Source organism: Hippocampus guttulatus, chromosome 13, assembly GCF_054856545.1.
Source record: "Hippocampus guttulatus isolate MCC_2025c chromosome 13, RoL_Hgut_1.0, whole genome shotgun sequence".
Lineage (NCBI taxonomy): Eukaryota > Metazoa > Chordata > Actinopteri > Syngnathiformes > Syngnathidae > Hippocampus > Hippocampus guttulatus.
Genome location: NC_141273.1, coordinates 19,014,268 through 19,136,163, shown reverse-complemented (window position 1 = coordinate 19,136,163; position 121,896 = coordinate 19,014,268). Strand labels below are relative to the sequence as shown.

Here is a 121,896-nt window from a genome sequence, read left to right as displayed (position 1 = left end):
GGAATAAGACATGTCAAAAATCCGAGAGGCACTTGGTGAGACAAGGAGATTTTAATAAATACCTTATTCTCCAAAAGGAGATCAAAATGGCTCTACACGGCGGACAATTTGTGTTTGTCCGGAAGCTGCTCCATAATATGCACGTACTGTAGCAACGTCACTTGAGTGAAGCGCGTCTCAGCAGTCGATAGTCCGCTGCTCTCTGCTGTGCGCGCGTGAGCGCGGGCACGTACGCGACCCAACCCACGCCACATATTAAGCTTTGAACTACAACAACAGCTAAGCTAGCCTAGCCGATGTAATGATGGTCAGCAGACAAGGTTTACGTTTTATGTGACTTTTAATAACAGCGTGGCAGAGTCATCAAACATGCGGTGTGTTCACTCGCAGTCACTTTCTGGAACTCCCCCTTATAGGCGGGACCTCTCAATCAACTGGAGTATGACGTACAGTACAAACGTTCATAGAGCACTTCTCATATAATAATAGCCTATTATATGACAGCTGACACGACGCTCGAAGTCAGACGGACACATTTTTTCTGATAATCAGTGTGTTTTCCGTATTGCCCAAACATATATTTTTATTCGAGCGAGGGTGAGGTCTGGCTTGTTTCGGCAGTCGGCATCGTGTCGCCAGACGCACTTGCTTAGATGCACTGTGCGGGCTTTTGCTGCGTCAACGCCCCCTGCACTGAGTCGACGCCCCCTGGACTAAGTGGCGCAGCCTGGACTGTGCCAAGCAGCCAATGCAGTCTAAACTGCGCCGGTGCAGTTCACGTGTCAATTAGCAGCCTGGACTGTGTCGACGCAGCCGATGCAGTCTCAACTGCGCCGGTGCAGTTCACGTGTCAATCACGTGACGTAATGAAGCAGCACATGCACCGACACGTGGTTTGCTCTGTGAGCCCGGCGCATGCGTCAACGCATCGGTGTCGCTGGACCCATCACTAATAGACAGTATCAGGAGTCCTACTTAAAATACGGAATTAATTAGTGACGGGGAAATTCCAACACATCCCTTTAAAGATATTTCTAGATCTTCTATTTCCAAATGAGCTGACAATGATAAAACACCAGTTTTCCTTGAAAAAAAAGATCCTGCTAAAACTCAACACACAACAATTTTATTAGAGTCAGACTGTGTTACGTTTATTTGATGACATTAATTTCTGAGAATCATATAATTGCACATAACTCGCACAGGTAAAAAAAACTGTGAAAGTAAAAGATCCTGTTAAAGAAAAAAAAGTCAATTTGACACACCAAAGAAAAATGTTGTGAATGCTACCAAATTTGAATGATTACAAAAGTGTGTAAAATAAGGCTTAAAAATCATGACCGAAAAAAAAATCACACTATTGTCTCCACTCTCAACACTGTGAGCCCTTAACCGGAACTGGAAAAAAAGTTCCCAGAGGGCGCCTTGGTGGACGCAGAGGGGGAGAAAGCATTCCGTAGCTGAGTCGCATGGATGAACATGCAGCACCATGACCGAAATTTGTGTTCAGATACGAGCACACACTTGAGGTGGACATCGGCCACAACAGATCGATGGGAAAAAGTAGAGAAGGATCAACTACAGCATGGTAGATGGGAAAAGAGTGTGAGCAGGACACCCACAGCATCACAGAGTTGTCCACCGGAGCCATTAGGACGGAAGCTGAAGTGAGGTAGTCGGACTGCTGACGGAGGAAGCTTGCGCGATAAGTGGCACAAAAAAGGGGCGTAAACCTAGCCAGTGAGAACTGACTGAAAGTGAACCTGACTGCAGTCCCCATATTGGGGTTCGTGGAGCTAAATGTTTGAGTGATCTGTTTGAATGAAGTGGTCTAAACTGCTATTTTGCCATCCACTCTGGTCGAACAGAGGTTCTTGAAGTCACGGAAAAATGAAAATGGGTGAGTCGACGTTGGTTCCGAATGTTTCGGCCAGGGGTGCCCAAGTCAGGTCCTCAAAATCCCCTTTGCTGCATGTTTTAGAAGTCTCCCTCTTCCAACATACCTGATTCAATCAATGAGGATTGTTATCAGGTTTCTCAGAGATTGCTGTTGAACTTACCATTTGAATCAGGCGTCTTGGAGGAGGGAGACACCCAGGCCAGGCTGGATAGTGGCCCTTGAGGACTGGACTTGGGCACCGCTGGTCCAGGCCATTGGGTTCAAAAGTCAAAGATGTTCTCCATCTAGAAATGAGTGGGGTGGGTGCAGTACCACATGTTCCCAGCAGAGGGTGTTTGAGGTTAGTGTTTGGATTCGGGTCAGTTGATAGAAGACAAGGTTTGAGAATCCGCCCAGAGTGTCTGCCATTGAGAATCGCCGACAGGTTTTTGGGTCAGGGCTCAGAGTAGGAGTGTCACACTGGAATGAATTATACACCGTTGGATGCAGCTTGACAAGACCTATCTCCACATACCTCCAGCCTCTATGTGGGTAACTCAGAGTCTGACCTAGGGTAAATAAAAAACAAGCCCTCCCTGTAGGAATGTATTGGATTTTCATGGGGTGTGCATGTTTTAGTTGTAACCGTAATAAAACATTCCCCCAGAACCATGTGAGGAGCATGTTTTGAGTCATTTGGACTCATGCAATTTGAGTGTGGATGCAATTTGTTGGCCACAATCAGCAATTAGCATTAAAAGAAATGGTGAAAAACTGTTACAGTAAATAGACACAATTTTCACTATGACATAGTTCTCAGTGGAAGCGTTTTGAGCAATTACCGGTACCCAAATGTATTTAGAAAAAAAAAGATCTGTGACTTCACTTTGCAGGGCCTAAATGTTGGTTTAAATCGAAAAGGAAGGGCAATATTAGTGCTCCCCAAGCACAAGTCCATGACTGGACACTAGATTGGATAAGCAAGATAATGTGTGTTTTTGTGCCACCTCTTAAAACTATAGCGAAAGCTCCTGCAAATTCAATATCATACTACATATTCTAAATTTGCTGAAGTAATCTGGATTTTTCTGAAGTAAATTTTCATACAATGAAAATATGTTGACTTCCCTGAAGTGTGTTACATAGTTAGAAGACATTCCTCTCTAGCCACACTGTGATCTCGTTCTCATTCGTCCGGATCCATTGAATGTTATTTCTGACAGTTTCCAGTGCCTGCTGCCTTGGCATCTCCCCAGCACCAGCATTGGGATTCAGACTGAAGAAGTGCTCCATCTGTAAGATCAACGCACAATGTCACATTAGATGAGGGTGAACATATTTTGATTTTCAAAAGAGTAGACAATCGGCCCGGTACTTCAATGATACTCGAAGTTTACTCAAAGATGCCTTACAACAATTATATTTAAGGTATGTCTCCTCAATTAGATATCTAGATAGCTAGCTAAAAACAATGCTACATAAAAACAATGTTTTTGTTAAAATAGTGTAGTCTTTTATTTTAGTGCCAAGACACAGCACAGAGCATCATACTAATCAAATCCGCAAATGTGGTGTATCATATTTTAAATAGGGTCTGTTCATTCACTGGCAACTATATCTTGTATGAATTCAACGAAAACTTCAGACATCATCTCATCCACAAGTGGGTAGGGTAGCCCAAACCTTTACTCAAATCAAAGTACTGTGACTTTAGAACAGGCATGTCCAGTTCTGGGCCTGCAGGGTCGCTGTCCTGCCTGTTTTCCCATATTTTGAAGTTGATTCTAAGTTTGACAGGGAGCCAGTGGAGCTGTCGGAGGATGGGGGTGATGTGATGAAAGGAGGGGGTTCTCGTGATGATCCGGGCTCAGGAATTCTGAACACGTTGAAGTTTATGGAGGAATTTGTGATGGAAGTGAATTGCAATGGTCAATACGGGAGGTGACGGTACTGTGGACAAGGATAGCAGTGGTGTGAGGGGTGAGAGAGGGACAGAGATGATCGATATTACATAGGTGGAAATATGAGGACCAGGTCATGTTATTGATGTGGGAGTGGAAAGATAATGAGCTATTGAGGATGACATCCAGGCTTTTAACCTGAAGGGAAGGAGACACAGTGGAGCTATCAATTGTGAAGGAAAAACAATTGGTTTTGTGTAAGGTGGATTTGGTACAGATGAGGTCTGTTTTATCACTGTTAAGCTTGAGGAAGTTATGGGTAAACCAAGATTTGATTTCTGAGAGGCAGTGTGAGAGGGAGGACGGTGGGAGGGAGGCGTCCGGTTTGCTGCAGAGGTCGAGCTGGGTGTCATCCGCGAAGCAGTGAAAGTGTATACCAAAATTGTGGATAATATTGCCAGGAGGAGAAGGTAGATAATGAAGAGGAGGGGTCCCAGGACAGAGCCCTGGGGTACACTAGAGGCGATGGGGAAAGACTGTGAAGTGAAGCAATTGAGTTGGATGAACTGAGAGTGGCCAGTGAGATAAGAGTGAAGCCAGCGTAGGGGCGTGTGAGTGATGCCTATGGTGGAGGGAAAGCTGCACTCAGGTCGAGGAGGATGAGGATGGATATTCAACCATAGTCTGCTGTCATGAGAAGCTTCATTAGTGATTTTTATGAGGGCTGTTTCTGCACTGTGATGGGGACGGAAACCAGACTGGAGTTGCTCGCAGAGACTGTTATAAGTGAGGTGGGAGTGAAGCTGAGAGGCAACAATTTTTATCCTGTAGAAAGCAAGGTGTCAGCCATAGAGGAGACCCCATCCCCACAGTCAGTGACTGAATTGAAAGCCTACTTGGGCTTATTGAATTATTACAATAAATATTTGTCTAATTTGGCCACATTCCTTACACTATTTGTTAAAAAAGGATGTGAAATGGGCCTGGGGCAAATAACTAAAATGTGGCCAAGGTTCTATATGGCAAACACAGATTTAGTATTATCATGTGATGCATCCCCATACGGCATAGGGGCAGTGCCATCACAACGTACAAGAGACGGACGGCTGTGAAAAGCCTCTAGGGTTCATGTCACGCACGCTGACACCTGCAGAAAAGAACTACTCCCAGCTTGTCAAGGAGGCCTTGGCAATAATGTTTGGGATCAAGCGGTTCCACAAGTATGTTTACAGTCGATCGTTCACCATTTGCACTGACCACTGATCTTTCTTTTCTATTAGAAGAAACCAGAGCCACAGATGGGGTCACCGAGGGTGCAGAGGTTGGCTGTTCTCTTGAACGCCTATGAATGCAAGATTGTCTACAAGGAGCATGTAAATGCAAATGCTGTCAGCAGACTGCCGCGGCTGCAGTTCAAGCAGGACGAAGAGGATGACCAAGTGCACAAGATGGAAGTGATGGATGCTCCACCTATCTCATCTGCACAGGTGAGGCAGTGGACTGCAAAGGATTTGATACTCTCTCAGGTACATCGCTGGTGCCTGGCAGGGTGGCCAACAGAGGTACAGGTCCGGCATTCCATCCTTACAGTCAAAGAAGGCTGAAGTTGAGTGTCAAGGATAGTTGTGTGACTTTGCGCGCCAGGGTGGTCATTCCGGAAAGAGTATAAATACTCTTTACATATTTTACCTGCTGGTACCCATTTACACTGAAACAAAAATTCCGAGTGGGGGGGGGGGGGCAACCCTCCTTCACGGTTTTTCACTTATCGCGGCAGGGTCCCGGTCCCCATTAACCGTGATAATTGATGTATCACTGTAATCACAATTGGGGGCTTGGTATCTTGCTCAATGGTATTTTGACATTTTCACTCGAGAGCTGGGGAACAAACCCCCAACGGGTGGGTTTAGATCCGATGCTGCCCCATGTACAAAAGTGGTCTTTGGAATCACAGTGGTTGTCACTTTGAAACAGACCAATGTGAAAGAACTTTGAAGAGAAAAACAAACAAGAGCAATGTCTCTGCGCTTGATTACGACACATGCAGTTATCACCAATTAGAAACATTGTGCATTAGGTTGCACACAGAATATTCCTAACCTTCCACAGTTGCAGCTCTGTGTTGTACTTGCTTGAAAGCTGATTCAAAAGGCGACCAAGGTTCCTATCATTGAGAGTGTATCTGTAAAAGAAAATTCATTCGTTAATAATCAACAGAATACAGGAAGATAACAGCATGCGTTATATGGGCACTGGTCTGATAACACGGCAATTGCAGTGTATTCTGTGCTATAGAAGGTCGTAAGCCATCACATGAACTTAACTTTCTTGTTTGGTAAAGCACATTTCAATAGAAAAGCGTGACAGTGCAAATGAGCATAGTATGGCCTGAACCCTTTTTCTGGAACAATGAGGCACTCTGGTCATCTTTTTGGTCACTTTTATCAACACTGACTTCCCTCGCTTCCTAGGACAGTCATTTAATTTTATCTCGTTAACAGCTCTCATTTTTATGAGCAAAGACAAGGTCTTATTGCAATGGTAATTTAATGGTCTTTAATTGCTCTCAATGAAAGGTTTACTCCATCCCACTCATATCACAGTTATTTTCGGGGGCGGAGCGGCTGGATAGCTCAGTTGGTAAGGGGGACGGGGGTTCGAATCTCGCTTGGGGCAAAGAAAATTGAGCACATAACACTATCCAGTGTGGGTCCTTGGGCAAGACCCTCCACACTAATGCCTACCTCATACAATGATGAGAGACAATAAAACGGATGACATGCTGGTTTTGGTTGACAGAACAGTTGCACAATACTGCAGATCCCGACATACCAACCTGTGCACAGCCTGGATTGATTACAAGAAAGCCTATAACTTGATGCCACATACATGTATCATTGAATGCTTGGAGTTGTATAAGGTGAACAGGACCCTAAGACTTTGTTGCGAACTCGATGAGGATGTGGAACACCACACTTGAAGCCAATGGCAAGCCACTTACCCAAGTGTCCATCAAATGTGGCATATACCAAAGTATATAAGATAAGAAAACCTTTATTAGTCTCGCAATGGAGAAATCCCCAATTCACAGCAGCAAAGTTATGAAAGGAAGAAGTAGAACAACAAAATATAGGAGCTGCTGGAAAGGCAGCCACTCTCGCGGCGGCATTTTGAAGTCAAAATAACAAAAATAACACAACACAACACATAGGACACAGACAGTCGTGCAATCTTCACCACTTTTCTGCATACACTTTGTTGTCTGAAGCAGTTATAGATGAAAGAGGAGAGGATCAAAGTGTCCTTTCACTAGTGGGTCAGAGACGTCATGCTGAAAATGTGCACACGTCTGCTACAAGCTAAGTTTTGAAAGCAAACACGAAGCTGTAGCGTCCATTGACGAAAAGAGATTAGTTCACTTCTCCTGTCCCACATAATCCGCTTCAAACTCCAAGCCGCGACGCCCAGTTCCAAATTCGCATCGGTGCTCCGCGCTAACGCTCCTTTCTTCTCATTGTCGGCTCCTCAAGACTTACATCCATCCAGCCGCAGACCGTTCAACAGCACAGATCTCTCTGCTGAACAAAGCGGGGCTGTGAAAAATGCTGCCCATTACAGGCGCAAGACACAAGCGCCCCGGACTGTCCAGCAACGACAGTCAAATGGCGCCGACATTCCTCCCAGTCAAAAACAGTGCTGGTATACCCATGCTGCCGAGAAGGCGCAACCACCAAGCACAGTCTCCTCCTTGATGAATGTCGTGGCCAAAAAATGCTGAAAAAAGTCCACATCATTTCCACACGACGTAACAACAAACACAAAGTGACAAAACAAACACAAAAACAACAAAAAAAAAGAAAGGCTCATGAGAGCACTTGCTGACGGCTGCCTACTCGGGCATCTTGACTTCAAAGATATGCACTCTCCCCAATGCTGTTCTGCATAGGACTGAACCCCCTAAGCCAAGTAATTGCCAAGACAGGCTATAGATACCGCTTCTGAAATGGAGCTATGATCGAGTCACCTCCTCTACATGGATGACATAAAGCTGTATGCTAAGAGCGAAAGGGGCATTGACTCCCTGATCCACACAACCAGGACCTACAGCAGTGATATCGGGATGTCATTCGGGCTTGGGAAATGTAGTTGGATGGTGATGAAGAGAGGCAAGGTTGTCCACACTGAAGGGGTCTCACTCCCTGAAGGAACAATAGCAGACATTGAGGACAGCTACAAGTACCTCGGTATTCCACAAGCCAATGGTAACCTCAAACTGGCAACAAGGAGAGCGGCTACGGCCAAATACCTCCAGCGGGTGAGGCAAGTCCGAAGAAGCCAGCTCAATGGCAAAAATAAGACCCGGGCAATTAACAGCTATCCCCTGCCAGTGATCAGATACCCTGCAGGAATAATAAGGTGGCCAAAGGAAGAGATTCAGACCACGGATGTTAAGACCTGAAAGCTCCTAACCATGCATGGAGGGTTCCATCCCAAATCCAGCACCCTGAGACTGTACGCAAGCCGAAAGGAAGGAGGCCGGGGACTAGTGAGTGTGAAAGCCACTGTCCAGGATGAAACATCCAGCCTCCATGAATACATCAAGGAGAAGGCTCCAACGGATGACGTACTCAGAGAATGTCTCAGACAATGGGGAACAGAGGATGAGGCGCTGGAAGAGGGACCATCATGGGAGGACAAGCCCCTACACGGGATGTACCACCGGACCAAAACTGAAGTGGCTGATTTCAAGAAGTCTTATCAGTGGCTAGAGATGGCTGGCCTGAAGGACAGCACAGAGGCACTCATCCTGGCTGCTCAGGAGCAGGCCCTGAGCACCAGAGCCATTAAGGCCCAGATATACCACACCAGACAAGACCCAAGGTGTACGTTGTGCAAAGAGGCACCTGAGATGTTAGTTAGTTAGTTAGTTCCGCCCGCTCCTATTTGGAACATTGGGCGACGAGCCTCCTCCATTTGTTCCGGTCACTGGCGACCCTTCTTGCTCCATGCCAGCTGACACCCATCTCACTGAGGTCTTCTTTGGCAGTCTGTCTCCACGTCTTCTTTGGCCTACCTCTCTTCCTCTTTCCACCCTCTGGCATCCAGTCCATGGCCACACTTGCCGGTCTCTCTCTTGGCAGCCGGAGTACGTGGCCGATCATTTTCCTTCTCCTTTCAGAGACAATGTCTGACAGTTCAGCCACTCCTGCCCTCTTCATCACCTCCTCGTTGGTGATGTGGTCTCTCCATGAGATCCTCAGGATGGATCTCAGGCAACGCCGATGAAAGACATCTAACTTGTTGGTAATGTTGGCTGTCTTCATCCATGTCTCACAGGCGTAAATCGCTGTTGGGATAACCACTGACATATAGAGGCGTAGCTTGGTGGTTGTAGTGATGGCTTTCGATGACCAGATGTTGCGGAGGCGTTGGAACACTCCCGCAGCTTTACCAAGTCTACTGTTGACGTCTTTCTCCACACCACCTGTATTCGAGATGTTACTCCCAAGATATGTGAAGCTGTCAATGTACTCTATGTCATGTTGGTGTAGAGTGAGTGGTTGAAGGTGCTGGTGCTGTCCGACGGCCATGGCCTTGGTCTTTTCCTGGCTAATTCGTAAACCGACCTTAACTCCGTGCTCATGCAGATTGTTGGTCAACTCCTGGAGTGCGGGCTGGGTGTGACTTAACAGAGCCAAATCATCTGCAAATTCCAGGTCAGCTAGTCTGCTCCCTCCCCACTTGATACCAACTTTTTCCCCTGTGATGGACTTCCTCATCACAAAGTCAATTATGATGATGAAGAGTAGGGGTGACAGAATGCAACCCTGTCTTACACCAGTGACAATGTCAAAATCATCAGTTGTGCCACTGTTGGTTTTGACACAACAGGTTGAGTTGTGGTACAATGACCTGAAGATGTTGATGTACTTGAGGGGTACACCATACAGCTGGACGATCTGCCACAGTGACTCCCGGTGGATGCTGTCGAAGGCTTTCTTGAAATCGATATAGTTGATCATGAGTGGTGTCTGAAGTTCTTGGCACTGCTCTATGATGTTTCGAAGGGTAAAGATCTGTTCGGCGCAAGACCTTCCCTTCCTGAAACCGGCTTGCTCTTCCCTCAAGATGTTATCCACTTCATCTTTAAGGCGATGTAGCAGGACACTGCAGAATACCTTGCTGGGGATTGACAGCAGTGTAATGCCCCGCCAGTTATTGCAGTCTGCGAGGTTTCCCTTCTTAGGAAGCGTGACAATGACCCCACGTCTCCAGTCGGCAGGAACCTCTTCAGCATGCCAAATCAGGTTGAACAGGTGGGTAAGGCTCTCCACAACAGCGTCTTGGCCGTGTTTCAACATCTCGGCAGCTACCTCATCGAGTCCCGGTGCCTTGTTGTTCTTAAGGCCCTTGATTGCTTTGGCAACCTCAGTCTCGGATATCTCTTTCGATGTAATATTTAGAGCTGGAGCTGGTGTCTCTTGATCGAAATTGAAGAGCACGGGAGGCATTGGTTGGTTGAGAACCTCCCTGAAGTGTTCCAGCCATCTTGCTTCTTGCTCCTCGTCGCTTAGAAGTGTCCTGCCATCCTTGCTCCTGATTGGCACGCTAGAGCTGCTCCTGGAGTTGGTTAGCTCCTGCACGATCTTGTATAGGGTCGTCGTGTTGTTGTTCTCGGCTGCTTCCTGTGCCTCTCTTGCTTTCTCTTCTAGCCACTGTCTTTTATCCTTCCTGCAACTCTTCTTCACTGCCCTGTCCAAGCGCCTGTACTCCTCGTCTTCCATCCTCCAGCTCCGGAGCCTCCTCTTTTGTTCTCTTTTTATCTTGGCCACTTTCCTTTCATCAATCAACTTCCAGGTGTTGTCTGTTATCCATCTCTCTTTGTTGGTACCCCTCTTTCTGCTGATAACTGCTTCTGCAGTTTCAGCAATGGCACAAGAGAACATACTCCACTTCTCCTCAATGTTTGCAAGGTGTTGTGATACCTTGAGCTTCCTACTCAACTCCTCACAGAAGCTTTCTGAGATGTTGTTATCCTTTAGCTTGTCCACTGCGTAAGGTCTCTTGGGCTGCACCTTTTTCACCTTCTTCAGCTTCAGCTTGATTTTACTCACCACAAGGAAGTGGTCTGAACCCACATCTGCACCTCTGTGGGAGCGAACGTCGAGCAATGACGAGCGCCACCTTGTGTTGATGCAGATGTAGTCCAGTTCGTTCTGGGTCCCGCCACCAGGTGAAACCCAGGTTACTTTGTGGATCCGCTTGTGCTCAAAAAAGGTGTTGCCAATGCTGAGGCCGTTGGTACTGGTTAGCATCAACAGTCTCTCCCCGTTGTCGTTCGTGGAGCCTGCAGACCCATGTGGTCCAACTGTGGCATTCAGGCCCCTTCTGTCATTATCCAGTTTTGCGTTGAAGTCTCCAATCAGCATTTTGATGTCATGTCTGGGGATCTCCTCAAGCACGGTCTGGAGCTGGTTGTAGAAGGTGTCCGCTGAGGCAGCTTCGATTGGGGCATAGACTTGTACGATGGTTACTTTGGCATATCTGGTGTAGAGTCTTGCTGTAATAATCCGTTCATTCACCGGCTTCCATCCAATCAATGCTTTTGCTGCACTATTGGAGAGGATGATGCCGACTCCATGGGAATGGTGGTCTTGCTTCCCAGAGTACAGAAAAGTTGCTCCATCAACCACGAGACGCCCTTGCCCCGTCCACCTCATTTCACTAACGCCTAAGATGTCCAGGCGATAGTCCCTCATATTCTTCAACACCTGGTCCATGCGACCAGACTGGAACATTGTGCGCACATTCCAGGTGCCTACTCTGGTGTTGGTTTTGGTTCCAAAGATCGGGGTCATCAGGGGTCGGGCTTCCTGCTGGATTTCACCCGGCCCCGTCATAGATACATCCAAGGATGTGCCGTCTCTTCTTCGCCGTGGTTTACCGGAATGGCTTCCTCTCGTCGTTTCTGTAACAGGTTTTGTTTTACAGGGTGAGGTTGTTAACCTCACGCCCAACCCCCAACCTGGAGGACCAGTTGGATGCAGTTTAACGTCGTACCCAGGACAGACGTCGTACCCAGGACAGCGCCTTTGACTGAGATGATCCAACACATAACTGCAGGGTGTAAGATGTTGGCAGGGAAAGACTACATGGAACGCCATAACCAGGTGGCTGGCACAGTCTACCGAAACATCTGTGCGGAGTATGGACTGGAAACCCCAAGGTCAAAATGGGAAACACCTCCAAAGGTGGTGGAGAATGACAGAGCAAAGATCCTCTGGGACTTCCAAATTCAGACTGGCAATATGGTAATGGCGAACCAACCAGATATTGTGATCATAGATAAAGGGCAGAGGAAAGCCGTTGTAGTGGATCTAGCGGTCCCAAGTGATGGAAAACTCAGAAACAAGGAACACGAGAAACTGGAGAAATACCAAGGGCTCAGAGAGGAGCTCGAGAGAGCCTGGAAGGTAAAGGTGACAGTTGTGCCTGTGGCGGTCGGAGCACTCGGGGCAGTGACCCCCAAACTGGTTTGAGTGATATCCTTAATTTAGAATTTTATGGTTGCAACAGGTTCCAAAAAAGGTGGGACTGCGTCATGTTTAACACTGTGTAACATCACCTTTTCTCTTCACAACTTTCAATAAATGTTTGGAAAGTGACGACACTTATTGTTGAATCTTTGTAGGTGGAGTATTTTTCCTTGTTTCTTGATGTACAACTTCAGCTGCGTTGTCATATTTTAAGCGTCATAATTTGTTACACCTGGAGGTGGGGCTCGTTGGCGAGCGCCTGGTGGCCGGGCCTACACCCATGGGGCCCGGCCGGGCTCAGCCCAAAGAGGCAACGTGGGTCCCCCTTCTCATGGTCTCACCACCCGTGGGAGGGGTCAAAGGGGTCGGGTGCAATGCGAGCTGGGCGGCAGCCAAAGGCGGGGACCCTGGCGGTCCGATCCTCGGCTGCAGAAGCTAGCTCTTGGGACATGGAATGTCACCTCTCTGGCAGGGAAGGAGCCCGAGCTGGTGTGTGAGGTAGAGAAGTTCCGACTGGATATAGTCGGACTTGCCTCCACACACAGCCTGGGTTCTGGTACTAGTTCTCTCGAGAGGGGTTGTACTCTCTTCCACTCTGGAGTTGCTCATGGTGAGAGGCGCAGAGCAGGTGTGGACATACTCATTGCCCCCCGGCTCAGTGCCTGTACATTGGGGTTCACACCGGTAGACGAGAGGGTTGCTTCCCTCCGCCTTCGGGTGGGGGACGGGTCCTGACTGTTGTTTGTGCATATGCACCAAACGGCAGCTCAGCATACCCACGCTTTTTGGAGTCCTTGGAGGGTGTGCTGGAGAGTACTCCTGCTGGGGACTCCCTTGTTCTGCTGGGGGACTTCAATGCTCACGTGGGCAATGACAGTGAGACCTGGAGGGGCGTGATTGGGAGGAACGGTCCCCCCCGATCAGAACTTGAGTGGTGTTTTGTTATTGGACTTCTGTGCTCGTCACGGACTGTCCATAACGAACACCTTGTTCAAACATAAGGGTGTCCATATGTGCACTTGGCACCAGGACACCCTGGGCCGTAGTTCGATGATCAACCTTGTGGTTGTATCATCGGATTTGCGGCCGCATGTTTTGGACACTCGGGTGAAGAGAGGGGCGGAGCTGTCAACTGATCACCACCTGGTGGTGAGTAGGCTCCGATGGTGGGGGAAGATGCCGGTCCGTCCTGGCAGACCCAAACGTATTGTGAGGGTTTGTTGGGAGCGTCTGGCGGAATCCCCTGTCAGAAGGAGTTTCAACTCCCACCTCCGACAGAGCTTTTCCCATGTTCCGGGGGAGGCGGGGGACATTGAGTCCGAGTGGACCATGTTCCGTGCCTCTATTGTTGAGGCGGCCAATCTGAGTTGTGGCCGTAAGGTGGTTGGTGCCTGTCGTGGCGGCAACCCTCGTACTCGCTGGTGGACACCAGCAGTAAGGGATGTCGTCAAGCTGAAGAAGGAGTCCTATCGAGCCTTTATGGCCTGTGGGACCCCAGAGGCAGCTGACGGGCATCGACTGGCCAAGCGGAACGCAGCTTCGGTGGTCGCCGAGGCAAAAACCCGAGCTTGGGAAGAGTTCGGTGAGGCCATGGAAGCCGACTTCCAGACGGCTTCGAGGAAATTCTGGTCCACCATCCGACGTCTCAGGAGGGGGAAGCAGTGCACCACTAACACTGTGTACAGTGGGGATGGGGCACTGCTGACTTCGACTCGGGACGTTGTGAACCGGTGGGCAGAGTACTTCGAAGACCTCCTCAACTCCACCAACACGTCTTCCTTGGAGGAAGCAGAGTCTGAGGACCCTGAGGTGGGCTCCTATCTCTGTGGTTGAAGTCACCGATGTGGTTAAAAAGCTCCTCGGTGGCAGGGCCCCAGGGGTGGATGAGATCCGCCCGGAGTTCCTCAAGGCTCTGGATGTTGTGGGGCTGTCCTGGTTGACACGCCTCTGCAACATCGCGTGGTCAACGGGGAGAGTGCCTCAGGATTGGCAGACCGGGGTGGTAGTCCCTCTTTTTAAAAAGGGGGACCGGAGGGTGTGTTCCAACTACAGAGGGATCACACTCCTCAGCCTCCCTGGTAAGGTCTATTCAGGGGTGCTGGAGAGGAGGGTCCGTCAGGAAGTCGAGCCTCAGATTGAGGAGGAGCAGTGTGGTTTTCGTCCCGGCCGTGGAACAATGGACCAGCTCTACACCCTTAGCAGGGTCCTCGAGGGTATGTGGGAATTCGCCCAACCAGTCTACATGTGTTTTGTGGACTTGGAGAAGGCGTTTGACCGTGTCCCTCGGGGAGTTCTGTGGGGGGTGCTTCGTGGGTATGGGGTACCGAACCCCCTGATACGGGCTATTCGGTCACTATACCACCGATGTCAGAGTTTGGTTCGCATTGCCGGCAGTAAGTCGGAATCGTTTCCAGTGAGGGTAGGACTCCGCCAAGGCTGCCCTTTGTCGCCGATTCTGTTCATAATCTTTATGGACAGAATTTCTAGGCGCAGCCGAAGCGTTGAGGGCGTCCGTTTTGGTGGCCTCAGTATTGCATCCCTGCTTTTTGCAGATGATGTGGTGCTGTTGGCTCCTTCAAACGGGGCTCTCCAACTCTCACTGGAGCGTTTCGTAGCCGAGTGTGAAGCGGTTGGGATGAAAATCAGCACCTCCAAATCTGAAACCATGGTCCTCAGTCGGAAAAGGGTGGAGTGCCCCCTCCGGGTCGGGGGAGAGATCTTGCCCCAAGTGGAGGAGTTTAAGTATCTTGGGGTCTTGTTCACGAGTGAGGGCAGGAGGGAGCGAGAGATCGACAGGCGGATCGGTGCAGCGTCTGCTGTGATGCGGACGTTGTATCGGTCTGTCGTGGTGAAGAAGGAGCTGAGCCAAAGGGCGAAGCTCTCAATTTACTGGTCGATCTACGTTCCAACCCTCATCTATGGTCACGAGCTATGGGTCGTGACCGAAAGAACGAGATCCCGGATACAAGCGGCCAAAATGAGTTTTCTCCGCAGGGTGTCCGGGCTCTCCCTTAGAGATAAGGTGAGAAGCTCGGTCATCCGGGAGGGGCTCAGAGTCGAGCCGCTTCTCCTCCACATCGAGAGGAGCCAGATGAGGTGGCTTGGGCATCTGATTCGGATGCCTCCTGAACGCCTCCCTGGTGAGGTGTTCCGGGCATGTCCCACCGGGAGGAGACCCCGAGGAAGACCCAGGACACGCTGGAGTGACTATGTCACCCAGCTGGCCAGGGAACGCCTCGGGATCCCCCGGGGAGAGCTGGAAGAAGTAGCTAGGGAGAGGGAAGTCTGGGCTTCCCTGCTAAAGCTGTTGCCCCCGCGACCCGGCCCCGGATAAGCGGTAGAAGATGGATGGATGGATAATTTGTTACACATTTTCAAAGGGAGACGGGTCTGGACTGCAGGCAGGCCACCATCGTCTCTTTTACGACAAAGCCACATGCTTGTAATACGTGCAGAATGTGCTTTGGCATTATCTTGCTGAAATAAGCAGGAGCGTCCATGAAAAAGACGCTGCTTGGATGGCACCATATGTTTCTCCAAAGCATATAGGTACCTTTCAGCAGTAACAGTGCCATCACAATGGAATTACCCATGCCATTGGCACTAACACAGCCCCATACCATCACAGATGCTGACTTTGGAACCTTATGTCCATAACAGTCTGGATGGTTCTTTTTTGCTTTGTCCCGTAGGACATGACGTCCACAATTTCCCAAAACAATTTCAAATTTGGGGTTGCCAGACCCCAGAATACTTCCACTTTTCATCAGTTCATTTTAGATGAGCTCGGGCCCAGAGACACAGTCAGAAGATGGATGGATGGGTGGGGTTGTATGGATGAATGGATGGATTTTGATAAATGCAATCTGTGTAACACTGACCTGTTAACCAGGTATTCCCAGTTGAGTGTGGTCCAGTCCCAGGCCATGCTCTGACCCAGTGGGTTGTAGGACACATATCTCACCAGAGTGAACAGATCCTGGTTCCTCACCACCGTTTTATTTTTCGAGGCTTCGAGGAGCCTGTTTGTCAAAAGAAAAGTTTTTAGCAAATGTTTTTGATTGTACACATTACTCATGAGCGATTTTGATTCTTGAATCTACTAAACTGCTTTGAAGTTACAGTGGTACCTCTACTTAACGAACGTCTCTTCATACGAAATGTTCAAGTTACGAAAGGCCTCAACAGGAAAATATTGCCTCTAGGTACGAAAAAAAATTTAAAATTTAAAAGATACGAAAGATAAAAATACAGTATGGTCTGCTACTCGCAGCTCAGTTTCCTGAACGCAACACATTTTTAGCTGTTCTGCCATTGGCTAAGAGGGACCTCTCCCGTATGTGTCTATGTGTGTTGATAGATAAATAGATATGTGGCTATGCAACATTCTCGTCATTTGCCCCTTGGGCCATGAGGCGCTCTCAATGTGAATCACCCTGAAAAAGTGTTCACCAGTCGAGCGATCGCTCACTATGCTGATGTTTGCCTTGAACATTTTCGAAGGATTGTTAAAAGCTGACAAAAGCAAATGTCCTTGGATCAGTTCTTTACAAAATGCCAGCCAAAAAATGAGGAGGACGCAGTTAAACCTTAAATGATCATCATTTTTATTCTTTACTTCTTTTTTTTTTTACACTATGCATAACTCTCATTTATTGTTCAGTAATCTAATTGTAACATGTATTTGTTACATATTTTGATGCATTTTTATGCTTTCCAAAACATTTATGTCGGAATTTTGGGGGGGCGGGGGGCTTGGATTAGGGCAGGCATGACCAGCTCTGGGCCTGGAAGGCCGCTGTGCTGCCTGTTTTCCAGCTCTCTCGCCTGCAACACACCTGATTCAGGTGATCAGCTCATCAGCCAGCTCTGAAGCAGCATTAGAACGATCATGAGTATTTGAATCAGGTGTGTTGCTCCTGGAGACCTGGAAAACACGCAGCACGGTGGCCCTTGAGGACCGATTTTGGACACCCCTGGATTAGGGCATTTACATGGAAAACAAGTCTCCACTTACAAAATGTTCTCGTTAAGAAATTTCTTCCAGAACCAATTAATTTCGTAAGTAGAGGTACCACTGTAGTTGAACAATTGTCAGGAATTTAGCATTTATTGAATGTACAGTAACTGTAGTCATGAAATAAATAATGCAACACAGAATAGTGGTGGAAACAAGCGGTATTTGCTGAAAAACACACACACACACAGCGACCCAGAAAGGACACATTTCTTTCCAATTTAAAAGTAACCATTTTCTTCAATGACCAGTCACGACATTATTAACTTGTGTCCGCGACCAATCTTAGTTTACTCGAGGGACAGTATGCTCCCAAATTCTGATCGTGTGATACAGTACTTCCTTCCATCTTTGGGCTTGACATGTAGAAAACAAAAATAAAGATCCTGCACATGTTTTTTATTCAACACAAGTATCTACAGTACATCAAACAAACTGCCAATACACCAATCAAGAAGTACATTGATTTCAGAATTTACACATTTACTGTCAATTAAATATACTGCAAACGAACCACACACAAGAAAATGTTTCTCAATTTGATCGATGAGTCAAACATTCCGATGATGATATTCCACTTACCTCCAAAGAAGTTTTATATCCTGTACAGATGCGAGCCCATAGAGTATCTTGTCCTTCTCCTGAGCCAAGAAGGTGCTTTTGTACCTCTCAAACATAATGTTCCACTTTGCTTCAGTGCCAGAGTTCTTCATGCCATAACGATATACTAGCAACCTCAGGTTCACTGCTACATTGCTGGAAAATAAAATTCGCGTTTTATTGACTCGCAATGGCAGAGGGTTCCTGCAGACAGACGGTGTTGTCTTAACCTCCTGACTACCAGGAAAAAAATTGTTGTCCAATCACATTTATTTTGACATTCCCCAATCTATGTGAAGTAATTGGACTACTCCAAAAGAAGTTTTTGAAATCCCACTACATTTTTTAAACAGGCTCAAATACACTTAAAACAACTCAAACAACACTTTAATGTGTTCATAAGAGTCTTATAATTAAAATGCCAACAGCATTTCAAGACAAAATGTGTTTGTAAAAAGTATTACTTTTCCTCTTCCCATAAAAAGTGCTTGCACTGAGGGAAGCCATTTTCTTACTTTTTCTAACCCCTACAAATTTGGTATCATTAGAAGCACTGAATGTCCTCTTTAGTGTATCAAAAGGAATTAATGCAATTGGAGGCACTGGGTGGGAGATATTTAGGTTCACAAATGTCCTCTACAGAGGACAAATTTGAACTACTGGTAGTCAGGAGGATATTGTGACAAACTTAATTGACGCAGGTTGATACAAAGTGCTGTACTCAAAGTAAAACTCAGATGTATAAAACCTTATAAATTAGTCACATAAAAACAGTTACAAACCTAATGCTTCCATTAATCCATTGGTCAAATATTTCTGACGCTTGATTCAATGTCTCCTGATCTCCCATTTGACAAGCAATGCTGAGCACTGTCTCCCGCAGTAACCTGACAGAAATAACCAATGATTACTTGACAGCATCATAAAGAGTCACACTTTTCAAATCCAGGGATGGACCGGAGCAAAAAAAAAAAAAAAAAAAAAGGCCTGACATTTTTTGGCGTAGAAAAACTCAAATCTTAAAATAAAAGAGTCAAACAGAACATCCTATTTTTCTAATCTCAAGACAGTTAATAAAAACAACCCCAGACTTCTTTTTTCCACCTTTAATCTTTTAACCAGCTCCCATTCTAAAGAGTGCCAATAGACACACCGACAGACATTCTCTGTGAGGACTTCGCAGACCACTTCAGAAGTAAAATTGATGACATAAGATTTCACTAGTTTCAGTAAACCTAGACAATTAATTTTAGCAGAGGAGACTGTTCAGGAATTAATCCTCTCTGTTAGTTAGATTTGAAAGAAACAAAATAGAACGCTATTGAAGGTATTTCCTGTTTACTTTGATTACAATCACCTGTAGTTCCACCTCACCCCCACCACTTTTAGGACCCCTCCAGAGGACATGTTTAACATCAAAAGAGGAACGGTTATCTCAAGTATCTGTGTACCGTATTTTCACGACCATTTGGCGCACCGTATTGTTGGGCGCAGTCTCAGTAACGGGTGCTATTTCTGTGTTTGACACATACACAAAACGCACTGTAATATTGGGCGCAGCCAGGCATGGTAAAACATTCGCCAGGTTAAACATACGGCATGCATGCATGCACGCTAAAAACACGTTTTTAAAAAGGCAACGGAAGCAAAACTGAGTTCGTTTGTACTTTATTTAGCCATTTTACCATGTACTCACGTTTTTCTCTTCACCTCTTACACGCTCACCCTTCACTCATTGGCGACTGGTACCTGCTAGGGGCGTGCCTTTCGCATCCTCTTACACGCCCACCCTTCACTCATTGGCGACTGGTACCTGCTAGGGACGTGCCTTTAGCGTCCTCTTACACTTCACTCATTGGCGGACTTCCGCATGCCTGTCATCACTCACTCTGCCTTTTCTCTATATAAACAGCGTGTCGGCCAGAAGCGCTCTCAGTCATGCTTTGGAACTCGGCTCATACAATAGACGCTCCGCATTATAAGGCATCCTGTCCATTTTGGAGAAAATTTAAGACTTTTAATGGCGCCTTATAGTCATGAAAATACGGTAATATGCTGTTGAGGAGTTTGGCCTTGCTGTGGGTGCTGCTGGTGCCAGTCTACTGAACATCTGTTAAACACTGAAAACAAAGAATGTAGTGTTAAGTTTACATCTTCTTCCCCCTTGAGTGATTAACAGCCCCCAAGTATCCTGTTTCGTGTCCCTGAAGGCCTCAAGTTTCCCTGAGGAGGAACTCTTATCTCGAGATTTACTCACAGCAGGATAGGTCTGGACTTTGTCATCATGCCAAGATCGAATTGCATCAACCTTTCTTTGTTTCCGGGATTTGCATGGAGGCGTAACTCCCCGCCTCTCATTATCATAGTGTCTCTATATAATCTCATGACTGTGTTTTTTCTACGCTTCCTGACTGAAATCTGAAACCCTCAGAAGCCCGAATCGATTCGTAAACTGCAGAAAAATAAATTAAACCCTTCAAAGGTACTGTACATCGACTCCAGTGTGTATTTGGATCACCAACATCCTCATCGTCTGACATTAACGAACACGTGGGGGAAGAGAGAGACCGCTCTCCCTCCCAACAAAACACTGGAGAGTTTTACCCTGGTTGATGTTAGGACACTTGGTTGAGTTTTCTCCCAGGTAAATCCAACAACCTGCCTTTTAGATCCAATTTCCACATCACTTTTAAATACATTTTATGGATTCTTTGAGCAACAGGTTTTTAAATATAGTCAATGGCTCTCTTCAGACGGGTGTATTCCCTGCCGCCTTTCAAACGGTTTGAAGAAGAGCAGTTTGGACCCCAGTGTTTTTAATAATTAGAGACCTGTATCCAACTTACAGTTTTTAAGTAAGATTTTGGAGAAACTAGTTTCTCTCCAATTGAAGTTTTTGTTTTTTTACATACAAACAATCCCTCCATCCATTTTTCGATCCTCTTATCCTCACACGGGTCGCGGGGGGTGCTGAAGCCTATCCCAGCTGTCTTTGGGCAGTAGGCGGGGGACACCCTGAACCAGTTGCCAGCCAATTGCAGGACACACATAGACGAACAACCATCCGTGCTCACACTCACACCTAGGGACAATTTAGAGCAGGGGTGCCCAACCTTTTTTGTCCCAAGGGCTACTTTTCAAGGAGCGAACCTCCGGAGATCTACCAGGCCAGTGTCAACGTCTGACCCACCTCGCCCACACACATTAATACTAAAAGTCCCAAAGGGCAAGCCATTTGGCTTTCCTACGTAGAATGCCCAAAGGGCAGCCAACTGGCTGACAGTTCAAATCAAGCTGCATTGCAAATCAAGCAAACAGGCTTTGAATAAGAATAAACAAAAAAATAATCTTGCTGCCACTCAAGGTGAAAATGGTTGTTCTTGACTCGTTTCTTCTCAGCCATGTTGACGTTTCATGGTGACAATCGCTGTGATCGTGACCTGCTCGCTACTGTTGAACAACTTCCAGCAGCGTTTCCAACTCATCGGTAAGGAAATTAGCTACTGGCTGTTGCTGAATGATATCCTCAGGGCAATGGCTAATTTGATTTAATTGGGGGGATGTTTTTTTCTTATCTTTTTTTCTTTTGTAATTTTTATTTGTTGATGTTTGGTTAGTTTTTTTTTTAGCAAAAGAAGAGTTTTACATTAACATCCAGCCCAGATTGTAAACCTGGCGGGATCAGAGCGGCTTCATTTGGGGGAGGGGCCACAACAGCACCGGGCGCTGCTCATTGAGAACACCGTGATTTCGCCAAACAGACTCCAAAAGTCTCCAATAACCACTGACTTCCTATCATGACATTTAAAAAAAAAACAACTTCTTTTTCCTCCACACCTCGCGGTCGACTCGGGATCAGTCCGCGGTCGACTGGTTGGGCACCCCTGATTTAGAGTGTTCAATCAGCCTGACATGCATGTTTTTAGAATGTGGGAGGAAACCGGTACCTCTATACTGTGAGGTCGACGCTCTAACCCCCGGACCACCGGGCCGCCCACATACAAATAATATTTTAGAGAAATATCAGTCTGGTTTTAGGATGAACCATGGCACAGAGACAGCTCTTTTAAGAATGTTAAATAATACCATTTGCAATGCAAATGTGAAAAAACTCACAGTATTGCTGCGACTGGATCAAAGTTCTGCTTTTGAAACAGTAGATCACAACATTTTAAAACCTGGTGGGCATCTCTGGTACTGATTTTTACTGATTTCATTCTTCAGGGTCATCAGGGTTTGTATGCATCTTTTGTATGTTTGTTTGTGTGCGTGCGTGTGTGTGTGTGAGAGCATTGACTTGCTTGTGATGTATATCTGTGTATGTTGGTGCGGGGGGGGGGGGGGGGGTCTTTTTTATGTTGTCATTTTGAATTTTTTTAACCGCACAGCACTTTTGAGTTTTTGACTCAAGATATGCAATTGGTGCTAGTGCTATTTGATTCAAACAAGCGTTTCTGTCAAGTAAGCGTTGCTTAAGGGCAGTTTGACGTTCCTGCTCACTCTGTTTGAATAGCCTGCAATATTTGTAGTAGCAACTCGTCTCATCTGTGACTTTTGCACATTTTTCAGCACGTCAGATGACATTTTTCAGTTTTTCATGAAACTTCCACACCACTACATATTTTTTTCATTTTTCGCATGTCAGAACAACACGCTTCTCGCTCTCTGCATAAGGGTGAGCAGCCGCCGTGACAGTGGAAGTGGTGGGGCTGCTGTCATCCTTTTTCTGGAATGGTTTAGTCTTATTCCTTGAGTGTTCTACATACTTGGCCAATAAAGATGATTGTGATTACAATATGAAAAAGGGAGCAATGGCCTGCATCTCTACATTTCTGAGGAGGTTGGGCCGTCTTTGTCCTATATCCTGATTGGTTCAATTCACTGCCTAAAAAACGATGCACGAATGGGTTGCCCCCACTCAATTGCGGTTCAGCCACAAAAGGAAGAAAAATTGGCCCGAGGGGACTGCCCACCAGGCATCAGGCCGGTGTACCCGATGGCCAGTCATAATCTTACTACTGAATATGATGAAATAATTGTAATATGATTGCTGATCTTGCCAAACCTCTTTGTCTGGGCTCCGACATCATTCCAGCCAAGTGTCGATGAAATTGCTTTTACATGATCACGGAACAGTTTCTGTGGGGGAGGGGAGGGGGGGGGGGTAAAGACAGATGAGTTATTAATCTATTTTTGTTTGTTTGTCCACAGTCCCGAAATGGGTCGTTCTTCCTTCAAGGGGGGCATACCTGCCTCGTGCCAATGCAACATTTGATTTGTTGATGCTATAAATAAGCTGTCCATATGTCAATAAAAGATGTATGGATCCTTTTTCCATATGATTTGACCAATCATGGTAAAGCCCCAAAAACATTTCTAATTCAGCAGTTTTGTTTTGTTTTGTTAAGTGTAGATGTCTTCCATGCTGACCCTTAAACCTATTTTCAAAAATGTGATTGGTGATTTGAAGTTTTAGCCCATAATAGTAAAGGTTCAATAGCTGCGCTTCCACCTCCTTGTCCACCTCCTCTGCCTTCTCCACTTTCGGTTCCTATGCAAGTGCCAGTGCACCATTAGACCTCTGGCTGTTAGCGGATTAGATTTCAGAGGCTAGAAAAAAAAACATTCCCGAGTTGCAGTCGTGTTTGTTCGACTGGCGGCTTAGTGCCTTTTTTTCATACTATGTAGTAAATAAATCGTAAACTCTGGTTTACGATTAGATGCTAATTTGCTGTGGATATTATAAGGGCCCGAGGTCCAAATTGTTTTTGTTTAATGTATCTATTTATTTATTTTGCACACTGATTTGCATTTTTCAGGACCCAAACATGCACAAAACCTACCAAACTTTACACACACATTAGGCATGGGGAAAATGTTTATATTTTTAAGTTGTCAAGCACATTTACAAAAAAATGGCTGTGGAGCATCACCTAGAGTGAATAATGTAATTTTTAAAGAGCTAAATGTACTTTTTTTGTCTTGATAAGTTAAAAAAAAAACTTGATCTTCGCTCCAATATACAGTATGTTGTGCTGGGTAAGATTTTATGACTCAACTTTTGACTTGCAATGTAATGACTTTTTTAAAAATTCTGTAGGAATGCTTTATGTGCTCATTTTTTTACTTTTTACAATACTGATGTCCAAGTTTACCAAAGCAAAAGTTGAAAGCGGAACGCTTCGAATGAATGCACATACATCTTTTTACACAAAACCGATGTTCCTCTTCAGATCAGAATTGGTTACACCCCAACTCGATCCCAAAACTCGAATGAGCATCGTCAGAATACGTGTTGCAAATAAGGAATCTTCATTTGAGACACGTAACGTTCAAGACATTGTGGCATTCAAAGTTTGAAAATGATTACTTGAGACCTTATTTTTTCCCCTTAGAAAAGATTACCATTTGAATGATAGCAACTGTCAAGACTTCAAATGCTCATAGCAGTTTAAGGAAATTCGGCAGGGCATGTTTTTACTGCTATAGATTTTGATGGGCATATACTCCTGAGGAAATGCAAATGAGCTTTTCTGTTGACCCACCTGAAATTTTGGATAGACCACAGCATTGCCTGACAGCATGTCCCGAACATAGGCGATAGAGGCGGCCACCCGGTTCCACACAATGTACTCGGTCTCATTTTTTAGGTACATGGTAAGGTTGAAGGCATGGCCGTAATCTATTATGTCTGCCCTGAACAATGGGTTCAAATTCACATTTTACTCCACACATTTTGTGAACACGTTTGGACTGTGTCATTTCGTCCCATACCTTACCTTGATAGAGCAAACACATCGTCAATGTAGCTTGTGCGATCAGCTGCATTAAACTCCTGTTGAAGAAGGAAAACATGTCATGAGCTTTCTTTTTGTTGAGATTAACCATTTCCAAGTTGCCTTTTATTTTTAAGAATCTGGAAAAGTCTTTCTCGGATGAACATAACAACAGGGAGTTTTTTCAGTCAGGTTTTGAGATTATCGAGAGTAGCATTATCGATTAAAAAAAATATATCAATATATTTTTAAATATAATTTTTTTTCCCTCTCCCTACCCAGTGTTTTCCTTTCTGAACTCTGACTGTAAATTTCCCCATTGTGGGACAAATAAAGGATATCTTAATCTTAATTACGATGGTAGACGATAACGTATATCTCGATATAGTTCAAATTTGCGCTGTGATCCTTGCCCTGTTGTGCTCCTGACTGGGAGCCCTCTGCAGTCTACACTGCCCTGCGTGCCCCTGCCCCTCTTGTTTCATGCACAGAGGGGTAAGGGGCCGGAAGAGACACTTGGGCACTCGTCAAAAAGCATGAATGATGGCACCGGAGAGGACAGAGGAAGAATTGACACTGCTTACTTACTCGAGAGAAAAGTTGCTAAGCAGTAGGGAGTCCACGCTCTGACTTTTTCGACAAGCACACGCAAACCCACAAGGTTTTTCGGAGTTAATAGTGAGCTGCACTGTACGGAACATGGAAACGCCGCCGGAAGAGGGGGAAGCTAGCCGGCGCACTAATCAACCTATGTTAGCATAGCTTTAGAACCCCGCTCCCATTGATCCATCTTGCTCATCTACGTTCTCTGCCAAACAAGATGGATGAACTTCTTCTCACAAGGACCAATAAAACCTTTGTCCATTCTGCCACGCTCTGCTTCACCGAAACCTGGCTCAGCGACCGCAACCCAAACGGCGCACTGCACATACTTCAGCCTCCTCCGAGCTGATCATGACAAGGACCTATCAGAGAAATCAAAATGTGGTTGAGAATGCTTCGATATCAATGAACAATGGAGGACTGATATCATGAAGGTCAGCGCACATTGTAGACCGGACTTGGAGTTGCTGTTTCCAAACTGTGAGGCTTACAGAAGGGCTTACAGTGTAAGCCCTTCGACTCACCATGCAAGTTCTCCTCCTTCATACTCGCAGGTGTTTACATCCCACCGCAACCTAACGCGAACGCGCTACAAATGCTGGCTGACCAAGTAAACAAACTCAAGCTGAAGCATCCAGAGTCACGCTTGATCATTTTGGGTGATTTTAAAAGAGCACAACTTAACCGTGAACTTCCCAGATATAAGCAGCACATTGATTGGTTGACCAGAGAAGGCAACATTCTAGACCAGGGGTGTCCAACTTTTTTTGACCCAAGATCTACTTTTCGATCAACCAACCTCGCACACGCGCGCATGCCATGATGAGCAACAGCCATAATGGCCCCTAAGATGAACGAAACAGAAACATAGACACAAGTGTTTGCGGGTTTGTGAAAAGGGGAAAAAACTGCCTACCTTTAACCTGACGCGGAGGCATGGGACGCACTTCTGCAGTGTGTTAACCATCGTAGCTCACGTGTATCGTTTAAATTGCTTCTCTCGGCCCTCTAGATTCCCATTGCTTGTCAATGCCCTCAGTGAATTGTACATGAAACAAACAATGATAATAATAATAATATCAATAAAAGATATAGCGCAACAGCTGTGATTGTAAGCTGCAATTTTAGACAACTTCCGGTGATGCAGGTCACATGCCACCATAGGATAAAGGTGACCTGCTTTTTAATTTTATTTTATTAAATACTTTTTGTGAAAGTGAGACTGATAGGATGCTCAGGGTGCAGTGTACACTAACACAAAAAGCTATCATATGAATAACACTCACACAGACACAAAAATGTTTTGGGTTGGGGTTTTTTCCTCCCCTCTGCACCCATCGCGATCGGCTTGGGACCAGTCTGTGAGCTACCGGTCAATCGCGATCAACGGAATGGGCCCCTGTTCCAGACCATTGCGACATAACACTTAAAGATGCACACCGATCTGTTGCCCGCGCAGCACGGGGCTTTTCAGATCACAGTTTAATACACCTCATCCCTACATACAGGCACAAACTCTAGTGTTTAAAACCGGTTGATAGACTGAATAGATGTACCGATGAAGCAAACCTGGCATTACAAGAATGCTTGGACTGCACCGAATGTGGTGTCCTTGAAACTTCAATGGGCACCCTGGATGGATACACAGACACTGTAACATCACGTCAGTTTCTGTTTTTGAGGACGTGTGTACGAACAAAGTCCTTCCGCTCCTTCAACAATAACAAGCAATGGTTCATTGCCAAACTCAGGCAACTGTACAATCATGCCCGAAACCAATTGACAAAGAAAATTAACATCGCAAAGAGAAGCGACAAAGAGAGGCTGAAAAACAGTTTTCTGCTAACGACTGCATCTGTGTGGAATGTCCTGAAAGCAGTACAAACTACAGGTTACCATCCCCCGAAGCCAGGGGTGTCCAAAGTCGGTCCTCAAGGGCCACTGTCCTGCCTGTTTTCCAGCTCTCCCAGGAGCAACGCACCTGATTCAAATAATCTGGATTGTTCTAATGCTGCTTCAGAGCTGTCTGATGATCTGATCATTTGAATCAGGTGTGTTGCAGAAGGGAGAGATGGAAAACAGGCAGGACGGTGGCCCTGCAGGCCTGGAGCTGGACATGCCTGCCCTAAGCAGTGAACAATAACATATTTTACACAACATGTTTTTCTGCAGATTTGAAAAGGACACCTACACCTGCCCACCTCCACCAGAAACTACCTTATCTGCACCCAGACCTCATTCCCTGCCCTGGAGATCCACAAACAGGACATGAGACGGCTCTTCAAGCATCAGTAGATCAAGAAATCTGTAAGGCCCGACAAGGTGTCCCCTTCCTGCCTGAAAGTCTGAGCTAACAAGCTGGCTGCGGTCTTCACACAATATCTTCAACAGAACCCTGGAGCTGTTTGAGTTCCTATCCTGCTTCAGTCCACCATCATCCCAGTCTCCATGAAACCAGAAACATCGCAACTGAACGACTATAGGCCTGTCGCTCTGACATCTGTGGTCATGAAGTCCTTCAAAAGCCTTGTAGTGAACCACCTAAAGAACTTCACCAGACCCCTCCTGGACCCTCTGCAAGTTGCCGACATGGCAAACAGTTATCTGAAGGACGCAGTCAACATCGGGCTGCACTACATCCTCGAGCACCTCGAAGCACAGGGACCGACGCAAGGATCCTGTTTGTGGACATCAGCTTTGCGTTTAACACCATCATCCCGGAACTCCTCACCCCAAAAGTTCTCCAGCTCGGTGTGTCCCCAATGATTTGCCAGTGGATCCTCAGCTTACTGATGGGATGGCCACAACAGGTGAGGCTGGGAAGGACGTTTTCAACATGCACGATCAGCACTGGGGCCCCCCCAAGGATGCGCCCTCTCTCAGCTGCTTTTCTCCCTTTACACAAAATGACTGCACCTCAATCCATCTAGTCATCAAACTCATAAAGTTCAAAGATGACACCACAGTCATCAGCCTCAACGACAAATCTGCGTACCGACAAGAAGTGGAGCAGGTGGCGCTCTGGTGCAGCTGACACAACCAGGAGCTGAACATGCTCAAGACTGTAGAGATGATTGTGGACTTCAGGAAACATCCTTCACCACAGCTGCCCCTCACACTATCCAACTGCCCTGTGACAACCGTCAAGACCTTCAAGTTCCTGGGAATCACAGTCTTCCAGGACATGAAGTGGGGGGCCAACATTAACTCGATCCTGAAAAAGGCCCAGCAGAGGATGTACTTCCTGAGGTTGCTGAGGAAGCACAGCCTGCCACATTAGCTGCAAAGACAGTTCTACACAGCAGTCATTGAATTAGTCCTGTGTTCCTCCATCACGGTTTGGTTTGGGGCTGCCACAGAAAAGGACAAAATACAACTGCAATGGACAGTTAAGACTGAAGAAAAAAATCATTGGCACTGCCCTACCCACTCTTGAGGACTTGCACACCGCAAGCACCAAGACAAGGGCACGGAAAATCCTACTGGAACCCTCACACCCTGCCCACCACCTTTTCCAGCTACTCCGCTCAGGCAAGTGCAACCGATCCATGCACACCAAAACCAGCAGACATTCAAACAGTTTATTCCCTCTCACCATTAACTCCATTAACAGTAACCCAAATCTAAAGTGACATTTTTACACACGCCTGTTGAACAGTATTTTCGCATTGATCATTGTAGATCCAGCTCTGTACATACTTGAACCATGGTCACTGATCTATATTCCACAGCACCAGACACTTGAAAGCGCTCAAGGACTTTCTGTACAATTGCACACTTAAAGTTGTTCGAAAAATACTGCTACTGGTCACTTTAAAAATGGTGCAACAATCATCTGCACCAATAGCACAAATGTCATCTTTTTTTTTTCCCACCACTGATCACTTTGTGTACTTTGCACATTGTCTCACAGCTGTCATTGGGTGATATTAGTGCACAACGGTACCCTTACATTACGGATGTCTTTCCACACTTATTTGCCATGTCCTTGTTTATCGTAGTTGCTTGTTATTGATAATACTAGTGTAGCCGATACTACAAATTTCTTGTGTGTTCTACATACTCGGCGAATAAAGAAGATTCTGAGATCGCGTTACAGTGAAACTCCTCGACAACAAAAACTACATGGGCGAAAATACCCCCTAATGTGAAAAAATGTTCATGCATGAAAGCCATTCCCACTTTTCTGCTCCCCCTTCAACGAAAAATCCCCCTGTTCGTTATACGAAATATTTTTCTCTGCTCTTGCCTCGCGACGAGAATCACTACAACGAAAACAAGCCTTCCGCAAAAGTCTAATCCAACAACGACCTCTACTGCTTCGTTAGGAAATGGCAACAGCAACCACCACACTGGTTTACACATGCGCAGTAGTCCAGGAAGTATTTGTTATTGTTAGTTTCAGACGTAGCAAGAACGTTGCGTTGCTAAAATGGCTACAAAACAGACCTTTGGATGTCAAGCAGCTAAGACAAGAAGAGCTCTGATGCTGGAAGAGAGGGTAAAAGTGATCAAAATGAAAGACGGAGGAAGCAAAACAAAAGACATTATCCAAGAAATTGAGAAGTGTTGGGAAGCAAAAGGGTATAAATGACTTTTTAAAATGAACAGACAAAGTGTAGTGATTAATATAAAACAATTGTATGTTAACGTTAAACAATATCAAACAAGTGTATTCTCATATTTATGCACTATGTACAGTATTGGAATAAAAATAAAGAGTACACAAATAAGTTTTGTGTGTGTGTGTGTGTGTGTGTGAGTGTGTGTGTGTTTTTATCTGAGATAAAATTTGCTAAGTGAAAACCTGTTGTGAAAACTTTCTTGCTGCAAATATGATTTAGTTGTAGAGGAGTTTCACTGTATACGTAGGGAGTGCGATAGGTAAGTGACAGACAGGGCCGGAAGCATTACAAATCTTTTTTCACCATCTCAAACAGTACCACAAACTTCAGTACAAAGAGTGTGTGAAGCTGTGCGCTGCAGGAGCCCCAGTCGCAAGCCATCCACAACCCGAAAAAGCTCCAGTCCCGAAAAAAATACAACTGCAAGCCTCATTCTCTTGCAGTGCATGGAGTTTATGAAGAGAAAAGTGACAAGTGGCGTCATATAGCGAAAGCTGTGTCTGATCACATGGCTAAGGACATGGTCCCTGTTGCAACCATGACACAAGTCGGATTCAAAAAGCTACTGAAAGCTATGGATCCGAGATATGAGCTTCAACCACCAGTTCACCCTCCAGAAGGGTTTGTCAGCTGCAGTGGCCACATCGTGACCTACCACAGAGCATATTTAAAGCTGAATGCTGTTGAGAAGTTGGTGTTTCCTCACACGAAATCTTTAGATGGAGGAAGATGCGCTCATCTGCCTTTGAATGTCTAGTGCAAGACAGCATTCCTGTTTATTAAAGTTGAAAAAGACGGGGTTGATTGAAGTCTGTTTCTTGTGCAACTGGTTGAGACTGTTGATCAAAAAAATAGAGTGAACAAAAAGTAAAAGCTCATTCGTTGCTCTTAAACTGAGCACTTAATTTTTTTCCTTTCCTTACATATAAATGTCATCCTTACTGTGGTTTGTTGTGTTTTATTATTTTTGAATGTTCCTCATTTGCATCTGTGGATTTGTCAGAAAAGGAGAAGACATTCTGTAACTTGAAAAAGACAAGGCTCTTTTATTTAAGATATTTTTATTTAACTGTACAATTTACGGTGCTTCAATTAAAAAAGGTATGTGTGTTGTTATACAGCATTTATGGTTATCTTTTATTTTTATATTTTTAGCCATAAGAGACGGTTTAAAAAAAACTACATATTTTCAGAAATCTCAGTCCAGAAAAGCGCAGTGCTGGGAACAGCAAGTTTTCACCATTCGCAGGGTTTCTAGTCCCTATTAATTGCAAAAAATGAGGGATTACAGTACACACACACACACACACACACACACACACACACACACACACACACACACACACATATATAGATATAAAATTCCTCGTCTCACCCCTTGGGTGGTGTCCGTCCCTCATTCAGCTCGGGTCCTCGACCAGAGGCCAGGAAGCTTGAGGGTTCTGCGCAGTATCCTTGCTGTTCCCAGCACTGCACATTTCTGGACTGAGATGTCCGATGTTGTTCCCGGGATCTGTTGCAACCACTGATCTAGTTTGGGGGTCACTGCCCCGAGTGCTCCGACCACCACAGGCACGACTGTCACCTTTACCTTCCAGGCTCTCTCCAGCTCCTCTCTGAGCCCTTGGTATTTCTCGAGTTTCTCGTGTTCCTTCTTTCTGATGTTTCCATCACTTGGGACCGCTACATCCACTACAACGGCTTTCCTCTGCCCTTTATCTATGATCACGATATCTCGTTGGTTCACCATTACCATCTTGTCAGTCTGGATCTGGAAGTCCCACAGGATCTTCGCTCTGTCATTCTCCACCACCTTCGGAGGTGTTTCCCATTTTGACCTTGGGTTTTCCAGTCCATACTCCCCACAGATGTTTCGGTAGACTATGCCAGCCACCTGGTTATGGCGTTCCATGTAGGCTTTCCCTGCCAGCATCTTACACCCTGCAGTTATGTGTTGGATCGTCTCAGGTACCTCTTTTCACAACCTACACCTTGGGTCTTGTCTGGTGTGGTATATCTGGGCCTCAATGCAGCCAGGATGAGTGCCTCTGTGCTGTCCTTCAGGCCAGCCCTCTCTAGCCACTGATAGGACTTCTTGAGATCGGGCACTTCAGTTATGGTCCGGTGGTACATCCCATGTAGGGGCTTGTCCTCCCATGATGGTCCCTCTTCCAGTGCCTCATCTTCTGTTCCCCATTGTCTGAGACATTCTCTGAATACGTCATCCGTTGGAGCCTTCTCCTTGATGTATTCATGGAGCTTGGATGTTTCATCCTGGACAGTGGCTCTCACACTCAATAGTCCCCGGCCTTCTTCCTTTCGGCTTGCGTACAGTCTCAGGGTGCTGGATTTGGGATGGAACCCTCCATGCATGGTTAGGAGCTTTCGGGTCTTAACATCCGTGGTCTGAATCTCTTCCTTTGGCCACCTTTCTCACCTTTTTTCTTATCTTATCTTATTATTCCTGCAGGGTATCTGATTACTGGCAGGGCATAGCTGTTTATTGCCCGGGTGTTATTCTTGCCATTGAGCTGGCTTCTTAGGACTTGCCTCACTCGCTGGAGGTATTTGGCTTTAGCCGCTTTCCTTGTTGCCAGTTCGAGGTTGCCATTGGCTTGTGGTATACCGAGGTACTTGTTGCTGTCCTCAATGTCTGCTATTGTTCCTTCAGGGAGTGAGACACCTTCAGTGCGGACTACCTTTCCACTCTTAGTCACCATCCGACTACATTTCTCAAGCCCGAATATATACAGTATATATACAGAATCCTTCGAAATTGTCCAAGGCAAAAATCAGCATAGTGAGCGATCGCCCGACTGGTGAACACTTGGGTGATTGACATTTGCGTCAAACTATCGGAACGCCTCGCAGCCCGAGGGGCAAATGACGAGGTCGCTGCATCGATACGTATCTATCTATCTCCACACGGACACATACGATCGAGGTCCCTCTTCGCCAATGGGATGTCAGGAAGATGATCGGTAATAGCCAATGGCAGAGCAGCTATGAGTATGTTGCATTCAGGAAACTCGTAGCTGCGAAAAGCAGCATATACTGTATTTTTACCTTTGGTATTTTGAATTTTTTTCCGTAACAAGAGGCGATATTTTCCTGTTGAGGCGTTTTGTAACTTGAAAATTCCGTATGAAGAGACGTTTGAAAGTAGAGGTACCACTGTACAGCTGTGAAAATCAGTAGAGTATGAAGTGAGTTTACCAAGTGGTTGTTTTGAAGCTGTTGGCTAATCATGTTCCACATCTGAGCATCATGGTTGACTCTGTAGAATCCGATATGATCATTGTTAATCTTCAGCAGGCCATCCACTGAAGGTAAGTAGTCTTCGAGAACAAGCTCTGAAAAACATGAGTGGAAATCAAAATTTTACTTTTGATCAACCAGGTGAGATTAAGATTATTAACTAAAAATGTATTGTGAATATTCAGTATGAAGAATACACTTTCCTTGGGAATGCAACCCCTGTTCACTCTGTTTGATTGATGGTCAGAAAAATGACACATATTTGTAATAAAAATAAAAATATGTCCTGTGATTGGCTGGCAACCAGTTCAGGGTGTCTCCCGCTTACTGCCCGAAGACAACTGGGATAGGCTGCGGCACACCTGCGACCCTCATGAGGATGGCTCAGTGGCAGAGTGGTTGTTTCCCAACCCTGAGGTTGGAAGTTTGATCCCAGGCCATTGCAACCATGTCGAAGTGTCCTTGAGCAAGTTACTGAACCCTCAGTTGCTCCTGATCAGTCGATGAATGAGGTATCATGTGTATAGCGCTTTGAGTACCCAAGGTAGAAAAGTGCAAGATAAGTGACCCATTTACCATTTAAAAACGGGATGGATGGATAAAAATATATATAGACTAATATGTGTATATCGATCAAACATACTCAACATGAGTATGCCCGGAGATATATTTTGGCAGTTGTTGACTTCCTAATTGATTTGTTAGTCATTATTTTCTTTGGCAAACTGCTAAAATAACGCATCAATACCTACTTTGAGATACAGTTTTGTCGTCTGTGAGTTCTTTGTATTGAGTTATTTTTTCTTTCTGTGTGACATTTGCTTCTTAACATGTACTCATACACTTACATAGGATCACCTATGTGTATCAGTTTGAGTTGTGACTGTGCTTCATGCGATGTGATTATTCTTGATTAGCGTAAACAAAATTAAAAATAACATGAATATAAGGGGGCGGCACAGTGGTCAACTCTTTAGCACGTCGGCCTCACAGTGCAGAAGTGCATGGTTAGAATCCGGCTCTGGTCTTCCTGTGTGGAGTTTGCATGTTCTCCAGGTGCCTGCGTGGGTTTTCTCCAGGTACTATGGTTTCCCCCCACATTGCAAAAATATGCATAGCAGGTTGATTGGGCACTCCAAATTGTCCCTAGGTGTGAGTGTGAGCGCGAATGTTTGTTTGTCTATTTGTTCCTGCGATTGGGTGGCAACCGGTTCAGGGTGTACCCTGCCTACTGCCTGAATACAGCTGCGATAGGCTCCAGCATGCCTGTGACCTCTCGTGCTGATAAGCGGATTAGAAAATGGATGGTTGGATGGATGGATGGATGGATGGATAGATGGATGGTGTTTGGAGATTTTGAACTTTTTGGTGATAATTCCAAAGGGAATGTTAGGTGTAAACACACTACAAAAGAACATCATATCTTCAGTAAAGCATGATGGTGGCACCATGAAGCTTTGGGCTGTTTTTATTCAAGTTCTCTTCAGGTGGAGAGAATTATGAACGTTCCAAATTCCAGTTAGTACAGGGGTCGGCAACCCAAAATGTTGAAAGAACCATATTAGACCAAAAAAAAAAAACCTAATGTCTGGAGCCCCAAAAAATTAGAAGCCTCACAATGAAAGCAACACATACTGTATGTATCGAGATTAGCTATCTGAACCTACTGTCAAAATGACGACGTCGGCTACAAATACACAATGAGTCTTCATGAGTAAAGTTCCCCCCCCCCCCCCCTGCAGAGCAGAAGTGCCCAACCTTTTTTGACAGAAGATCCTTTTCAATCAACCAACCTCCCGCAATCGACCTGTTACCGCACACGCGCGCATACGCACGCACTTACACACACATGCCATTATGAGCAACAGCCATAACACCCCGAAGATGATCGAGGCATGGGACGCACTTTTGCAGCGTCCCCTTTAACGATCGTAGCTCACGTGTACGGTTTAAATATTGCTGCTCTCGGCCCTCCACATTACCATTCTTTGACAGTACCCTCGGTGAATTGTACATGAAACGCGGTTTTGTTTTGGGTTTTTAACAGCCACCTGCCTGGCATCCCGTCCTGCTCATAGAAACGTGTGTTGCATGCTATGATGCAAATCCTCATTGACAGAAATGTTGAAATTTATTCTTAACATTTTTACTGTATTGGGAAATGTTAAGAATGTTTGGGTCATGTTAGAAACCATATTAGAACAAAAAATATATTTCCCTACCCCATCTTTTTCAATTTTTAAACATTTTGGAAAAAGCTCCAGGGAGCCACTAGTATGGCGCTAAAGAACCGCATGCACCTCTTGAGCTGCGAGATCAGCCTTTCAATCAGGTGTACACTCAGTCCAGAGTGTACACTACAATCCATGTCCCCATAAACAGATATGATGATTAATGAAGCACATTATCCTACCTGTGCTACTCTTGTTAAACATGACTGACATGTTCTTATTGCTCTTCACGGAGTGCCACTTGATAGGTATAGTCCACTTGTACCTGTTGGGGGGAGGGGGTGGGGATACACACATTTTTCCTCAATCTCCAAATTTAATTTAATTTCCTGTTCAGGAGTAGAGACACTTTATGCAGAATGACTCAATTTTCAGGTACTCAGAGGCATTTGAATATGCAACATGGAAATGAAACCATATCTTTGAACAATTGGATAAAATCTATTTGCAGTCAATAAACACTTGAAGTTTGGAGGCCATAAATATCACTCAATTTTGAGTTCCCTGGATATTTATCAAACCGTCATCCTCCATTTTCCTTTCAAGGTTCTTCAAGCGCTTTGCAAATGCTTATAGTGTTTTGCATCTTTATTCATCAGCGCTAGGAAGAACCATTAGTTTTGTTGTGAAGTGCAAAATATATCAATCGAAGTTTGAGTGTCTTTTTACCCAAGGGGTGAGGGAGGTTGGTTAGCATCGGCATTCGGGTCCAGGAGAAAACGAGTTTGGTTCAATGTGGCATTCGCCTCTGTGACACTCAAATCCACCACTGGATAACCCATCTGCTTCGTCCATGTGTCCATGACCTGACTAACTGGTAACGAACTCACCTATCCAGAGGAAAGTGTCCGTTGTTTAATGACCAGAACACACAGACCATATAATCTCAATCAAGCGCCAGACCGAAACGCACTTCTGCCAAAGACGCCCAAAAATTGTTGGTTTTAGCGTTCTTGAAGTGGTAATCTTTTAAATATTTCTGCAAAAAAAAGAAAGAAGGATTCAGTCAGATTAAACATTGAAATGTGCTCAAATACAACTGTAAATACAGTGGTACCTCTACTTACGAATGTCTCTTCGTGCTAAATTTTCAAGTTACGAAACACCTCAACGGGAAAATATTGCCTCGTTACGAAAGAAATTTCAAAATATGAAAGGTAAAAATACAGTATGGGCTGTTACTCGCAGCTCCGAGTTTCCTGACTGCAACATACGTATAGCTGCTCTGCCATTGGCTATTACCGAGCTTTGTCTATGCATGTAGATAATAGATAGATAAATGTCTATGCAGCGTCTTTATCGTTCGCTATGAGGTGTTCTGATAGTTTTACATAAATGTGAATCACCCAGAAAAAGTGTTCACCAGTCGGGTGATCGCTCACGATGCTGATTTTTGCCATAAGATAAGATAACCTTTATTGATCCCTTGGACATTTTCAAAGGATTGTTAAAAGCCGACCAAAGCAAAGGTCCTTGGATCAGTTCTTTACAAAATGCCAGGCAAAAAAAAAAAACGCCTCTGAGAGAGATCATGGACGAAAGAGGGCAAAAAAACGACAAGGACGCAGTTAAAAGTTAAATAACCATCATTGTCAGGCTGGCATCTTTTATGATTTATCTTATTTTTATTCTTTTTATGTATTTATTATTATTTTCTTCTTTTATTATATATATATATATATATATACAGTATATATACAGTATATATACATATATATGTTATTCTTTACTCTCTTCTTTGTTTTTTACATTATACACAACTCTCATTTCTTGTGAAATAATCTAATTGTAACATGTATTTGTTACATAATTTGATGCATTTAATGCTTTATAAAACATTTATGTCAGAATTTTGGGGTGCTTGGAAAGGATTAGGGCATTTACATGGAAAACGCGTCTCTACTTACAATTTTACTTACCCTACTTAGAATTTTTTCCAGAACACATACATGTACATTTTGTAAGTAGAGGTACCACTGTACCCCAAAGTCTTTGAATTAGGGTTGCAGACAAGAGGCAATGTACCTGACAGCCAGCTCTGAATTTATCTCGACCCATCCAGTCCTCAAGCATCCTGAGAATTGATGCCCCCTAGACAGAGAATAACACATATAGTTTCATGAATCTGAAATTTCTCTCCGGTGATGCAAGGGGGATTTTTTCCATTGTCAAACCTTGCTGTATGATATGGCATCAAACACAGAGGTGATTTCTGCGGGGGACGAGACATTGACAATAATGGGGTGGGATGAGAGGAGGGCGTCATTCACCATCACAGGAAGCACATCACTGATGATCATTATGTCCCGCTGTATACCCAGTGGAGGACACAGAAGTCAGTGCATCGAGGTCACAGAAGTGGCTTGTTTCTCTGTGCTAAATTACCATGTGCCAGTTGGGCTCTGCTTTCTCCACGCCAATGTACTCAAAGAAGCTGGCAAAGCCTTCGTTGAGCCACAGATCATCCCACCAATCCATCGTCACAATATTCCCAAACCACTGCAATGACACATTTCTCCAACTTTTTAGTAAGGTAAGGTAAGGTAAGGTAAGGTAAGGTAAGATAAGATAAGATAAGATAAGAAAACCTTTATGGAGAAATTTGCAATGGACAGCAGGAAAGTTCGGAGAGAAGAAGTAGAAAAAGTGGAAAACAAGTATTTGCATTCACAAAATAATTTAAAAAACTGTACACAGCACAGAATGCAATATAAAAATACAAAATATAAGATAACATGTATGCAACTGTGTATGTGCTGCTTAAGGTGACGGTGCTATTTACAATGGGTGAGTGGGAGAGTATAGGTTTTCAGGTGCGTCTATTCAGTAGCCTGACAGCAGTCATCAGGAACGAGCAGAAATAAACACCAACATAATCAACAACTACATAACTGCATCAATAAATTAATTTCATTGATCATCAAGCAAGCATACATTTGATTGAAATATTGGCCCCCAAGTACTTTTTTAAGCTTCTTTACACCACCAAAATGCATCTGGGATAAAACAATCAAAATGTGATTGGGTTTAAAAGGCTTCACAAACATACAGCATTTGGTATTCGTATTACACACTCATTAGATGCAGAGCACCTTCATTTGCAGTGATTCAAAAATATTTGGACAAAATATACCAATCATCTTTAAAACCTCTAATCCAACAACAGGGCACTTCACAGACGAGAGACCTTGAACAATGCCTCACCATGGGACATAATTCTGACCCTGGGAATGACTAAAAGGAGAGGGCCCTATTAGGATGCATTGTTTGTCCACGGTGTCGCCCCTCCCTTTTTGTTGTTCCCTTTTTCAGTGTGGACTGGGCGTCTTGCTAATTGGTGCACCTGGCCTCCCTTACACACCTACGAGTCTTTTGCTCATCAGCCACTTGCAGCATAAAAGCCAGCCTCAACAGCCACCCGTTTGCCAGTTCGTCAGTGTTCTTTCCTGCCGTACTCGCTCCTGCCAAGCTGCTACACTCCAGCATTCCTGTACTCCTCGACTTGGTCATTTTGACCAGTGATGGGAAAATGAAGCCTCATGAAGCAATGAGGCTTTCCATCCAACTGGTTCGTTCCTGGGCCGAAGCATCATGAGGCTTTATTTGTACTACTGCGCCAGCATGTGGAAAATAAATGTCATGACAGTGATTAAAATGAGACCATGGATTTGATGTAGAGGTAAGATCGGGCCAAAAAAAATCCAAAAGTCTGTATAATTATTTACATCCTTTAAACATGTATTTCTTTTTCAGCAGAGGGTACATTTACCGACAATTTTCCATCATTGACGGATTTTTTTTTTTAAGAGTTGTAGGAAAATTTTAAGGCATTCCGTCATTTTGACGGGTTGAAAATTGGGCCATTCACCACAGCAGCAGTACATTCTTAAGAATCGTGCGTGGCATTTGATGAGGGAGAAGCAGCGAGACAAAGAAGAACAATGACGGCTGGATCATAGAGACATGAAGAGGTTCTTTGAATTGTCATTGCGAGAGTTTAGTATAGTATGTGTTGTGATGAGGCCACTTCTGTTTATTTTTTGCGAACCACGGTCTCTCGTGGCCAAAACTATTCACAGCCTCGTAACGAACAAAAAACAAAGTCAGCGAGAGAGAAGCCCGACCCGAGCAGCGGGCTCGGGCGGCCCGATCTTACCTCTAGTCAGTGTCACCTGTCAGCTCATTGTCGTCCCCGTGCGGCGAATTTATTTCACTTCACCCGCGAAACTATTTGTTGGCGGTGACGTAGGAATCCCGTCCCGCGAGGCATCGGGCGGAGCAACGCGCGTTCCGAGGCATCGGGCGTGGCCACAAGCGTAATCGACACACGCCTGGATGCGCGCTTAGCAGATTTTCTTCCGGTTTACTGGGCACACGCATCCGAGCCTCGGCACAGAGCACATCACTAATTTTGACTCCCTTTCAGTTCCTGCCACCGAGACCTGCCCCACTTCTCGGCAATAAACCAATCAGAGTTCATTGTGTCTGCGTGTGGGTCCTGTGCTCTTTTTCCACAAAGCCTTAACAGGCCTGAGGTTTCTGAGAAGGTTGATATGGCAAAATAAGATCAATTAGAGGGGCCAAACTCACGAAGGCCTTTATAATTCGGAAGAACCATATGATAGAATTTAAAACCCACAGGAAGCCATTGAAGAAGGGGTTTCTAAAACTGGCGTAATGTGCTCTCCTCTTTCTGGTCCTCGTCACCTGAAGAGCTGCTGTATTCTGTGGTAATTTTAAATTACTGAGTGTAAAGGACTACAAGTTTATTTGCCAAATTGTTGCAATATATATAAACCTTTACTTTTAACTTCTTGTTAAGCGGAAGTCTTATTTTGAAGGAAAACGAAAGAGGACAACGACTGAGGAGACGGTGACGTGATCGTGCAGATCAGACGACTTGGAAGAGCTGAAACAGATTTGCAGATGACAGAATCTAGAGTTTGAAAGTGGCAACAAGATCAATATTTGTATTGATCTTCCTATAAACCTATATTTGTGATTAGAATATGTGTTTAATTGATTGCATTTTATACATACGTAGATAAGTGTGACTCATGGCGTCATATCTGTTTTATGTTCTAGCTCTTATGGTGTGAGAGGGTTATACGGCATGGAAGAAATAAAAAGATAGCTTTCTACCACCTGTTAAGCTTTATTATTTCAAACGATGCTACACCGAGGGATGAAATAAAATAATCAATGCAACGAGAGATAAAAGCGTGCATCAGCGTCTTCACTTTTTTTTTCTAGACAGAAACAGGGAAACTCAGGCTTTCAACTTTGTCTGATGGAGTAACACAATGATGTTCTAATTTTGCCCAAAGTTTCTTTCTCTGAGCTCCAGGACAAATAATTAAAACTTCAATTGAGTTGTGGGAAGTTTTCTGTCAAACATGACTCGTTTTCTAAAATACAATTAAAAAGACTCACTTGGGTTGTGGTCATCGGGAGAGCATCAAATGTAGTCTGTCTCAAAGGTGTTTATTTCAGAGAGAATTGTTCTGAAATATGGATAATTCTGTCCTTTACCTTTCCCTCGTGAATACTGTAATCAGTGGCATTACTAAAAAAAAACTGATAATAAAAAGCTTGTGCAGAAACATCTGATTCTCATCAGGCTTCAGACAAATGATTTTATGACATAGTACTACACAGGGTGAAGGTTTATTGTTGATTGTCTGTAAAAGGATTGTGTCATAAAAGACAATCATTTGTATGTTTTATTACAAATGATCCAACTGATGCCTCCTTCCAGGTGTGGCGCTAAGATTTTATTTTTTATTTTTTTCTGTACTCTCTTGGGGCGTGCGGGGCCTTGATGGATATCTGAGTGCTGAGAAAAGAATACATTTTCAGAACCTTCACTTACTCTATGAAGTGTTTCTCTTTTCTTTTTCAGTTCAGGAATAATGCACAGCACAAGCATGTTCGATAGGAAAAGGAATTTTAACTGAATCTGGGCTAAGAATATTCAACACACACACACGCACACGTACACACAAAGCAAACAAAATACATTCCAGGGATTGCAGGGCAATGGCAAAATCTAGAACCACCACTCCACCTCCCCCAAAACACAAAATGGGGTACAGCTCAAATACTAAATCAGTGATTGGAACAGAAGGTGTACTTGTGAACTTCTTCTTGTTTTTAAAACTTTTTCCAATGAATCATACAAAAATTTCAAATGCCAAATACAATAGTGGAGGGCCTTAACTGGAGCTCCACCGATTTCTGACAGGGCGAGATCATCCCAGAGCCCTGGTGAAATGCCCCGCCTGCCTCCTTCCCATAACTTTTTAACAGTCCATAAAACTTTACTGACTGCTACAGTGCTTCTTGGGTTCAAATTTCTTGTTGCTGTTCTCTGGGAAATACATATTCAATGATCCACCAACAATCAAGACCTTGAACTACAATTGCCTCAAACAAATCTCTTCATCTTTGCGTAGCAACGATAAGAGCAACTGCAACATTGCCAAGTTAAGAAGCTCGATCAAAATTGTTCCTTTCATTTTCTGGAAAAGTAGCTTAAATAAAGGGCTAAAATACACAACATATGCCTGCGTTTTCTTAACATAACCCACATTTAAATTAAAAAAAAACATCCATGCGTGTGTAATGAAAGATATTGATTTTTGAGTTGAGCAATGGTTGTAATATTTCTCTCGATCAAATTTCCCGTTTTTATAAAAAATGATTAAGTCGCATTACCTGATGGACCAGCTCATGGGCAATGACACTTGCAACTCTCTGCTTATTGTAGGAGGAGGATTGTTTCTCATCATACAGCAAATTGGTCTCCCTGTAGGTGATGAGTCCCCAGTTCTCCATTGCACCAGTGCCAAAGTCAGGGATGGCTATCTTGTCTAGAAAACACACACATGACTTACACACATACCGCGTAACATTAGCGCACATTTTGTGTTATTAATTTGCAGTGATACCCAGTTTTGAGATGGAGTACGTCATGTTGAAGTATTCCTCAAAGTAATCAAAAATTATCTTGGTTGTGTTTGCTGCGTATGTTGCCGTTGATATCTGGCTCGGCTGGGTGTAGATTCTCAGCTAAAAACAAAAACATCAAAACAAAGAAAATACATTTATTTGTGCCTGGTTGTAGTAAAATCAGTTGAGTAGAGAGTGGTAACAAGAGTAGAAGGCGGTGGTGATGAACTCACTGGAATTCCTCGGGCAGATATTCTTTCCACATGAGCGAATTGGTGCACAGCAAAACATACTAAATAGGTGCTCATTGGAATGGATTTCTGGAATGAGGTCCTCTTTTTATTGCCAGACAGAAGGTCAGGGGCACCCTGAACAGACAGTGGAAATGGCTCATGAGGCTAATGTGCATGTCATTCAGTCTGCAAAACTCAAGTCAGCTTACATACCCCTTACCCCACAAAAGACGGGCCAAAGATTCATTCCTCTGTGTTGATATGCAACCCCCGCCCCCCAGCAAACCTAGTATAGTTTTAGCATGCAAATTATGGTATTTTCTCTTCCCCCCTTCTCATACAGTTAACTCGTTCAATGCCAAGGACGTTTTTCCATGGGGTTTTTTTGGAGGGGGGGGGTTGTTTTTAAGAATCCCAGCATTTAATTCCAAGTACGTATGTGTTTTTACATTTTTACATTGCATTAATGTTGTTATTGGTGAGGACAAAAAAAAGTCATCATCAAGATGTCACATACAGATCATCAAAGTTTGAATTTTCAAGACATAATTTAAGAGGTAAAATCCTGAGATGGGTCATTGCAATGTAAGGAACAAACAACATATGAAATCGGATACCCCCCCCCCCCCCCCCACACACACACACACATCGGAATCAGGCTTCTTTCAAAGGTGGCTACAAATTGGCTATCTGCCAACATGACTGCAATCCAAATCCAATAAATAAATACATAAAAAGATTCAAATTAAAAGGAGAGACGAGAGAAATAAGCAGCTGACAGCACAGGTTGATGCAAAATGGAACTTGGATATGTTACTGGAGATATGCCAGTTGGTTTCCTATGCACTGTTCAAAGGCAGTGAAGCCTCAAAAGCTCTTTGTCTGACACTGTTGTGTCAGACAAGGTGCCCAGCCACCTTGACATCTCTCCCCAGAGTGTAGAGAGAGAGAATGGAGTCAATAAAGTGTGTGTGAGAACAAAAGAATATTAGGCTTGAACTAATGAGCCGTAGACACTTAATGCATTGCAGTGCCTTATGAAGTAAACACATGCTTTTTTTGCTTCCACACATTTTGGCATTATTATTGTTTGGCATGGAGTATATTCTTTTCAGATGTTGCAATTATACTACCTACCTCATGTGGCATGTTGGACAGAGCGTCATAGGTCTCGTCATGAATGATAGAGATTTTATAGGTGGCCTTTTTGTTTGGTTCATCAAAGCATGGAAACGATTTTCGGGCATCTGTTGGCTCATGATCAGTCGCAGCAATCTTTCTGATGGAATAGATGCAAGAGTAGTGCACAAACAGCAACTGTGAACCCATTTTACAATACATCTAGCTGAGCCTTGCTTATGTTTGCATTCTTGATTTCGACTTGATACGTGAACTATAAACTACTGTATGTACTGAGTCATTAATTTTTCAAATTTCTTCCCTGCATTCCTCAATACTTTTTTCATCAATGCTCTACTTTTCACCTTTTGATTATCCTAACGTCCATGAAACACATTGAAGGTGGTCACCATCAAGAGAAAATACTGCACAATAGTCACATTACCAAGAAAGCAGTTTGAAAAAAATAAATAAATAAATAAAATAATTGACTTACTTGCTGATGCCTGCTTCGGTGTAAACGACTCTGTAAAATCCCACCAGGGAGCCATTTAGCCACCCTTGGAAATCCAAACTGAGCACATACACTTCCTGAGGGCCTGTGACAGGCAGTTCCTCTGTAGCTTCCACCACCACATATTCCTGAGGTTTATATTCAAAGCAACTCTTGACTGACACGTGCTTCTGCCCTCCCTGCCTGTCGAGCAGGTTTAGCCTGGGCTTGTTCCTGACAAACGTCTCCCTGATATGGAGCCACAGATGGCGGGTGGGCTTGCTGACTTCCACTTGGATATCCACGGTGCCCGTGTAAGTATCATCGACAAGGTCAGGTTCCAGTAGCAAGTCGTAATGGATCGGTTTCACATAGTCGGGCAGACGAAAGTTCTTCCAATCACCGCTCCTGTCAATGGAAGGCTCACAGGGCCCCCTACCAGGTTGAGGGGTCTGTGTAGGCTCTGCTGTAGGGGCTGGTGTCGACTGTGTGGTTGTTGTGGTCGTGTCAGACCTCGAGAGGCCCACCCCTAGACCCACTGCCAAAGAGCAGACTACTACCGTGATACAAATAATGAGAACATGCTTGCCACGGATACAGTACTGCCGCTTCTCCTGCTCCAAGTCCATGCTGTCGACCAGCATTTAGGCTCCCACGCTCGGAAGCCTAAATGGGATGGAAGTACCAAAGTGAAGTTGGAGCTCAAGGTTGTGACTCTAAGAGTAGGTACACTATGTTATTGTAAATTGATCTCGGGCTGCCCTCTGTGGCGCGAAGTGGTGGAGAAGAGGAAAGTGAGGGGAAAGAATCCCACGGTGGCAAGACGCTTTCCTTGTAGCAGGAAGAAACGCCTCCTCTTGTAAATCAGCAATCTGCCATTCGGTCAAAAGCTAAACTTCAGCTCGATGTGTGTAGCTTTGCAGAAAGAATGTTGACGCCCAAAAAAAAAAAAATCGACTCATCTATTACGGTTTTATTGCAGTTGTGAAACGGTTCACATAATCATCAACAGAGGGAAGATATTAAAAAACTTTGCATTGTGCTGACAGAGTCAGAGAAATATTCCAATTATACTATTACACTGTGTACTGCATTGTGGTGACAAAATCTGACAGCTACTACAATAACATATACTGTACCTGAACATAGAGTCCATCCTATATGGCCCAAAAACTATAATATGACATAAAATGCAAATGTATATGTTAGAACATAAGGTGATCAAAAATTTATGTTTTACTTCATTTGAATGTGGTTGGGTGATGTTCATAATATTGAATAACATTTGATCAATATTGACCACCGATGGGCAACTGAAGGCCAGTGTGCCACACTGGAATGGGGTTCAATTCATTTTTGAAAATAAAAATCTTCATTGCAGCTGAGCAGATTCAAGATGTAATACCAGCGTTCTCCAGTCGATGGCAGATATCACTTACCAGTGCCTCCAATCCCAAGACTATACTCATGCATCAGAGAAGTCGAGCTTGGGTCCTGTTGAGAACCAACTCTGGAACAATATGGTTATTTTGGATGGCACTCCGAGTTACTTCAGAATGTTCCAAAGATTGGACAAAGCAAATATGTTTCCTTACTGGAGAATACTTACTATAAATGTTTAACCACCTCCATATATTGCATACACAGCGGACAACAAATAGATGATGGATAACTAGTTTTGACATCAGAAGTCAAGAATAATGAATTGTTCAAACATTGTAGTTATGACATTATGCATGACAATTTTAAATTTTGGTTCAGACTTTAGCAAGCATCATGGAAGTTGACATCTTGAATTGCTTTCGCGGGCCACATAAAATGATGTGGCTTGACTTTGACGCCTGTGCATTAGCATATTTTTGTAATGGCAAGTGAAATGAGACTTTGTCGTTGTTGTGTCTTCATTCAATGAGGGGCAAATGTGCGTTTTGCCATCTTATTTTTGACAACGTCATTGAAAAGATAATCCATTGATACCAAAATGATGATCCTCAGAGTTGCTCCCATTCTGTTGGTGTTGGGTTGCCATTTCACTCCAGCAAGAAATGCTGACTGGGTTGCCAGGGTGGCGTGAATGGAGCAAAAACGCTCTTTTATCTTACTTTCTTGCTCTCCTTCTAAATAAAAACAAACCGTGTTAAAATGAAGATTTAAAAACAACAAACAAGATGTCTTGTCAAGTCATGTAGTTCAAGTTGAGTCTGTTAGAATAGATTGTCTGCCCTCAGTTGTCCACTGTGTGGTCCGTCCCTTTTGTTGTGTTTTGTTGCCTTTTTCAGTGTGGGCTGGGCGTCTTGCCAATCAGTGCACCTGCCTCGCCGACACACCTGCCAGTCTTCACCTAGTCAGCCACTCTCACCCCTCGCAGCAGAAGGGGTGTTCACAAGGCACACATTTGCATCGATGCTGCACTGAAGTATTTTGTTGTGATATATCTTAAACCGGTGTAAATTTTGTGGAGCGTTCACACATAAAAAGCTGCTATTAAAAAGAAGCACGTTAACCCCGGTGCAGCCCCACTTGCGTTCACACGGCAGTTTCTGTGGCCGTGCAATCCGATAATAATAATGTCATGATTCGGTTTAGGGACCAACAGGTGGCACTGTAGGACTCGCCCGGCAGCTGCACACCTGTTGGCCATTTGGTAATTAGTCGTATAAAAGGACTCCTGCCCGAACACTCGGTGTCAGGTCATTGTTGTTCTTGCTACTGTCATGTGTGTTGCTGTTTGCTCTTAGTTTCTGTCATGTTTAGTTCATTGTTATGTTTTAGCTTTAGTCATGGTTTTTGTTTGATACTTTGGACTTTGTTTGTTTTGGATGTAGTTTTCTTTGTTTTAAATACAATTCTTCAAATACACCCTGCTCCTCCCTCCTGACGGCTTTTTGGGATCCACCACCACCTCGCAACGTGACAGAATGACCCGACCACCTGGACCCTGCAGGTACTACGGATTGGTCCCTGTTCCACCATGTGCCTGGCGGAGCGCGCCTGCGGCCGACACCCTTTCCCCTTTCAGGCAGCGCTGGGGATGCGGCTGTCCTGTTTTCGTCTCGTCAAGCCGCGTCTACGGTGGGCTGAGCCGTGCCACGTCCACGCCCACGTCAGGCCGAGCCCCTGTTCACGTCCGGCTGTTCCATGTCCCCCGTTACGTCGAGCTCCGTCCACGTCAGGCCACACCCAGCCAAAAGGATTGCCGTCACTTTTGTTCCTGTTCCCTGGCGAGGTGAAGGTCACCGTCGCTTATAGTTCCTGTATGTCGGCGAGGCGAAGGTCACCGTCGCGTGTGTTCCTGTTTTGCGGCGAGGCAAGGATTGCCGTCGCTTTTAGTTCCTGTTCCCCGGCGAGGCAAGCTTTTGGACAACTTTGGGACATCTGGGATCCGTCCCTTGAGGGAGGGGTACTGTCATGATTCGGTTTAGGGACCAACAGGTGGCACTGTAGGGCTCGCCCGGCAGCTGCACACCTGTTGGCCATTTGGTAATTAGTCGTATAAAAGGACTCCTGCCCAAACACTCGGTGTCAGGTCATTGTTGCTCTTGCTACTGTCATGTGTGTTGCTGTTTGCTCTTAGTTTCTGTCATGTTTAGTTCATTGTTATGTTTTAGCTTTCGTCATGGTTTTTGTTTGATACTTTGGACTTTGTTTTTTTTGGATGTAGTTTTCTTTGTTGGAAATACAATTCTTCAAATACACCCTGCTCCTCCCTCCTGAGTGCTTTTTGGGGTCCACCACCACCTCGCAACGTGACAAATAATACAGAAATAAAACATGCGCAAGCATAGAGTGTACTTCCTTTTCCCCGCCTTGTTTGTGACATATCGAAAAACCATGGTTTATACTTCTCTGGACAAATCAACGCTGTGGTCTATCAGACACCGTAAAAAGATGAGAGAAGGGAGAAAGTAAAGATGACGGAAGTACAACAGCGCACAAAATCAACGCATTCAATACCAGTATTTAACTCTTCTCATGCATAGCGAGTCTACCCCTGTAGCGTTCACACGTCCCATTTTATATCGGTGCTGCCTCGCAAACTAGCATTTACTTCTGAGTAAATTTTTACACCACCTCCTGCACAGGGTTCAATTTGCTCCGGTTTAAGCTGTGGGGCTACACCGGTATAACTTTGTACGTGTGAACGCTCTAGGGGGGGCAACCCCGGTGCTACACCGGAGTAAAAGTTGCAGTGTGAACACCGCTATAAAAGCCAGCCTGAAGAGCCACCCATTACCAGTTCATCAGCTATCTTCCCAGCCGTTCTTGCTGCCGCCTAGCTGTTACGTTCAAGCCTTCCTATACACCTCGTTTTGGCTCCTCTGACTGCTTTTGGTTCCTGCCTCCTCAACCGTTCCCCCTTCCTGAAAATAAATCATCAGATTGTGTCTGCCTGTGGGTCCTGTGCTCATCTCAGGCTAAGCCTAACTGCGTCGCTTGTCGATGAAGTCACAAGTCATGTCATTCCCAAGTTTATGGCAAGTAAGTCGCAAGTCTTAAAAGTAGCAACTCGAGTCTGACTCGAATTAAGTCAAATGACTCAAGTCCCTGATTTCTGAATTGTATTATATTATGGCGGAATGGTGGTTGACAAGTGAACATGTCCACCCCACAGTGGCGAGGTTGTGGGTTCGTATCCAGCCCCGGCCCTCCTGTCTGGAGTTTGCATGTCCACCCCGTGCCTATGTCATCATTTTCAAATCATTTTCAACCTATATTTAATTGAATGCACTGCAAGACACAATATTTAATGTTCAAACTGATCGTTTTACTGGTATTTATGCTTCATAATGTGCCACAGATTTTCAATGCGGGGAACAGGTTAAAGGGCAGAGGTCCCCAACCCCCGGGCCGCGGGTCATTTTGTACCGGGCCACATATAAAGAATAAATAACTTATATTACTTCAGTTTTATTTATTTCGGAATCTAAAAGATGTTTTATTTTGAAAATTGCCGTAGTCTCTGTTACATCTGTCTACGGTATGTCACTCTTGATGCAAGGTCAAGGCGCGCTCGCGCTTCTCCGTTTCCGCTAAAATGAAACCCATCAGCTAGCAAAATGGGGAAAAAAAACAAACATCTTTTGGGAAGGGGAAAAGGCCCAGCCAGGGGACTTCCAAGAAAAAGAAGGCTACATTTAATAGACAGTATCAGAAGTCCTATTTAAAATACGGATTTATCTCAACGGGAGATTCCCACTGTGCATAATATGCGGCGATGATGAGTCGTATTTTTCATGCACTTTTGAAGGCACATTTAAACATTACCATAGCGACCAGAGAGCTTTGCAGACATGTGGGACGCTCCCTGTGTCATGATTCGTGTTTATTGTTTATTATTTTGTTTAGAAAATACGACAGCTTTCATGCAAGTCATATCACATTATTTTGTTGGAAGGACGTTCCCTGAAAATATTGTCTGACATTAAACCGGTTGGGGATGGGCTGGTCTCGACTGCAGGCAGGCCAGTCAAGTACTGCACTCTTTTACAATGAAGCCACGCTGTTGTAACACACGCAGAATGTGGTTTGGCGTTGTTTTGCTAAAATCAGCCGGGGCATCCGTGAAACAGACGCTGCTCGGATGACAGCCTACATTTCTCCAAAATCTCTATGTTCCTCTCAGCATTAACAGAGCCTTTGCAGATGTATAAGTTACTCATGTAATTGCCAATTGATACCTCCACAAACCCTCTTAACTCGTTGGCCAATTTTCCTGATTTAGGTGGCCAGGTGCTTGTTCACATTTTACCTCAGTGATCATACTATGTGATGCTATTGTTGGCTAACAATTCAGTGAGACTGGCTGTACATATGTTGGTCTTTAAATGTGTGTGTCTGTCTATCTATCTCTCTCTCTCTCTCTATATATCTATATATATATACATATATATATATATATATATATATTTTTTTTTTTTTTTTTTTTTAATCCTCGTCTCACCCCTCGGGTGGTGTCCGTCCCTCATTCAGCTCGGGTCCTCTACCAGAGGCCAGGAAGCTTGAGGGTTCTGCGCAGTATCCTTGCTGTTCCCAGCGCTGCACATTTCTGGACTGAGATGTCCGATGTTGTTCCCGGGATCTGTTGCAACCACTCATCTAGTTTGAGGGTCACTGCCCCGAGTGCTCCGACCACCACAGGCACGACTGTCACCTTTACCTTCCAGGCTCTCTTCAGCTCCTCTCTGAGCCCTTGGTATTTCTCGAGTTTCTCGTGTTTCTTCTTTCTGATGTTTCCTTCACTTGGGACCACTACATCCACTACAACGGCTTTCCTCTGCCCTTTATCTATGATCACGATATCTGGTTGGTTCACCATTACCATCTTGTCCAGGGGTGTCCAAAGTGGGTCCTCAAGGGCCGCTGTCCTGCCTGTTTTCCAGCTTTCTCAGGAGCAACACACCTGATTCAAATAATCAGGATCGTTCAAATGCTGCTTCAGAGCTGGCTGATGAGCTGATCATCTGAATCAGGTGTGTTGCAGCCCAGAGAGATGGAAAACAGGCAGGACAGTGGCTCTCCAGGGCCGGAGCTGGACATGCCTGATCTTGTCAGTCTGGATCTGGAAGTCCCACAGGATCTTCGCTCTGTCATTCTGCACCACCTTCGGAGGTGTTTCCCATTTTGACCTCGGGGTTTCCAGTCCATACTCCGCACAGATGTTTTGGTAGGCTATGCCAGCCACCTGGTTATGGCGTTCCATGTAGGCTTTCCCTGCCACATCTTACACCCTACAGTTATGTGTTGGATCGTCTCAGGTGCCTCTTTGCACAACCTACACCTTGGGTCTTGTCTGGTGTGGTATATCTGGGCCTCAATGGCTCTGGTGCTCAGGGCCTGCTTATGGCGTTCCATGTAGGCTTTCCCTGCCAGCATCTTACACCCTGCAGTTATGTGTTGGATCGTCTCAGGTGCCTCTTTGCACAACCTACACCTTGGGTCTTGTCTGGTGTGGTATATCTGGGCCTCAATGGCTCTGGTGCTCAGGGCCTGCTCCTGAGCAGCCAGGAGGAGTGCCTGTCCTTCAGGCCAGCCCTCTCTAGCCACTGATAGGACTTCTTGAGATCAGCCACTTCAGTTATGGTCCGGTGGTACATTCCGTGTAGGGGCTTGTCCTCCCATGATGGTCCCTCTTCCAGCGCCTCATCCTCTGTTCCCCATTGTCTGAAACATTCTCTGAGTACGTCATCCGTTTGAGCCTTCTCCTTGATGTATTCATGGAGCTTGGATGTTTCATCCTGGACAGTGGCTCTCACACTCACTAGTCCCCGGCCTCCTTCCTTTCGGCTTGCGTACAGTCTCAGGGTTCTGGATTTGGGATGGAACCCTCCATGCATGGTTAGGAGCTTTCGGGTCTTAATGTCCGTGGTCTGAATCTCTTCCTTTGGCCACCTTATTATTCCTGCAGGGTATCTGATCACTGGCAGGGCATAGCTGTTTATTGCCCGGGTCTTATTCTTGCCATTGAGCTGGCTTCTTAGGATTTGCCTCACTCGCTGGAGGTATTTGGCCGTAGCCGCTTTCCTTGTTGCCAGTTCGAGGTTGCCATTGGCTTGTGGTGTACCGAGGTACTTGTAGCTGTCCTCAATGTCTGCTATTGTTCCTTCAGGGAATGAGACGCCTTCAGTGCGGACTACCTTTCCACTCTTAGTCACCATCCGACGACATTTCTCAAGCCCGAATGACATCCCGATGTCGCTGCTGTAGATCCTGGTTGTGTGGATCAGGGAGTCTATGTCCCTTTCGCTCTTAGCATACAGCTTTATGTCATCCATGTGACTGGTCGTAGCTCCATTTCTGAGGCGGTATCCATAGCCTGTCTTGGTGATTACTTGGCTTAGGGGGTTCAGTCCTATGCAGAACAGCAGTGGGGAGAGTGCATCACCTTGGTATATGCCACATTTGATGGACACTTGGCTAAGTGGCTTGCCATTGGCTTCAAGTGTGGTTTTCCACATCCTCATCGAGTTCGCAACGAAGGCTCTTAGGCTCCTGTTCACCTTATACAACTCCAAGCATTCAGTGATCCATGTATGTGGCATCGAATCATAGGCTTTCTTGTAATCAATCCAGGCTGTGCACAGTTTGGTATGTCGGGACCTGCAGTCTTGTGCGACAGTTGCTGCCTCGCTCAGCATTTCATTCATTGGGGCTGGCCTCCCAATCTCATCATCTGCATTCATTTGGGCTTGCCTCCCAATCTCTGGTATGACCTCCTCTGATCTGGCAGCCTGGGGCCCTTCACCATGGAACCTGCGTTGTACCTCATCAATCCCAAATTGTGACAGCAGTTGCCGTTTGTGGATGTTGGAACACTGAGCTACTAGTTGTTTCGTGGTCAACCGTGACTGTGGGTTTCGAAGTAACCATTTAGCCCACATTCTCTGCATGTAACCCCTCTGACTAGGGTTGCTTGAGTTGCATCTCGCCCTTCTCCGCTTTGTTCCAGTAGCCCATTTTTCATCAAGGTGCTCTGGTTCCCCAGCACCTGACGCAGACCTTGTTTGGCCGGGCGACGTCTGAGCCGGCATGTCATTCGTTCACTCTCCCACTGCTGTTCTGCATAGGACTGAACCCCCTAATCCAAGTAATCACCAAGACAGGCTATGGATACCGCCTCAGAAATGGAGCTACGACCAGTCACATGGATGACATAAAGCTGTATGCTAAGAGCGAAAGGGACATAGACTCCCTGATCCACACAACCAGGATCTACAGCAGCGACATCGGGATGTCATTCGGGCTTGAGAAATGTAGTCGGATGGTGACTAAGAGTGGAAAGGTAGTCCGCACTGAAGGCGTCTCACTCCCTGAAGGAACAATAGCAGACATTGAGGACAGCTACAAGTACCTCGGGATACCACAAGCCAACGGCAACCTCGAACTGGTAACAAGGAAAGCGGCTACGGCCAAATACCTCCAGCGAGTGAGGCAAGTCCTAAGAAGCCAGCTCAATGGCAAGAATAAGACCCGGGCAATAAACAGCTATGCCCTGCCAGTGATCAGATACCCTGCAGGAATAATAAGGTGGCCAAAGGAAGAGATTCAGACTACGGACGTTAAGACCCGAAAGCTCCTCACCATGCATGGAGGTTTCCATCCCAAATCCAGCACCCTGAGACTGTACGCAAGCCGAAAGGAAGGAGGCCTTATGAGTGTGAGAGCCACTGTCCAGGATGAAACATCCAAACTCCATGAATACATCAAGGAGAAGGCTCCAACGGATGACGTACTCAGAGAATGTCTCAGACAATGGGGAACAGAGGATGAGGCGCTGGAAGAGGGACCATCATGGGAGGACAAGCCCCTACACGGGATGTACCACCGGACCATAACTGAAGTGGCTGATCTCAAGAAGTCCTATCAGTGGCTAGAGAGGGCTGGCCTGAAGGACAGCACAGAGGCACTCCTCCTGGCTCTGTGGCAACGATTTTTAATTTTTTTAAAAATATATATTAAAGTAGAGAAGGTCATCCCCGGGCTTTCTCCCGGCGGGACATGCCCAGAACAAGTCACCAGGGATGTATCCAGGAGGTAGTCTATCCAGATGCGCAAGCCACCTCATCTGGCTCCTCTCAATCTGGAGGAGCAGCGGCTCGAGTCCCTCCCAGATGACCGAGTTTCTCACCCTATCTCTCAGGGAGACCTCAGACACCCTGTGGAGGAAACTAATTTCTGTCACTCTTATCCGTGATTTTAATCTTCCAGTCACTCACAGTTTGTGACCCTTGGTGAGGGCAGGATCGTTAGATTGACCAGTAAATCGAGAGCTTCATCTTTAGGCTAACTTCCTTCACCACGACAGACCAATACAGATACAGAGTACAAATTGAATGATGATATTGCAGTGTCCAGTTTCCTTTTGACGCATAAAATGATGCAGTCCATGAAAACAACAAGAAAAACAATTTATTGTTGCATAAACTGACATTTATGAAAATGTACATTAATTTTAAATTCACAACATAGATGATGACTGCTGGAGTTTTGGCCAGCTCTTAATTTGCGGTGGAAGTGCAAAACGGGTGGCCAACAGACATTCTCAGAAAGAGGCAGATTCAGATTAAGATTTACAAATCCAATTCCAATGAAGGTGGGACTTGAGTTAAATGTAAATAAAAACAGAATACAATGATTTGCAAATCATTATCAACCTACATTTAATTGAATACACTGCAAAGACAAGATATTGAATGCTCAGTTTAATAACATTTGTTTTTGGAAATAATCATTAATTTAGAATCTGTGGCTGCAACACATTCCAACAATGAAGGGACAGGTGGCAAAAAAGACTGAGAAATGAATGCTCATCAAACACCTGTTTGAAACATCCCCCAGGTAAACAGGCCAACTTGGAAGAGATGGGTGCCATGATTGGTATCAAAAGAGTTTCCCTTAATTGTCCTTCACAAGCAAAGAAGGAGCGAGCTTCACCTCTTTGACTACTTTCTCACACAGTTGTTCACAAACAGTTTCAAGACAATGTTCCTCAATGGACAATTGCAAAGAATTTCGGAAATGGACAATTGCAAAGAATTTCGGAATTTTGTCATCTATGATTTATAATATTATCAAAAGGTTCAGATAGTCTGCAGAAATCACTGCATGTAAACGTCAAGGCTGAAAACCATCATTGAATGCGCGTTACCTTCGAACCTTCAGGCGGCACTGCATCAAAAACCGACATCAATATATGAAGGACATCACCATATGGGCTCGGAAACACTTAAGAAAACCAATATCGGGTAAACTTAAAACCAATATCGGGTAAACTTAAAACCACTTAAAACTCTGCTCTCATGCAAAGCAAAAGCCATTGATCGACAACACCCAGAAATGCTGCCGGCTTCTCAGGGCCCGAGCTCATCCAAGATGGACTGATGCAAAGTAGAAAAGTCTTCTGTTGTCTGACAAGCCATAAATTTCAAAAGCCAACATCTGTGATGGGATGGGGATGTGTTAGTGCCAAAGGCATGGTCAACCTAGACATCTGTGAAGGTGCCATTCATGCTGAAAGGTACTTACAGCTTTTGGAGATACATATGCCGGCATACAAGCAACGTCTATTTCATGGATGCCCCGGTTGATTTCAGCAAGACAATGCCAAACCACCTTCTGCGCCTGTTACAAGTGTGGCTTTGTAGTAAAAGACTGCAGGTACTGGATTGTCCTGCCTGCAGTCCACACCTGTCGTCCACTGAAAATGTGTGGCACATTATGGAGTGTAAAATACGACAATGGAGACCCAGGACTGTTGGAACAGCGGAAGCTGTACATAAGGCAGGAATGGGAAAGAATTCGACCAACAAAGCTTGAACAGTTAGTGTCCTCACCAACCCTCCTTCGCGGTTTTTCACCTATTACGGCAGGGTCCCGGTCCCCATTAAGTGAGGGAAGACTGTATTGTTAAAAGAAAGGATGATATAAGACAGAGGTAAACTCGACTCAGTCCCAGCTTTTTTGGAACGTGTTGCAGCCATAACATTCTAAATTGATTATTTGCTTCAAACAATCAAGTTTATCCATTTTAAATCAAACTGTCTTGCCTTTGTAATGATTTCAATTAAATATACATTGCAAATCATTGTATTCTGTTTTAATTTATGTTTAACACAACATCCCAACTTTATTGTTACAGTCTTGTAATACATGTGCCATCCATATGAACTGTAAACAAGTTCCTTCCACACAATTTCTAACTGTGGTGAAAAAGATGAATGTAAAATATTAGTGACTAAAAGTAGTCAAATCTGCAATCCTTCAACCCCATTGGTATGCACTGTTATCTCTGCAGAGGTGGAGGATAAACCACAACACTGACGCTGAACATATCGTTCCAGTGTTCACCAGTTGTCTGATGTCATACTTTTGTGTTTGATATAGGAATGGTTGAATTGTCAAATTGCTCTATTAGAGACTTGATAAGGGTTCTTTGGACATTTTCTTTGGACCTTTTAAGTTTGTTTTGCTGGGTTTGTAAATGGGGAACACTTTGGACACAGTGACAGGCAATGTCTGTGTGTTGTTCTTTTGAGTAGGTGGTGCAATGGCTCGGGGTAACTGGTTGTCTTTGAGTGATGGGGTGAGAGATGTCGTTCGATTCTGGTTGGGCTTTTTGCTGTTGGATGTTGACTTCGGGGGAGTCTTCTGTGACTTCTTTGGTAGGCGGGAGAGTCGTGTAACTCCCACCACCTTTAGCTTAACGGGAGCTTCAGATTTTCCTGCCATGTTCCGAGCTTGGCAGCGGTATTCACCAGTATCCTTGAACCCTAAGTCATCCAGGCTGATTATTGACCAGCGCACACCAACTCGAGGAGATCCCTGCATGGCTAGAACAGTAATTCACTGTCAGCAATCTATGATAATTCCTACACCTTCTTCCAGCTCAATCACAGTAAACATTGTCAGTTAAAAAAAACAAACTCTTCTTCCATATATAAATAGCTAAGGTGAAGCCCTCATTAAATGAATATATAATCAATGTATAGGTGTATGCAGAGGCGGCGCTATAGGGTGGCCAGAGGTGTCCGAGGCCACCTGGTGTCCTGAGGGGAAATTGATTATTAGGCCATTTTCACATAGATGCGGTATTCTGAGACTCCTTGGTGGTCTGCCATAAGTTTATTTTAATTATAAAATGTCTATTTAAAGAATAAATGTACAATTGATCTGATTGCTAACTCTAAAAAAAGTGTTTTAAGTAAAGAACATTCACGTCTTGCAGTCAACGTCAATCAAAATCATTACTTAAAACAACTATAACAAGCAAATAACATGGCCCAGAAGTCATTATTTATCATAAGATTCACAATTATTGTTTCATAAAATAAAATGGACACATATGCCAATCTTGCATCATGATACAAGCAGGACCAAACCTAAGTAAAAAGCAACATTTAGAATTGTGAAGAATTAAGAGACCTTTGGAACGAATTAGGGCATTTACATGGAAAACGCATCCCTACTTACAAAATGTTCAAGTTAAGAAATTTCTTCCAGAACCAATTAATTTTGTAAGTAGAGGTACCACTGTACTGCCAACATTTGGCTTTTAAAAGGCTTAGTGACTGCATGTAAACATAGCCCATGACTGCACTCTACCAAGCAACTTTCTTCTCAAAGACAACAAAGTCTGATAAAGTCGTTGGTTAAGATTCTGAAAAATGGTCACTGGAGGGGTTTGCACAAGTTGCTATAGTCACCAATGTTTTCAAAACTGCTTGCGCTTTGTGTAAACTATCTCCTCTATGTTTGCAGATATTTTGTATGTGAAAGCAGCGCATTTCAGCTTGCAACAATCGATAACTATTGCATTTAACTATTAAACAGGACATGAATATTTAACCTGAAACAACAAAGCATGGAAGATCAAATACATCTTACAACTTTCCAACTTCCTGGGCAGATGTTCATTGTCACCAGTGATATCCTGTCGACAGCAATCTGAGAGAGATCAGAGAAAGGAATTCGCATCACTTTGGACTGGCAGCTCAAAAAATAGAACCACAATTTTTGCCTCCAGATCACTGTCAACTCTTCCAGCCTTACCGGCATAGTTTGAAGTTTTGACCCATGTCAAAGTTGGTGTGGGGTAGCCAGTAGCTTCACAGTGGAGAATAACATTACTGCCGAGCAGGGATGTGACTCTCGTGGCTGCAGGCTGAATCGAGGGTCTCATACAGTGAGGCAGCTCAACTTTGGTCAGCAACATCCCGGACTGACCTAGAGACCTGCTGCATGTAACCAGCTGGTCCATGAGAACCACGGGGCTGCCCTGGGACATTGACAGTGACACCACCAAGGCGATCTGGCAGTCACACATCCATGGGTTGTCATGGAGACCTGGGTATCAAGTACAATGGATTACATTATAGTTTATAGTTTATTACTAATGACTGATGTACAGTATGTAAGAAAGAAAAAATATGCAACTGGTGCCCTTCAGTTAAGAAAAAAAAATCTGCAGTGAAATATGTTGCTCAATGCAAAAGAAAAACTTCAATAGGATGATCACAAAGTTGAAACAAATCATACAGCTAGGACACCAAGAATCGAAAAGGAGAAACTAAAGTCAAATTGCCTTCTATGAGCAATGACCTAAATCACGTGTCAAACTCAAGCCACTGAGGCCAGATCTGGCCCACCATGCCATTTGATGTGGCCCGCGAAAGCAAATCATGTGTGTCAACTTGATAAAATCTGTAACGAAATGTCAAATTGGCATGTGTAAGATAAGATAAGATAACCGTTATTTGTCCCACACTGGGGACATTTGCAGTCTACAGCAGCAAAATTGGGGGTGAGGTAGGGGGTGGGAGAGGAAAAAAAACTGTTTCATTGCACAAAATAAATGTTTCAGAAAAGAACTGTGCACAGTTCAATACAAGTGCAATATAAAATAAAGCATTAGCAATATATTTGTCGAATAAATATAATAAATTAGCAATAGCATAGAAAACACAGCGTAAGGTGGCTGTGCTATTTACAATGATTGCAGGTTTTCACGTTTATTCAGCAGCCTGACAGCAGTCGGTAGGAATGAGCGGCGGTATCTCTCCTTCTTGCAGCGGGGGTGTAACAGTCTCTGGCTGAAGGAGCTACCCAGTGCTGTCAGAGCGGACTGGAAGGGGTGGGAGGGACTGTCCATCATAACTTTTAGTTTAGTGAACATCCTCCTGTTGCCCACCTCCTCCAGAGTGTCCAAGGAGCAGCCTAGGACAGAATTGGCGCTCCTGACCAGTTGCTCCAGTCTCTTTCTGTCCCAGGCCGAGATGCTGCCTGACCAGCAGACAATGCCGTAATGGATGGCCGAAGCCACCACCGAGTTATAGAAGGTCTAAAGGAGTGACCCCTGAACCCGAAAAAACCTGTTTCCTGAGTAGGAATAGCTCTGTCCCTTCCTAATCAGGGTAATAAGTGTATTAAATAACATTGAGATTTTGCAATAATTTTGTTACCCAGTTTACACTCACTTGAACAATAATTGAACAATTATAATTGACTTTACTGATTTCATAACTAGTAATCTATTAATTTGTTGTGTACAAGTAATAATTTTGTGGTTTCACTGTCATAACGGCCCTGCGAGGGAAGACGTAACTCCAGAAGACGTAATTGGCCCACGACTAAAATGAGTTTGACACCCCTGCTCGAAATACTATTGAACGTACTGTACGGGGAAGGAGTTGAACCTGGCAATGGTGGCCTTCAAAGCCAAAATACTAGTTGATTGATAGGTGTGCAAGTCTCATTTTAGAAACCTCATCTTAAGTTAAGCATACTATCACTCTTGTCAAAGCCGGTTTCATTGATTTTTAAAAAAGTATTTTTTTAAATTCAGTATGTAAATATTTTTGAAACAGTGGATTGCAATTGTATTATTTTAGTAGTGATTCAAAAGATTAGGACATTTATCAGAGATTGGTAATGAGATGATAATTTGAATCAGGTGTGTTGGAGGAGGGAAACGTATAAAATGTGCAGGATAGTAGCCGTCAAGGACACCTATGTTCTCCATAATGTTGAGGAGTCTGTGTCGCTTTGTGCAAGTGGGTTTGTTCAATAATACAACTTCTGTAAAGAGTAGAGGTTCTTTATTTTGGACTGTCGTCGTGGTCGGAGAGGGAAAGCAACACCACCATGTATACAACCGATGGCTTCTGAAAAACTGCGCATGCTCAGTATTCGCTCTTTGCACTGTGGACAGGCATCGCTAGTCCAACAGGCAAATACAATTTACTCATATCATTACATTTCCCTTTCTCAAAATATTTTTTTTCTTTTGAAAAAAAAAATGAATGAAATTAATTATGGCACTCAACAGCAGCATTTATAGATCAAAACTCTTGCTTTCAAGGAACTTCAAGTCACAGCATTTTTTGTCGTGAGCAAATAACCAACTTTGACTTGAATAAACATTGCTCTTTCCCAAATACCCAACAATAAACTATACATTCACATTTTTCACAATTTTTTTTGGGGGGGGGGGGCAATAGAACAACACATCAAATGTTCTCAATCAGTCTCTGTGGTGGTTTCACCACAAGTCAAGGAACAGTCTTTGTTCTTGCTATAAATGGTTCTTTGAGAGGTTTCTGTGTTGTACAGCACCTATTTCTGAACAGTGTATGACCCTGGTTGGACCTGACACAGAACAGTCCCATTCTGTGACCATGTCTCTGTTTTGTCTTTGAACCTTACTGGGTCACCAGTGTGTATTTCAGGAAGGTTCCATGTTCCTCTGTCACAGTAGAACTTCTGTTTTTGTTTCTGTTGTTCTTCGAGCTCCCCGTGGGGACCTGGGGTAGAATAGGTCCAGCACCCCCACTTGCTGTTCATAAGAGGCGACAAATGGGGCGATTCGTTTGCCGTGCGTTGCGACCCGTGGGGTGGGAGGAGCTCCTTCGCCTTGGTCGGCAATCTTCCTTCGGGAGTAACCCCAGAGGCCAAATCCAGAGTTGGAGTCCCTAAGGCGGTGTGTTGTGAAACTCTCTGAGCGTCCCGGCAACTCCTGCGACGACGTCGATGCCAAGCTGCTTGGGCCCCGCCCTTCCCTTGGGCAACATCAATGGCGTGGAGAGGGGGGATCTAGCGCATGGGCAACACCAGATCCTCCATACACACCTGCCCAGGCTTGTGCCCTGGCAGTGGCGGGCCGTGCATTTCAACCATAGGCCTTCAGTAACGTCACATACATGAACACAATACAGTAGAGGCTCGTCAAGCAGCACTTAATTTCAGGAGCATTTAAAACCATCAAGTATGCATTCACAATTAAGAGCAGGAAACTAAATTTATAGATATTGTCAAAAATAAAAAAGATGATTTAAAAATACGAAATGCCACCCAAATTACGCTGTGTGATCTTAAACAAGTCTGTCCAATAAATTGCACAATGTCGCAGTTTCATATAAGACACCAACCAAACAATAACAAAAAAAACTATTCTTTGAAAATAAAGTAAACAGATCATTTGCATTTTGAGAATCGGCTATACAACAGCAAATAACTGACAATGTTGAGATTGAACGAACTTTAGTGCACGAAGGTGACTACAATGCGCCATTTTTTTGACTGGGAGGAATGTCGGCGCCATTTGACTGTCATTGCTGGACAGTCCCAGGGCGCTTGTGTCTTGCGCCTGTAATGGGCAGCATTTTTCACAGCCCCGCTTTGTTCAGCGGGGAGATTGGTGCTGTTGAACGGTCTGCGGCTGGATGGATGTGAGGCTTGAGGAGCCGACGATGAGAAGAAAGGAGTGTTTGCGCGGAGCGCCGATGCGGATTTGGAACTGGGAGTCGCGGCTTGGAGTTTGAAGCGGATTACGTGGGACAGGAGAAGTGAACTAATCTCTTTTCGGCAATGGACGCTACAGCTTCGTGTTTGCTTTCAAAACTTAGCCTGTAGCAGACGTGTGCACATTTTTAGCATGACGTCTCTGACCCACTGGTGAAAGGACACTTTGATCCTCTCCTCTTTCATCTATAACTGCTTCAGACAACAAAGTGTATGCAGAAAAGTGGTGAAGATTGGTGAAGATTGCACGACTGTCTGTGTTCTATGTGTTGTGTTGTGTTATTTTTGTTATTTTGACTTCAAAATGGCGCCGCGAGAGTGGCTGCCTTTCCAGCAGCTCCTATATTTTGTTGTTCTACTTCTTCCTTTCATAACTTTGCTGCTGTGAATTGGGAATTTCTCCATTGCGAGACTAATAAAGGCTTTCTTATCTTATCTTATCTTATAAATTGCAGGTGAGCAGATTTATTAGATACATTTTTGTATCTTTGTAATTTTATTTCGTTACCATTGATTTAATACTAACGAAATAAAATGACAAGAAGAAATGTAAAATAAAATTCATTTACTCACCAATGTAGTGCCTGTTCACTGAGCTGCACATCTACGCGAGTGTCCCCAAACGTTTTTAAATGCACCGTAGTTTGTAAGTGCCCAGCCGTGGTCTGATGTTTCCTTGCTGCCTTGGTAAAACAACTTAAATGGGTATATCCAGTGTGGCTCCTAACACCAAATCGGTCCGTTACAAGTAATTGGCATTCCCAGCAGTACAATTTGCAGCGTTTCTCAGAGGCTGTGAGCCACGGGTACCTTTCATAATTGCTCTTCTGAAAATGACGGACAAACCCTTTTCTTGCTGGGACAGGCTAGCTAGCGTAGGAGTTGGGCTACTTCTTCGCACAATATCCAGCTTTTCGTGGAAGGTCCATCTTGAAAATTGCGTGGAAAGTAGTTCCACATCCAGATCAACGTCTTCTTCTTCGGCCATTTTGGGTTAAAATGCAGTGATAGCTCCCTCTAGCAGGCACTAATCCAATCACCGAACGCGCACGTCCAGTGTCGACGTAAGGCATTCTAGCTGGCCCCGGTGTGCAGACTCCTGACTGTGCCCGTTCATTTACAGCGCACAGGGGCCTACTCTGTTTAATCTGAAGGCCCCGAGCAAGTTTAATTTACCTGGCAACACAAGCTAGCTGAAATATGATTGGTTAAAAACTCTACCATAATAAATAAGTTATTTATTGAGTGGCTTTCAATGTTATTTAAAATAACATTAATAACATTGAAAGCCACTTAACTAAGTGGAAATAATATGACGTAAAGAATACAGAGAATAATTTTGTTTACATATTTATGAAAATAAAATAACATGAATTAAATTTATGTTATTGTATGAATGTTTAGGCCAGCAGAGAAGGCCTTGCTGGCCCTGAGGGTCCGCCACTGTGCCCTGGAGAGGGCACTCCAGCGTCGTCGTGTGACGACACAACACGAGGAGTGGCAGATACCAGTGATAAGTCAGTGCTTAATTGGTGTAAAGCTAGGCGCTCAGGGTTACGCCTAATAGTGGAAGGGGGCCTTGTACCCTCACTGGGTAGCTACCGCCCGCTTAAGCCGGGCAGCCCCCGGACAGTAAGGTGCTACCCCGCCACAGTTCACTTTCCTTACTGGGTGTGTAGGGATTAGGACCAGGATTAGTTTGAAAGGTGGACTGTAAAACCGATGAACCAGGAAACAATAAAAGAAACACAACAAGGAGCAAGCCCTTGTTAAAACTTGCAACATGGAATGTCAGGACAATGACAACCGGTCTGACGTCAGACCTAATGGATATCAGCGATGCCCGGAAGACAGCAGTGATCAACAACGAGCTGCTGAGACTCAGCATTGACATTGCTGCGCTGCAAGAAACCCCCCTCGCCGAAACTGGATCTCTCCGGGAGAAATACTACACCTTATACTGGTGCGGGAAAGCTGCCGACGAGACCAGAGAGCACGGCGTTGGTTTCGCTGTCAAGAACTCCCTGCTGAGCATGATAGAGACTGGTGGAGAAGGGACTGAGAGGATTCTCACCTTGCGACTTCACACTACAGTCGGCACTGTCACCCTGTTCAGCGTCTACGCCCCTCCTCTATACTCCACGCAGGAGGCAAAAAACAAGTTTTACGATCAGCTGTTGGCAGCCATCCAGAAAGTTCCAACCACCGACCAACTTGTTCTTCTTGGGGACTTTAACACCCGCGTTGGATCCGACCACATATCATGGCCCAGTTGCCTCGGCCCTTGGGGAGTGGGTGACATGAACATCAACGGACAACGTCTCCTGGAACCGTGCACACTTCAAGACCTGTGTGTCACCAACAGCTTCTTCCAGAGCAAACCGCAGCACAAGGTGTCGTGGCGCCACCCCCGCTCAAAGCGCTGGCACCAACTGGACCTCATCTTGACCTGCCGCAAGCAGCTAAGCAGCATTCTCACCACACGCTCCTACCACAGCGCTGACTGCGACACAGACCACTCCTTGGTCTGCTGCAAGATCCGACTCCAGCCCAAGAAGCTGCACCGAGCCAAGCCACCAAGCAAGCCCCGCATCGACACAGCCAAGGCAAACCATGTGGGCATGGTGGAGGCACTCGCCCGGCACCTGAAAGACGCCCTGTAGAAGAAACCACCAGAAGGAAACGCGGAACAGAGGTGGGACCTCCTCCGCAACACCATCCACGACATTGCCTATTCCATCTTCGGCAAGAGAACAAGGAAAAGCCAGGACTGGTTTGAGGCAAACGTGACGGAACTCAGTGCCGTAATGGAAGCGAAGCGCACAGCACTGCTGAAACAGCATCCCTCCCAGTCCACACTGTAGGCTCTCCGAGCTACCAGAAGTCAAGTCCAGGCTACAGCGAGGCGCTGCGCCAACAAGTACTGGATGGATCTCTGTGATGGCATCCAACGAGCCGCAGACACCGGCAACATCAGACGCGTCTATGACGGGATCAAGAAAGCCATAGGTCCTTCACACAGCAAGACAGCCCCCCTCAAGACGAAGACAGGCGAGACTATCGCAGACAAGAGCAAGCAGATGGAGCGATGGGTAGAGCACTACTCAGACCTCTACAGCAAAGAAACCACCATCTCCGATGCCACCCTAGATTGTGTTGAGCGCCTGCCCGTCATGGAGGAGCTAGACGAGTTACCAAGCCTTGAGGAGCTCAGCAAAGCCATCGACAGCCTGCCCGTCGAGAAAGCTCCTGGCCTTGACGGTATCCCAGCAGAGGTGATTAAGATCGGCAAAGAACCTCTGCTGCACCACCTACACAACCTACTCTGCCAGTGCTGGGAAGACGGTGAAGTACCTCAAGACATGCGTGACTGTAACATCATCACCCTCTACAAGAACAAAGGTGACCGCAGTGACTGCAACAACTACAGAGGCATCTCCTTGCTGAGCAACGTGGGGAAACTCTTCGCCCGAGTGGTCCTGAACAGACTCCAGAAGCTCGCTGACAGGGTGTACCCCGAATCACAGTGTGGCTTCAGGTCGGAACGATCCACCATTGACATGATTTTCTCGCTCCGCCAGCTCCAGGAGAAATGCAGAGAGCAGAACCAGTCATTGTATGTTGCCTTCATTGACCTGAGCAAGGCCTTCGACCTTGTGAGCCGCGACGGCCTCTTCAAAGTCCTTGACAGGATTGGTTGCCCGGGGAGGCTGCTGAGCATCATTCGTTCCTTCCACTCCGGAATGAAGGGTGTCATCCAATTTGACGGCGTAACATCTTCCTCTTTCGAAGTGAAAAGCACTGGTCTAAGATAGATCGCAACATCGCAAGAAAAGTTAAGCAGGGATGTGTACTTGCTCCGACCCTCTTTGGCATCTACTTCGCTATCATGCTCAAGCACGCTTTCGGGAACTCCACTGAGGGTGTCTACCTCCATATTCGCTCTGACGGCGGCCTCTACAACATGGCGAGGCTGAGGGCCAAGACCAAGATCCGCAAAGTCCTGATCAGAGACATGCTGTTTGCGCATGATGCTGCTGTCACTGCCCACAAGGAAGAACATCTTCAGCATCTCATGGATCGTTTCTCGAGGGCGTGCAGCGACTTTCAGCTGACCATCAGTCTCAAGAAGACCAACATCTTGAGTCAGGACACAGAGAGCCAACCCACCATCTCCATTAACAACTACCAGCTGGATGTGGTCAAGGAGTTTACTTACCTTGGCTCCACGGTGACAGACTCGCTTGACTTGGAACCTGAACTGAACAGAAGGATCGGCCGAGCCACCACAACTCTTGCCCGGCTCACCAAACGCGTGTGGGAGAACAGCAAGTTGACGACCAACACCAGGATGGCAGTCTACAGGGCCTGTGTTCTCAGCACCCTACTGTATGGCAGCGAGTCCTGGACCCTGTATGCACGCCAAGAAAGGAGGCTCAACACCTTCCACATGCAAAACCTCAGGCGGATCCTTGGTATCAAGTGGTCCGACTTCACCACCAACAAAGACGTCTTGGAACGTGCCAACATCCCCAGCATGTACACCCTCCTCCGTCAGCGTCGCCTTCGGTGGCTCGGCCACGTCCGCAGGGTGGAGGACGGTAGGATCCCCAAAGATCTGCTCTATGGAGAACTCTCAGTTGGAAAGAGAACACAGGGCCGCCCACAGCTTAGTTTCAAAGACGTTTGCAAGAGGGACTTGAAGGCTGTTGAGTTAGATGTGAAGGGATGGGAGTCACTGGCCCAGAACCGTCCAAACTGGAAACAAGAACTGGCACGTGGTCTGTGCCGAGGGGAGGAGAAGATGAGAGCATCGGCAGAAGACAAGAGAGCCAGGAGAAAGAACAGCCAGGACAAACAAGCGCCCCCCTCCAACTGTGTGTTCAGGTGCATCCACTGCAACAGGGACTGTCACTCCCGGATCGGCCTCTTTAGCCATACCAGACGGTGCTCCCAGTCAGGCACAAACAGATAATCACACTGTGATTGAAATGTCAATGATGTCCATAAAGTCTCTTTACCATTTCAAAAATGTATTAAAAATGCAAATGATTAGATATTTTATTCAGATTTGTTCAATTGTATTGAGCGTTTATTAAAGGTTTTTTGTTTTTTTACCTCTTTTTATACACTTCTACATGGGCAACATTAGTTGCATGAAGCACATCAAGACGTTACTCGATTTGTTGCCATGTTCCCTGTAGCATAGCCTCATCAATTGTGGCAATGGCATCAGTAATCCTTTGCTTTAGGTCAGTAATGTCCCTTAGCTTTGTTCGACACACGATATCTTTAACATAGCCCCATAGAAAGAAGTCCAGGGGAGTTGATATCTGGCGTGGCGGCCAAGGAATTGGCCCATCCCTTCCAATCCACCGGTCTGGAAATGTTTGATTGAGGAACCCACAAACATTCAGCCCCCAATGTGGTGGTGCACCAACTTGCTGAAAAATTATGGTTGGTTGAAGGTCATTCAGTTGTGGTGCCACATATTCAGTTAAAAGGTCAAGGTAAACATTTGCAGAAATTGATGTCTCATTGAAGAAAAATGGACAATTATTCGATTGCACATGATCCCACACCACACATTCACCTTTGGGCAGTGTGATTAAAAAAACTTTAATAAACACTGAATACAATAGAACAAATCTGAATAAAATATCTAATCAATTGCATTTTTAATAAATTTTTGAAATGGTGAATAGACATTATGGACACCCTATACATTGTTGGTTGTCTCAGTGGGGCCATTTTCTCTGACAGGTTGAGTATGAATTTTCCCATGAATGTAATCATCCCATTAAACCTTTGCACATCTTTTTTGCATTGTGGCCTTGGCCTGTTTCCAATCGCAGACACTTTTCGTTGGTCAGGTCTGATACCAACACTGCTTAGGATATCTCCTACAAATGTCAATTCTGTCACAACAGTTGACATTTCTCTTTATTCAGCTTCAGGTTTGCTTTTCTTGTTGCTTCAAGCACAGCTTTCAGTCTCTCGTCATGCTGAGCTCTGGTGGCGCCCCAAATGACGATGTCATCCATCGAGGTATCAACTCTTTCCAAATGCTCATAAATTATGTTGATTGTTTTGTGATACACCTCAAGAGCTGAAGCAATGCCATGAGAGTCTTCAGGGGTGTTCACACGGCACACATTTGCATCCATGCTGCACCGACATATTTTGTTGCGATATATCTTACACCAGTGCAAATTTTGTGGAGCGTTCACACGTAAAAAGCTGCTGACTAAAGAGAAGCGTGTTTACCCCAGTGCAGCCCCACTTGCGTTCACACGGCAGTTTCTGCAGCCATGCAATACGATAGATAGTATTAATACGGAAATAAAACAAAGACCTGTCGTGTTGGTTCTTTTTAAAACATACACTTTATTAATTTGTTTAACTCAAGCAACTACAGGCACGTCTTTCTCCTTCTCGGTCTCCGTGCCTTCTGCTCGAGGGGAATTCAATGACCGCCGCCAAAAACGTAAATCAAGGATGACTTCAATGACACTCAGACAAGCAAGCATAATGCGCCAAACAGAAAATCAATAGAGGAAATCACAAAATAAATTCTATGGGGGGGGGGGGGGGGTGAACACACAACAGAGGAACAAACTAGACAAACAACTCCGAGACAGTCCAGTCTCCTACAAAAGGAAAGATGACGCAGTACACAGTACAACAGAGCACGAAAGCAACCTCTTCTCATGCATAGCGAGTCTACCCCTGTAGCGTTCACACATACCATTTTACATCGGTGCTGCCCCGCAAACGAACATTTACTCCGGAGCAAAATTTTAAACCACCTCCTTGAGCAGGGTTAAATTTGCTCCGGTTTAAGCTGTTTTCAGGGGCCAATCCTCCATTAAGCATCTCCAGTTGGTCCAGAATGCTGCTGCCCACCTCTTGACACATACTTGTAAGAGGGAGCACATAACTCCTACTCTGGCATCCCTTCACTGGATCCCAATATATTTTCGAGTTCTTTTTAAGGTTCTATTTGTTTTCAAATCTTGAAATGGCCTCACTCCACCTGTTTTCAAATCTTGAAATGGCCTCACTCCACCTGCCTCTCTGAGTTCTTCTGCCCCTAACCACCTGCCCGTTGCCTCAGGTCTGCAGAACAGACATTAGAGGGACCAAGAACCAAGCGGAGGCTCAGAGGGGATCAAGCCTTTTCCATTGCTGGTGACTCTCTTTGGAATGACCTCTCACTAAAAGTTCGGCAAGCCCCCTCGCTGCCCATCTTTAAAACTCTCTGAAAATTCATTTTTATGCTTTGGCTTTTGACTCAGCATGAGACATGATTTTTAGGTTTACTATTTTTGTGCTTTCAACTGTCTTTGTTATGAATTTATTATTTTGTTGTTTGTTGTTGTATGAATTATTTTTGCTCTATGAGCAGCACTTTCTATACAGCCATGGTTGTTTTAAAGTGCTCTATAAATACAGTTGAGTAGCATAAGTTTTTAAAAAGGCCGTGGTAGCAAAACAGTTCTGTTGTACTTTGTATTTAACAATGTGCTCACATTATTTTTTGATCAATCAAAAAATAAGCTTCATAAGCTTTTTCTGCTTGGCTCTCGACGAAGGCGGACGCTTCTGCTCTGCTCCCTGCCCCCCCACCTTTTTTTTTTTCCCCTGCTCGCCACTTAGTCTTTTTGTGCTGTCTTTTGTCCAACTTTTTCCCTAGCCTCCTACCGTGTTTTCATCCGAAGAACTAACCATGGAATTAGTTGGCTGGTCTCTCGATGTAATTGACAATTTTTTTTCGACGGAAAGAGCAGGCAGTGGGGAGCCTGCTTCCCTCCGGGGACACTTGCTGCCGGATACGCCCTGGATCCATGGAGAAAGTGGAGACCGGTGTGCCTGACAGTACTGTCCGTGGAGGACGTGGAAGACATCTACATTATTGGCCTTTTGATAACAGGTATGCTGCTGTTTGGTGTTGGCAGCTTGCTGTTCTGTCGCAAAATTCAACCGACGGGAGCAGCTCTATTGGAAGTGAAGAAGCTGCCGGTCACTCTGGATGGCTTGGCGCGAATGTCCAACACTCAGACTCAAGCGGTGACTGAGCTCAACCGCAATATTGTTGCGGTTTGGAGCGACTCCGCGCGATCGATAATACCATGGAGACGTTGGAATTTTCGCTTCGAAAAGGAATTGAGGATTGGCTGATCGGCGCCAGTGAGAGATACAGACCAAGGACTCAAGGCTGTCTGGAATTGTTGGCGGCCGTCTCTCCAAAACAAACAACGCTACCTGGCCTTTCCCCTGGATGGAAATACGCATGGAGTCTAGGGCCCCCCACCACCAACCCCCCTCCTTCTCGGCCATGGACTGATAAGCCGGGACTGGACTGTCTTCATGATGAGCAGACCTCGACGAAGCAGCCATGACTTGCACACGCATACACATACATAACTGGACAACCACACGCGCATACACATCCTTGTTATCACCGTCTTCATCGCTCCGATTCTTTTTCCCCCGTGACGTGGTTCGACATGCAGAGCGCTCGTGTGAATCCGTGCAGCTGGTCATTTTCGGCCGGGTCACGGTTACCCTACCCTACCCCCCCTAACCCCTTCCCATTCATCCCCCCTTATACATGTTATGTCTTGTGACTTGTTGTAACTGTCTAATGCTTATTCATGTGCTAGGGTCTTTTTTATCCTGGACTTAAATTATCCTTGGAAGAGGATAGTTTGAGCGTGGTTTTTTTTCCCTCTCCCTACCCAGCGTTTTTCCTTTCTGAATTCTGATTGTAATTTCCCCATTGCGGGACAAATAAAGGATATCTTATCTTATCTTATCTTAATCCTCATTCGCAAATCCACCAAAGTCCTCATCTTCTGCATCAGAAATGAACAGCTGAGCAAGTTTTCCATCACACATGCCAGTTTCCCTTCCGTGGTTGTCAGAGTCAGTCTCGTTGCCGTGCGGCTTGTTGCAAATGAAGCCGGTTTTTGCGAAAGATTACACAGTGCAATCATCCATTCACAAATTGTGGCATATGTTTTTGAAAAGGCACCATCGCTCCCACACCATTCGCAACTTAACTTTCCAGCTGTAGTTAAAGTTTTCTTTGGGCTTAAAAATCACTGTCAGTGGTCATTTCTGTCCATTGCCCTGGCAACCAAGCACAACAGTAAAAGCCAACTTCTTGTGCCTCGTTGTGTGTATCACTACCGTGCTGGTCCCCTTCTCTACAGTGTGGTTCGGGATGTCGAAAGTGAGTGGCACCTTGTCCATGTCGGTGAGGTGGTTGGGCTGAATGTGTTTGTGGGCAATGTTTTAGTTGTATTTCAAAATGCTAAGTCTGCTTGTTCGTCATCACTTGCCGTAGCCCAAGCTAGCAATGTGGGGATTGGTTGAGAGAACAGTTGGTAATGGAAGCCAAATGAGGCCAGCAGACTGGCAAAATAAGGGATTCAAATCTCCAAGAAAGAGTCTTCATTTAAAGTAACGCTGAACATGACAATTTTTAATGCAGCAGAAGTGGATATTGGCCAGCTTTTTTATTGTAATCCACCGGATGTTGCTGCGCCACAATCGTGCTTGCCCAGATGGATAGATGGCGTGGTTTCATAAAACAAAAGCCCCAAGAACCGTGGATTAGTTGATCTTGAATTCTCTCTTGCGGCTCCTCAATTCCCGTAGTCCTCCGTGTAACTGTTTGCCTGCACTTTAAACTGTGCTTCATAAGCGTGTCTCTTCATAGGTGCCATTTTCGGGATGTTGTTTTGCACAATCCACGTACTGGCACGACTGGGGGCGTGCCTTTAACGTACTCTTTCATGCCCACCCTTCCCATTTTAACATCCGCATGCAGTCCTCAGTGATGTCCGCCTTTCCTCTAAAGCAACGTGTCTGCACAACATCAGTCAGTTAGTCATGCGGAACCCTCATCGAAGTCACACAACAGCATTCACACGACCCACATTATTCAGATTCAGATTTTCTGAATCTGTTAGGCACCCCGCCCATTTTGGCAAACATTTAAGACTCTTACGTGCATCTTATGGTTGTGTAAATATGGAAGATAGAAATCAACTGACAAAACCTCTGGCACATCGGGGCCCTACTTTTTCTTGGATGAGTCAACAGTATTTGCTCTAGACCAGACATGTCCAGCTCCAGGCCTGGAGGGCCACTGTCCTGAATCAGGTGTGTTGCGCCTGCAACACACCTGATTCAGATGATAAGCTCATCAGCCAGCTCTGAAGCAGCATTGGAACGATCCTGATTATTTGAATCAAGTGTGTTGCTCCTGGGAGAGCTGGAAAACAGCCAGGACAGCGGCCTTTGAGGACCGACTTTGGACATCCCTGCTATAGACCCAGTGTAGATCTTTTTTTGGTTCAAACAGCTTTTAATGCTGAGCTCCTATCAACAGACTTAAGAGGATCTCAATGTAGTCGTGTAATGGGTCTGGATGGTGGGACGGAGGGGGGGGGGGGGGGTGAGACGGACTTGTTGTGGCTGGGGAGTTAGCCTGTATGCCAATCTTAACAAGTCTGTTCATTTGGTCAGTGAACTCCAGCAGTGGGGAGAATAGGATGAACCCGGTAGGGATGGGTTTGGATGAAGTGAATCCTCATTGGCAGTGTCATCTGGTGGGAGTGGCAAGTCCTCCTCATCTTTGCTCTGGTGTCTCACGTAGTTTGACCCATCAGGTAGAGGGAGTGTCAGCACCACTCCCATGTTTCGGTCTTTATTTTGTTTGACTTTGCCTCGTATCTTGCCCTTGGCAGAGGGCACACTCTGACACAGGAAGAAATATAGTTTGGTTGTGAAAAGCTTTATTCCTGACTTCTTTCAGGAAAATCCATGTCTCCCTTAAAAAATGTCTGTGTTTGAAAAAAAAATTAAAATTGTCAATGGCATGCACTGAATACATGTCACAAGCAGTTGAAAGCCGTGCTTTCAGTGATAGCAGGTGGCTGCATCTTTCTACTCCTCCTCTAACTGGTGGAAGAGGTCCAATGATGAAAACTTTCAGTGAACTGTGTTGAGCAGATTTGAGTATTTCAGGCTGACACTCACTTGCCCGTGTGTGTGATGATGTTTCTCCAAAGTTGAATTTCCCGCAACAATACTCAGGATCCTGTTAGAGACCATATCGCATTTTGGTGTTGTTGATGTACAACAGAGGTGTCCAAACTCGGTCGTCAAGGGCCGCTGTTCTGCCTGTTTTCCAGCTCTCTCAGGAGCAACACACCTGATTCAAAAATCAGGATCGTTCTAATGCTGCTTCAGAGCTGGCTGGTGAGCTATCCATCTGAATCAGGTGTGTTGCAGCCGGGAGAGCTGGAAAACAGGCTGGACATGCCTGACCTACATGCTTCTCACCTCTTGCAGAGTTACCCACAACCACAGTTGAGGCCAAGGCATTAGCTTTCTTTCCACTCTCCTATCTTCTGATATATTTACAGAACTTACCCTTCTCTGCGAGTGTGAGAAATTGTCCAGGGTGTCAGATGTAGATCCAGCGTCTTAGAACAATGGAGCAAATTTATTTTGCAATTGTATACTTTGTTGCTCAAGAGTTTTGTTGCTCATCTTCCTTTAAGTAGTCGTCCATGGCTGTGCCTTTCCCTGTACAGGCATGGAGGAGCATGATAACGCTGGCCATCCAATCGCATCACAGATCTCTGCGCTTTGGGTTCTGCCTGATCTGAGTCCTGCATGCTCAGGTCGTCTGTCTGTTGGTCATCGTTTCGTACATTTTGGCTTCGCTCCCAGCAAATTCCAGAGAGGGATGATGGATGATTCATTGCCATTTCTTTCAGCTATATCTCTGGGACTAACGAGCCGACTGTTAGCATTCTTGTGTCCACTGTTTTGAGACGTTGGTCATGTGGTTTTATTTCCAGATTGCCCATTTACCTCCACGGTGCATTTTTGTCTCCACTAAACATCTTATGAAGATGTTTGTGAGTCTTCAGTGGATAATGGAGGCATCTTGCGTTGAGGCTTGTTGCTAATACCTGTCTTGTGCGAATTAGTAGGCTGTGCTCGGGTTATCGTGAAGTGGTAACAACAAAAAAAAAAAGAAAAAATGGCCAAAGATGAATGTAGCTAAAATATTGAAAAATGATACGGTCCCACAGATATTTTTTTTTTCCAGAAGACGCCATCAGAAAAAGATAAATGAATTTATCAGCAAAAAGAATGCAAACGAAAGCAGAGTGTAGCAACAATCGTCTACAAACTACGCAAGCAGGAAAAGCACAACCCTTCCATTCATCCAGACTTGGGACTTGCAGTAAAGACCTCCAATGGCTGGGTATTAGGACAATGGCCGAGAATAATCTCGATAAAATAACTTTTTTTGACCACTAGATTCAACTTCACACAACACCAATGCACATTGGCAGTCATCCATCCATTTTCTGATCCGCTTTGTCCTCACAAGGGTTGCGGCGTGTGTTGGAGCCTATCCCAGCTGCCTTCGAGCAGTAGGCGGGGGACACCCTGAACCGGTTGTCAGCCAATCGCTGGGCACACAAGGGCGAACAACCATCCGCGCTCACAATCACACCGAGGGACAATTTGGATTGCCCAATCAACGTGCCCTGCATGTTTTTGCAATGTGGGAGAAAACCAGAGCACCTGGAAGAAGCCCACACAGGCACATGGAAAACATGCAAACAGGAAGGCGGGTGCCGGAATGGAAGCCTGCACCTGTGCACTGCGAGGTCGACGCACTAACCACTCGACCACCGGGCCTCCCATACATGTCCATGCAAAACACTACTGCAGCCATTTTCTACACACAGTTTTGACAGACAAAAATCTGAACATAGAGGTTTTGTTGTTGGTTTTTATTTTTATCCGTTTATTTATTCCATTGTGGTTTGAAACATTATATAAAGTATAAACTCTCTGAAAAATAGAGGCAAAAAATGGCCGCTATCTCTAACCGTCATGTCGGTAGTGTTATTGTTGTTGTAAAACCTAAGATTATCCATTGTGTTGGTGTATTCACGAAAATCCTTTCAAAAAAAATCTTCAGGGTCAAAAGTAGTCCCTTCAATAGGTAAGGAATCAATGTTTTAGATATACATACATTTAAGGTGTAAATTCATACCCAAAACTCTTCTTTGTGGTGATCTCTCCAGTTGGCCTAGAAGAGGGAACCAAAGGTCCAATAGTTCGGCTGACAACATAGTCAACCTGAGAAGAGGAGAAAAGTTAAGCATACATGCTGAATAAAACAGGTTTTGTTCACTGAGTTATTTTTCAGCTGGTCACACCTGTTACTGGATAAGTCAAGGTAGGTGATGTTGGGAAGAAAGAGTGCAGCTTGAGATGGAAGGCTAGATAATTGGTTATTATGAAGACCCAGAGTCTGAAGGCGAGGCATGTCCCTGAGCCCCTCCCAAGGGAAGGCAGTGAGGAGATTTCCATCCAGACGTAGCTCTCTCAGGACTCTCAGGTTAACAAAGCTGCTGGGGTGGATGGTTGTGATGGAGTTGTAGGTAAGCCACAAGAAGAGCAGCTCTGACAGGTTGAAGAAGGCTGCTCTGGGTACCCTGGTAATCAGAGTCTTTTCCAGACGGAGTTTCACTGTGTCAGCGGGGATGTTGATCGGGACAGCTGATATTCTCGGGTCACTGCATTGCACCAACCTGATGTAAAAACACAAACCTGTTAAAAGTGACATTCATGTTGATAAATAAACAGTACAAACCAGGAGTATCCAACTCCGATACTCGGGGGCCAGTAAGCAGCATGTTTCAGATGTCTCCCCCTTCCAACACACCTGATTCAAATGATCATATCATCAGCAAGCACTGAGAGGCCTGATAATGATCCAGATCATTTGAATCAGGTGTGTTGGAGGAGGGATACATCTATAACAGGATGGATAGGGGCCCTTATGGACCGGAGTTGAACATCCATGGTCTGAGCGGTAAGTTTACAAGAGTTGTCCCTCTCTTTGGAATAACCTGCTAAATGTCTGTCCATTTTTAAAAGTCGTCTTAAAAGGGTTTTCCTCTTTTTATGTTTTAACTGTCTGTTTTTGGATGCCTGATTTTTACTCAGCTACGCGTACGAGGCGTGTTCTCGAGTTTTGTTTAGCGAAGAGCTTTGCTATGGCTAGCTAAATTGCTAACACTTTCAGTGCTAACGTTAGCTGTGGCTGCACTCGTGACTGGGTGCTTGGCAGTGATGTGTTCCTCGAGCCGGTCCTCGGAGTCAAGTCTTTGGCCTTGGCCTCGGGTTGCCGGTCCTCGGACACAATGAGGGATTAAAGCCTCTAATCCAGGGGTGGGCAATTATTTTCCCGGGGGGGCCAAATGAGAAGCAGAAAATATTGTGGAGGGCCGGGCCAAAAGTTAGAAATAGAAATAGAAAATAAAGAAGATAGCACAATGACTTTGTATGCTAGTAATAATGTAACATTCTCCTCCACCATCACACTCAGCACCGGTTCTCCTCAAGGATGTGTACTGAGCCCGCTGTTGTTCACGCTCTACACATTTGACTGCTCTCCGACTCTTATTAGCGGTCCAGTTTGCGGAAAGTTTTTAACATGATAACAATCAAACCATTCTAGGAAATGTTCATTTACTCGAGCCACAAGCAATTCACTTTGAGCATGGAAATTGCCAGAATCGGACCGAGTGAGAATCGCTTCCTTGTTTTTCAAAGTCTCGTAGATTTGAGTCTTTCCGACTCCAGGCGTCTCCTGAATGTTTCGTACTTTGTTACCCGCTTCGTTTAATCAGATACATATCACTTTCCCTTCCATGGTCATTACTCTCTCCCTCTTTCTTTGTCTTCCCCTCCCTCCCTGTGCTCTGCAACTTGAAGTAACTGCGCCACCTGGTGTTGAAATACCTGTCATACAAGTCCAAACGAAATGAATGCAATCAAACCTTAATTGTGCACCAATCTTCGGCGGGCCGGATTAAAGAGACCAACGAGCCGGATCCGGCCCACGGGCCGTAGTTTGCCCAATACTTCGTTTGTGGACGAAGGATTAGACTCTAATCCTTCGTATAAAGTGGTATAAAGTGGGCCAGAGGACCGCAAAAATCATGAAGAAATCAAACAAAATCCATCCAGGGAAACCCACGTTGATGACTTTCTCTGGCCCTTTAAGAGGGGCGGGGCTACCACTGACTCAGTACAACGTGTAAAGTGCGGGATCACAGTTAGTTTCAATGAATTCGTGATCGGCAGTTTAAATAGCGTGTAAAGCCTTTCTGTAACAGTGGTGTCTTTTATTTAGTTATTTTTGCACAGTCGTCAAGTTTGTGCGGTCGCACTAGAATGTTTGTTTGAACCAAGTAATTTGCGTTACAGCTGGAGTCAATAATGTCGGCACTTCACTTCTGGGTTTGGCCGTTGGGAATTGGAGTCCTTTTGCTCGATTCCAGTTATGTTTGCTGAATGCTTTCTCATGTTTGGAATAATGAATATTGATAATACATAGTTTAAAATCATGGTTGATTTAATTATTTATTATTATTATTGTGAAGTTGAAGGTATTAATTAATGTAGTATTAGTGGTAGTGGTAATAATCGTAGTACTCAAAGAATGTTTAGAGATCAGCCATCTCGTTACCTCTGCGTCCGAGACGCATAATTTTCCCACGGGACGCACAGTTCCAAACAATGTGCGTTTTTGGGATGCAAGGAAATTTCTCAGTCAAAACAAACAAACAAAAAAACTACAGCAAGCCTGAGGATTTCACAGTAACAATCGTTACCGGTAGCGTGCCGTCATTTTAACGGTACCGAAAAATTGTTTAACCATAAAAGTCACCGCACACGAGTTGACTGTGTGATCAACGCGATTTCACTGTGCCTGTATGTGTGTTTGTGGTGTGGTGTCTAATTTACTTTCGTTTTGTTTTATTTTCAGTTTTAGGGGGGGCGGGGGGTGCAACAGATAACGTTATGTGCGCATGCAGGTTGCTATTTTAGTCCGCAAACTGAGGAATCGCGCATACATAATTGTGTGTATATGTTGTTGTTTGTATTATTATCATTTGCAATTGAATAAGTAGACCATTTCAGAATTCGAAATTTGGGACTCTCTCAATGCATAATGGGACTCATACTTTTCTGATCAGCGAGTCCCTGGGACTCGCTGCCGGTAAACTGTAAAATTATCACTGCAGAGATTACCGCTTTTTCTGCACTCAGTGATTGACTTCTATGCAAAGTCATTTCTCAACTTGTCTTCCGTGCGTCATGCCTGTTGAGTGTTGATTTACTTCATATTAAGAAACTACTGCACTAAAACATTAATTCATGAATGTATATCATATGCTTTTATTTTTGTTTTTCTCAGTATAAATAACACTTACCCTGACTGTTCTACTCTTTGAATAAAAACACTTCATTCAAGCGTTAGGGAGTGCAAGGGGTTATGATGGAGGGGTGTTGCAAATCATGAAGACCTGCCAAGTGGTATGATAGCATTGTTTTATACATGTCCTCGGCTAGGCCTCAGCTTCAAAATCAGTCCTTGGTCCTTGGCCTTGGCCTCGGAGGAAAGTCCTTGGTCCTTGGCCTTGGCCTCGGAAAATTTCTCAAGTCCTTGGCCTTGGCCTTGCCTCGGAAAATTTTCCAAGTCCTTGGCCTTGGCCTCGGAGTCAAGTCCTTGGCCTTGGCCTTGGCCTCGGGTTGCCGGTCCTTGGACACAACACTGGTGCTTTGCATTAATGTGGGAGGTGAAACTTGAGCTGCTTCGGTGGGAAGCAAACTCTTTCTTACAAACTAGGCACACCACTCTACCTTTATCAATAGTGCCGTCAGGGCGTTTTTGGAATGTAAATTTTCCATTCATTGGATCAAGATCTCTCACATGCTCCTACATTTTCTCTGCTTACTTACTGCTTACTTACCCGCCAAACTTCAATGAGAGCCTATCAGCTTCTGCTAAACAAGCTCAAACATAATGACAGCCAATCAATGTCCGCTTCAGACTGTGACTGACCATTGTTTCCCCATTCTCAACATCTTGAACACATGAAGCTAACGTATAAAAAGCGATATTACAGTGAAATTCCTCTACAACTGTTTGCAGAAAGAAATCATGTTTGCAGCAAGAAAAAATTCTTTTCACAACATGGGGTTTTTCACTGTTGCAAATTTGATCTCAGATCTAAACACACACACACACACAAACGTATGTGTACACGCACACACAAACATATGTGTACTCTTTATTTTTAATTCAATTGTGCATAAGTATGAGCATACACATATTTGACACTTCATATCATCATTGTAGAAAGAAAAAAAGGAAAAGAAATTGAGAAATTACGATCAGCATTCACTTTCACTGACATCAATTTCTTGGATAATGACTTTTTTTTTGCTTCCTCCGTCTTTCATTTTGATCACTTTTACCCTCTCTTCCAGCGTCAGAGCTCTTCTTGTCTTAGCTGCTTGACATCCAAAGGTTCGTTTTGGAGCCATTTTAGCAATGCAACGTTCTTGCTGCATCTGAAACTAACAATAACAAATACTTCCTGGACGACTGCGCATGTGTAAACCACTGTGGTGGTTGCTGTTGCCGTTTCCGAACGAAGCAGAAGAGGAGTCGCTGTTGGATTAGACTTCGTTGTAGTGAATTTCGTCGCGAGGCAAGAGCAGAGAAAAAGAATTCGTATAATGCAACAGGTTTTTTTTCCTTGTAGGGGGGGCAGGAAAGTGAGAATGGTGTTAATGCATGAACATTTTTTCACACTGGAGGGTATTTTTGCCCATGTAGGTTTTGTTGTACAGGAGTTTCACTGTATAAAAAGGCAACCCACCTACAGAAACAATAAAGCTAAAGATTAAAATTATGATTCACGCAATTAAAAAACAACACAATTGTTTTAAAATGTTCTATAAATACAGTTGAGTTGAGTGTTCAGTGCATGTTGCAGGGTTCCCACTCTTCCACTTGCTTTTTATTGATGGACCTTTAAATTACTTTTGTGGACCAATTCAGCCATTTTTGAAGGACTTTTTCTCCATTCAGCGGGGGATTCACGGTGGATTTAATGCCCGCTCAGCATTACACGGGCTGAACAGAAAGCCACATATCACTGAGCTGGTGTTCAAATCCTTGCTGCCAAAGGAAGGGCACATTTTTATTTTTAGGGGCAATCACTTCACCCTTTATTTGACATACTGTATGTCAAATTTTCACTTTGCTACCTGTATCACAGGTAGGAAAATGAAAAAAAAACTTGAATTAATTCTCAAATAAAAGACACAAAGAAAATTATAAATTGAGAAAATATAAAAATTCAAATTATTTTCGAATAAACACAACTCTAAGAACAGAGCTAGTGGTCATATGGTTCATTAAGGCCACTCCTATCCTGTCTGGAAGAAATCAAAACCTGGATGGCACAAAATTTCTTGAGATTCAATGAAAAGAAGACAGAGGTGATATTGTTTGGTCCCAGTGGCCCTTATACATTCCATCCTGTAGACTTGGGCCCCCTGTCTCCTTACCTTAAGTCAACAGTCTCAAACTTGGGCCTTAAACTGGACAGTGATTTCAAACTCGATCGGCAAATTGGTGCCGTTGTTAAATCCAGCTTCTTTCACCTTAGACAGCTGGCCAAAATAAAACCTCTCCTCTCACATGAACACTTTGGGACAGTAATTCATGCCTTTGTCACATCCCGGCTCGATTACTACAATGCCCTTTACTTTGGAGTCAGCCAGTCCTCCATTAAGCGCCTTCAGCTGGTCCAGAATGCCGCTGCTCGCCTCTTGACTGGTACTCGTAAGAGGGAGCATATAACTCCTACTCTGGCATCCCTTCACTGGCTCCCCATTCATTTTAGAGTTATTTTCAAGATCCTCTTATTTGTTTTCAAATCTCTGAATAATCTCGCGCCACCTTACCTCTCTGAGCTCATCCGCCCCTACACACCTGCCCGGCGCCTCAGGTCTGTGGACCAGACCTTATTAGAAGTACCAAGAACTAAACTGAGGCTCAGAGGGGATCGAGCCTTTTCTGTTGCTGGTCCCTCTCTCTGGAATGACCTCCCACTGAACATTCGGCAAGCCTCCTCGCTGCCCATCTTCAAATCCCTCCTCAAAACTCACTTGTATTCTTTGGCATTCGACTCAGCATGACTTAGATTTGTTCTTGGTTTTACTGTTTGGTGCTTTCTACCGCCTTTATTACCGATTTGTCTTACTGTTTATTGTGCATGTTAAATTGCTCCATGTACAGCACTTTGTATGCAGCGATGGCTGTTTGAAAGTGCTCTATAAATACTGTTGACTTGACTTGACCTGGACAGGGTTTAGAAAAATCTAGTTTCACTAACAGTCGTACTGATTGCCCATCTTCGCAGTATCCAGTATACCTGAACAGCTGAAATGCATGTCAGAAGTCTAAATCCCAAATGGTCCAACCCTATAACTTTCCCTCATTTCACCTTCAATGATCAGACATGTTTTATAATGACAAATATGAAACTGATATGACAATTAGGGAATAGCAGACAGTGACTTAGTTTTCTCCTCAATCTCTTTTGCAAGTTCTTGGCAATCAATTTTCTTCTGTTTTGCTGTGTGCCTCAATGCATTTGACTTGACCAGGAGGCTATGACAAGTTTTACCTCTCACGGAGATGCCCTTCTTGCACACTCGGCAGTAGGTCGATATATAATCACCAGCAATTTTTCCGACCCAAACACGGAACTCCGGCTTCTCCGGCGACGCCACTCGAGCGAAGCGCGCCTCAGCAGTTGAAAGTCCGCTGCTCTCTGCTGTGTGTGCGTCCGCGCCAACATGTCCGCACGCGCACGTCTTTTGGTTTCAACCAGCAACCGACATCACAAATCAAATACACTTTGATCTACGACAACAAAAAGCTAGCCTAGCCGAAACAACAGCTAAGCTTAGCTGACGCACACACAGCAGAGAGCAACGGACTATCGACTGCTGAAGCGCGCTTCGCTCGAGTGGCGTCGCTGCATATTTGTCTGTCACTTGTTGAGATCGATAAATTCGATTACCCGTATTGTTTTGTGTTTTTTGTTATTGTAAAGTGTCCTTGGGTGTCTTGAAAGGCGCTTATAAATAAAATGTATTATTATTATTATTATTATTAATAGATTTTTCCAGAAAATACGGTAATTGTTTGCCGAGCCGGCAACCAAACCACCCATTCACTCCCCCAGGATGGCGTCAATCTATTGTTGTTTCCCGGAATGACCTGAAGTGACCATGTGATCATCGTCGGAACGAATCGGAGATGGCGAAAAAGCAGAGCGGGTCCCAGGTCCTGCATGTTCCGACAAAACTATGAATTGGAAGGGTCGGGAAAATGTGTTGAGGCGCTTGCTAGACGAAGCGAAGCAAGCAAGTCGCAACACGAAGCTAACTGCGATGATCACTCTCAACTTTACAAGTTACACAGGCAAGCATGGCTGGGTTTCTCTGAGACGTTCGGGACACACTCTGAATTTAGTTGTACAAGACACACCTAAAACAACAAAACTGTTGTTCATTGTGTGGCTTTTGTGAGCTTCATGGCGCAACTTTGCAAGAAAAATCAACCCGACTGTACTGTGCTCAACTTAAATGTTTCAGCTCTGAAATAAAGAGAGCTGTCGTGTTGGTTTTTTAAAACATACACTTTATTAATTCGTTTAACACTCAAGCAAATACAGACACGTCTTTGTCCGTCTCCGTGCCTTCTCTTCTCTGGTTCTAGTGATGTGTTGTTCGCGAACGAACCGGCTCTTAGAGCCGGCGCTTTGAAGTGAACGACGGGAGCCGGCTCCTAATAGGGAGCCGGTCCTAATAGGAGCCGACTTTTTTTTTCTCCTGTTTTCCCCCCCTTTGGTTAAAGCCGCACGTGATTGGTCAAGATCCGTGGTAGAAGAGGGAGGGGAGGGTTACACACACACACACACACACACGCTGCAGTGAGAAGAAACAGGAGGGGTTAGAGACACACAGCAGCACACTGTGAGCAGCACACGAACAGGAGAGACAGGGAGACATAGGTGGAAAGTGGAAAGGTGAGAAATGCAGTGAAATTTGGACTCATTTCAACTTAATTGATAGTTCAAAGGCAGAGTGTAGACCAGGAGTGTTCAACTCATTTTTGTCGCGGGCCACATTTTAGTGACGGTTTCCCTTGGAGGGCCATTATGAATTTGGGGAAACCACATAAAAGTTTAATCCCCTCCACATATATCAGATACAGCGCACAACAAATTAATGAATAACTAGTTTTAAAATCAGAAGTCAAGAATAATGACTGTTTTTGTGGACAATTTGAAATTTTGGTTCAGACTTTAGCAAGCATCATGGAACTTGACATGCTTGATTTGATTTCGCGGGCCACATAAAACGATGTGGCGGGCCAGATCTGGCCCCCGGACCTTGACATCTGTGGTGTAGGCTGTGCAAGGTTAAAATATCCCATCGATCAGGCTCCACAAATAACCTGCACAGGCACATAGTAACAGTCCACCGATCAGTACAATTTGAAGAGAATTATGCATTGAGAGAGTCCCAAATTTCGAATTCTGAAAGGGTCTCCTTATTCAATTGCATATGATAATAACACAAACAACAACATATACATACAATGATAAAAAAATGATGCAAAAATTTAAATAATTCAGGAGCAGGCCTGAGGATTTTGGAAATTCATGGTAACCGTTTTTCGGTTCCGTCGGATTACCCAATGGGAAACCACGATAACAAATGTTGGGTTCCGTAAACGTTCATCATGGGAACCCATTTTTCTATTTTGACTGATATTGATAATCAAGAATTCCGAAACTCAAAAGTATAATGTTTCAAGGGTCAATGTTTGAAAACTATGCATTAACAATGAACATTACATCAGCAGCTGTGTACTCCAGGTTTAGTCCAAAAAATAAATGGATCAAAAACTGGTGTACTCATGTGACATCATCAGAGTATTTTTTTCCAATCTCACACTGTAAAGATTAATTGACTGGTAATCATTAATACAGGTAAGTATTGATGTGGCTTGACATCCTCTTCCCAAGACGATGCATGTGTAATCTACGATCAATTTGACGAAAGAATTTAACACACGTCATCATGAGTTCTACCAACAGTTAACATTAGCATGACTACACCTTGTGACGAATGTTTTATTCATAAAGTTACCATACTACAACCAGTAAATTATAGAATAACAAATAGTGTTTCATAAAATTTTTCACAGCGATTAGCCTACAAATCTAATGACCAACTTGCCTTGTAATCGTGCCTCGCGTCGTATCTCGCTCTCGCGTTCTGTGCATACGTCACAGGTGAGTTTAGTGATACGCCCTTTGGACGATTCATACGAAAAATCAGACTAGCATTCCCATTTCTTAAATATCGTAATTAGTAGACCTTGGTGAGGTTTTTTCGCCGCCATCTCAAACTTTCATCCGTGCGATTCCTCAGTTTGCGGACTAAAATAGCAACCCACATGCGCACATAACGTCATCTGTTGCGTCCCCCCAACACTGAAAACTAAACAAAACAAAAGTAAATTAGAAGAAACACACTCACACAACACACCACATCACAAACACACATAAAGGCGCAGTGAAATCACATTGATCACACAGTCAACTCAAGTGCGGTGACTTTTATAGTTAAACTATTTTTCGGTACCGTGAAAATGACGCCACGGAAACGACACGCTACCGGTAACGATTGTTACTGTGAAATCCTCAGGCTTGCCGTAGTTTTTTTGTTTGTTTGTTTTGACTGAGAAATTTCCTTGCATCCCAAAAACGCACAGTGTTTGGAACTGTGCGTCCCGTGGGAAAATTATGCGTCTAGGACGCGGGACGCAGAGGTAACGAGATGGCTGATCTCTAAACATTCTCTGAGTGCTACGATTATTACCACTACCACTAATACTACATTAATTAATACCTTCAACTTCACGATAATAATAAAAAATAATTCAATCAACCATGATTTTTAACTATGTATTATCAATATTCATTATTCCAAACATGAGAAAGCATTCAGCAAACATAACTGGAATCGAGCAAAAAGACTCCAAATCCCAACGGCCAAACCCAGAAGTGAAGTGCCGACATTATTGACTCCCTGTAACGCAAATTACTTGGTTCAAACATTCTAGTGCCATCGCACAAACGTGACGACTGTGCAAAAATAACTAAATAAAAGACACCACTGTTACAGAAAGGCTTTACACAGTATTTTTACACGTTGCACTGACTGTCACCTGTCAGTGGCAGCCCCGCCCCTCTTAAAGCGCCAGATAATGTCATCAACATGGGTTACCCTGGATGGATTTTGTTTGATTTCTTCATGATTTTTGCGGTCCTCGGGCCCACTATATTTCTGTGGACGAAGGATTAGAGGCTCAAATCCTTCGTTGTGTCCTTGGACCGGCAACCCAAGGCCAAGGACTTGACTCCGAGGCCAAGGCCGAGGATCAAGGACCGACCTTCGGTCCTCGAGCCGGTCCTCGAGGCCAAGGACTGGCTCGAGGAACACATCACTGATTGTTGGGCGCAGCCAGGCATGGTAAAACATATGCCAGTTTAAACATACGGCATGCATGCACGCACGCTAAAAACACGTTTTTAAAAAGGCAACGGAAGCAAAACTGAGTTCGGTTGTACTTTATTTAGCCATTTTACAATGTACTCACGTTTTTCTCTTCACCTCCTACACGCTCACCCTTCACCCATTGGCGACTGGTACCTGCTAGGGGCGTGCCTTTAGCGTCCTCTTACACGCCCACCCTTCCCTCATTGGCGACTGGTACCTGCTAGGGACGTGCCTTTAGCATCCTCTTACACGCCCACCCTTCACTCATTGGCGGACTTCCGCATGCCTGTCGTCACTCACTCCGCCTTTTCTCTATATAAACAGCATGTTGGCCAGAAGCGCTCTCAGTCATGCTTTGGAACTCTGCTCATACACTAGACGCTCCGCATTATAAGGCGTCCTGTCCATTTTGGAGAAAATTTAAGACTTTTAATGGCGCCTTATAGTCGTGAAAATACGGTACATGTTTAAAAGATATGAATAATAATGCAGACTTGTTTAACTTAGATTTCGTGACAAAAGACAGGCTTTAATTTGTTATCACAATTCACCCCTCCTCCACCCGAGTCATCACAAATGCAATAGGAAATGTCGGGTTTGCTTCGGGCTCGGGCCTGCAAATCGAGTTAATTGGTCGGGCTCGGGCAGGGTCGGGCTTAAATACCAGCGGGCCGGGTCGGGCTGTATTTTTTTGGCCCGATCTTACCTCTACATCAAATCCATGGTATCATTTTAATCACTGTCTGTCAAGACATTTATTTTCAACATGATGGCGCAATTGTACAAATAAAGCCTCATGATGCTTCGACCCAGGAACGAACCAGTTGGATGGAAAGCCTCATTGCTTCATGAGGCTTCATTTTCCCATCACGAATTAAAACTCAGAAAACTAAATCAAAAACAAACAAAGTCCAAAGTATCAAACAAAACACATGACTGAAGACAAAACAGCAAAAACACAAACAATACAATACAATACAATACATGCTGATTTATATAGCGCTTTCACAACAGCGACAGCTGTAACAAAGCGCTTCACAAAACAGTTAACATAAAGTAAAATAATAAACATAACATAAAACACGGACAGTCGTGCAGTCCTAACCACTTTTCCGTCACACGCTTTGTTGTTTGAAGCAGTTTGAGATGAAAGAGGAGAGAATCAAAGTGTCCTTTAACCAGTGGATCAGAGACATCTTGCTCAATATGTGCACACGTCGGCTACAAGCTAAGTTTCAAAGTCAACAAGAAGCTGTAGCATCCATTTACGAAAAAAGAGATTGGTTCACTTCTCCTGTCCCATGGAAATCCATTTCAATTCCAAGCGGCGACTCTCAGTTCCAAATACGCATCGGCGCTCTGCGCCAACGCTCCTCTCTCCTCATCCTCAACTTCAGCAGCCATCCATCCAGCCGCACCAACGCCGACTGTCCAACAGCGCCGACATAGCCACTGAACAAAACGGGGTTGTGAAAAATGCTGCCCATTACAGGCGCAAAAAACACAAGCGCCCCAGGTCTGTCCAGCACCGACAGTCAATGGCGCCGACATTCCTCCCAATCAACATCTGTGCTGGTACAGGCGTGCTGCCGAGAAGGCGCCACCACCAAGCACAGATACTTCTCCTTTGACGAATGTCGTGGCCAAAAAGCGCTGAAAACAGTCCATATCAGGTCCACACGATGAAACAACAAACATGTGACAAAACAAAAAGACAAAAATACCAAAAAAGAACAAAAAAGCAAGGCTCTTGAAGAGCACTTGCCAAAGGCTGCCTACTCGGGCGCCATCTTGGAAAAAAAAAAAAAAAGAACAAAAACAAACAATGACCCGACAATGAGTGGTCGGGAGGGAGTCCTTTTAAATGGCCAACAGGTGTGCAGCTGCAGGGGGAGCCCTACAGTGCCACCTGTTGGTCACAAACTGAAACATGACTATGCAATTCCAAGCAGGAAAACACCTTCCCAAAGAATCATCCCAGGCCTATATGAGAGAACGTGCTGCACTCCAAGAACGGGTCAAAAAAGCCACAGCTGTTTGTCTAACAACTGACTGCTGGACATCCCGAACCACAAGTTGTGGGGGTTCTGGATCAATTTCACTGAGGGGGCCGGGCTGGGGCCAGGGGTTTTGATGGGGGGGCACATTCAACCCAGGGCTAAAAAGACAGATTCAAAATCTGATTTGACTTTTTATTTCTTCAAACTTTGAAATTGTAGTCATAACATTACAGTGATGAGAAAAAAACTGTATTAGGAGGGCTAAAATGTCTGCAAGCGTAACAATATGCCATGTCCATCTGTTGAGAATATTCAAGCCAGGGGATGATATGGTACCAGCCTGCCGGGGACAAAAATTGCAAATACACTGAAGCTAGATGTTTTACATGCATATAATTATCCAAATTTTAAAAGGCAATGTCTTATATATTGATCCTGTTAAATTAAAATAAAATGGGAGAAGTTACACACACACACACACACACACACACACGCACACACAAACATACAAACACGCACACACACACACACACACACAAGCAAATAGCACTCGTGTCGTGGTAATTTCCTTCTCTGCGGACTGCTTCTCATTTTACCGCTCATTTTTAAGTGGCGTAGCGCACTAAAGGGTCCGACTAGAATGTTAAATCACGCACTTTGATTCCACCTTTCGCGTCGGAGACTCGGCGCGACTGCGTAATCTACGCTCGGAGGGGGGGCCACAGGGGGGGCCAGAATCAGTGCTACAGGGGCACTGGCCCCCGTTGCCCACCCCCCCCAGAACCGCCACTGACCACAACATCCTACATGTCAGTTACATGTGACTTTGTTGAAAACTTCAAAATGATGACCTGTCTGCTGGATTGTTTTGAGTTCAGTGAAAGACACACTTCTGGGAACTTAGCAGAGGAGCTGCTCAAAGTGGCCAAAGAGAAGCATGTGGAAAACAAAGCGGTTTGCTGTGTTAGCGACAATGCAGCTAACATCATCAAAGCAATTAAAACTCTGAAATGGACCCTTCACCCATGTCTTGCACACACCCTTAACCTGGTTGTAAGAGATGCTCTGAAGGTGAAGAAGCCCACTACAGACAAAGTGAAGGGGATAGTGGAATTCTTCCACCTTTCAATTACAAACTGCTCCTATATACATATATGGCCATCCACAATCTGGCCCCTCCCTAACTGTCCGACCTACTTCAGGTGCATACCCCCACTCGCTCCCTCAGATCCTCGTCCTCCCTCCGCCTGTCAGTGCCCCCTGCCCGCCTCAGCACCATGGGAGCCAGAGCCTTTAGTCGCGCTGCTCCAAAGCTCTGGAACAATCTACCCCCAGACCTCCAAAACTGTACACCTCTCTCCACTTTCAAGTCCCGTCTAAAAACACACTTGTTCAGGACTGCCTACAATACATAACTATTCCATTTCCTCTGTTTTGTGATTTTATGTCTTGTTTTTATACAATATATATATTTTTTTTTACATTGTATTGTCTGTACAGTGTCCTTGGGTGGCTTTTAAATGAAACGTATTATTATTATTATTATTATTATAATTTTACATTATTTTTGATAGTAAATTAATTTAAGCAACAAAAAACCGAGGAGCCATTTGGGAGCTGAAGAGTGAGAGAGAGTGAGCCGAGCCAAAAGAACCGGCTCTGTAAAAAGAGCCGGAATTCCCATCACTATCTGGTTCGGTTCGAGAGGCGTTCAAAGACCGCCTCCGAAAAAACATAAATTAACAAAGGCACTAAGAAAAGCGAAAATAATGCAACAAAACAATAAATCAAGCGAGGAAATTACAAAATAAATTCTATTGGGTGTGAGGGGTGAACACACAACAAATGAATAAATAACAAACAATTCTGAGACTACATAAAGAAAAGCAGAGACAAATGGGAATGCATCTGCTGATGATCAGATCTAAGTACTAAATGGACCAGTACGTACGAGATGCTGTCCAGGTTTGTTGGACAATGACGTTCTGTGACCGCAGCTCTTTCTGATCTTTCAGTAAATCAAAGAGCCAAACACCGATTCGATTTAAAGCTCGAGCATTGTAACCTCAGTGAGGAGCCAACCATTTAAAGAAGCGAGAGTGGGGAACAATTAGTTATTCTTCTGCTCTTCTCTAGCTGGTGTAAAATCTAAAAAAATTAACACTGCGTTCAGAGTTTCAAGCTCCATCAATAAAGACATCCCTGGCAAAAGAGGCAGAACACATCACAGAGGGGTGGCAGGTACTATTCTCATTTCAATGTGAAGCTCATAACATAATCTTGCCAGCTGCTTTGGACCCAAGATTTAAAAAATTGAGATTTTTGATTGCTGAAGATGTGAAGAGGAGGAAAGACAGTCAACTGGAAGTGGAAATGAAGCTTCCAGTGACTCCACATAAGAAGATAATTCAGCCACAAAAGATCATGGTCATTCATGAAGACTGGGATCATCAGATGACTCCACCAGTGATGATGAGGATGAGTGAGTGTGTGTGTGTGTGTTTAGATCTGAGATCAAATTTGCTACAGTGAAAAACCCCCTGTTGTGAAAAATTTCTTGCTGTAAACGTAATTTCGTTGTAGAGGAGTTTCACTGTATTATTGCTAGATAATGAAAGTGCAGTTATTTTACAGAAAAACGATTTCTTCAGTGAAATTATGCAAAACAATTCTAATTGTGCAACATTTGTAACTCTTTTTCAGTAAAATGAACACTACAATGCTTTCTGATTTTAACTTTGCCATGAAGATAGCACAATATCTTTGTATGCCAGTAATAATGTAACATAACTCACATTTTTTTGTCCCAACTGCTAAACAATGTAGAAAAAACACAAGCAAGTATGTTTCAGTGTTTTGTTTTTTTCTTGTTCAGTAGAAATCAATCTAACCCAGGGGTGGGCAAATGTTTTGGCTCGGAGGCCACATTGATTTCTAAATTTGACAGGTGGACGGGTCAGCACAAGATACGGTACATATAAAAAAACTGTATATGTTGACAGTCCATACCAAACATCAACAGAACAAAAGCATTAAAGTCTTACCATACTTTTTTTGCCAGCTAATTGTGTGACAACATAAGCAACAGAGTGCAACAATATATTGCCCAAAAACTGTTTGCTACAAAATGAGACGAGTAAAAGACCTGGTGGCTTTCTTTACACTCACTCACTGTCTCGAACTTGACCTCCCCTCTATCACCACACAAGATAGTGTTGCTCAGCTGATGTCGTGCAACGAACTTTTGAACCCAGCCACGGGATGCTTCAGTCTTCGATGCCCATAGCGCTGTGGAACTCGATTGCCCCCATATTAGTGGTGCAGTTTGCGGAAAGTTTCAGCACGATAACAGTCAAACCATTCCAGGAAACATTTATTTCCTTGACTGTCCGTCGAGCCACAAGCAATTCATTCTGAGCATGGAAACACCCAGAATCGGACTGAGCGAGAATCGCTTCCTCGTTTTTCAAAGTCTCGTAGATTTGAGTCTTTCAGACTCCAAGCGTCTCCTGAATGTTTCATACTTTGTAACCCACTTCGTTTAATCAGATACACTTCACTTTCTCTTCTGCGGCCATGACTGTTCCTCTTCGTTTGGATGCCATGATCTACAGGATGTAAAAATGTTCGCAATTCCAGTAAAACTCACTCCAATAAAGAGTCACTTGCATGTCACCGTTTTGGAGCCAATGATTGGAAATAGCGGCGCAGACACACTTATTCCGTCGTATCAAGCGGAGTTACTTGAGTTAGCGCTACTGCGGGCTTCCGTATCGTCTCCCCCTCCCTCCCTGTGCTCTGCAACTTCAAGTAACTGTGCCACCTGGCGTTGAAATACCTGTGATTACAAGTCCAAATGAAATGAATGCAATCATTTACATCGAACCTTAATTGTGTACTGCGGATCCGGCCTGCGGGCCGTAGTTTGCCCACCTCTGCTGTACAGGGTCGCAGGTGGTGCTGGAGTCCAGCCCAGCTGAGTTGAGGCAAAAAGCAGCCTACACCTTAAACTGGTTGCCAGCCACTGGCATTTAATTAGAGGCGCGTCGACAAAATGACACACTGTGTTGATACTGTGCTGATACTGTGTCGCTGACCACTGCCACCTGCTGGACCTTCAAAATCCCTGCAGCCAACCCACTTGACAGACTGAACAGACTGATTTGATGATGAAGTGTATACAATGCACTACCTCACTCTACCCACAATAGCCACAAGCACCATTGTTTATGTTGTTGTTTATGCTGTTTACTTCAACGGACAGTTAGGACGGCGGAAAAAATCGTTGGCACCGCCCTACCCACTCTTGAGGACTTGCACACTGCAAGAATCAAGACAAGGGCACGGAAAATCCTCCTGGATCCCCCGCACCCTGCCCACCACCTTTTCCAGCTACTCCCCTCAGGCAGACGCTACAGATCCATGCGCACCAAATCCAGTAGACACTTGAACAGCTTCTTCCCTCTAGCCATTAACTCCTTAAACAGTCACTGACGTAGTCACTCTTCTTGTACTACAAATACTGCTACTGGTTACTCTAAAATGGTTCATTGATTTGTTGTTTATGATGATACTAATGCAGCGTGTTATACCGGAGACAAATTCCTTGTGTGATCTACATACTTGGCCAATAAAGATGATTCTGATTCTGATTCTGATTATATTGTTTATATTGTCTATACTGTTCAGATTACATGTCTTTTTTATACAGTGTAGCTGCTATCCTTTCTTAGCTGTGTGTGTTTAATGCACAGCATGTTTGCATGCATATATGCACTGAGGATTGAGAGGAAGAAATTTCATCTATGCTGCATGTCATACATAAAGAATATTTGACAATAAAGATGACCTTGACCCTTGACAATATCATTCACATCCATGCATTCATATTGTATGATTCAATGTGTTTCAATAATGTGAAAATCATGTGAATGAGGATGCTTGTGGGCTTTGTCTTCACAAGTTTTGATTTAGAAAAATAAGATGCTCCAGTGTTTTAAATTTCAGTCTGTTGCGTTTAATGCATGCTATTTCCCCTGTTGTGGAGAACACACACACAAAGTGGAATAAGACATGTCAAAAATCCGAGAGGCACTTGGTGAGACAAGGAGATTTTAATAAATACCTTATTCTCCAAAAGGAGATCAAAATGGCACTACACGGCGGACAATTTGTGTTTGTCCGGAAGCTGCTCCATAATATGCACGTACTGTAGCAACGTCACTCGAGTGAAGCGCGTCTCAACAGTCGATAGTCCGCTGCTCTCTGCCGTGCGCGCGTGAGCGCGAGCACGTACTCGCGGCGCCGATCCAACCCACGCCACATATTAAGCTTTGAACTATGACAACAGCTAAGCTAGTCTAGCCAATGTAATGATGGTCAGCAGACAAGGTTTACGTTTTATGTGACTTTTAATAACAATGTGGCAGAGTCATCAAACATGCGGTGTGCTCACTCGCAGTCACTTTCTGGAACTCCTCCCCCTTATCGGCGGGACCTCACAATCAACTGGAATATGACGTACAGTACAAATGTTCATACAGCACTTCTCATATAATAATAGCCTATTATATGTCAGCTGACACGACGCTCGAAGTCAGACGGACACATTTTTTCTGATCATCAGTGTGTTTTCCGTATTGCCCAAACATATATTTTTATTCGAGCGAGGGTGAGGTCTGGCTTGTTTCGGCAGTCGGCATCGTGTCGCCAGACGCACTTCCTTATAAACACTGTGCGGGCTTTAGTTGCGTCAATGGCCCCTGGACTGAGTCGACGCCCCCTGGACTGTGTCGACGCAGCCGATGCAGTCTAGACTGCGCCGGTGCAGTTCACGTGTCAATCACGTGATGTAATGAAGCAGCGCAGGCACCGACACGTGGATTGCTCTGTGAGCCCGACGCATGCGTCAACGCATCGGTATCGCTGGACCCATCACTACCAGACAGTTATGGGGGACACACAGAGACGAACAACCATACACACCCACATCTCTGACTGGGAACCGATCGCATGCTGCCCACACACAAAACAGGCAAGAGTACCATTACAGCATTTTTTTTGTCATGCATATTGGTTTCAAGTCCCTTTGGAGATACAGCCACACAACCGATGGGAAGGAACTTGTCTTTGCCAAACACCTTAATCTTGGGAGGATAACGCCAAGTAATGGCTGCCCTCAGCTGTACGTTTAGCTGGATGCTAACGGGGTCGTTCAATATTGACTTCTATCCACCATAAGCATATGCCCCATGAGCCTTTGTGTGAATTAAGTGCACAATTTAAAGTATAGCTTAAAAGGGAGTTTTGTTTACATCTTGGGTGTCCAAACCTGGTCCTTGAGGGCTGCTGTTCTCTATGTTTCAGATGTCTCCCTTCTCCAACACACCTGATTCAAATGATCAGGATTGCTATCAAGCTTTTTCAGATCTTGCTGATTTACATGACATGCCTGGTTTACATGGAAGTGACTTGTCTGAGTCCACTTTCTGTGACAGTTATCGACTTTAAGAATTTGGGAACACCAGTTGTTGCATCTTAGAAGCAAAAACATTTTACTCCTTTGCTTCTATTTATTTTCCTGCTGTTTTGTAATAAAATGTAATAATTTTTTTCCGAGCCAACACCATTTATGTTTGTGCATTTGTGTCTGTGTTGTTTCAGTCATCCACTAAAATTCAGTTCAATTAAAAAGTAAGTTTGCTTTTTGAGACAAATATTGCTGTACGATTAAAATGTGATGACATACAGTGCATAATTAGATGCGTATGTTGTCCACGTTAATACATGAGAGAAGGGGGGAAGCTAGCAAGAGAGAGAGAGTGAGAGAGAGAGAGAGAGAGAGAGAGAGAGAGAGAGAGAGAGAGAGAGAGAGAGAGAGAGAAAACATTCCAGTGGGTTTGGAAATAAATTCATGGATACAATTAGGAAACAAGAGTCATTCTTGAAATACGATATATTTGAAACACAAAAGAAATACATCTCAAAGGAGCAAATAAGTGAAAAAAGTCTCACTCAACCTGAGGTCTGCTGTGCCTGTGGTCCCATAAATGCAGGTACATATAGATGGGCAGGAGTGGACGACCAAGAAATGATATAGTGGAATGTGAAGGAAAGCCAGCAAATGCATCTTTCATTCAAGAAATATTGTCCTTACACAGACGCTTTGCATCTCCATATTGTCTTTCCTGTCCAGTCTGAGTTTGCGATCTACAGTTTAGAGTGAAACTGAATCCCAGATTAGTTGGGATTACGCTTCTTAAAAGTAGCATGTAATCCCACGCTGTTCAGTCAGAATAACAAATCACAACACCAAGCCTTTAAGATCTGAAAGACAACACATAATAAACACCAGACCAACACAAAAGAGGTATTTTTTTAGCAATTGCCAAAAAAGCACTTTTGAATTATGTTTTTTGTTGTTGTTTGTTTATTGTTTTTTTTTTGCTCAAGAATCATTTTCGTTTTATATAAATAAAGGTTTGTGTCAAAACTTGTTTTATTTAAATAAAGGTTTGTGTCAAAACTTCATGCCTGGTTGTCTGTTGAATAGTGCTATATCGTGAAACATAAATGTATATTTAAAGGTATGAATGGTTTTAAAGTACAGCAATGAATAATTTGAAGCAGTGAACCAGGGTGCGCTTGGAGGTTATTTCACACAAGTAACTGGAAGACTCACACGTTATAGCCAGGACGCAAGCACGGCAACAGAAACGTGAAGCTATTCGTGAAGATGCTTCATGTACTTGGTCCTTGGAGATTTATCATTAAGAGCTGGTTAGTGTGGTTCTGTTTCTGACCAACAGGTGGCATTGTAGGGCTCCTCCTGCAGTGGCACACATGTTGGTCATTGTGTCATTAGTTCGTGTTTCTGTTCAAAGGACTCCATGCCCGACCAGTCGCTGTCGGGTCACTGTGTTTGTCATTCTTTGTATCTGTTTGTGTTTGTATTTTTGTTAAATACATCTTGTTAAATCCACCCTTCTCCTCCCTGCCTCCCTGCTTTTTGGGGTCCTCTACTCTACCACCTTGCAAACATGACAGAGCTCACTGAATTAAGACCGAACCGGAGCTTTTGATTGTATGATGTCATTGAACCTCAATTTTACAAAAACAGCTGATACACGTTGTCCATAATCATAATATTCAGGAAGGCCCTTATTGTCAAGTGCAGATAACACTGGCCATCAATCAAACAAAAATGACACGACTGTTTCTTGATGTTTTTTAATGTTTTAGTGAGAAGCAATTCAACAATAGTTTTCATTCATTCATTCATTTTCCGATCCGTTTTATCCTCACAAGGGTCGCGGGGATGCTGGAGCCTATCCGAGCTGTCTTCGGGCAGTAGGCGGGGGACACCTTGAACCGGTTGCCAGCCAATCGCAGGGCACACAGAGACAAACAACCATCCACGCTCACTCCTAGGGACAATTTAGAGTGTTCAATCAGCCTGCCGTGCATGTTTTGGGAATGTGGGAGGAAATCGGAGTACCCGGAGAAAACCTATGCAGGCCCGGGGAGAATATGCAAACTCCACACAGGTAGGCCGGAGCTGGAATTGCACTGCGAGGTCGATGCGCTAACCAATGGACCACTGGGCCGCCTCACTCACAACAACGAATCATAAAATCCATTGTTATTAGTTACAACAGCGTCATCTAATGACATCCAAAAGTGGGTATTTCTCATACTGTACCATTTTAAAAAATTTATATGAATGTTTTTTTATTCTGACGGCGAGGGCAGTATTAAATTAATGATTCATCATCATATAATAGAGTGGTACAAATCATCTTTTGTCATTGAAATGAATAAATATTTCAATAATCCATCGCAGCCCCACATGCAACATGCCTACCGAGAGGCAGTATATTATAGACAGACTGATTTACACTAGTAAGACACAGTGGAAGTAGTTCTTTTTTGTAGAGGGGAAAGAATACCTCCTTGCATGTATGTCTTATTGTCTGTGTACATGTGTTTATGTACCATTTGTGGTCAAATACCAGTTGCTGAAGTGGTTATGACACCTCAACTGTCGGTGCTATTGGTTAGACCACGTTTGCGTGTTTTGCATTGTGTGTCAGCATTCAGCATCCCAAAAGCAAAGTTGTATGGTTGTTGTTGTTGTTTTTTTTTTACATGAAATGCCATTCTCTCCATTTTATGTTTAATTTGACCAGAAACGTCAACTGGGAGAGGCAATAAACAGTTTTGACAAATCTGGCCCGCATGAGGAAGAAAACGTGGACTGGCGGCCAGTAGTTGGGTGAAGGACTGCCGGGTGTCTGTGGAGAACCGTGGTGCAGGTAAGAAAGGCATCATAGGCTCCATCGGTGACATCATGGTGTTGAAGTGTCCAGAGAACACAGGTGCTACATTGCTGAAATGCGGGTATGGCGGTCGTTGAATGTAGGGTGGTCCCTGTCAACGAAAAAATAAAAAATAAAAACGACGCACGTTGACAAACCTGCTGGCAGTGGCGGCCATGGTGGGCAGTGTGCAGTAGGCCTGGTGGGGGTTATGGCTCTGCCTAACCCCGGTGTACCACTGTGTGGCATTATTCGACACCAAGTGCGCTGCTCTATGGAACTTGGTTTGGCGATTCTGAATCCAGACCTGACACAGCACAAATGGTCACCTTACACAGTAAATAAATAAATATACAATGTCTACACCCCCCATTCATTAGCATAATGCTGTAAGGTTGGATGCCAAATTATGCAGTGAGAGATTTCCTTTTGGCTGCGTCAGGGTAGTGGTCCTTCTGGAGCAAGTCCTCCAACTGCTCCAACTGATCTAAACACACATACCAAGAAAACGTGTTAAACAATACACAAACCTACCACATAGACAAATTCCAATGGGAACGAACACTGGTTATGACATGGGACTCACCGTTAATGTAATTTGTCCTTGTCCTCTTCTTGGGCAGCAGCGGCGGCAGGTAACCCTCCACGCTCTCCACATCGGGGAAGTTGGGGGCTTGGTCTTGACCATGGGCGGAGTTCACCTGGTCCATATCCATCTGACACAGACAACAACGACACTGATCCCTGGCACATAATACGACAAGCATGCAGAAGTTGGTCATCTTTGAAGGGTTCCTGCAAATGGACAAAATGGATACTCCAACTCATCCATCCGTTATCTGAACTGCTCATCCTCACGAGGGTCGCGGGCATGCTTTCTTGGGGCAACAGGCAGGGGTACACCGTGAACTGGTTGCCAGGCAATCGCAGGACGCACATTGACAAACAAACATTTGCACTCACAATCACACCTAGGGACAATATGGAGAATTAAATCGTCCAAAGGCATGTTTTTGTAATATGGGAGGAAACCAGAGTACCCAGAGAAAACCTACGCAGGCTTGGGGAGAACATGCAAACTCCACATAGGAAGGCTGGAGCCTGGATGCGAACACTGGACCTCTTTACTGTGAAGCAGATGTGCTAACCAGTCGAACATGGTGTCGCTCATTATAAACATGCCTAGCAAATTTCATGAATTTTGGAACTAGTTTTTCTTTGAGGGACACCAAGGAATGCGCGAATAATAATAATAAATGCTCTTGCGATGCGGAGGCCCAGTCTCATTCGGTTGGGTAGAGCCGATCAGCTTCACCAGGGCCCGCCAATGACCACGGTCATGAGCCAGGTCCGTTGCATCCTCCAGGGTAAGGCCATGGTGCTTGAGATTCTCCCGAATGACATCAAGCCATCTGGTGTGGGGTCGGCCTTTTCCAGCCGGCGGTCGCTGGATTGAATGAGAAGATGGCGCCATTTGGGTGTTCCAGGGGTAATCAGAAGAGATGTCCAAGCCAACGGATGCGCCTCTGAGCAGCCAGTCGGGATGCAGGAGGCTGAAGAGTACGTTTTCGGAGGTCTAAGTTGGCAACATGGAGGTGCCAGCTGATGTTCAAGATGGTTCTGAGTGACCTGCTGTCAAAGCCATCGATCCTCTTGGCTAGGGTCTTGTTTAAAGGCCAGGCTTCTGCACCATACAAGAGGATGGGAAGAACTGCTGAGTTATAGATGCGCATCTTGGTCTTTTGGGACACTGAATGGTGGCGCCAGAGGGGCCGCCACAGTGATTGCATAGCTGCGGCCGCGAGGGCGCATCTGTGGTCAATCTCTGGCTTGAGATCGCCGTTGCTTGTAATGGTGGAGCCCAGGTAAATGACCGAATTGACGAATTGCACTTCGTCTGTGCCAAAAAACAGGAAGGAAAGCTGGGGTCCGTCACCGATATACATAGGTTTTTTTCTGCCAGCTTGAAGGCTCAGTTTTGCTGCTTCTGTTTGATATATGGAGAGAGCACTGCTGAGGTCTTGGAGGAAGTTGCTGAACAGGGTGGTGTCATCAGTGTATTCAAGTTCGGTCAGGTGGAAGTTGCCGAGCAACACGCCTGAGACTTGCTCCCGGACTCGGATCATAATGTGGTCAATGACACAGTTAAAAAGGTCAGGAGCGGCCACGCAGCCCTGTCTGACCCCGCTGTTAATGGGGAACCACTCTGAGTCCTTCCCATTCACATGAACACAGCTCTCTGAGTTGTTGTAGAGTCGCTGGAACAATGTGGTTATTTTGGGTGGCACTCCAAGGTATTTCAGAATGTTCCAAAGGAAGAGGTGGTCAACTGCATCAAAGGCAGCTTTAAGATCTATGAAGGCTATAAAAAGATGTTGGTCTAATTGCGGAGATGTGATCTACAGTGGACCGGTTGGGCATGAAGCCAGCTTGTTGAGGGCAGTGATAGCTTCGAATGGCAGGAAGAGCACGGGTGAGAAGGATACGGGTAAACAGTTTTACAGGTATGGGGACCAGCGAGATGCCTCTGGAGTTGTTGCAGAGTTGCTTGTCGCCTTTCCGCTTCCAGAATGGCAGGATGATGCCACAGGTCCAGTCTGTGGCGGGCTGTTCTGCCACCCACACGTGGTTAACGATGTGGGTGAGCCACTGGGCCATGGAGTCACCACCTTCTTCGAGCAGCTCTGCAGTGATGGCACAGATGCCAGGGGCCTTGTGATTTTTGAGTGTTTTTATTGTTGCTCTGACTTCATCGATTGTGACTGGGTCCGTTTTGCAGTTGGGGTTGGGGGTGGTGGAGTTGGCAGCAGTAACAAGACGAGGGTCGGTTGGAACTGGAAGATGATGAAGGAGGTTGCTTAAATGCTCTTTACAGCATTCAAGGCAGTCTATTTCTGTGGTGATGCGATTTCCACTGGCATCCTTCATGAGGACAGTCTTGATGCGTGGTCCGATACGGGCTTGGCGCAGCATTCGAAAGACCTGTCTGAGGTCATTGCTCTATGCTGCGCATTCCTGGCGTTCAGCCTCTCATCCCCAGTACCTCTCCCTGTCAGTTACAATTGCTGCATTACGTGCTGCATTCAGCCTCCAGTACTCTTGTCATATCACCGCGCAGGCGGGCATCACAGAGGTGGTCAATGATGTCAAGGGTCAGCTGTGAGATCCATGGTTGTTTGGGAAGAGATCTTGATCTTCCCAATACATCCTGGGCAGACTGGTTGACCTTTTGTTTGAAAGTCTCCCAGTCCGCGATGTCATCATCGGCCAGGGTGGTGAAGGCATTGGTGATGGAGCAGCAATATGCAGAGGCAGTGGTGGGGTCACAGAGTCTGGAAGACATTAAGCGTGGTTGTGGCCTGGTTCATGGGTCTGCTCGTATTTTAAGTCGTAGCTGGGCAACCAACAGGCGGTGGGTCTGTGTTGCCCAGCTGTGCTACTCTGAAGACCCTGCAGTTGGTGACGGAGGATCGCCAGCGGCGGGAGATGATGTGGTCTATCGCCTTCCGGGTTCTTCCATCAGGACTATACCAGGTCCAGTGATGGATCTGCTTGCGAGGGAACCAGGTGTCGGTGATGCAGAGGTTATTTGAATGGCAGAGGAGAAGCAGACGTTTGCCGTTGTCATTTGTGGTGTTGTCAACAAAGGTGCTGCCAATGCGTTGTGTGGGGGTTTGGTGAGATGGTCCTTCTCTGGAGGAGGAAGAGAAGGTTGTTTTGGCGTCGGTGAGGATGATGCGCGAAATAAGCTCGAAACAAAATGGCAGATTGTGTCTTTTTGGGTATGGCTTTAGTTTAAAGTGTAAATGTGTTAGTTGTGGGTCACCTCCTGTGGTTCCTGGCCGTTGGGGCGCGTAGTTTGTGGTAAAGAGGGGCCGTGCGGTTTCTTGGTCGGGGCGGATTGGATCGGACCGAGGTTCTGGGGCAATTGATCCTCGGATACAGGATCGGGGGCGGGCATAGAGACCTTTGAGTCATCGTTGAGGAGCTCAGACATGTCAAAACAGTTTCTGAATTCTTTGAGGTTCTGCATCAGAGCTAAGCTGTCTTCATTGCTCATCATCATTGTTTCTTGATTGTCCTCGGCGATGTCCTCCTGTTGACTTTTGCCTTCCGGGCACTAATTGGGCTTCTCCGTTTGGATATTTTCAATCTTGTGCTGCTTTGGACTTTCATGGTCTTCTTTTTTGACTTTTTGGCCATCCTCATCTTCCTGTGGTGCTCTCCGACTGTCTTTGCTCTCCTTCTCACCATCTTTTTCAGCCCTCATTTCTTCCTCCTTACTCGTTTCCGTCGTCTCAATTTCCAGGTCCTCATCACAGTAAAAATTCGGAATGCTTGAAATAAACAAGTGATAGGGCAGCACACTTGGTTCACCATGCCTTTATATCATCAAGAGTCTCATAATAGTTGTTTAATGAGTGGAGCTGCCCCCCCCCCCACACACACACATCCTCAAAAAGTGTCTGCTTTCATTTCAACACTGTTTTCATTCATTTATCTCATTAAATAATTGGTTCTTTGTTTCTCATAAACAACCGCCCCCCCACCCCGCTCCAAAAAAAGTTACATTTCACTCGGACTGCACAAGACAGTCAAACCTCGATTTTCGAACGTCTCTGTTCTAGAACAAATTGGTTTTCGATCAAAAATTGAGTTTTTTTTTTTTTACTGGGATTACGACCAAAAATCGGTTCTCGACCAAACTGATCGCACTTGAATACGTCACTTGACTCACTCACACCTAGGGACAATTTTGAGTGTTCAATCAGCCTGCCATGCATGTTTTTGGAATGTGGGAGGAGATCGAAGTACCCGGAAAAAACCCACGCAGGCCCGGAGAGAACATGCAAACTCCACACAGGGAGGCCGGAGCTGGAATTGAACACTTCTGCGCTGTGAGGTCGATGCGCTAACCACTGGTCCACTGGGCCACCCACAATAGTATTTCCCAACCCCCAAATAGCTACTATACTGGTAGGTGCAATTGTTGTTTGTCTATGTGTGCCCTGCGATGGGCTGGCAACCAATTCAGGGTGTCCCCGCCTACTGCCCGTTGACAGCTGGGATAGGCTCCAGCTGGGATAGGCTCTGTTTGGCAAATTTGACATTTCAGCTGCAATGAAATGAGAATGGAAACTAAGAGTTACTTTGAAATGGATTTGATTTAGAATGGAACAAGACATGTCAATAATCTGAAAGGCACTTGGTGAGGGATATTTGAATAAATACCTTATTCTCCAAAAGGAGATCAAAATGGTCCCACATGGCAGACAATTTGCGCTTCCCCGGGAGTTGCTCCATAAAATGGACATACTTCGACAAGCAAGCGAGGGGGAGGTCTGGCTTGTTTTGGCAGGTGGCATCGCTTCGCTTGACGCACTTCCTTATAAACACAGTTTGGCAGGCTTTTGCGGCGTCGACGCACCCTGGACTGAGTCGACGCAGTTCATGTATTGGTCACGTGATCGTCTTGAAGCAGCACGCGCACTGACACGGGGATTGCTCTGTGAGCTTGACACGTGCGTCGACGCATCGGTGTTGCTGGATCCATCACTATTGTCCTCAATGTCTGCTATTGTTCCTTCAGGGAGTGAGATCTCTTCAGTGTGGACTACCTTGCCTCTCTTAGTCACCATCCGACGACATTCCTCAAGCCCGAATGACATCCCGATGTCACTGCTGACAATCCTGGTTGTGTGGATCAGGGAGTCTATGTCCCTTTCGTTCTTAGCATACAGCTTTATGTCATCCATGTAGAGGAGGTGACTGAGGCGGTATCCATAGCCAGTCTTGACGATTACTTGGCTGAGGGGGTTCAGTCCTATGCAGAACAGCAGTGGAGAGAGTGCATCACCTTGGTATATGCCACAATTGATGGATACTTGGGTACGTGGCTGGCCATTGGCTTCAAGTGTGGTTTTCAACATCCTCATCGAGTTCGCAACGAAGGCTCTTAGGGTCCTGTTCACCTTATACCACTCCAAGCATTAAGTGATCCATGTGTGGCATCGAGTCATAGGCTTTCTTTTAATCAATCCAGGCTGTGCACAGGTTGGTATGTCGGGACCTGCAGTCTTCCTGCAGTCAACTGTTTTGTCAACCGGGAGCTGTTTGGCTCCTCTGGTATCTCTACCAATGCCCTTCTGTGCTTCGCTCATGTACTGATCCATGTGCCCACTTATCTTTGCCGCAATGATGCCTGACATGAGCTTCCATGTTGTGGAGAGACAGGTTATTGGCCGACAGTTGGATGGGAATGCCACCTTTGAGGGATCCTTCATGATCAGGATCGTTCTCCCTTCAGTTAGCTCTCTGGGCCTCCGTCAATTGACTCACATCTTTCCGAGACGCCTTGATCTTAGCCTCCAACCGTCTTTTCCATGGTGGGTAACGTATCTCATGGCTCCCATGGTTGCTCCTATAGCCAAGCATCTCTAGGATCACTAATGCTGAATTATATATCAGCTCATTGGTTTCTGTGATCGTTACGGTAGGGATCGCCCTCCGTGCTGCATTCACACTTTCCATGAGACTTTCAGGTGGTACTTCAAATCGCCGTTGTAATCGGTTGCCCAGCTTTCATTCTCGCCATGATCTTAGCTTTCAGGTCAGTTGCTGCCTCGCTCGGCATTTCATACATTGGGGCTGGCCTCCCAATCTCTGATATGATCTCCTCCTCTGGTCTGGCAGCCTGGGGCCCTTCACCATGGAATCTGCATTGTACCTCATCAATCTCAAGTTGTGACAGTAATTGCCGTTTGTGGATGTTGGAACACTGAGCTACTAGTTGTTTCATGGCCAACTGTGACGTTGGGTTTCGAAGAAACCATTCAGCCCACATTCTCTGCATGTAACCCCTCTGACGAGGGTTGCTTGAGTAGTAGCATTCCAACAGAGCCATGTTTTCGCATCTCGCCCATCTCCGCTTTGTTCCAGTCGCCCGTTTTTCATTGGGCTCCTGTCTGTCTGTCGTGGCTATATGTAAATAAAGCTTGTCGGCAGTGGGGAACTGCCGACAAGCTTTTTAGAGACAGTGATTTTACTTTTCAGCAGGATTTGGCATCTGCCCTCAAATACAAAAGTACTCAAGCCTGTTTTGATAACCATGGAATAATAGGACTTGATTGGGCAGCAAACTTGCATGACTTGACCCCAGTTAAAAATTTAAGGGGTATTGTCAAGAGGAAAAAGAGGGAAGAGGAACCCCCCCCCCCCCCCCCCCCCAAATGACGTTCATCTTGGGTTATAATAACACCGGAAATATGCCAAAGGCTGATAGCCTCTATCTCATGCTAACGTCCGGGTGTCATCAATGCAAAAAAGGTCCAACAAAGTTCTGAGGGCTTATGACTTGAATGCACTTTTCAGAAGGCTAATGTTTCTTTGTTCAAGATCCTTTCTTATTGATCACATGAAATATTCAGATTTGTGAAACTGTTTGTGAATTTCAAAAAAATTATTTGTCTTTAAGATAAGAAAACCTTTATTTGCCTCAGAATGGAGAAATTCCCAATTTACAGCAGCAAAATTATGAAAGGGAGAAGTAGAACAAAACTATATAAATAAACATAAATTATAAAATATATAATATACAAATATAATTATATTCTATAAATATAATTATTTATATATAAAAATACATTATAATTATTCCATAATCAAGAAAACAAACTAAAGGCTTGATTTCACCTTGTCTGTCATGAACAATATAACATAAAAGTTTAACTTTTGAAACAAATTATTGAAATAAATGGATTACCTGGCAACCAATTCGGTGTGTGTGTGTGTCTGTGTGCGTGTGTCTGTGTGTGCGTGTGTTTGTACAGATAGAGCGGTTCTATTTTGCATGTTGGCTGCTCGATAAACAGTTAAGAAATGTGTTGTTTTTGAGGAATTGCAGCTGCAGTTACTATTGTGACCTGTAAGGGGCGCTTGTTGACACGTTCATACCGAGAACGTCCGAGGAGTAGCGTGGGGAGTTTCTCAGCCATGGTAAGCCTTGCCGAGCGGTCCCTGCTCGAAACTGAGTTATCACGCAAGACGAATGTTTTCTGAAATTCCCGTCTGGGACCGGCCCGGGACCATGTCCGCTCCGACGCCGCATCGACATGAGCAAGATTTGGTTCAGCGGCGTGACCTCACAGAGTCGTCGTTCGAAAACCAAAGAGGCCGGCGTTCTCTTCCTCAAGCTGTCAATGGCGCAAGGCAGACGGTAGCACAGCAACAGCCTAACCGGGTAAAAACCTCCTGCTAAGAAGCTAGCTTTCGCTGTTTACGAAGCAACGCGCTAACTTTGTAGCGCATAACGCTCAGATTTTTTTCTTTTTTTTTTAAACCATACACAGGGCTTCAAGTTGGACCGAACTCTTTGAAATGTATTTCCGACGTCCCGCAGCTGGTTTGTGTTGGTTATATTATCCGTTTATGTGGCCATTCCTGTATTTTTTTTTTTAATCTTGACAGTCAGTTTACTGTGTACATTTATAACATTTAATGTGCTGATTGTGTCGCTCCAAAACGTCATTCACTTTTCTACCTGTCGTCGATAAAACTGGCAACCAGTTCAGGGTGTACTCCGCTGACTGCCAGAGGACAGCTGGGAACATTTCAAAAGGAAATCTATTTTTTAAACGCACATTTTGAAATTTGTGAAAATCGGGGTCTAACTTTCAACCTTTTTGGATCGTGGTCCTTTTCGGGTGACTGAGAAGGCATGTTGTCTGTCGTGGCTCTGCCCGAACCAACACTGTCCCTGTATATAGATAATAATGCATTTTATTTATAAAGCACTTGTCAAAACCTCTGTGTGCTGCAAAGCACGATAAAGGACAGAAGGTCAATTTAAAAAACATGAAAGCAATGAGGTCAGAAAGAATAAAACCAGTTTAGAAAGGCCTGCATGAGTCTTCAGGTCTTTTTTAGCGGAGTCGAGAGGCTGAGGATATCTTAGATGCTCGGTAGGTCATTCCGGATGTGGAGAGACAGGCCCGGTCTCCCATGGTCTGGAGATTTGGTTGGCGCTGGAGGGGGAGGTTGGTGCCACGGGACAGGAGGTGCAGAGAAGATGTATGCACGGTGAGGTGTATTTCAAGGGCATTGTCATGGGTGCAGACATGCATGAGTGCAAATTTGTAGTGGAGTCTGGATATTCGTGTTAGAATACAATAAATTTGAATAATTTCATATTCTGTTTTATTTTTGCCCTTGGGAAAATTATATATACTGTATATATATATATATTGCAGTATAAAATCCATTATCTGAACCACTAATCCTCATAAGAGCTAACACCTTTGTCTTATCATCGTGTCCAGGTTGAGGGGAGCAGGATCCAACCACTACCTCTGAGTAATCGGGGCATGAGGTGGCGACTTGAGGACAATCCCAGCACCAGGGAGCCTCCGCTGGATGACTGCGTGCGGATGGGGACGCTGTTTGGGATGTTCAATAAGTGTCTGCGAGGGATGGGTTTCAGCCAGATGTACTTTGGAGACAAGATAGTCGAGCCAGTGGTGGTCATTTTTTTCTGGCTACTGCTGTGGTTCCTTGGCATTCAGGCTCTTGGACTTGTGGGAACTCTGTGCATCATCATCATTTACATCCAGGAGTAATGAGAGTCGGCACTTTGGTAGCTGTGGATGCTTCTGGAAATTTTCGGTTTGGACGGCCCTGCACAACGGCGCTTTTATAGAGACCTGTCCTGTCATGTTGACGAACGGGGGCTTTGCAGGTATTAGTGGAGGAGTCAGAAACAAAGAAGATTCTTTAGAAGTCAAGATGCAAAAGATAATTTGACCATTTTTTAAAAATATAAATCCATGTGGTGAATATGGCAACCAATTAAAGCAGCGGTTTAATGTCAGACAATATTTTTACCTTTAAAGTGTGGCGGATAAATACAACAAAATAATATGATATGACCTGCATGAAAACTGTCGTATTTTTAAAACAATAATAATAAATACGAATCATGACACGAGGAACGTCCTATCTGACCGCAACGCTCTCTGGTCGCTATGGTAATGTTTAAAACATGCCTTCAAAATAAGCTACACCGCAAATACAAATTGCATAAAAAACACGACTCAGCATTGCCGCATATCATGGAGAGCGGGAATCTCTCGTTGAACTAAATACGTATTTTAAGTGGGACTCCTGATACTGTCGATTAAATGTAGCCTTCTTTTTCTTGGTCGTCAGAGGCTCCTCTTCTGTGTCCTGGCTGGGCCTTTTTCCCTTTCCAAATCCTTTTTTTTTTTTTTTTTACTCATTTTGCTAGCTTATGGGTTTCATTTTAGCGGTAACCGAGAAGCACACCTTGACCTGCGTCAAGAGTGACATACTGTAGAGAGAATCCAGTAATTTTTAAAAATAAAACATCTTTCAAATTCTGAAATGAATGCAACGGAAGTATTGTAAGTTATTCTTTCTGTGCGGCCCAGTCCCAAATTACATCTGAATAAGACAAGAAAACCTTTATTTGTCTCACAATGGAGAAATTCCCAATTTACAGCAACAAAATTATGAAAAGGAGAAGTAGAAGAGCAAAGAGTATATAAATAAATGCAAATTATAAAATCTGAATGACACACGGACCGGTAGTGGTCTGCGGCCCGGGGACCACTGCATTAAAGAATACCAAGAGTGACTTATAAGGTGTCTACCATTGAGGCCTTTTTACTTTTGGCTTGTACTTTCTACTGTACAATTCGGGCAGATAACCGACAAAATATTACTGGGTTTGCCGCCTACATTTGAGAATGTCTGAGAGGGTTTTTTTGGGGGGGTGGGGGGGGGCAATTTATACAAAAGAAAAATTGTGATGTTAGAGTTTCTTGATGCTGTCAATACGAGGGGGCAAATTCCTACTTTCTGTTTGAGTTCATCCCAATTTATTCGGACTGATAGGACTAAGATCAGGGCATTGTTCAGTCACACCCTTCCCACATCAAACTTATTCAAGCTATATCCTGTCTTTTGGACTTTGGTTTGTGCAATGGCACAGTAAAGTTCACAACTGCTGATTGCATTCTCCTGAGGGAAACAATAAACTTCCTTTTTGGAAAAGTACAGAGAGTTCCTTCTGGCTTGGTGTCAAAATGCAATTGTACAACAGGACTAAAATTCATGTTCAAGGACAAAATAGAAACTCATATGTTTCTTAAAATTGATTTACTTTTTTTTTTAACCTACCCCGCGACTATATCACTAAAAATGTAATTTTAGGTTTGGTTCACATTTAATTAGCAGCAAAAAATTGAAATTGGCTATTACAGGCTTTGAGGTTTTCATTGTTTGTTTGTTTTTGTTGTTTTTTTGCTGTTTTGCCATTAAAGACATCATTTAAAAACAGATTCTCAAACGTTTTGGTTCCATGACACCCCACAGTAGATGGAGTTTTCCAAGTGCCCCCTTATTCCTTTCATGCCTACATACGTGGTTTGCTATTTTTGGTGGTGTGTACATTTTACCTTCCCTGATAGACTTCAATTAGTTTAATGGGGGGGGGGGGGGGGAAGACGTTATTCAAATTAGCGCTGTACAATATCCGTCATGACATGATGTTATCACAATATAACCTCATGAAACTGGGCAGCCATCTCGTTACATCTGCGTCCTAGACGCATAATTTTCCCGCGGGACGCACAGTTCCAAATAATGTGCGTTTTTGGGACCAAAGGAAATTTCTCAGTCAAAACAAAACAAAAAAAAACTACGGCAGGCCTGAAGGTTTCATGGTAACGATCATTACCGGTACTGTGTCATTTCCGTGGCGTCATTTTGACGGTACCGTTCAAGGACTTTCTGAAGTCATTCTTTTTTTTGCGGTGCTCACTTTGTTCACCACCAGTGGCGATTGCTCTCGGACTGCAAGGGAAGCTCGGCTTCCCCCTAAAATGTCAAAGAATAAGTGATCAAATATATGAATGTAAATTTCATTGTGTGTACATGTCATTGACTAAATATGCGCTACGACGTGCTCAACTTTTGTCCCGAATCAGCTTCTTCTTACTGGTTACGACGCGACTCCCTTCTCATTCATTCCCGCAGCGTCGCTGTGCTTTAAACGGTGGACACTGAGCGTCCGCAGAGCGTCTACTGCCCAGACGCCGAGCGTCCGCAGAGTTCACGGTAGGTATTCCCAATGCGTTGAACGGATTCCATTGTCATTGGATACAAGCTGGTTTTTGTCCCGCCCACGGACGCTCGGCGTCTCTGGGACTGGCATCAGATTGGATGATCTGTCGGAGCCTGTGTGCCAATTTGATTGACATCGAAATGAGCCAATCACCGACCTTTTAGTGTTGGCATCCGTGTGAGCAATTTTTCAATTCGCATTCTGTTCTGAGTTCATCATTTTAGCGACTCTCTTTGTTGTAAACAACTTGCGACAAATTAATCTTTTATTTCTGGTGGGTTTTATTGTAGTTCCTGTAGTTGTAGGACACTAAGTCCCTGGAAAAGACGCCTTGCTGGTATGACAGGGTCACAGATCATTTTCTTGAAAAGGAACGGAGAGTAGAATTCACGTATAAATCAACGGACACATTTTATGATGTCGGCCAAAATTGAGCTCCCTCTTTGACAGACCAGCGTCCGCCACTGTTCACCACCATAAACTTAGGACACTCACATACTCTTAGACTAGCAAAAAAAAAAAACACACACAGCACACTGTCAGTGTTTTAACCTCATTTTTGAAATAACAGAAGACTGTCGTATAAACCTGGGGGGAAAAAATACATATCTTAGTCAACTCAACTTTACAGTACAGGAATATATAGCACTTACACATCACTACAGTTGTACATAAAACCAAAAATAACAATCCAATGATAAATACCTATAAAAAAAATCTCCATTCAGAACAATAGTTTCCTTCACAGCGGCAGTTCAGATACAAAAGTTGCAGTTCCATGTCCTTTTGCTGCACGGCTATTTGAAGTCTCCTTTCATTTTGGGACTTAAATGTCCTGACATTTTAAATTTACTCTCTCTTGAACCATTGAGATGTTCACACGACTATCACAAACTGTGACTATAGAAAATGTAAGGAAACATTTACAGTCCAAGAATTCAAAAATGGACATTCATGATTCTTTGGCTTCAAGCCACATGAAATTTGACCTTGGTTTATTGAAGACAAAATATTCTGATATCCGTGTCAGTCCCCATTTTATAAAGTCACAGAGACAATACAGTAATCCCTCTTTTATCGTGGGGGTTACGTTCCAAAAAGAACCCATGAGAAGTGAAATCCGTGAAGTAGGATTTATTTTTAAAAAAGCCCAAAAATGTGAGAGGAACGAAATTTCAAATGTGCTGTATGTGAACAGGCCAGCGATCCCGAGGCGTGCAGCCGATGTGTTAATGATTAGACAATTAAGGATGGAAGAGACACTGCTTCTTTTTTCTTATAAGCCTTCTCTCTCTCTCTCCCCCCCTCCCTCACTGCCTCCCTCCCTCTCTCTCTCAGCCACACACATACACACACACAGACGTGCCCCACGTGGTCGTTCGCACGTGAGCTGAGCGCACTAAAACACACACACACACTGTAAACAACACTTAGACACTGATCAAAGATTAAAGAGTAACCCACGTGATAAGACAGAAGGGCGGGTGCTGGGCGGGGCTGAGAAGATGCAAAGCCATGTTGATTGGCTGTGCATCTTCTCAACCCCCCTCCCTCCCCGCCACCCCACGTGGGATAGATCCACTAGTGCTGTCATTGATGGACGTCAGGGCTGGGAACCAATCAAGTTACAGCCATGCACAAAACCTTTGAGTCATTCCGCAATTTTTTCGAATACAGTACTTTGGGGAAAAAAAACCTGATGCACTGAAGCTGCGCGAAACGAACCGCGATAGAGCGAGGGATCACTGTATTTGCATTATTTATACTGGAATTAACGTACATATTTCCATGACTGTTCTGTAAATGACGGGTTTCGAGACATGCGTGACAGTGTACATCTATTTTGTTCACAGAAATTATCCAGAAAATATATATACTTGCATAAGAACATGACACAACCGTGGGGTAAGAGGCTATAACATACATCTGGTTTCGAAACCATTACTTGGAGTTTCAGTGTCCGCTCCCACCCTCTGACAGAATGCGACTTGGCTCTGTGAACTTAGCTGTAGCAATGTAGAACAAAGCAGGACCGGGCACCAAGGCCAACAGTGGCAAGTCCTGCTCCAGTTTGTCCAGGCGTGAGATCGAGATGATGCCATACGCGTGGAGCAACCAGTGACTGAACAGGATGACCAAGCGCTTCTTCTTGGCAACCAGGTTCTTGAAGGACTGTTTGGAAAGTGGCAGAACACAAAGAGAGAAAAGAAACCAGCTCGCTAGCGTTAGCAACCCTGAACAACAACATGAATCTGAGAGGTTAACTAGGCCGAAACAAAACATTGTTAAATTTCAGATAATACAAAGTATATAAAACAGACCCTTAAAGTGTTGTAAATTAGCACTTCAGAAAGAACACTGTTCATCATTACAAAATAAAGTGCTGAAATAAACATCAATCGCTTCTAGTAGGCTACAGAGGACACAGCAGCTATGATGACTTCATGTCTCGTACGCGGGGTGGTGTTCTTGAGTTTAGTTTGGCGAAGAGCTTTGCTATGGCTCACTCTACTGCTAACGCTTTCGGTGCTAACGTTAGCTGTAGCTGCACTCGCGACTGGGTGCTTTGCATTGATGTAGGAGGCTAAACTTGAACTGCTTCGGTGGTAAGCAAAGTCCTTCCAAATTAGGCACAACACTACCTTCATCAATAGTGCCGTCAGGGCGTTTTTGGAATGCATATTTTCCATTCATTGGGCCGAGAACTCTCTCAAGCTCCTCCATTTTCACCTCTCCTCTCCTATATGTACAGTATGTACAGTGCATAGAGTACGAATATTCTTACCTGTATCTCAGAGGCAGACATGTATACGGCCAGAGTGACGAGGGAGAGGACGAGTATTATATAGGGAAACGCATAATCTGAAACAAACAAATGGTCATGTAAAATAACTAAACAGAGCATGATTTGAGTGATGGTCAAAATGATCTGAGGAACAGCAGAGGAGCAGAAGAGCATACTCACAGAGCAATCCTCCCCCAACAGCCTGGAGCACAGTCAGGATTGGGAAGAAGTACAGAGCAGCATAGATGCTCTTAAATCGATCAGATTTGCCCAGACCACATGCTATCTTTTTAACCAACAGAGGGCGCAGTAGCATCATCAGCACCAAGCAGAAGGCATAGTAGATTAACACGATGGTATAGCTGAGAAAGAGAATTCAGAACAAACTCAATTAGACTTACATTTGACTCATTTCTGACCAATATGTTTTTGTACATGTGTTCTTTGCAAATCCACTGACACTTTTTTGTCGGCAACCTGCACAAGTGGTGCGTTAAAGGTGCTTATTTGTCATAAAATGAGTGCAGTGGTATCTCTACTTATGAACGTCTCTTCATATGAATTTGTCAAGTTACGAAACGCCTCCACAGGAAAATATTGTTTCTTGTTACGAAAGAAATTTCAAGATATGAAAGGTAAAAATACAGTCTGGACTGCTACTCGCAGCTCTGAGTTTCCTGAACGCAACATACTTATAGCTGCTCTGCCATTGGCTTTTACCGATCATCATCCTGGCATCCCATTAGCTAAGAGGGACTTCTACCCTAAGTGTCTGTGTGTATTGATAGATTATATACTGTTAGTCTTTGCGGCGTCTCTTCATTCGCCCCCCCGGCCGTGAGGCGTTCCGATTGTTTTACGTAAATGTGAATCACCCAGAAAGTGTTCACCAGTCGGGCGATCGCTCACTCGGCTGATGTTTGCCTTGGACATTTTCGAAGGATTGTTAAAAGCCGACAAAAGCAAACATCCTTAGATCAGTTCTTGACAAAACACCAGGCAAAAAGCACTTCTTCTGAGAGAGAATATGGACTAAAGAGGGCAAAAAAACGATGAGGCTGCAGTTAAAAGTAAATGGCCATCATTTTTATTCTTTGTCTTTTACATTATACACAATTCTCATTTATTGTGTGATAATGTAACTGTAACATGCATTTGTTACATATTTTGAAGCATTTTTATAATTCAAACATTTGTCTGAATGGTGCGGGGCTTGGAATGGATTAGGGCAGGGGTGCCCATTACGTCGATCCTGATCGACCGGTAGATCTAGGACTCGTCCCAGTTAGATCCAAAGGTGTAGAGGAGAAAACAAACAAACATTTGTGTGTCTTTGTACATGTTAGTAATATATATTTTTTGTGTTAATGTACACTGCATCCTAATCATCCTATCAGTCTCATTTTCCCCAAAAAATATTTTAAAAATAAAATAAAATAAAGCAGGTAAATCTTTAACCTACAGTGGCGCGTGACGTACGTCAGTGGAAGTTGTTAGCGCTCAGCAGTCTGCAAATGCAGCTTGTGATCAGAGCTGCTGCACTATACAGTAAATATTCCCATCCCCGGAATTCTATGAAAAGGAATATCCTTCACCCGTAACAAAAACCTATGCATTAACATTTTGACTACGATATTACGTGTTACCGGAACTTACGTAAGCGGAAAATCCACTAGCCGTAACCCGGATGGAGGCGTAATGCCGCGGGAGCTTAAATACACGCAACCCCCACCCGATGCGACGGAAAAGACACCACGCTGAGACACGTTTTCACTTCACGTTTTTCGATCATCAGAATCGAAACGACGACGTGTAAGTGACTTTTATTGGCGTGCATTTTACTGTAATTGCAAAAGATTTTAACTTTATTCACTTACGTCGTGTAGATCATGGCATCGAAACGTAGAAGAACTGTAACGACTGTAGTGGAGCGAGTGAAATGCATCCGTTTTAGCGAGGCTGGACACAAAGTAAAAAAAATCCAGCAGACACTTGGAGTCGGAAAGACGCAAATCTACGAAACTTTAAACAAGGCATCGATTCAACTCCTGATGACAAGCCACCATCCAGCAAGGAAGCAATGCAAATGGCAACAAAAATCCTTCAGTATGCACAAGAATTACCAGACATCGGTGATCAACGGGACAGTTACTTGCAACTAGCAAGAAAACTGTATGACACGCAGGCAAACATTGTCATAAACCAAAGAATGCATCCAACAAAACAATCCAAAATAGACACTTTTTTTTCCCAAGACAGAAAAAAAATAAACATTAAAATACTGTACGTATTTTACTGTTGTGATTTTTTTTGGATACACCTGTATTGCAGTTTTTGTTCTATAAACTGTTTTTGGACAGTATATTTTTGTATTTTATTGATTGTGTTGTTACACGTGCATTTTGTCAACATATTTGCAGGTTCATAAAGGACATGTACTATGCTCATTTCCCAAATGAGAAATTTCTGTTATCAGGACAAATTGGACAGCGCAAACACGAGTCCGTACTAAAGAATATTTACTGTATCCTTGATCATCATTATTCTCATTCAGAGTTTGCTTCGTGTAACAATTCACCGAGGGCACGGGCAAAGAATAGGAATCTAGAGAGCTGAGGGAAGCACTTCAAAAAGGTACGTGTGAGCTATGATAGTCAACAGGCTGCAAAAGTGCATCGCTTGCTTCCGTGTTTGGCTTCTCATCATGGCGTGGGCATGTTTGTGTGTGTGTGTGCGCGCGCGTGCGCGGTAAGGGGCGATCCCGCGAGGTTGGTTGAAAGAAAAGTCGATCTTCGGTCCAAAAGGTTTGGGCACCCCTGGATTAGGGCATTTACATCTATTTACAAAATTTTCTTCCAGAACATATTAATTATGTCAGTAGATGTACCAGGTTATTTTTGCTTTATCTTCTCCATTTTTAGAGGTAACATTGGAGTAGAAAGAACCGATCGATGTTCATCATGCTAATATTAACCTAGTCATCTACCTCGAGAGTGAGTCGATCGTATTTAACTCTCCAATTATAGACACACAAACGTGTCGCAAGTTGCACATATTTTAAGACAGTTTTACAAAAATGTTAACATGATATCAAATTTGTCAAAGAGAAATGGGAGGTGCTCTTGTAAATGTGAGATGTTGGAATTTCTGCATATCTTTTCTCTTGCCAAGTAGCGATGCCCAAAAAACTTCCCAAACAACTGGGGCCCTAGTGACCCTTTACTGGCCTTACCTGAGCGTCTGAAAAGGCAATGTGAGTCCCCTTTGCCATGGTCTCACCATCTGTGGGAGGGGCCAAAGGGGTCAGGTGCCCTGTGAGCTGAACGGCGGCAAATGACTAGGGACCTTGGCGTTCTGATCCCCAGCTCGGGAAACTAGCTCTAGAGACATAGAATGTCATCTCGAGCTGGTGTGTGAAGTAGAGAGTTTCTGACTAGATACAGTCAGGCTCGTCGACACACAGCTTGGGCTCTCATGCAATTCCTCTCGACAGGGATGGGAGATCCTGAGAGAGGCGTCGAGCAGGTGCGGGCATAATTATTGCCCCCCGGTTTTGTGCCTGTACGTTGGGGTTCACCCCGTTGAACGAGAGGGTGTCCTCCCTCCACCTTCGGATGGGGAGACGGGTCCTAACCATTGTTTGTGCCAATGCACCAAACAGCAGCTCAGAATACCCACCCTTTTTTTGATTCCTTGGAGGGAGAACGCTTCCCCTGGGGACCGCATCGTTATGCTGGGTGTCTTCAATAAATACGTGAGCAATAACAGTGAGAAGGGCGTGATTGCGAGGGATGGCCTCTCCGATCTGAAACTTCTGTGTTTGTCACAATTACCTCAAAGTTCCAAAAGGCTCTGAATGTTATCGGGCTGTCCTGGTTGACACGCCTCTACAACATCACGTGGAACGTGTTACTGGATTGGCAGACCCTCTTTTCAAGAAAGGGGACCAGAGGGTGTGTTCCAATTATAGAGGCATCACATAACTCAACTTCCTGGTATTATCTATTCAGGGGTGCTGGAGAGGAGAGTATGTCACGAGGTCGAATCTCCGATTTGGGAGAAGAAATTTGTTTTTTTGCCCAGGCTGTGGGACAATAGGCAAAGTCCTCAAGGGTACATGGGAGTTTGCCCAACCAGTCACCATGTGTTTAGTGGACTTGTAGAAGGCGTTTGACCGCGTCTCTTGGCAAGTTCTATGGTGGATGCTTTTTGGAATATGTACCAGTCCGCATTGCCAGATTCACTTTCAGTGAGGGTTGGACTGCACCAAAGCTGCCCCTTGTCACCAATTCTGTTCATAACTTTTAGAGACAGAATTTCTCGGCGCAGCTGAGGAGATTAGGGGGGCCGGTTTAGTTGGCTAAGTATTGCACCTCTGTTTTTTGCAGATGATGATGTTCTCTCGGTTTCAAGCTGTGATCCTCAGCCGAATGTGAAGCTGATGAAATAAAAATGAGCGCCTCCAAATCTGAGACCATGGTCCTCAGTCGTAAAAGGATGAAGTGCCCTCTCCAGGTTAGGGATGAGATTTTGCCCCAAATAGAGGAGTTCAAGTATGTTGGGGTCTTGTTCACGAGTGACGGCAGGATGGAGCGTAAGATCGATAGACAGTTCAGTGCAGTGTCTGCTGCGATGAGGACTTTGTATCGGTCTGTCGTGGTGAAGAAAGAGCTGAACTGAAGAGCGAAGCTCTCGATTTAGCGGTCGATCTTCGACCCTACCCTTACCTATGGCCACGGGCTATGGGTAGTTACCGAAATAACAAGATCCCGGATACAAGATGCCGAAATGAGTGTCCCCCGCAGGTTGTCTGAGCTTTGCCTTAGAGGTAGGGTGAGACGTTCAGTCATTCGGGAAGGGCTTAGAGTCGAGCCACTGCTCCTCCACATTGAGAGGAGCCGGATGGGGTGGTTCGAGCATCTGATTAAGATGCTTCTTGGACACCTCCCATGTAAGAAGTTTTGGGCATATCCCACCAGCAGGAGCCCCCGCGGACAATCCGGGACATGCTGCACAGATTACGTCTCCTGTCTGGCATGGGTATGCCTTGGGATCCCTCCGGAAAGTTGGAAGAAATAGCTGGAGTGAGGGAAGTGTGGGGTTCCCTGCTTCCGCGACTGGACCCTGGATAAGCGGTAGATAATAGATGGATGGAGTTTGAAAGTTTTGAAACTGACTTTTTAAAACAGTGGTATACCTTGAAAATGGTTATTGGCCCATTTCAATTTTGGGGTTGATCCTTTTGTTTTCACACAGTACTTGGAGTGAAAGTGATTATACACTTTTTGTGAAGCATACTTTCATTCTCTGACAGATACTGAAATACGACCACTATGAAATAATGGCATTGCTGGTAATGTGAAATGATTTAAATGGATTTTTTCTTGTTAAAATTTGTTTTCAGTTGAAAAATAGGATGTGGCGGTTTGAGAAGGAAGATTTGCAGTCAGGACTTACAGTGGGTATACAGCCTCCTGGGTGCAGTGTAAAGTGTTGATGTAGTCTGGGCTGGGATTATACAGCATGGTGTACCAGTCCGACAGCATCTGGACTCGACAGGAGTTGATACTGAGCATCCCTATTGGCTCTGTGACCAACAGCGTAACCACAGCAGACACGCTGCACTCCAACAAGGCTGTGATGTGCTGTAGCAAAGCACTGGAACTGAAGTCAGAAAATAAAAGACGTTATTAATGGTTTGGCATCCCCAACAACAATCCAGCGGAACCTCTGAGATTCAACACAATCTGTTTGGTGATGTTCATTGATGTCCAATTTGTTGGTATTTCAACATTACTATTCCCAAGGACTAGCCTCGATCAAACAAAGATCCCGCAAAATTGGCACATCAAAGACGTAACGTGCAAAGACATAACATGTATCCAGCTATTGCCCTCCGTACAACAGAATAAGTCAAGGTTCACTTCAAAAATATCAGCTTTAAAAGCCATGATTTCACACTGAATAAGTACATTTGTGACTGAACTGAAACAAGATCTTTGTTTCAGTATGCATACTTTGGATTTTTGTTCGGTGCTTTACCGTGACGTTTTTCTTACACAAAATAGGTGCCTTGGGGTCTGCAATGATGTCATCATTAGTGCCCTTAATAAATGCTCAAGTACCGTAATTTCCGGACTATAAACCACGACTTTTGTCACATAGTTTCAACTCTGCAGCTTATTTAACTCATTCAGTACTAGCCATTTTCAGACCCGTAGAAAAAAAAAATTGACTTTCAGTCTTGGAAAAAAAGAAAACCTAAGCAGTGATCACTTTACAGTTTACCCCCCAGCGAGTCCCAGGGACTCGCTGATCAGAAAAGTATGAGTCCCATTATGCGAATTCTGAAATGGTCTACTTATTCAATTGCATATGATAATAACACAAACAACAACATAAACATACAAATATAAACAAATGCTGCAAAAATTTAAATAATTCAGTTGCAGGCCTGAGGATTTCAGAAATTCACGGGAACTGTTTTTCGGTTCCGTCAGATTACCCAATGGGAAACCACGGTAACTAATTTTGCGTTCCGTAAACATTCATCATGGGAACCCATTTTTCTATTTTGACTGATATTCATAATCAAGAATTCTGAAACTCAAAAGTATAATGTTTCAAGGCTAAATGTTTGAAAACTATGCATTAACAATTAACATTACATCAGCAGCTGTGTACTCCAAGTTTATTCAAAAAAATGAATGGATAAAAATATGTTGTACTCATATGGCATCATGAATACAGCATACCACAAAATCAGAGTATTTTTTCCAATCTCACACTGCAAAGATTAATTTACTGGTATATATTGATGTGGCTTGACATCCTCTTCCCAAGACGATGCATGTGTAATCGACTATCAATTTGACGAAAGAATTTAACACACGTCATCATAAATTCTACCAACAGTTAACATTAGCATTACTACACCTTGTGACAAATGTTTTATTCATAAAGTTACCCTGCTACAACCAGTAAATTATAGAATAACCAAAACTGTTTCATCATATTTTTCATAGCGATTAGCTTATAGATCTAATGACCAACTTGCCTCGTAATCGTGCCTCTCGTCGTATCTCGCTCTCGTATTCTGCGCATACGTCACAGGTGAGTTGAGTGATACGCCCTTCGGACGATTCATACGAAAAATCAGACTAGCATTCCCATTTCTTCTTCTTCTTCTTCTCCTTTCGGCTTGTCCCTTTTCAGGGGTTGCCACAGCGAGTCATTAATTTCCATCTTTCCCTGTTCTCTGCATCCTCCATTCTGACTCCAACTACCTGCATGTCTTCCCTCACGGCATCCATGAATCTCCTCTTTGGCCTTCCTCTCTGTCTCCTACCTGGTAGCTCCATCTCTAACATTCTCCTACCAATGTATCCACTGTCCCTTCTCTGTACATGTCCAAACCATCTCAGTCTGGCCTCTCTAACTTTTTCTCCAAACTTTACTGTCTGAGTTGTCCCTCTGATGACCTCATTTCTGATCCTGTCCATCATTGCCACTCCTAAGGAGAATCACAGCATCTTTAACTCAGCCACCTCTAACTCTGCCTCCTGTCTTTTGCCAATTGCTAGTGTCTCTAGACCGTGCATCATGGCTGGTCTCACAACTGTTCTGTAAACGTTTCCCTTCACCTTAACTGACACCCTTCTATCACAAATCACTCCTGACACTTTTCTCCAGCTGTTCCATCCTGCCTGCACTCTATTCTTCACTTCTCTTCCACAGTCTCCGCTGCTCTGCACTGTTGATCCTAGGTACTTAAATTCCTGTACCTTCGCCACCTCTGCTCACTCTAACCTCACCGTTCCACTGGTCTCCCTTTCATTTATGCACATGTACTCTGTCTTACTACGACTGACCTTCATTCCTCTTCTCTCTCGTGCAAACCTCCACCTTTCTAGGTTTTCTTGTAGCTGCTGCCTACTCTCACTACAGATCACAATATCATCTGCAAACATCATAGTCCAGGGCGTCTCCTGTCTGACCTCATCTGTCAATCTATCCATCACCATAGCAAACAAGAAGGGGCTCAGGGCCGATCCTTGATGCAGTCATACCTCCACTTTGAAGTCTTCTGTCCGTCCAACTGCACACCTCACCACTGTTGTACTATTCTCATACATGTCCTGAACCAACCTAACGTACTTCTCTGCAACTCCTGACTTCCTCATACAGAACCACAATTCCTCTCTTGGCACCCTGTCATAAGCCTTCTCTAAATCTACAAATACGCAGTGCAGGTCCTTCCTACCTTCCCTGTACTTCTCCATCAGGATCCTCAGGGCAAATATTGCATCTGTGGTGCTCTTCCTCGGCATGAAACCATACTGCTGTTCACAAATCTCCACTTCCTGTCTCAACCTGGCTTCAACTACTCTTTCCCAAACCTTCATCGTATGGCTCATCAACTTTATCCCCCTGTAGTTGCTACAACTCTGAACATTCTTCTTCTTCTTATAAATTGGTACTAGGACACTCTTCCTCCACTCATCAGGAATCTTGTTTGTGTCTAAGATTCTATTAAACAACCTAGTCAGAAAATCAACCGACACCTCCCCTAAGCACTTCCATACCTCCACTGGTATGTCATCTGGACCAACCGCCTGACCACTCTGCATCCTTTTTAATGTTTTCCTGACTTCATCCTTTCTAACCTGATCGACCTTCTTCTTAATCCTCTCTGGCTCTTCATTCCTACGTTCCCTATTGTTTTCCTCATTTAACAACTCCTCAAAGTATTCTTTCCATCTCCTCAACACACTTTCCTCACTCGTAATGACATTTCCCTCTCTGTCTTTAATCAACCTCACCTGCTGTACATCCTTCCCAGCCTGATTTCTCTGTCTCGCCAACCTGTACAATTCTTTTTCACCTTCCTTTGTGTCTAACCTCTCATATAACTCCTCATATGCCTCCCGTTTGGCCTTGGCCACTTCTCTCTTCACTTCCCTTGTCATCTTTTTGTACTCTAGCCTGTTCTCTTCTGTTCTCTCACTATCACCTCACCACTGTTGTACTATTCTCATACATGTCCTGAACCAACCTAACGTACTTCTCTGCAACCCCTGACTTCCTCATACAGAACCACAATTCCTCTCTTGGCACTCTGTCATAAGCCTTCTCTAAATCTACAAATACACAGTGCAGCTCCTTCCTACCTTCCCTGTACCTCTCCATCAGCATCCTCAGGGCATTCCCATTTCTTAAATGTCGTAATTAGTAGACCTTTGTGAGTTTTTTTCGCCGGCATCTCAAACTTTGAACCGTGCGATTCCTCAGTTTGCGGACTAAAATAGCAACCCGCATGTGCACATAACGTTATCTGTTCCGGCCCCCCCCCCCAACAGTGAAAACAAAACAAAACAAAACGAAAGTAAATCAGAAGAAACACACTCACACACTCACACACCACACCACAAACACCCATACAGGCACAGTGAAATCGCGTTGATCACACAGGAGAGATTCGATTGCGTACAGTCAACTCGTGTGCAGTGACTTTTATGGTTAAAAATTTTTCGATACCGTCAAAATGACGCCACGGAAACGACACGCTACCGGTAATGATCGTTACCGTGAAATCCTCAGGCCTGCCGTAGTTTTTTGTTTTTGTTTTTGGACTGAGAAATTTCCTTGCATCCCAAAAACGCACATTATTTGGAACTGTGCATCCCGCGGGAAAATTATGCGTCTCGGACGCGGGACGCGGAGGTAACGAGATGGCTGCCTAAATACATGGGATTGAATGTGTGAAGTCTGAAAAAACATATAAATGTCTTTGGGAGTGAATGAGTTAATGAAGCGGCCTATATAAAGATTTTTCTAATGGCTGCCAGTTAGCACTCGAGCATAAAAGGAAGAAGAGTGAGACAAGTTGATATATACGTGTAGAGGAAGATGCTATTATCTGTCACATTGAAAACAACCGGCCATGGGAGGATGCATCTGTTTTGGGCTGCACTGCAACCACCATGGATTACCATGCCCCCCCCCAAAAAAACCTGCCGGATTACTATGCCCCAAAAAAAAAAAAAAAAGAAAAGAAAAAAAACTGCCGAAAGACATTGTCGTGAAAGTTGACACGAAAGCGCAGATGGTAGAAAGCCTAATGAATAAATGGTTGACCAAGTGTTTCGGCAAGCGAAGATTGTTTCATTGAAAAAAAAGCATTATTCGACGGTGAAGTGACTTTTATGGGGGGTTTTTAACCAGCCCTGTTAGTGGTGTTTTACTGGCGTGGTGCTGCCACCAGAAGGGAGAATCTTTTGAGGATCGGGAGGACTGCTGGTTTGAAAGGTTTCAAAGAAGGCACCAATCGCAAAGCTATCTCAAAGTAGAGGAGGTTTATGGTGTCTGCCGACACTAATGTCCAGACATCCCTTCCCCCACAGATTATCTCATTCCACGGGAAGGTTAGCTCTAATGAGCTCTTTTGCCACAAGACGAGCATGTGCCCAATTGTTATGCAGGACAGTCGTTTCACTGACCACGTTTGGCGGCAACAACACATCCACGGAGCATCGAACTGAAGAAGGCTTTTAGATGAAAGGTGAAACCTCTTCA

General features: G+C 44.6%; 4 protein-coding genes across 4 annotated transcripts in view; 1 reads left to right on the top strand and 3 right to left on the bottom strand.

Moving 5' to 3' along the window:
• Positions 1-357: 357 nt before the first annotated feature.
• enpep (glutamyl aminopeptidase) lies at positions 358-44,867 on the bottom strand. Its single transcript, XM_086127509.1, has 20 exons — positions 44,227-44,867; positions 43,749-43,890; positions 42,612-42,746; positions 42,378-42,498; positions 42,145-42,299; positions 37,813-37,926; positions 37,602-37,736; positions 37,453-37,518; positions 36,341-36,406; positions 36,097-36,257; positions 35,610-35,692; positions 33,155-33,291; positions 24,714-24,769; positions 24,480-24,630; positions 23,000-23,073; positions 18,717-18,821; positions 17,917-18,090; positions 16,199-16,339; positions 5,881-5,962; positions 358-3,172 (listed from the first exon to the last, which is right to left on the bottom strand). The coding sequence occupies exons 1-20, from the start codon at positions 44,865-44,867 to the stop codon at positions 3,026-3,028; spliced, it is 2,886 nt and encodes a 961-aa protein (XP_085983635.1). The 3' UTR covers positions 358-3,025.
• A 9,285-nt stretch (positions 44,868-54,152) lies between these two features.
• On the bottom strand, positions 54,153-94,287 carry lrit3b (leucine-rich repeat, immunoglobulin-like and transmembrane domains 3b). Its single transcript, XM_086128147.1, has 6 exons — positions 94,097-94,287; positions 74,781-75,155; positions 74,615-74,700; positions 57,769-58,062; positions 57,604-57,663; positions 54,153-56,549 (listed from the first exon to the last, which is right to left on the bottom strand). The coding sequence occupies exons 1-6, from the start codon at positions 94,204-94,206 to the stop codon at positions 56,131-56,133; spliced, it is 1,344 nt and encodes a 447-aa protein (XP_085984273.1). The 5' UTR covers positions 94,207-94,287; the 3' UTR covers positions 54,153-56,130.
• A 10,055-nt stretch (positions 94,288-104,342) lies between these two features.
• fam241a (family with sequence similarity 241 member A) lies at positions 104,343-107,467 on the top strand. The gene is made up of 2 exons (XM_086127323.1): positions 104,343-104,633; positions 105,712-107,467. The coding sequence occupies exons 1-2, from the start codon at positions 104,442-104,444 to the stop codon at positions 106,006-106,008; spliced, it is 489 nt and encodes a 162-aa protein (XP_085983449.1). The 5' UTR covers positions 104,343-104,441; the 3' UTR covers positions 106,009-107,467.
• Positions 107,468-109,070: 1,603 nt separating this feature from the next.
• Positions 109,071-121,896, bottom strand: part of jkamp (jnk1/mapk8 associated membrane protein) — a 17,250-nt gene continuing 4,424 nt past the window's right edge. The window contains exons 4-7 of the mRNA XM_086127322.1: positions 116,779-116,985; positions 111,502-111,683; positions 111,322-111,398; positions 109,071-110,708 (exon numbers count right to left, since the gene is read on the bottom strand). Coding sequence (XP_085983448.1) covers positions 110,490-110,708; positions 111,322-111,398; positions 111,502-111,683; positions 116,779-116,985 — 685 coding nt within the window. The 3' untranslated portion in view covers positions 109,071-110,489. The remainder of the gene's footprint in view (positions 110,709-111,321; positions 111,399-111,501; positions 111,684-116,778; positions 116,986-121,896) is intronic.

Coding starts and splice junctions, on each gene's coding strand:
- fam241a (XM_086127323.1), top strand. CDS start 104,442: ATGTTTTCTGAAATTCCCGTCTGGGACCGGCCCGGGACCATGTCCGCT. Junction 104,634..105,711: donor CACAGCAACAGCCTAACCGG/GTAAAAACCTCC, acceptor CATCGTGTCCAG/GTTGAGGGGAGCAGGATCCA.
- enpep (XM_086127509.1), bottom strand. CDS start 44,867: ATGCTGGTCGACAGCATGGACTTGGAGCAGGAGAAGCGGCAGTACTGT. Junction 36,407..37,452: donor AATTCAGAGCTGGCTGTCAG/GTACATTGCCTC, acceptor TTTTTTTTGCAG/AAATATTTAAAAGATTACCA. Junction 5,963..16,198: donor TGGGAATACCTGGTTAACAG/GTCAGTGTTACA, acceptor TTTCTTTTACAG/ATACACTCTCAATGATAGGA.
- lrit3b (XM_086128147.1), bottom strand. CDS start 94,206: ATGCATTTGCTGGCTTTCCTTCACATTCCACTATATCATTTCTTGGTC. Junction 75,156..94,096: donor ACAGGCACAGCAGACCTCAG/GTTGAGTGAGAC, acceptor TTTTTACATCAG/GTTGGTGCAATGCAGTGACC. Junction 74,701..74,780: donor CTTGACTTATCCAGTAACAG/GTGTGACCAGCT, acceptor TCCTCTTCTCAG/GTTGACTATGTTGTCAGCCG.